The following is a 144,179-nucleotide window of genomic DNA, read 5'->3' as shown; positions in this document are numbered from 1 at the left end:
CGTCCAATTCAAACGCGTCACATGTCCACGCACTCGTATCAACGAGCTCTACAACTTTTGTGCAGGAAGTTTTCGCAACCGAGCAACGGAATAAAAGTCGATATATTAGTTCGGAAATGTAACGTTTTTCTAATTAAATATTCTGAGAACGTTTCCGTTTCCGTTTCGTAAAGTCGCAAAAAATTAAATTTATTTTACTTGAATTTCACAACCTTATAGAATTCATATCAAACCAAAATATTGTTTGAAAAGTAGGGTTATTACAGGCTAGGTTCCGACATGCCAACCACGTCCGAAGACTAGTCCGAAGACATAAACACGTACAATAATCTACTCATTATTTGTACAAATCACATCAACATACTCAATATATAATTCTCATCACCACTGTGATCATATTCACAAACGAAATCCTAACAGTATATAATATAGCAAACTATATATATATATATGTACCTATTTACCATTTATACAATATATATATATATATAATCCACTTTATTATATACATGTCATATATCATAAGCACGTCCGAAGACAAAACGTTTTAACAATTCTTAACGTTAAAACCACGTACAATAATCTACTCATTATTTGTACAAATCGCATCACATGCTCAATATATAATTCTCATCACCACTGTGATCATATTCACAATGAATTCATAACAGTATATAATATAGCAAACTATATATATATGTACTTATATATATCACTATATCATATACATGTCGTATTTCAATATTTAAAACTCTTGCAAAATCTTGAATCTCCGCAAGGGTAGATTCGTAAATATATGAGATTTTACTCACCTTATCAACTCGAGCGTAATTCCACAATTTTCGAAGATAATTCATTTCCTTGATTTATTGATCACCTTGAAAAGATAAGAAAAGAATTTAGAAACGTTTCGTCAACCTTTAAATGCCGAAACAGTAATACTCTGTTACTGTTCAGCAATTTCTGGTTTTACAAAGTTACTGTTCACTAAATACTATTCACGATGTACTATTCAGGTTTTACTATTCATGTATTACTGTACAAATACACATCCATTATGTATTCATGTACGAGTACATACTGTTTACGTATTTCTTTACGTACGAATACTATTCAAATGTAAATACTGTCTCAGTAAATATTAATTACTGATTTACCTTCTGAAATTACTTTTTACATTTACTGAAAGTAATTTATATTTACATTTACCGTATGTAAATCACTTTTACAATTACCGCACGTAAAAATAAATTACAAAATTACCCTTCGGAAACACTGTTCATGCGCCGCCGCACGTGGCGGCGCGTGGGGTACACGCGCCACCTCCGGCAGGCCGCGCGTGGCACTTATGCGCCACTCACTGTGGCAGCGCGTGGGGCACACGCGCCGAGCCTAAGGCTGGCGCGTAGCACGCCAACGCCGCCCCAATATTCCTCCTTTCTTCCCCCTCTTCCTCCCCACGGCCTCACGCCGCCCCTAGACCCCTCCACGCCCTCACACGCACCACCTAAGGCGGCGGTATCCCCCCTCACTTCCTCCTCCCCCGATCTGCACGAAATCCATCCAATTCCAACAAAAATCACACCAAACTACCACACAATCAATCAATTCAACTCACCATTACCTATTCCATGCCTTGAAGTCACCGGAGATTGTCGGAGAGAAGCACGACAGCGGCGAAGGAACTTGCAGACCTCGGGTTGGAGCGGAGAGACTCACACCAGTGCGGGCAGGTGTGGCGAGCTCGAGGGTTGCTGCGGACGTCCGTGCGAAGCTTCCTATGCCGGCGGTGTGCGACACGGACGGGCGGAGGATGAGATCGCCAGAGCTGGGTTTTTTTGAGAGAGGGAGAGCGAATCGGGGAGAGAGAGAACCGAGGGAGGCGGGGAGAGGAGAGAGAGAGAGGGGTTTCCAGAAATGGAAACCCTAATTAGAAAAAGTCTTTTTTATACTCGTTTCCAAAATCGGAAACTAACTTCCGATATTAATAACTTTCACGTACGATTTTCGATTCGAATGCGTGACGCGTCCACGAACTCTTATCGACGAACTCTACAATTTTCGTGAAGGAAGTTTTTGCAACTGAGCGACGGAATAAAAGTCGATATATACGTTGTGGAAACGTAACGTTTTTTTCTAACTAAACGTTCGAAACGTTTCCGTTCGAGTTTCGTAATGTCGCAAGGAATCCAAATTTCATTGTAATGAATTTCACAACTTAATAGAAATTAAACAAACCAAACATCGTTCCAAAAAATCGGGTTATTACAGATTCAATCAAAATATGTGGAGTTGTTAGAAACGTTCATTATATATACATGGTTATGAGAAAACGATTATGGTAGATCGAGGAAGAAAAAGAGAGGCAAAAAATTATTGCTTAGTGCGTTTACCATGTATATCTATTTTACGTAATCATTGTTTAATCGTTTATACATACATGCTTTGTGTTATTAGGCATCAACGATTGAGAGATATTTGTGTTAATTATATTCATTGAGCGTTCATTGCATTTTATATCATAAATCGGTCATGCATTTAGATTAAATCATTCATTCATCTCATGAACATTGGTGAGGTTCATGGAGAAGGAATTAAATCATATGTGGCAAGGAGACGTGTGGCTCAACTCAAGACCTTAGTGGTAAGAGATCTTAGTGACTCATTGAAGGAGATCTTAGTGACTCCATTGAAGGAGACCTTAATGACATAGTCGATCTGGGTGATGACAACAAATCTTCTGGCATCGACGATCTGAGTGAGGTCGACCATCTGTGTGTTTACAATGATCTTAGTGAGGTTGCATCAATACTTGAAGCAACGATCTTAGTGTTGTTGTTTCAACACTTGATTGTGACTATCAAGTGAGAATTATTTTACTTTTGAGAATTAAATTATCATAAATTATGGTGTAATCTTTGTAATATGAATGATTTAATAGAAAAGTGAAATTCTTCTATACTTTCCGCTGCTTGTACTCTTTACGTTTCATCAGGTATTTTCAACTAATAACGACAACCTCATACTGTAGATATAATATTTTGGACACAAACCATGCCATATAGAATAATCTGAGTTGGAACATCCCTTCTTCATCAGAAATTTCCCGTGCCTCTTGAAATCCAAGCTGTTGTTCAAACACACCGATATTAAAAAATGCACGAGTTTGGTTCATTTTATTTAAAACAATGAAGGCCTTGGCATTCTTACCAATGTGTAAATAATGAAAAAGTCGTCACCCCAGTGGATTCGGTTTATGATTCATGCCTTAATGTGTCAGTCGTTGATATTGAAGTAGTTGATGGGGTTGAAGCCGAGGAGAATCACACTGGCTAGCTAACTGACAGTTTTGTTGATTAAAGTTGAACGGTGCCAAATTCGACCTTGTATTTCGGAAGTTTGGGTTGTATAACTAACAAACGCACTGACTAAACAATGTAGCACAAGAGCAAGAGTTTGTAAAAGATGGTGGTGCACTTCTTTTTGATGTGATGGTTGTTGTCAAGAGTTGGCTCTTGAACCTTCAGTGGTGGCGGGGTGGTTTTGAGTTGATCTTGACAAACCACATAATCATGTAATATTTTAATTACCTTGGATAGTAGTAGTAGACACTAAGAAAGAACAATATATACAATAATTATTAAGGGAGAGAAACTTTAGAAGAAAATTAAAGAAGCTTGATCCCATATAAGTGGAGGAAATTGATTCCGATGATGAATGGACATCAGAGGTAGATAATTTGGTATATAAGATATGCCAATTGAATATTTTGAGTATGATTTGTCAACTTGAGTTCTTATTTGTGTGGAGCCACCAAAGAAGTCGACGTTCCATGATGAGGATTTACTGGATAAGGAAACCCTCTAAAAGTAAGTACTCATCTTCATGTCACTTAGTTAATTAGATGATGATCTGAGATTTCATTTTAATCTAAAAATGACAAACCTAGATGCATTATTGAGGAACGAAGAGGAGATTGAAGACCTTACTGTTAATGCAATTAATCTTGATAATCTCAATGATATTAATGTGGGTGTGAGTGGATATGTTGATATTAGGAAATTGAACTGAATGAGCTATTTTTCATTAACCTCTATGTATTCTTTTTTCTTATGAACATTATGTATTATTGTGGAACTTGTATATATGAATTTCATAATTGATTTATTGTTTGTTACAAAAAACAATAGCCTTAGTGGGTTGATGCTCTCGCCTGATGAGGCTTGACTAAATTGCATTCGTCTTCGCTTTTGTATTTGAAAATGTCGGGTGTGACTGCAAATTTAGAAATGGAAGATATAGTGTTTTCTTCCACTTGAGCACAAACTAGAAAAGTATAGCATATATGTGATGAAGCATAAGATGATGAAGCTTTTTCTAGCAATATATTGATTGTGTACAAAGTAGTTTACATGAGTACTAGTACAAGAGTGGAGAAAAAGCTCATGGAGACTGAATTGAGTAGAAGACACAATAGGAAAAGCTTTTACAAGTATATATGTGAAGGAAAATGTGTAGTATATATGTGGAGAAACATAAGACGATAGAGCTTTTTCTCGCCATATATTAATTGTGTACAAAATAGTTTACACTAGTACTTGTATAAGAGTAAAAAAAAAAACTCATGGAGACCGAATTGAGCAGAGTACACACCTGTGCAATCTAGGGAGATATATGTAGCTTTGTCTTCTGAGGTAAAACTCTAGTGAGCCCCCATCTAGAGCTGTTGATATTGTTTATCGAGATTCATAAGAGGAGGGTGAAAGATGTCGGGGACAAGGTTGAGGGTGAGAGAGAGAGCTGCCTTTTTGGATGAGGAGGGTGAGAGTGATCGAGTTGTCGAGGGAGTATGGGTTAGACCTTAATCAAATGAAAACCACCAATTTGATTTTAAAATTAGAGAAGAGAAAACTTCAGGGCTCATATTAAAACTCTGAACAGATCTTATCGATCGAGAGAGAGAGAGAGAGAGAGAGAGAGAGAGAGAGAGAGAGAGAGTTGAGGGAAGAGAGAGCTGAGGCGTATTGTTTCCGGCTAGGTGCGGGAGTGAGAGAGAGATTGGAGACTGAGAGTGAGGGAAAATTTGCTGTGGGAAAAGAGTGGTTTTGTTCAAGTGTTTGGTGATGGAGCAAATGTTTTCATTTAGGGTTGGGGGAGTTGTAAAAAATTTTGGCCAACTATATTATACAACAAATTTTTCATCAATGTGTTGTTGTACTTTGGAAGGAAATTTTTAATAAGCCACATTGGAGGAGGGAAGTCAATGTAAATTTGGTGGAGTTGCAAAAACATTTCAACCAACTATATTATACAACAAATGTTTTGACACGACCCACCCCAAATAACAACCTAATATCTAGGATAAGTCATGCAGAGACTACTGAAAAATGGGCCTATCCAGAAAAATTTCGGCATAGCCTCTCTTGAAAGTAGCCAACCCAACCAGTAAGAAAACTGCACTTCTAACAATAACCAACAAAAATCAACTTCCACAACAAATAATTCAACTTAGTTATACAACTTAAATCCAACCTCTTAAACATAAGAAGATCATCCAAACAAATTCAGAGTATCAGAGCAACTAAACGTCATAAAAGAAAACAGATGACTTGTAGGCTAAACAGGTAACCTACAGTCTAGCAGTCAGCGGAAGGGAAGGCTGCTTCACGGTAGCTACAGAACGTCTGTAAGCCTGCGAACTGGGCATTTTAAAACGAATGGTCCAGGGGAAAGCATTAAAACAAATATGTTAGAGTGAGTGGACAAAATAATTAAGTATCAATAAAAATGCCGTAATTTATACTTCCCCATTTTCCTTTTATAAAACCAAACTCAAAGCATGCACATTTTATTCAAATGCTTTCATAAATATAAATATAAATATTTTCAAAAACTCGGACTAGACGCCGCTAGTCACATAATCTCCTCGAGATTATTGATAGAAAACCAACTAGCTCCACTAGTCAAATAAAATCACTGAGAGTTAAATCGGAAAATGGACTAGCCCCGCTAGTCAAACGGAATCATAAATATCAATAAATGGATTGACTAGCCTCGCTAGTCAATATGAAATCAGGAATGCCATACCATATGCCCCTCGGGCAAAATATATGTATATATCAAATCTCAAGTGCTCAATACCGTCACGTCACGTTCACGGAGAGGGTATTGAGTGGTCATGTCAGTGCCGGCTAAAACCTCGTCCCCCGGGCGGCATCGCCTCTCAGGCGGAATCATCAACTCATATGCTAGCATAATCATCTCCCGGTATGGCCTCAAAAATAAAATAAGTGCACTAGCCCCGCTAGTCACAAGATAATAGATGAGTGAAAACACCGAAAATGTACAACATTCTTATCCGTTGATCATACCTCCTGTATAAGCCTCAAGGAGAGGATACCGGATTAAGAATGGATATGATTCCGTTGATCGTGCCCCCTTTAAATAATTAAAGGAGAGGATACCTGAATTGATGTTCGGGCTCCCAAGTAGCCTCTTCCAATTTGTGACTCCTCCACAAAACCTTAACCAACAGAATGGTCTTATTTCTCAACACTTGCTCCTTCCGATCAAGAATTTGGATTGGTTCTTCCACATAAGTCAAGTCATTCTTCAGACTAACGAGTTATTCTTGCAATACATGAGAAGGGTCTGCAACATACTTCCGCAGCATAGACACATGAAACACATCATGAATTCTAGATAACTCAGGAGGTAGGTCTAATCGATAAGCAACTAGGCCTACCTGCTCCATGACCACATAAGGACCAATGTATCTTGGGCTTAACTTCCCACGCTTTCCAAATCGAACCACACCTTTCCAAGGTGAAAGCTTTAGGAATACTCGGTCGCCTACTTTGAACTTCAAATCTCTCCTACGGTTATCTGCATAACTCTTCTGTCTGCTTTGTGCCGTCTTTAGTCTATCTCGTATCACTGTGATATCCACATTTGTATTAAAAATAACATCTGGTCCAACAAACTTTCTTTCTCCCACTTCATTCCAACATAAAGGCGTGCGGCACTGCCTCCCATATAAGGCTTCATAAGGGGCCATGCCAATACTCGAATGATAACTATTGTTGTAAGCAAATTCCATCAATGATAGCTTCTCATCCCAACTCCCTCTGAACTTCATTGCACAAGATCTCAACATATTATCTAGGGTCTGAATGGTCCTTTCAGATTGTCCATCAATTTGAGGGATGAAAAGCCGTGCTGAATTTCAGTTGAGTTCCCAATGCTGTTTGTAATTCTCTCCAAAATCTGGATGCAAAACGTGGGTCTCGATCAGATACAATGGATTCAGGCACACCATGAAGTCATACAATCTCATCCACATACAAATCCGCCAACTTCTCTAAGTTGGATTTCTTATTCACCGGCAAAAAGTGTGCGGACTTAGTGAGTCTATCCACAATCACCCAAATGCCATCATGTCCACTCCGCGTACGGGGTAGCCGAAAGACAAAGTACATGGTGATGTGATCCCACTTCCACACCGGAATTTCCAAAGGCTGTAGCAACCCTGCTGGTTTCTGTCTCTCAGCCTTCACTTGTTGACAAATCAGACACCTACTCACATAAGCTGCGATCTCTCTCTTCATATTAGGCCACCAGTAATGCTCCTTAAGGGTTCGGTACATCTTCGTATTTCCTGGATGCATGGCATTAGCAGAACTGTGACCTTCCTCTAAAATCTCCTGCTTAAGCCCTTCATTTCTTTTAGGTACACACAACCTATTTTGAAACATTAATGTCCCATCCTTCCTCACCGAGAAATTTCCTTGCAAAACACCCAATACTCGCTCTCTCAACCGGCAAATAGAGGGATCCTGGAGTTGTGCTTCCCGTACCTTGTCAATCAACACTGGCCTTATGTGGAAACTGGCTATCAAAGCTCCTACGTCGTCAACAGACAAGTCAACACCAGTAGCCCGTAACTCAAATAGAAGAGGAACCCGAACCATCCTCAAATGTGACAAGTTAGCTGATGGCTTGCGGCTAAGAGCATCCGCCACAACATTAGCCTTCCCTGGATGGTACTCAATAGTACAATCGTAATCTTTAATCAGCTCCATCCACCTCCTTTGCCTCAAATTTAATTCTTTTTGGGTGAACACATACCGGAGACTCTTGTGATCAGTAAATATTTGACACTTTACCCCATAAAGATAGTGTCTCCACAACTTGAATGATAACACCACTGCAGCAAGTTCCAAATCATGAGTGGGATAATTCAATTCATGTGGTTTCAACTGTCTGGAAGCGTAAGCAATTACGTTACCATGTTGCATCAGCACACATCCCAATCCTTGTCTAGAAGCATCACTGAAGATCACATACTCGCCACTATCATCAGGTAATGCTAAGACAGGAGCACAAGTTAAACGATTTTTCAGTTCCTGGAAACTTTGCTCACATTCGTCAGACCAAACAAACTTCACCCCCTTTCGGGTCAATTTGGTGAGAGGACCTGCTATCTTGGAAAAATCTTGAACAAAACGCCGATAATAGCCTGCCAAACCCAAGAAACTCCGGATCTCAGTCACACTAGTAGGTCTTTCCGAATTGGAAACTGCTTCCACCTTTTGGGGATCCACGCTAATCTCGCTAGCTGACACAATATGACCCAAAAATCCCACACTCTCAAGCCAAAATTCACACTTACTAAATTTTGCATAGAGTTGCGCATCCCTCAAGGTTTGAAGGACTAACCTTAAGTGTTTGGCATGCAATTTTAAACTCTTCGAATAGACCAAAATATCATCGATGAACACGATCACAAAACGGTCAAGATAGGACCGAAACACCCGATTCATAAGATCCATGAAAGCAGCTGCTGCATTGGTCAAACCAAACGGCATCACCACAAACTAATAATGTCCGTAACGGGATCGAAAAGCAGTTTTGGCTATGTCTGGATCCCTAATGTGCAACTGATGGTACCCTGATCTCAAATCAATCTTAGAGAAAACTGTAGCTCCTCTCAACTGGTCAAACAGATCATCAATACGTGGCAAGGGATACCTATTTTTCACCGTCACATGATTCAACATCAGATAATCAATACATAGCCTCAAGGTTCCATCCTTCTTCTTAACGAACAACACCGGGGCACCCCATGGCGACGAACTAGGTTGGATGAATCCCTTATCTACTAATTCCTGTAGTTGAGTCTTTAACTCCCTTAATTCTGCAGGAGCTATCCTGTAAGGTGCTTGGGAAATGGGAGCCGTTCCTGGAAGTAGCTCAATTGTGAAGTCTATATCCCTTACAGGAGGCAAACCAGGTAACTCATCGGGGAAAACATCAACAAAATCGCTTACTACGGGAATATCCCCTATCTCCAGGGTTTGTACTTAAGTATTCACAACATGTGCTAAAAATGCCTGACATCCCTTGTCCAATAGTTTTCTGGCAGCAACCGCCGAGATTATACAATGTGGAATAGTGCTCATTTCTCCATCAAAAGAGATTTCAGACAATCCAGGCTATTGAACACCACCAACTTACGAAAGCAATCTACCACCGCTCTATGGGCTTCCCAGAAATCCATCCCCAAGATTACATCAAACTCCACAATTTCTAATGGAATAAGATCCGCTAGTAGACACTGTTCACTTATCCACACCCCACAACCCTTAAACACCCACTGAATCTTCATCATCTCGCCCGAGGGTAAAGCCACATACCATTCACCCAGAGGTGGTGAGGACGGCACATTAGCGTGGAGTGCAAATCTACTAGACATAAACGAATGTGTAGCACCAGGATCAATTAAAGCAAAAGCAGGTTGACCAAAAATAATTAACGTACCAATGATAACATCCGGTGAAGTGCGACCGTCACGTCGAGTCATAGCGTGCAGTCTGGCATGAGTCATAGGGCGCCCTCTCTGGCCCCGACCCTGCTGTACACCACCCCTGGTAGCGGAATTGGCTCAAGCACCACTGCTAGATGCACCACCTGACATCTGACCAAAAGACTGTTGAGAAGGAGGTGCCATCCCTCGAGACAACTGCGGGCAATCCCTTTTTAAATGGCCATGCTGCCCGCACGGAAAACAACATGTGGACTGAAACTGTCCTGACTGGAAGGACTGACTCCCACTATTAACAACAAATCCTCCCCCACTATTCTGAGAGTGGCTGAAAGATCGCCTGGCTGACAGTCCACCATTTCCACCATATCCTCCCGTACTGTTCCGGGAATGACTGAAAGAGCGTCTACCCGATAGCCCACTAACCAACCTCCTCTGACCTCTCCACCAGGGATAGGCTGTGGAACCAGAACTACCACCACTCCCCGCTGAGGACCCTGAACCTGATGAGGATGTAGCCCTCTTAGAAGGACCCTGGCTAGGACCGCCATACTCACGAGGTCTGCCACCTGAAGCCAACCTAGTCTCAATATTCATAGCTGCAGTCACTGCCTGAAGAAAAGTAGGATACACATTACCGGTCATCCTATCAGCATAAACTTCCCCCAATCCCTCAATAAACATCGCAATGCTTGTCTCGTCCCGAAACAGGTGAGGAAGATGATAGGCCATAGTAGTAAACCTCAGCTCGAACTCTATCACATTCTCTCTGTCATCTTTACTCAAACTCAGAAATTCCTGCTGCAACCGATAGCGATGAGCCTGGCCAAAGAACCGAGCAAAGAAATAGGTCTTAAACTGCTCCCAGGTCATCACACCATCATTCCCGTTCTCAGCCCTAACACCACTCCACCAATGGTAAGCAGTCCTGTCCAGAAAAGTCACTGCCATGCTCACCCTTTGGTTCTCAAAAACCCCGGTATCAACAAATGCCATCTCCATGCGAGATATCCACTCATGAGCATCCATAGCACCCTGACTTCCCTGAAACTCATAAGCTCCTGCTTCCACAACATTTTCCTTCTAACCCCCGTGCGGTGGCCAGGCATCCGGTCCGAGACTCGCCTAAGAAGGCGCTCAAAAGTGCCAAGCAATCCACCTACATTACTACCTTCTCCCTCCTCGGGTGGGCTCACAGGTCGCCTACGCGGAGGCATACTAGTACCTGTGGATCAAATCAGAGTTAGCAATCACGAATAATGAGGGATTTCCACACAGCCATCCATGAAAATTACTAAGTGTCACTAACAAAAGAGTAACACAACGGAAACGTAAGAAGGAACCCTAAGCTCTGATACCAACTGACACGACCCACCCCAAATAACAACCTAATATATAGGATAAGTCGTGCGGGGACTACTGACAAAGGGGCCTATCTAGAAAAATTTCGGCATAGCCTCCCTTGAAAGTAGCCAACCCAACCTGCAAGAAAACTGCACTTCTAACAATAACCAACAAAAATCAACTTCCACAACAAATAATTCAACTTAGTTATACAACTTAAATCCAACCTCTTAAACATCAGAAGATCATCCAAACAAATTCAGAGTATCAGAGCAACTAAACGTCATAAAAGAAAACAAATGACTTGTAGGCTAAACAGGTAACCTATAGTCTAGCAGTCGGCGGAAGGGAAGGCTGCCTCACGGTAGCTACATAACTAAAACAAATATGTTAGAGTGAGTGGACAAAATAATTAAGTATCAATAAAAATGCCGTAATTTATACTTCCCCATTTTCCTTTTATAAAACCAAACTCAAAGCATGCACGTTTTATTCAAAGGCTTTCATAAATATAAATATAAATATTTTCAAAAACATGGACTAGATCCCGCTAGTCACATAATCTCCTCGAGATTATTGATAGAAAGCCGAATAGCTCCACTAGTCAAATAAAATCACTGAGAGTTAAATCGGAAAATGGACTAGCCCCGCTAGTCAAACGGAATCATAAATATCAATAAATGGATTGACTAGCCACGCTAGTCAATATGAAATCAAGAATATCATACCATATGCCCCTCGAGCAAAAAATATATATATATATATATATATCAAATCTCAAGTGCTCAATACCGTCACGTCACGTTCACGGAGAGGGTATTGAGTCGTCATGTCAGTGCCGGCTAAAACCTCGCCCCCGGGTGGCATTGCCTCTCAGGCGGAATCATCAACTCATATGCTAGCATAATCATCTCCCGGTATGGCCTCAAAAATAAAATAAGTGCACTAGCCCTGCTAGTCACAAGATAATAGATGAGTGAAAACACCGAAAATGTACAGCATTCTTATCCGTTGATCATACCTCCTTTATAAGCCTCAAGGAGAGGATACCGGATTAAGAATGGATATGATTCCGTTGATCGTGCCCCCTTTAAATAATTAAAGAAGAGGATACCGGAATAAAAATAAAATAAATCATTCTTATAACTCAAGGAGATGATACCGGATTAAGAATCGATATAACGGGTACGGTTCCCCACCGTACGTATAAATCTCAAAATATAATTATTATAAATCCCGAGAAGCCCCGTTCCCGGATAAAATCCATAATTTCCGATTACATCAAGTAAGGCGTTATAAATATATATATATCTCATATATATATATATCCAAGACAAATAATTATCATTTCAAATAATCCAGAAAAGCAATTAAATCATATAACGGCAAATTACTTTAATAAATTTTCATGCATGCATTAATTCAAAATAAAAGTCCACTCACAGTAACCGAGCTACGCCGAGGGTCGGTCTGAAGTTTCCTCAACTCGAGTCTCCCCACCTCCTGTTGTATAGACATAAAGAATTAATTACCGCAACCCGGTAATATTTAATAAACGAAAAACAACTCCCACTCGCCCAAAACCGTTATCTCTTCCACCAAAAATTCCTCAAATCCACTAACAACCTTTGTACACTTCCCACAATATTCTAACATCCTAATATTGCGAGTTTCCCAATTCACGGGTTAAACCACAACCTAATTTCGAATAAAATGCGGACAATAGTCGCCCAAACTATCCCACAACTCCTCCAAAAATTCCACAAATATTCCTGCAACATCCTCAACCATCACAAGGCTTAAAACGCCATCAAAAACTCTCCGGCACGGCGGCAGCTGCCCCTAGCGCCGCTGGAAGTGGCGGCCGGCCGGCCAAAATCCGACCACCACCAATGGCTACCAAAATTCACCACCACAATCTAATTAAAATTCCTAACAACTTTCTAGTTCACATCAACAACCAATTTCAACTTTAAACCGTTAATTAAACAGAAATCAAAACCCCCAAATTCAAGAACCCTAGAAAATAAATTCGTCGATTCTCTATGTACATACCGAATTGGATCAATTATTTTGGAGGGTTTGCTGCGCACACCACAAGCTTCAAGATTGAGCTAAGAAGTTCTACCTATGGTGGCCGGACGTGCGAGTTCCGGCGAAAGAGAAAAAGAAGGCAACCGTACCTTCTCGGCGCCGTACCTCCCAAACGGCGGAGCTAGGGGTTGTGCTACCCACCCAGATCGATCGGCGACCCTCCAAGCTTCAAGATGAGACCCGTGCGGTGACCTGCAGTGGCCGGACGGCGGAGAACCGTCACTTCTACAGTGACAAAGTCGGGGGGGTCGGCTCGGGGAAAAATCGCTGCACTCCCCCTTTTTTTTTCTTCCTCTTCCTAAAAATGGAAACTTACCCTTCCCTATATACCAAAAACTCCACCGTGAATAGTAGCTTTCTTAAAGGGGCGTTTCTTCGACGAAATACTTTTACGAGGATATCCTAACTTCAAAATATTAAAATCGGATTTCGGTTACGAACGTGCCAAAAATCCGAACGATAATACTATTTTACGAAACTAAAAGATTTGGGTCGTGACATGTTTCACCAATGTGTTGTTGTATTTTGGAGGGAAGTTTTCAATAGGCCATACATCATCACACAACACAAAAAGTGTGACACTGTTGTACAAATATAAACAAAAAAAAACTTTCAAAGAGTAAAATGGAGACAATATTCAAGCCTCCCTAGCATTTGAGTTAAATGCTTCTAACATCCTCATACACAACAAACAATCACTGTTTGTTGTACAAATATTATTATTTTTATTATTTTATTAAGTTCAGATGTAATTTTTTCAAGAACAACGATACGAATAACACTAGCATTGAAATGTTTGACTAATGATATGAGTCTCAAATTGAAACATGTCTATATAGTACAAAATTCACCAACTTTCACTAATGTTTTGTTCTTGATTCACACAGTCAACCCTAATACTGTTTGTCACAATTTAAGATTGACCATGCCGATTGAGACCCGAATGTTGTGTAAAATTTTGAATCTTGTACCACATGTGTATTTCATTGTAGTGATCACATTCTACTGTCGAGTTCCCTTGTAAATTAAGAAAATTTCTATTTCGTTAATTTTTGACATTTACATCACAACATATGTACTATTGTGGCATAACCTTCTTATTACGTTATATATGAACATGTGTAATTCTAAATCAACTATATCAAGTATACCAAATTTTCAAAAATTGACCGTAGGATGTGATCGCCATAGTTAAATATAGTTAATGTTCAAATTTCATTTATTTTGGACAACGATTAGATCTCGATCGATGTAGTCAATCCTTATATATAAACTACTTATTATAGATATCCTTATACCTCCCTAAGGGTAACTGCGTTACTCGTAAATAAATCTCTGTAAATTTTTACACTGGTGTGTAGAGCGTATTACCGTGTGAGTGTAATATTTTTTTACTACAGTTTCAGACACATAAGCTATTTTCTATAATTTTTTGAAAAACTTTCATTATTTGAATATTATTTAATAGTCAACATGGACTATGTGGCACAATACTGACATTTTATTCAAGTAACTTTAAACTATTTTTTATTTTAAAATTATTTTTCATAATATCATAATTTCATTTTTTACCAAAATATAAATTAATTTTCATTTGAAACCCTAAACCCTAGCCGCCTAAACCCTAAACCCTAGCCACCTAAACCCTAAATTCTAAACACTAAACTAAAATTTTACAACTAAAAAACTATATTTTGTTGTATCATGTCATTCACTCTTTCTAAGTGGTTTCCCCAGCTCATATTGAACTATAATCGTACAACATGCAACTATATTAGTTGTATAAATAATTATTCTTACAAGATAAGATTTATTTTCTGTTGTACATTCAAATGCACTTGGCATCTCCTAAAACATATTGAAAGTTTTGAAACATAAGCACATAACACAAAAGTTGTATTAGTTGTATAAAATATTTTGGCATCTAATCCTACAACCAAAAATTTAATTCATGTTGTAAAAACTTTTTAGCAAATTCAATTCGCATCCCCAAGCACAAATTGGAACATGGTCAACCAAATGATATCCAAAATGAATTTTTCTCAAACAATAAAACATATATTGTGTGTTGTAAAAGTACCAGTCATGCAACTAGTAATTTGAATTTGTTGTCTCTACAATTTTGCATTTTACCCAAATTTGATGGATGATTACTATACAACACACTAATTTAAAATGTATTGTGTGATGAAATTTGAAAATGAAAAGTCATTGATAACACAACATATAGTGAGAAGTTTAATTGTATAAAGATAATCGAGTTATGAGACAAGCAATCACCTTCATTTTGTCGTCTGATATGTGTTGTGTGATTGAGTTATTGTACTAGTGGAGAAGGAATGAGAGAAATGAGGAATGAAAGAGAGGAGTCATTCCATATTCTCCGTTTACTTGTTATTTGGAATCAGAATCAATCCAGGAAATTATTCTCATTTATGTGTTTACCAACATCAAGGAATGAGAACTGAAATAAATTAAATTACCAAAATACCCTTACATATAAAATGTCACTTAAACAAGTTATATATCATAAAACAATTAAATTCAACAATCAACCTACTAAAGAAATCGATTTATGCTCAACATACTAATCTATGAAGCCAAATGACATACCAATCTAATTGACATACTAATTTAGAAAGCCAAATGAACATCAAGATTACTAAAGTTAATAATACATCACTATAAATGAGTTTAATAAAAACATGTTTTGTCAATAAGAATAAGTCTTAAGATATTACTGATCCAACTGCAATAACATAGTTACTTGTATTTTAATAATCACTTTATACAAGTAACTTATTACTCATATTAAAATAAAATCATTGGTCAATGAAACAAATGATATCATGGTATTTGTCACACCTCGGGACCATTTCTGGTCCCGAAATGCAGTAGAAATCTCTGTATTCCTAAGTTACTACCAATCGATATGGGATCTTACGCATCGACATCGCCAACTCACAACTACAAGGCTATAGGGATAAGTAAATAATAATAAATTTGGGTTAAAAACAAAGGAAGCTCAATTTAATGAATAAATACGGATAAACAGAAGGTAGCAAATAAAATGAAAGTTCAAGTATGACAGGAGAAAAGTGCGTCATCATAATAAATACGGGCCAAAAGAAACAACTGCACAACTGAAATGAAAAATAACAGAGTATGCGTCGTGCAATTGTTAAAGTAGAAACGGAAATCAGGTAAATAAGAAGTCACACCGAAAGTTGACTCCTCGGTATCGATAGTGAACCACGAGCGAATCAACGCCACTAGCACCTAATCCAAGTCCTCGCGAACCGGCTTCCAGGTAGGGGTGAGCTCTCGTCCTCGCTAACCCGATGCGGGTGAGACGACCCAACTATATTTAGGTTTGAATACCATTTATATATACATATATATAACTATAACAATATATACAGTTCCTATCCAGAGTGAAGTTTCACTATGAAATTACAGAGTGAAGTTCCAATTTTGGCACACTTTTCGGTCAAATTTTTTCACCATAAGCGATTAAATATTTAGGTATACTATTCAAGATCATCTTTACAAAGTTTCATCCAATTTGACAATGGTTTGAGCTTTCAAAATTGAGATTTACACGAACGGTTCACGTTGAACAGTTTTAATTCACTCATTGATTTGATCTAATTTCAATACCATAACGATGTCCAAATTAGATAAAATTTTGTAGAGATGATAAAACATAACAAAAGTCAAATCGAAAGTCAAACCGAGACTATAACAAGTCTCGTAAGGTTTAGGGCAAGTCAGTAAGATCATGCAGATGTAAAATATGCGCCTCGGCTCGAAATAACAAATGTGCTGATGGGGTATATCGACCGAGAGCCAATAATGTATTACGGTGCCAGACATCAAGACAACGGACTCATCGTGATGGTGCCCAGACATTAGGACGCGAGATTCACCATATAATAAATAAACGTGCGGTGCCAGACATCAGTACACGTAATCACCGACTTATAACATGCATGAAATAAAAAGATCAGTCTCGAGACAATACGACCAAAGTAAAATGCAAGTGAATGCAACATGCAATAAAGACGTATTACATATACATTTTATATATAGAAAACCACTAACCCGGAAGGTACCGGCTCACCCTACCTGATATAGCAGTGCCGAGGTCCGCTCTCCAAGTCACATAGCTAAACAAATAATAAAAATGGATAAGTAAGGGTCACGACGTTTATAGTCGATTTAGTAATTGATCATCGATTTGACTAGTTTGACTACTCGAGTCGAAATCTCGAGATGATCGGTTGATTTTTCTAAGGTGAGTGTGAATTTATCTTATATATATTCGTATCTTAAGTTTAAGACGCGAATGATTGATAAATGAAAATCTTAAATTTATGCTTCCGGCATTTAAATATCTCACACTTAAAAGTTCCTCAATTTCCGATCCGGGCGGAAATCGAGTTTAAGGTTTAACCGTAAATTTAAAATTACGTTTTAGCGAAAGATTACTAATTTTCCTTAATCTGATTTAAATCGAGAAACATAAAGGTAAAAAGGTTGAATCGAGGTTTAAGTAAAAACTAAATTAATTATTGTTTGGTTAAAACAGTAACTTTTCAACTTATTTACTATCTGGGGTAAGACCGTAATTATTGAAAGTCAACAGGGGTATTTTGGTCATTTGACAAGGGCAATAAAACAGTAAAAATGTATGTTTGAAATAGTAAAAACCATGGTTTTTACCTTTCATTCTCTGCAATTCCGGCCAAAAATTCGGTAGAAATCACCTCAATCCAACATGCAATTATATAGAAAGCCTCGAGACAATAATTCGATCACAACTATACCAAAAACAGAGGGAAAGGAGGAGATTTTTGATAGGAGCACATAGTGTGACGTTCTTAATGTATATATGTCTCATTCTTATGTTTTATTACTTCTTATTTAATTATTTTAGGTTCGTATTTGTCATTTGTGTGTTTTAGTAGAGCTATGCTGAATTTGGATGTTTGATGATGAAATTGTGCTAAGTGTTAGAAATCCTTATTGCGCTAGGATTCCTTACTTGACTAGGACTCTACTTTCTTATTTCATTATTTCCTATTCCTTAATCGTCGATTTCTTTTCAAGATAGACAAATCCTATCTGGACAAGGAGTAGTGATGCTGTGATGCTGTGATGCATTCCTAGTGAGACAAGGAAGTCATGTCCGAGTTGGATAAGGAGAAGAGGCCGGCCTAGCTATTTCGTAGTTGAAGAAGGAGACATGTCGTACAACCTATGTGTTTTCCAATTGGATTTGGTTTCCTACATTAAGTTGGATTTGGAGTACATAAATCAAAGTCCATATCAAAGAAGATTTTAGTTTCCCAATCCGATTCTATCTCCTAGGATCTTCGTTTGCTTGGAATAAACCCCGTAGGAATATTTTAAAGTGTAACTCTATGATCTTCATGTCTTATTTCGGTTTTCTATGTTCTTGTTCCTGGATGATTTATGTTTTTGCTTTGTTAAAGTTTAATTCAATCTTGTCTATGAGATAGTTGTGACTTTCGAATTGTGTAATGATATGAAGTTTTCGATTTCTATTCAAGGATTTTAGGTTTTATGACTGTGAATTTCTGTTCATGTTCTTGATGAATTTTCAGTGTGTTCTCATATTGCATGTGTGATTAAGACAAGTAGTTGATGTTGCATATATTAATCATTCAAAGTTAAAAATGATTTTGATACAAGTAGTTGATTAATTGTTTGTCCTTTGTTCTTTTACCGATTATGATCTTAAGTTCGACATTGGATATGTGCTTAATCATGTTGATTTCTCTATGTGATACGTAATTGCATGATAAATTGGTATGTTATATTTCGTTGCAAGACAAGTAGTTGAGCTCGATAGTATCTATGTATTAGGAACCAAGTAGGAACTTGATGCATGATTGAACTTAAGATGAACTATGATACCTACGGCATGAACATGATTGAGAGTAGATTTCGATGGCTTTGTTCTTACATGATTTGTTTGGTGATTGCTTATGTGTTAGTTGGTTGATCACATGTATATAGTAGTTTAGGTTTTATTTTCTGTTTTTATCTTTGATCCGAACCTATATCTCAAAATCCTTAAACTCTTATGAATTCGTTGTTAAATGTTTGTGATTCTATGCTCTGGCTGGATCCCCAGTTTGTGAACGATACCCTCTTGCTTTATACTACTAACGATGGTTACATGGTTAAATATTGATGTCGAGTAATCGAGCCGATTAGTTTTATACCTCAATGAAGAGCAATGATGAAACCAGTCGCCGTTGTGCTCCTCCATCATTCCAAGCTGTTGCTGCTCGTTTGAGGTCCTTCACCAAGCTCTTAAGACTACCGCTACGTTTTCTGGGCTCGTTGCAAGCTCGACTAGGCTGTTGGCTCGATGAAAAACAGTTGCCGGAGCTTTAAGCACCACGGCGGCGAAAACCAGACTAAGATAAAGAAATTTTCCAGGGGCTCACAGTATTACCCTAGCATCTTGATCCAATCTTGCTCATTCATGTTGCATTGCCATTTCAACTTCATTTTCCAGTGGATTTTAAGAACACATGTACTTGATTTTAAGTGCCTTCCTTTTCTAGTTGTTGAAACTGGCTGAAATAGTTCTTCAACAACAGGAGATCTACAACACAAAAACTTCCTCTATCAATTATTGGATTGATGCTTATACTTACCACCATATTACTAACCCAAATTCTCAAAGGATATCAATGTTGTGTAACGAAACCAGTATCAATTTCGGTAGTATAATAGTTTCTAGATCTTATTTTCAGAATAAGAAAGAATAAGGCTCGGAAGATGATAGATGTGTATAAGATCACACAGGTTGATGCATAATGATTTATAGATTTATGAAATAGAAATAGAGGCTTTAAAAGTTAATATAATAGATTAATCTCATGCCAAATATCCATTCATCTTCAATTAAACCCAAACTCAATCTAATCAAACCCACAACTCAATTCATTAAACCTATGACAAAACTCAATTCATCTTGCAACAATATCTCAACCATGTCGAATTCATAATTCATACCCATGTCGAATTCATAACTTAATAAAGAGAGAACCATGTCAAATTCATAACTTGATCCAGAGAGAACTAGGGAGAAGTCAAACATACCCGTGCCAAATCCAACCCAATTGACTGAGTTTCCTGAAAATCTAAGAATTCTTCACAAAGAGGGGCGGCACAGAGAAGAGATTAGAATGACGAAAGTAAAATGTCCCCCTAGGTTCTAAGATGAGATATAAGAATGCGTTTCTAATGACAAAAATAACCCCGTGTCCATTATATTGCATGTGTCCATTTTTGGACACACGCGTCCAGCCCGTATCCAAATTGTAGTACGCATATTGAGGAGTATTGAAGAATGTCATGTATGTTTCCAAATTGTAGTACGCATATTGAGGCGCATTGAATAATTACTCGGAAACGTTATCGTGAGTGGTCAAGAGTTAACTTTTCATTTGTTAGGAATCTCAAAGAATTTCTTTCATGAAAGTTGTAGAGAACGTCGATACGAGTTTGTGGATATGTGGCACATGTGATTTAGAGATAATATGAAAAAGTTACAATCAACGGAAGTTTCAGCTTCCGAAAATTTTCAGTTTAATTAAAATATTTTTCATCAGGGTTTCATTTTTAGCAAAAACCCATTTCCTTCTATTTCTCTTAGCCGCGCACCCCTTTCATAATCAAAATCATGCAACTAACCCGATCCGGACCCGGCCGACCCGACCCGAATGTTCTAGCGAGATCAGGCAGTTCCAGGCGATAGCATCGGTCTAGAAATCTTCCTCTCCTCTGTGTGCCCTGTCTTGTGGTGATGGCTTGTTCCAGTTCCTGTCGAGTTGCGTGAATGGAAGGCTTGAAGTAGACCCGCCAACCCGGTTTTCGCCTGACTTAGTCTCCAGCGATTTTGGCGTCCGCTCGATGTGAAGCTACCATCTTCTGGTCATTCTCCTCCTTCTGAGCGTTCTAATGGTGATTTGTTGTGCCATTTTGACTTCATTGTAGAAAAATCTAACTCGTCAGGTGGTGACTGCGACTTGATAATGTCGTGGCTTGGCTTCCCTTCTTTGTATGGCGCTGCACACGACTTATGTGTCCTCCTCTTAAACCCTGTGCTGAAATCTTAAAGCACGAATCAAGGTGATAAGAAGCTGATTTGGACAATTGCAATGCGAAGGTGTTAAAGGCCGATTTAGTTCGAATATCCTTTACTCAGGACGTGATGCCTTTTTTGGAGCGGATTCAGGATTAGTACTATCCATATTTTGAGTAGAAGACGCAGCGGGAGCTAAGGTGAGTAAATCTCACAATGATCATCATGATTAAAGTTAACTTATAATTATTGAATCACAAATTCTTCTTCCCATGCTCTGTTTTTGTATGCGTGTGATCTCCTGAACTAAATTTTATGTACGGATTACACTTATCTTATTTACTTTGATTTGTGAATTCCTTATATGACCCGAATCTTTTACAATTCATCGCGATTATAGTTTTATCTTTTTCTTGAAACGAGAGTCGTACTAAGTGTGATGACTCTAAAAGTTCACTTTTTTATGCGTAAGATTTTCGGGAAAACTTCATTCACGAAAATTGTAGGGCTAGTCGATAAGAATTCGTGGACATATGGCACGCCTAAATCAGAGTTTGTATGGACAAGTTACGAATCAAAAGAGCGTTTAGGCATTATTAGAATTTAGTATAAATAGGGGGTTAAATTGAAAAAAAAAAAGAATTTTGAATTTGGGCGGGTACTGTTCACCATGACTTCAAAATCTCCTCCGGCGCCGATCTTCGTTGTCCGGCAGACGATCGGGACGCCACCGGTCCCATTCATTCGGCGTCGCCATTTCCCATCGATTGGTACCGGTCTCATGCCGCGCAAACTGCTGTGCAAGGCGCAGCCACGGTCACAAGCTCCGGCGGAAGTCAACGCCGCCGTGCGGCCATTTTCAGGCGACACCGGAGCTCGGGCTACTGCAGATCAGCTTATCCTTTCCCTCTGGGCTCGAATCGACCGGTTTGGAGATTCGAATCGAGCTAGATCACGATTTGGGTTTTTGGTGCACTGTTCCGAGTTTCAGAGGCGATTTCCGGCCACTTCCCGACCGATCTAGGCTTCGACGCCGTCAAGAAAAATGTTTCTTCTCTGTTGATCTATAACTTTCATGTTCGTGTCGAGTTGTTTTAGAGTGGTCGGATAGGGGTGGCACGTAGGGCCCACACACAACCACTGTGGCGGCGCGTGTTGCCATTTTTTTGAGTAATGACTCACTCTATCATGTAGTATACATTGATACGAACTTATCTATGTCTTAATCGTTGAATTTGGCTATCGTATGAGGTCGTTAATCTAGATTATTGTTGGTAGAGATAATGTGTTATTGACGTAAGTTTCGTGTTCATTTGATGTTGCAGCTATCTGATTGTGTTAATTGATAATGATTATGTGTTGTGTGTTTGATGGATGATAGTCATGATGATGGTTATGTATGTCAGATGTGATGATGTGTGTGATATACGAATATGAATGGTTATGAGATTGCGAAATGTGGTGAACTAAAGAACTACGAATGGTTTGATCCATGTTGTAGGGTACGTAGGCAGCCCAACCAAGGTTTGGGTGCAGTCACAAATATTCTAGGATAGATTCTCGTTGCTAGATGTGTTCAGGCTTTAATAATTGTGGTTATTTAATGATGGTTGTTATTTGATCATATTGTTAGATGATTGTATGACGTTAATTACGCCTATCAGAATTAGGATTAGGACCGTGGGATGTTTGTCAGGTAAAGGTATGCGGTTAAACGCTGAGTGTGGGGTATTTACGAGTGATGGTTCCGGTTATCTCTGTTAGTCGGATTGATTAGCTTTGGCATTTACGAGTGGGACTCAGAGTATCGAAAGAAAGGGGATAAACCGGGAGTACCGGAAGAGAGTGGATGAACCGGGAGTACCGGAAGAGAAGGGATGAACCGGAAGTACCGGAAGAGAGGAGATGTACCGGGAGTACGGGAAGAGAGGGGATGAACCGAGGGTATTAGAAGAGAGGGGATGCACCGAGGGTACCGAAAGAGAGGGCATGAACTGGGAGTACCGGAAGAGATGGTATGAACCGGGAGTACCGGAAGAGAGGGGATAAACTGAGGGTACCAGAAGAGAGGGGATGCACCAGGGGTACCAGAAGAGAATGGTTGAACCGGGAGTACCGGAAGAGAGGAGATGAACCAGAAGCGGTATTGATATTATCGAGTCGCTAGAAGAGAGGGGATGTACTAGCAGAGTTCTGATAGAGAATAGAAAGGAGAGGACTAGCGACTCGCTGAGTGTTGTATGGTCTCATGTTTACTTCCCGAGTGAACGTCGTTATAAGTGTAAATGTACACAGTTCAGCGTTTATAGAATTTTGTATGATTGTTGTGACCCGTCGTCTTAGTGGGTTAGGAGATTGCGGTATAAGATGAGCTACGAGCTCTTGGGGTCCAACGAGATTAGGTAACGAACGTGGCATACTCCGTCATACGTTTTGAATTATATTTTTGAATTGTGTTTGTGGAGTTGAAAGTTTCGGGAGCATGGTGGCTCCAGGTATTGAGGTTGGATTTGAGTTATTGGGAGTGGTTTTGTGTGCAGGTTGGGTTGGCTACTTTCAGGGGAGACTATGCCGAAATTTTCGATATATCTCTTTTAACTGTGGTCCCCGCACGATCTGCTTAGATATTAGGGTATATTTTGGGGCGGGTTTTCCTAAACTATGTTTTTATGCAAAAATCACTATATAATTTTTTTATTATAAGCATGAGTTTCTTGAGCCAGGTTTACTCATACGAACTTTATAAGCTTACCGGGTTTGTTGTTTACAACCTGGTGCACCAATCCATGATGTAGGGTTATATGTGTAGGTGAGGGTATAATTGTTGTTGCAGGGATACTTAACCTATCTTTTCAAGTACTGCTATCTGTTAAGGTTAGGAGCTATGACCAACATTGGAGGTTAAGCTAACCAACTACAAGGCATATGGCTTGGATCACTATTACTCAATGAATAAAGAGGTTGCTAGCAGTGGCATCTCCGGTTAGTTGTATTCAGGTTCACAACAGAAGAAATTAGAGAAGTTGAGATTGTGATAGGAGTTATGTAATTCCTGGACTATTTTGTAGTATGCCTCTCAAAAGCGCTTGAATTCATTGGTGTTCAAGTTGTGTACCATGATGTAAGTGTAATATTGAATTTGATTCGAGTAGCTATGTTTTTGAATTTGAAATTTTATTATCTAAAATTCAGGACTTGACATTCCATTATCGTGGATATTTTAGTCATTGCTTTAAAGATACTTCAAGATGCTAATTAAGTAAGCTTAAATAAGTTCTCAAGTCTGTGTTTCCTCTCTTTTCATACAAATACATAACTTGTATAATTGGTCTAAATTAAGGAGCACATTTATCAGCCAAAGAAGAAACCCAATCACTCCACTCAACTCGAATAAGTAGGCTCGTAGATATTGGTAGACGATAATTTGGATGTTTTGGAAGCAACCACTGCTTAAAATTTGATATAAATTAACCATTTATGACAAATAAGTTTTATGTAAACTAGGTGTAGAATAGTGATCCTAAATGTTAACACGATCATAAGCCAAATAAACATATTCTATTTCAATTCTAACAAGTAACTTCCACTAAAAGTATTAGTGTTATCAAACTGCCATAGTTGTTTAGTCGTCTAATACCAAAATAATTTATGTATTTCACAAACTCGAGTCAAATGTAATGACGTGTGAAATGATTGGATCTAAGGAGTGAGCACATTAGAATTAACAACAACCAGTGGCAGAACCAGGATTTGAAACCTGGGGGGTCCAAGTATAGAATACGAAATTGTGGTTATGTTAAGGTTTAGTAACAAAATGACCGAACTTATAATTTGTGTAATTTTCTTGTAGAAGTCGGTCATCTTCAAATGAAATAAATTTATAATGTACCATAAACTACTAAAATCTTCCCAACCATCTTCACTTAATTTTTGAAGAAAATTCACTGTAACTTCCGCCAGATTCATAGCATTCAAAATATCTTGAGATTTCTTCTGCAACTTTCGACATAAGACATCAGTAAGTCCCATCATTTCTTTCAACAAATACAAGATGAATATGAATTGAAATTATATGATTGCATTGTATGCACCATTAGCTTCTGCAGGTAAAGTCTGTGGATTTATCATTTATATTAAATTCAAGAACGGTAGAAGTTGCATCATATTTATCTATCAAGTCACAAACTGAAGTGAAATGAATACCCCAATGAGTAACTCTAGATTTATGCAAGTTACCAATTTCATTGAGTCCTCTACATGTACCATGCTCAGTTGCTATAACCACTTCTGTAATATGCATAACTTGAGCAACATGAAACATTAAGCCATTTTGGAGAAGCGCAAATGACATTAACATTAGAACTCAAGAAATAAAAGAATTTCCAACTATGATAAGTTTTTTTTTTAGTTGCAACCAAGACCAATTGTAACTGATGGGTGAAATAGTATACATAACATGCATATAAGCAATCCCTCAAAAATAATGCTTGTAATCCATTCCATTCACCTCTCATATTACTAGCACCATCATACTCTTGACCTCTTACTCTTTTAACTTGTAAATTATGATAGAGAAGAACTTTAGTTATCTCTTGATGATGTGTCTTCAACCATCAAAATATATAAAAAAAAAACTATGCTCTTAGAAAACCCTCTTTGTCGATAAATCAAAAAACAATAGTCATTTGCTCTTTATGAGCTGAGTTTTGTGCTTTATCAACAAGAATATAAAAGCCAGAATCCCTAACTTCTCCTCAAATGTGCATTCTCACTTTGTTTGCTAAAATATTCAAAATCTCCTTCTGCATTGTGGGTGAGGTGTATGTAGCATTTTTTAGGGCATTTGCTAAAACAAGTTTAGCAACTTCCTGACTAAACTTTGCAGATGCTTTTTTTATAAGTTCATCACGGTTCAGTTTTGGACAAAACTCATAACTCAAACTAAATTTTAAATTCAGTTTGGTTTGGTTCGGTTTTTTCTATTTTAGAGACTATGACCCACAACCCAACCTAATCCGCACGGTTCAGTTCGGTTTGGGTTTTTTTTTTCAGTTTTACTCGTATGTAAAATACGTAATATTATATATTAATTTCAAAACACAAATTTAACATAAAGATGAAAAACAAATGGTCTAATTGATTATTTAGCTCAAGTACAAAAAACTCTACTGTATTAAAATCAGAGAGGAACAAAAATGTTCGCACTCCCTGTGGGTTTAGGTAATTGAACCTCGCTACGTCTGTCATGTAGGTCACCTGGTCTACACAAACCTTCTTTCACATCTCATGTGAGCCGTTATTGATACTTATTTGCTGACGATATGAATGAATAAAATCATTGATTAGAGAATTTAATTTTTAGAGTCATGGTATACAAAGAGGCAACGAGAAATGGAGATTGAAAGGGGAGGGATGAGGGCGCAAAGAGGAGCTCTATGAACTAGTTTTGCGGAATGAAGTGAACTTTTAATATAACGCTATATTAAGGAGTCATGATTTAGAAATAGAGAGGGCCATAAGTTTTTTTTGTCTGTGAGATGAGAGAGATTACAGAATTGATTAGATCAATTAGGTTTATGCTGGATTTAGTTTTATTTTTTATTTTTCAAATAATAATAAAAGTAAAAATATACAAAAACAATGACGTTGACCATTGATTTCGGGTTATTTAAGTCGGTTCGGTTTCATTCGGTTTATGAGGGACTAAACTCAAAACCCAACCCAACCCAAACATAATCGGTTTGGTTCGGTATTTTTTTTCTGTTTTCGGTTTTTTTAGATTCGGTTTGGATTCATATATGGTTTTTTTTTCGGTTTTCGGTTCTGCGTGTCCACCCCTAGTTTCTGGAATGTAAAGACTCGTCATGACCACAAAAGGCACACCCTTAATATGCAAGATAATGAACAGATTCAATGATCATCTTGAGTCTTAGTCGGTTCTTCAAAATCTCATCCCTACTTTGTCGGTTCAGAATTATGTCTACATGTTGCGGTGCTTTCTTCAAATCTGTAATGCATTTCTCACAACTATTATGTAATGAGTATGGCCCTCCAATGTGACTTTAAAATACACAATTCTTTCCATCTCGAACGCTTTTCCCGTCATTAAACCCATCAGTAGTCAATTCATGAACTTTTGGACCATTTGCAAAAATAAAGCAAGGGAAGCGAAATACTTTGTTCTTAGAAGGTGGATACTCTAACCATGGCCAATATTTGAACCAAAAATAATTGAACCGATAATACTGGTTTCCTAACCGAATTCTTGGATACTCAAAAAGTTAAGATGATATGGCCCCACATTCATATAAACACGTCGAATTTGGTCACGATGATTAATAGGATATTCATATATTTGTTTTCGTTTCCTTGAATCTCGTTCCAAGTAACCAACATCAAAATCTGTATCTTCAAGAGTCTTAGACAATTGTCTAAATATCGGTTATCGGCATCGTATCGGTTTTGGAAAATAAGGATATAACGGGGATATATCGAGATATATCGGATTATATCGGATTTATCATTTTTGTTAATTTTTAATTTAAATTTAATATATTTATAAACATATACTTCAAAATATTCAAAATATACCAAATAATATTAACTACTAAGTATTAATTGAACAAAAATAGGTGCACAAAAGATAGATTGAGATATTGATTATGCATTCATGCATTATAAACTCTCTCATCATCAAAATCAAAGTCAAAATCATCTTCTCCATTATCTTCATCCTCATCTTCTGAGATAAAATCATCTTCATAAATCACCTTCTGTCTATTTGCGTTGAAATTCCTCAAAACGACATCGTCTCCTTAAAAAAAATCACCGAAAAAAAAGTAACAAGAAAAAAAAAGTAACAAGAAAAAAAAGTAACAAGAAAAAAAGTCACCAAAAAAAAAGTCAACGAAAAAAAAATTATCGAAAAAAATCATCGAAAAAAAGTCTCCGAAAAAAAAAGTCCACGGAAAAAAAAAGCACAAAAAAAAAGTCTACCGAAAAAAAAGTCAAACGAAAAAAAATCCACCGATATATCCCGATATATCCTGATATATCACCGATATATCGCATGTTGACCCGATATTTTGAGTTGACCGATATATTAAGGCGATATGACATTTATCCTATCGGTTTCTAAATATCACCGATATATCCCCGATATATCCCGATATTTAGAACACCGGTCTTAGATATAACATTAGGTTGCTCATTAACCATTGTACTATTAACATTGCATAGATGCGGAGTAGGAATAAATTCTCTAGGTGTTGAATCAAAAGTATCGGCATGCTCTCTAGTGTTTGGTATTGTTGATTCAACTATAAGAATAGACTCTATCAATATCTTATGCAAATCCAGTAGGAACATACCTATATGGCCATAATGCCATATATAATCTCAATTTAACTATAGTGCGATGGGAATTATGGGATGATAATCATGATATCTCATGGAATTAAAATCAATTTAACTTAGGACATCAATCAATTAGCATGAGGAATTAAATTACAATTATATGAGTATACCTTAATATCCAAGACTATGGACTTGTACCTGGTCACTAGAGAGAGAAGAGCGGCCGCTGAGAGGCAATGGGTAAAGAAAAAAGAAGGAAATGTTCACCTAATTCTCTATAAAAAGCAAGCCCTTATATGAATTATTAACTGAATTACTTAATAAAAGAAAGAGTTTATATTTGATAAAAATATAAATGAACTGAGTTCAATAACATATGGGCTACGTATATAAATTTAGGGTGAGCTAAATTTTAAAACCGAATAACTTACAATAAAATTAAGCTACAAAGTCAATTTTTGGGTAGGCTAAGCCCATCATAGCCTGTGTGTAGCTACGCTCTTGTGCACACTCTTAATTATCATTGGATTTGATCTTCCTGCTGTTATCAGAATGCACCTGCAAAATCTAGATACAAATGATAATGATAATGCAATGCACTATGCACAAGTATAACTGTTTTATAGTTCGGAAGTGATATGGAAAAAGATACAAATCTCAATTATACCACACACGATTCCACAATATATGCTGGAATAACAAATAGGACGGATCATCATAATTTCCAAAAATCGCACAATTATCTTTCCTTAAGTGATGCACACATATTTTTGCTGAGATAAATGTTAAGCATAAATTAAGCAAAAGTACTTCTTGTAATACCCCAAATTTCGGGTTTAAATTCGTATGATTCTTATAGATCATTAAATTCGGAATTTGAATAATCGCATTCTCGTCGATTTCAGGCGAAACGAAACTGATCTCGGAAATTTAAATTGAAAAACGTTACATTTTCTGTGACTCAAGAGTTGCTTTTATTCCGTCGCTCGTCTCTGAAATACGTTTTCACGAAAGTTGTAGAGCTTGTCGATACGAGTTCGTGGACACACGGCATACCTAAATCGGATGTCGTATGTGAAAGTTTTTAGCAACGGAAGTTGGTTTCAGATTTTAGAAGGCTACAAAAGGACATTTTAGGAAACTTTCAAAAAAATCAGATTTTTCCCCGAGCTTCTCTCTCCTCTCCCCCGATCCGACTTTTCTCCACTGACTTCACCACCGGCGATCTCCTTCCTTCGGCCACCGTGCAAGACACCGCCGGTGGCGTTGGAAACGCACGGCCGAGACACTTCGACCCATTGCAGCTGCGACCCACCCCGCACCGTGACGCGTCGCCACTGAGGAAACACAGCAGCAGTTCCTTCCTCCTCCTAGGCGTGATTCCACCGGAGGTGAGGCTCTAATCGAGCCGCTACAGCTCCGATCTCCTCTCCCCGATCCAGGATCTTGCGGCGGCGATTCTGGCAGTTTCCGACCATCTTGGGACTAACTGAAGGTATGGTTGCGTCTCTCTCCTTGTGATCTACGTTTTTTATGTTGGGAGTTTGTTGATTTGAGGAGTTTTGGGCGGAGGTGGTGGTGGAGCACATGCTGCCGTCTGTGACGGCACGTGGGAGTAGATGAGGGTGGCATAGGATTGGCTATCGAACTAGCACGGCATAGGAAGATGAATGGCGGAGTTTTGGGGGCTGTGTGAGAGGTCACGCTCGGCTGCCGGAGGGTGGCGTGTGAGCCCTACGCGCGGCCGTATGCGTGAGTGTTTCATGAACAATGATTATATGACAGTAAGTTATGAACAATGTTCAGCCGTACTGAATCGACACTTTTGATTTTACGTATCGTTTTCTAAGCACTTTATCATACTATTAGATGACCGATGAAATGAGTGAGGAAATTGCTCTCGGTGTCGTGGAAGTTGCACACAGGAAATAAGGCGAGTAAATCTCACTATGACAAGTCTACTCTTGGCGGGGACTCTTATTTACGATTTTTTTAAATGATTGAACTATGACATTTATATAATATAGTGGGTTGTGTATGTGTACAAAAATGGTAAATACGATACATATAGGTGGGTTGCTATATTATATAATGTTACGTTTTTTATTTCCAAATGAGATTATATTGTGGTGACTATATTTATATTGTAGTACAATAAACATGTGTTGATTGTTATATTGTACGTGGTTTTAACATTGAATCCAGTTAAAACGTTTTATGGACTTCGAATGTTGTTGGTAGTAATCGGAACCAAGCCTTGGTTAGGTGTCAATTACGATCAATTAGAGCTCTAGTCGGTTTGCCGATTTACTGCATGAGGGGTAACAGATGGGTTGCCTGGGTCTTATGAGTACCCATTTTTTGAGTGATATTGGGTAACAGATGGGTTGCCCAGTGTCTTTCGGCATACTGCATGAGGGGTAACAGATGAGTACCTGGGTGTCATGAGTACCCGTGTTTTTTAAAAATGATAATAGGTAAACAGATGGGTTGCCCAATGTCTCATGTGTACACATATTTTCAAATATTATTGGACAACCAGATGGGCCGTCCAATGTCTCATGAGTACGCTTATCTTTAAATGTTATCAGTTATTTTCTTTTGTATGCGATGTATGTTATACTGTTGGTTTACTCATACGATCTGAAAAACTTACCGGGTTTGTGTTTACAATCCCGGTGCACCTATTCGATGGTGTAGGAGATAGTTCTGCAGGTGTGGATTAGCAGATTTGGAGGGCTTACTCTGAAGATTGCTGAAGTTTATTTCTTCTATTTTTGGTGAGGATTGAGTGAATTTTACATTTCCATTTGTCATAATACTTGAGGTATAAAGTGGTTATGTATTATTCAAGTCGACTGAGTCGTACTATGAACTCAGTTTCGATACACTGTTACGATAAGATGATTTCAATATATTTGAGATTGTTTTAGAATTTTCATGGCTTCGAATTCGAGTTTTTATCATTCAAAATTTTGAGGTCGTGACACCTTCTTAAAACTTAAAAACATATCACATCAAGAACTTTTTCTAAAACAAGATGAATCAACGTTGAATACTCCAAGATTGTTAGCTTAACAAAAGGATGTGAACTTCTTGATTTATTCCTTTTTAAGTCCATTCCTTAATCTTCTCAGATATTTCCGTTCCTTTAACTTTGTCAACGTTCCTGCTGAAAGAAGAAAATGCCAAATACCTTCGTTACTTCTTTCCCAATTTAAATCTAACTTGAGTCGAGCCGAGCCAAGCCGAATACCATATATGGGGTGTAAATGAGCCGAGCAGAGCCGAATACCAGTTGTTCATGTTTGACTCGTTCTCATTCAATGAAGCTTGAGCTGGGTTAAAATATGGTTTTTGTCCTTCATGTTCAAACTCGGCTTGACTTGAAAAAGCTCGAACTGAGCTTGGGTCGGCTCATTTTATTAGACGAGTTCAAACTCAAATCGAGCCGGTTTGAATTATATGAAACTAAAATTCTAAAATTAAGAAATTATAATGAAATTCAAAATCTGATATCATAGCATCACACAAAATCTATGTTATTTGTAATAAACTAAAAATAACAAATCAAATTCGTTATTGAACTTAAAGTCTATAACTAATTATTCTAAAAAGAATCATTTTAGCTCATTCTAAGTAATATTATATTTTTAATATTATTTCTAATATAAAATTATACTTTCTATATAATATAAAAGTTAAAATGTCAAGCTTAATTAATAAACGAGTCGAGTTTTTAACGAGCTCGAGGTAGATCGTGAGCTAAACGAGTTGAGTGAGCCAAATAGTTGTTATTTAAGCTCGGCTCATTTTCAAGGTCGCGCTTAGTATTAAGCTCTATCTCGGCTCATTTAACTTTATGAGCTCGAGCCGAACATGCTAAAAAGAACCGAACACAAGCGGCTAGAGCCTACTTACAGCCATATTTCTTGGGTTTAACACCGCTGCATCTCCACCATCATTCTTCTTTTCTCGGCAAGACTATGGAGCACCAATGGTCCTAACTTTAGTTCTTGGTGAGCCCAGTTTATTTCTTCCATTCTTAGCTAAATTCCCATTCGATTTCTCAAGAACTAGACCTAACCTCTTTTTTATTTCCTTTGTGTTTTTTTTTGAAAGATTTTATTTCCTTTGTGTTGCATCTGCCGAACCCAACCTTTACTTTCATATCTCCGGCAACTTCCCATAATCTTCAACATGTCAAGGCAAACTTCTATGCTTGTATATTTGGAGTGGTTGTAATGTTGAAAAGCTAGTTTTACTATTACATGTTGATTTTGGATTAAGTGGGAGATAGTTTAGGCACAGTAAACTGATTTAGCATGAATAGGGTAAAAAACTTTGGCTTTTACTATTACTGTCTCGCCCTTTCACAATTTTATTATGATGGAAGATTACCTTTCTGCCAGAAACCAAATATTCCCCTATTTGACTAATTTACTGTTCATGGTTTACCCTAAGGTACCCTTTTTGATATTTTACCAAATAAATTTTAACGGTTTTACTTTTATCTTAAAATAACTTTGTGAAAATATAATTTTAACTTATGACTACGAAATAACGTAACACTTGATTACGACTAGACGTTAATTCTCAATTTCCGTTTGGTTCAGAAATCAACGACTAATTAACTTAGAATGTGTCAGAATAATAAACTAAGTTACTAATAGGATTTTGAGTAGTAGCCAAAAAATTATCTTATACATACACCAATAATAGACGAAATGTGAAGTAATTACGAGAGAAAACCAATCTTGTATTGGATGACCCATTGGCATATGATTGTGTGAAATGCCGATATATGTATACATACGTAGACCTAGACTATACATAAGTATAAAGGCGGAAGAAGGGGGCAAGGAGGGGCCATTGCCCCCACTTATATTTTATGATTTTTTTCCTACCTACTATCTCAGAAGTCCAGTTTTTGCAATTGACGAATCAAACACTCTAACTTCCCCATTATTTTATAATATAAGGGAAATTTTCTATATTATTAGATCAGACTTCAAGAAAAAATTCCAAAACCTTATATTATTCTCCTTTTTTTTATGTTGGACTAATCTGTTTTAGTGTTTTAGTAGTTTAGTTATTGGGATTCATGACTTGTTCATTATAAAAATTTTCTCTTTTTATTTAAATTTGTAATTGAGAGATAAAAGTGATGGAGAGATTTTATAAATGAACATCATGCGAGATATTATTTCCTCTTATACATAATGAAAGATCAAAACAGAGTCGTGTAGAGATTAATTTGGAAGAACTTTCTTTTATTAACAAATATCGACATACTTAATTTAATAATAGTAGAGTAAAAAAATAGAAATTTCAACTTTTGCATTTTATTTTTCAAGCTTTTAATTAATTAATTATATATATAAATAGAAATTTATAATTAATTAAATCGTCCGTGTCTAAATTTTTTTTAACTTGCCATATCATCGTATCGTATTTTATCCAATACATGAACTTGTGTTCGTATTGGTGCTTCATAGCCTATAACACAACGAATGGCCAAATTTAAGAGATTAATGTTTCATCAACTATTCAACTATGTACAGATGCAAAAAAAAAAAATTATTCAACTATGTACATATATCGATCTTAAATCTTCGACAAAACTGTAACCAAGCTCATATATGGAATCTATCCATGCAGCAAAATTAAATGAAATGTTTCAGTTTCAAATCTGGGAGGTCTAGCATGATACGTTTTCAAAGGAAACCTCCCCTATAATAATCCATATCGAAGGAAAATACTCCATTAGTACTCGTCGACTTACGTACATGTACATATTTCTTCTGGCAAACTCAAGAGAAAAACACGTGCTTTACTATAGTACTGGTGATTACACAAGAAGGCTAGGGTTATAAAAAGGCAGATGGAATCCGGGACCCCATAAATTTGCTAGGAAAGGATCGGAAATCCAAGTCCTTGTTAATTACATGTTCTATGGAGATGAATAATCAGGGGACTGAAACTCATATACAGTATACCATTTTCGGAGACAACCCCACCGTCCCTAGCTTACATAGTTACATTGGTTCTAACTTCTAAGAAATGATACTCCACCGCTTTCTTTTGTATGTGTGGAGTCTGTTCATATACCGCTCTCTCGATCTCACTGTGTGTTTGCGATTTGAACAACTCTTTTTTTGCTGTATCGTTTTAGCTCCAGCTTTGATCGACTGGGCAAGTGGGGTTCTCTGCCCCCTTTGATGAAGTATTTGTCACGACCCTGGAATTTAGAGTGTTAAACTCAAAATCGAAACCATGAAAAACTCTAAAACAGTCTCAAATAAATCGAAATCATCTTATAGTCACAGTGTATCGTAAGTTCGTAACTGAGTACATAGTACATCTCAGTCGATTTGATTATTACAAAACCAGTTTATAACTCAAGCCTTTTAACAAATGGAAATGTAAAATCCACTCAATCCTCACCACAAATAGAAATACTGAAACTTCGAAATCTTCAAAGGAGCTCTCCAATTCTGCAAATCCACACCTGCAGAACTATCCCCTACACCATCCAATAGGTGCACCGGGATTGTGAACACAAATCCGGTAAGCTTTGCAGCTCGTATGAGTAAAACGACAGTATAACACGCATAGAATATAAGAGAAAAATACTAAAAACATTTAATTATAATGTACTCATGAGTCACAAGATGGCCCATCTGGTTGTCCAATAATATCTAAAAATATAAGTGCTCATAAGAAATCAGACAACCCATCTGTTTATCCAAATACATTTATAATACGGGTACTCATGAGAGCCAGGTACTCATTTGTTACCCCTCATGCAGTACGCCGTCAGACATTGGGCAACCCATCTGTCATTCAATATCCAAAAATATGGGTACTCATAAGCAGGTAACCCATATGTTACCCCTCATGCAGTACACCGGCAGACAGACTAGAGCTCTAACTGAATCGTAACTGTCGCCCGGCCAAGGCTAGGTTCCGACATGCAAACATGTCCGAAGACAGGTCCGAATACAGAAAAACGTTTTAACATAACTCAAGTTAAAACCACGTACAATACATTCCTCACATGTTATTGCACAAAAAAACAAGCGATTCATGCTTAAATAAAATAAATATCAGTGCTATAAATAAACACATTTGGAACTAGAGATATGACAGTATATAATATAGTAGCTCATATATATGTATCGATTTACCATTTATGCACATATACAACCCACTATATCATATACATATCTTAGTTCGATCTTTTAAAATAAAGTGTAATTATAAATCACCACCAAGGGTAGACTCGTCATAGTGAGATTTACTCACCTTATTTTCTTGAGCGTAATTTCCACAATACCGAAAGCAATTCCTTTACTTGTTTTGTTGATCACCTAGTTGTATAAAAAGGGGTTAAAACATTATGTAAAACCTCAAATACTGAATCAGTACTACTGTTTTACTGTTCAACAAATTTACGGTTTTTACGGAATTACTGTTTATGTACGTATTGTTTACGTATTACTGTTCCAGTAAATACCATTCACCGATTTACGATTTCAGAAATTTAGTTTTACAATTACTGAACAGAAATTACTTTTACAATTACTATACGTAAATCACCTTTATAATTACTGTACAGAATTAATTTTTACAAAAATTTATTGTTCGGAAATTACTGTTCACGCCGCCCACAATAGTAGCGCGTGACTTGCCCACCGCCGCCCAAAACTCCTCCTTTTCTTCCCCTCCTCCCTTCCACGGCCTAATACCGCCTCATGCGCCCCTCACGCTCCCTCACGCACCACCCAAAGCGGCGGTACGAACCTCCCCTCCTCATTTGCCTCCTCCGAAACTCTTTCAAATCCTCCACAAATCTTCACAACAACATACAATCACTCATATCATTCGATTAAAGCATTTTCGTACATATGTGGAGCCTTAGAACTTCCGAGACGTCGCCGGAGGAGCTCGAGATGTTGACGGGGTCGATTTCGTGAGGGGTGAGGCCGGCGACGCTATTCGACTCCAACTTGCTTGCAGATGGCTTCGGCGATGAGGATCGGCAATGGTGAGCTGGTCCCCGTGGTCTGGTCTCGCCGGCGACGAAGCTTGGATGGCGGTGGAAACGCAGGAGCCTCGGGTTGTTGTGCGAGCTTCACGGCAGCGAGGGGAGGCGTGTCTAGCTCGGGGACCGCTGCTGAGGACCGTGCGATGCTTTTGAGATGGGCGGTGAGGGCCACGGAGGCCGGAGTCATGGAGATCGCCGGCGATGAGGAGAGGAAAGGAGAGAGGGTCGGGGAGAGAGAGGAAAGGGCTGCGGGGTGAGAGAGAGAAATGAGGGTTTCTGTTTTTGGAAACCCTAGTTTCCAAAAATTCCATTTTATACTTTTTCCGAAATCGGAAACTAACTTTCGTCACTAATAACTTTCATCTACGATGTTTGATTAGAATGCGTGACGCGTCCACGTAATCGTATTGACGAGCTCTACAACTTTTGTGAAGGAAGTTTTCGGAAACGAGCGACGGAGTACAACTCGACTCCCGCGTTGCGGAAACGTAATGTTTTTTTAATTTAGATTTTCGAAGACGAATCCGTTTTCGATTTGACATCGTCGTGAAGAGAAAAATGCGATTTATTAAATTTTTCAAGTTTATTCAATTCTAAGATTTCTTACAAATTGAATCCGAGAAATCGGGTTATTACAGTATTCTAATTAAAAAAAAAGGAAGAAGAAACTTATACCATTTGGCAAGTTCGTTAGTATGAGAAAAGGATCGAGGGACGTACTTCATGTATGCGAGTATTACTTGAAATATGGAAAATTGCCATTAAAGATATACCAAACCATGCATCACCAATTTAGGAAATAATCTCTCTCTCTCTCTCTCAAATTTGTTTTTAAAGTAAACGTACATACTTTCGTTTGACTGCGGAACTCAGATTGAATTTCAGGGAGATTTGAACATATAACCTCTATAATCTCAAATAACCAGTATGCTGAATCGCATTATCGACAACCGTTGGCGTTTGTGCACATACCGATTGTATCAGCTAGTCCTCGTACCAAAAATATGATCCCCTTGGCTGATTGAAGGTGTAGTCCACTAAGAATTCCATTCCATTTCCAATCACATGACTACATTTCAGGGCCAATCCACCATTCCATCCAACAGACACTTACCACTAAGAGCAATAGGTTGTTCTAAACCCACCGAAACAAAAGCACTAATTAATGGAACAATAATAGGACCAATTTTGTGTTTTTGCCCAACATTTTAGATTCACCCACCATTATTTGTTCCACATGATCGAATGTACACCAACATCACCTTACCCTAATCCCTACACCAAAAGAGGTCCCCCAAAACCATTCATTCTCCCGCAAAGTAATAAGCAAACGTGATTGAAGAATTTTAGTCAAGTTGTAGACTCAAATCCTATTTCAATTTGTTTTCCTGACAGGGAAAATAAAAAGAATAGGAATCACTTTAAAGGTAATTATATATCAAACCTTTTACTAAGTGCTGCCTTTGTTATGAATAGATACGTAAATGAATTATTACTAAAAGTTTAAAGCTTGCTGCAGCAAGCTGAAAGTTTATCTAGTAATTTGAATGCAATTGTATTAGATCTCAAGCACAACAAATTAAATTAATCTATCATCTAACTAATCAGAAGAGACATCGTCTTTTTATTGAAGAAACACATATTTATACCTTGTTTTTACTCAATGATAATACACTTATAGACGCACAATTAGAGATGAGGTTTCGGGTTATAATTACATATCTAGATAAGAAAGGATGTCAATATATATTAAGAATAATAACGGTGATTACATAATGAATTCAGTGTATATATAGATTCATGAAAATGGTTTGGTAATCTTAGTGAAGCCAAATCAAGGCGAAATACAAAAGAGTTTACCAGAGGGAAGTTTGGCATGTTTAGTCCATGAACATATATATGCATGGCTACTTTTAGGGCTGTATCGGAGCCCGTAGTCCTGGTAAGAATTTATAATCTCTTAATTACCAGTGTTCAGGTGTGTCGTTCGATCATGTGAGAAGAGATGAAAAATGAAGCTACGGATCTGATTGTACATCATGCTTCTGACCATGCCTGCAGGAGCTCTCTTCAGTCTGTTGGTATTGTTCCTGTTATGAAAATCAATGATATATTACATACATAATTTAATAAGCTGAATTATAAATAATTATAAATTAGAAATGAAGAGCACGAAAAGAAATTCAACAAAAATACCGAACGATTTGTGATGGAAGAACTAGTCGAGACGTGTGTGATACCACACTGTCCTTAAGATGTTTACGCCTCGTATAACGATGCAAGGATGCTTGGCGCTTGTCTCCCAGGATATAACGACTAAACAATTCTAGAAAGTTGCACTACTAACTAGAACCCTCAACGAACTCGAAAGGTACCTCCATCTATCACCAGAGAAGAACTAAGAACTTTGAGAGTGGGAGGGAGAGAAATGTGTTTCGAATGTGATCGATTTACAATGAAAGGATGATGGCTATTTATACTGTGAGGATTTGCAATCAGCAATTAATAAGATGGGTTATAGAAATCAAAAAATCATAACATATACGAGTTACATATGTTACAAACATTGATTTCAATTCTGTTATAATTCTCCATAACACACAATAACTCAGTTGTTACAAAAGAAGAATTTGAACAGTCAAAACCGAATTTTCGGAAATGCAAAAAGAATCTGCGTTCCGACCCTCAATTCGGTGTTGCATTCGTGTCCGCAGGTCGCACGGGTTTCCCTTGCGACCTAGGATTTGCACCCCCCCCTGCGCGTGCGCGAGAGGGTATAAGGGGGCTTACACACTTTACAATCCATACACAATGGATTCTATATAAAGTCTTTTCAACACTTCTCTTTTCCAATGTGGGACAAATACCTTTCCCTCATTCTAAGTAGCCATCTTTGAGTGACAATTTCTTATTCACCCACAAACCAAATTACACAAAGAAACATATGATCTTGTAGCCCTCATTATGGAGAACTCAAATCTATGTTCATCTTTGATTAATTATAAGTTTAACTTAATTTAATTAATCAATTAATTTTTTTAGTGATTTTTTTCTTTAAATATTTGTAACTTCGAATTTTCTTGTTCTATTTGGTTTTAAATGGTTTTTCCAACCATTTTCCAACAGTTCCTTCGTATTTTGTTTGGTGTAATAGCTTCAGAGCTATATATGTCTTTTTTTTTTTTAAAAACATATATGTCCTTGGTACTTTGCAATTGGTTTCCCAATTTTGAATCACCCGCACCACAACAAAACGTACGGGGGTATAAGCCTTTACTGGTGTTTGAGCCCAATTTAGCGCAAACAACTAGTACTGAAAAGCTTACTCAGAAAAGACTCCTTCAAGCCAATAGCAGAGAAAAGAACAAAAACCTCCAAGTGAATGAGACATGCATGCATGCACCCAGATTCAAGACCCGATCGAAGCATCTCTGCCGAGAACATTTGCAACAACAACTCAAACGGTCTGAGTCTCTGAGAAGGATGAGAGATCTATGCGACAATGATCAAACTCCGCCAAGATTTCATTCAGACATGACAACCAACGCCGAACCCTAGTCCCCGAGTGCCGGGAGTACGTGTAGAGTGGCTAGATACAAATATGTTCATCTAATTGTTAAGGTTAAAAAAGATAAATTAAATTAATGAAACATATTCTTCGAATTAGAAACTAACCACCAGTCGATTTATCTGCCGTACGTATATATGGTCTAATGTGTGCGCGCGCGCGCGCACACATATATATATAGCTTCTCATTCGTAAGCGGGAGGTTTGGGGAGGTTTTTAAATTCGACTAACCTAAGATTTGTTAAAGCATGTGAGTTATTAAAAATATATATGATGATAATGAAACCTAAATTTCTTTATCAGATAAACATTCAAAAGTTGATGTGTCGATACACACACTTTAACATTTTTGTTATAATAAATTTAAGAGTTTCCCTACTTCCCTACGTATTTACTTGCTTGAACATTTTTGGCATAATTAAGATTTACGTGGTACGTATTTGCTTGCTTGGTAATCATATATTGAATATCGAAGATGAATGAGCAGTGTCTAGACTTTTGTTTAGATAGATGGATAGATTCATGTGTGTGTCCAAACTTGTTGGTTTCTATATTATTGGGTAATCCACCAACAGAATCAAACTACACTATTTGTCTCAACTTTTTCCAAAAGCCAGTTATTGCTCAAGAAGTCAAGATATTATAAAGCCATCAGTGACATCGTACAATTTGGGTGGGCGTTTGTGGGACGCCTGAAAAGAAAGAACGAGAAGATAAAGCTCGGAAACCCTAATTCTGGTTATTGAATTGACTCATGACTTTAAAATCCATTTGGTGGTGGCATTCGTATGGAATGCACACTCCTTCCCATTTCTTATATTATCTGATGCATCCCAGCTCTTCCGTTCTAGTGCTATCATCTTCAGCATTCCATTCCTATCTTTCTTAGCTTTTCTTTGGTGCGTTATTTTTAGTGTAAATTAGACCCCAAAGTTGGAAGTTCAATGGAAGTCTTCTATTCACAGCGATCGACTTTCTAATTAGTTTTGTTTACGTAGAGTTCTGTACCTGATCAGAAATCCCTATCTGATGACAGTCGACTCTAATTAGGCATATATATAGTTTGAGATGAAGTAAGAAAGGGATGATATATACGAGGTTCGTGATAGGGTCAATCCCTCCCTAATGGAGGTGTGAAAACTATGTGATGTTCACATGAGTAAATCAAGCACACATATTGCTTTGGTGACCTATTAATTGGTGGAGTTGGTTTTGTTGAAACTTGGAGCAACCTTTGTTGAAGGTAAGAAACAAATCTACAACCTTATGGTGGTAGGTGGTTGATTTGTTTGACAAAGAATGAAGAATGCATTGATGAGCATGCCAACATTGAGCATGAATCAAGGAAGAAGATTGACTTTGCTTCTATGCATGTTACATGCAAATGCATGAATTGCACAAAGATGTTTGCCTATATAAAGGCATGAGAAGTGGTGCAATAAACATAGAAGAACAATAAGGGAGATATCATCTTGTGTGTGATCAAGAGTGAGAGATAGAGAGAAAACTCCAAGTAGAGAGTTTTGTGTGTGTAGCAAAATAAAGTGTGTGAGAGTGTATCCCTTCAAGTGTGAGTCTTGAAGTAGTGTTTCTCTCGGTGTAACATTTCTTTGTATAGTGGAGGTTCTTTATTGTTGCTACCCGTGGACGTAGGCACTTTGCCGAACCACGTTAAATCCCGGTGTTCTCTTTCATTTTATTTTCGCTTGTGGTTGTGAGTTATTTCGATTTCCATTCTTCAGTTCATTCTTCCGCATTCCCTAACAGTGGTATCAGAGCTCCTGGTTCTGACTGGGAGCTGCTAGAATGGAAGGATCACGAAGTACCATGATCAGACTCAACCACTCCAACTGGATTACCTGGAAGCCGAGAATGGAGGATATTCTCTATTGCAAAGATTTGCATGAGCCGACCGAGGGAGACGATGCCAAGCCAAGTGAGATTTCACCAGCAATTTGGACGAAGATGAACCGCAAAGCCATCGGTCATATTCGTGAATGGGTGGACGATAGTGTGTTTCACCATGTTGCCAATGAAACCAGCGCGCATGAGCTTTGGTTGAAGCTGGAGTCCTTATTTGAGAAAAAACTACTGCCAAGAAAGCTTTTCTCATTAAAGAGCTCGTCAACATGAAGTATCGGGGAGGTGTTCGAGTGACCGAGCACCTCAACAACTTTCAGAGTGTACTCAATCAATTAGCCACAATGAGCATGAAGATTGATGATGAGTTACAAGCGTTGCTGCTGCTCGGGTCGTTACCAGATAGCTGGGAGACATTTGTTGTCACTATAAGTAACTCTGCTCCAAATGGTGTATTATCTATGGAAAATATTAAAGATAATATGTTGAACGAAGAAACAAGAAGGAGTTCTTCATCAAGTTCAGAAAATGGTCAATTCTTCGTTGCGGAGAGGAGAGGAAGGAGCAAGAGCAAAGGACCCAGAGGTCACGAAAGGAGTATGAGCAAATCTAGAACAAGGTTCAACGGAAAATGTCATCATTGTGGTCTTCCAGGCCACATGAAGAAAAATTGTAACAAATTGAAGCGGGAATTCAAAGAAGCTAGAGAAGACGCTACTCATCAACAAAAGGAGGACACAAACAATGTTGCTGCTGCGGTGTCTCATGATGAGTGTGAGTTCCTGTCACTTGGAGGTGAATGTCTACTAGTTGATAATCCTGGAGTTCAATGGATCGTTGATTCCGGAGCCTCGTTTCATGCCACCTCTCATGTAGAGTTCTTCACTACATACAAAGGAGGTGACTTTGGTAAAGTGAAGATGGGCAATCACAGCTACTCCAATATTGCTGGGATTGGAGATATTTGCTTGCAGACAGATGTGGGCTGTCAATTATTGTTGAAAGATGTGAGACATGTTCCTGGTCTACGTCTCAATCTTATGTCAACTGGTGTACTTGATCGACAAGGCTTTCATCATCATGGTGGTGATGGAAAGTGGAAGCTTACCAAGGGATCTCTTGTAGTTGCCAAAGGAAAAATGTGTTGCACACTCTACAAGACCTATGGAAAGATATGCAAGAGTGAGTTGAATGCAGTTGAGGAATCTTCTCCAAGTTTGTGGCATAGACGTCTTGGCCACATGAGTGAGAAAGGACTGCAGTTGTTGGCAAAGAAGTCACTAATTCCTGTTACCAAAGGTAACTCACTAGACTCTTGTGATTATTGTTTATATGGCAAGCATAAGAAAATTAGTTTTTCAAAGACTTTCACTAGGAAAGAAAATATTCTAGATCTTGTACATTCAGATGTGTGTGGCCCGATAGAAGAAGAATCATTAGGTATGCATAAGTATTTTGTTACTTATATCGATGATGCTTCACGAAAGGTTTGGGTGTATTTGTTGAAATCCAAAGACCAGGTGTTCCAGACATTTACAATTTTCCACACTATGGTGGAAAGGGAGACTGGAAGAAAATTGAAGTGTCTTCGTAGTGATAATGGCGGAGAGTACATATCGCACGAATTTAGAGATTATTGTGCAAAGCATGGCATCAGACATGAGAAGACAGTTCCTGGCACCCCTCAACATAATGGCGTAGTAGAGCGGATGAATCGTACCATTATGGAGAAAGTCAGATGCATGTTGAAGATGGCAAAATTATCAAAAGAATTTTGGGGAGAAGCTGTGAAGACTGCGTGCTACCTAATCAACAGAGCACCGTGTGTACCTTTGGAATTTAAGACTCCAAATGAAGTCTGGACCGGGAAAGATGCATCCTACTCACATTTAAGAGTATTTGGATGTAAAGCATTCGCACTTGTATCCAAGGAGCATAGGAAAAAGCTGGATGACAAGGCGACACCATGCATATTTGTCGGCTATGGTGAAGAAGAGTTTGGCTACCGGTTGTGGAATCCAAAGAAGAAGAAATTCATAAGAAGCAGAGATGTGGTGTTCCATGAAGACCAATCTATTGCAGATTTCGACAAAGAGGTACTACCAAATGCAACAAGTAATAGTCGCATTTATGATTCACCATTGCAGCATGAATACAACGTTGGGCTACAAGGTGATAGAGTTGAAAATGTACCTGACACGGGAGATGCTGAAGTCGAAGATGAAGGGGAGTTTGATCAGGGGGAGCAACATGTGAATAATCAAGTAGCTGTTCGTAGAAGCACCAGGAGGCAAATTCCATCCACCAAGTATCCATCATCTCAATATATTTTGGTGACTAATGATGGAGATGATCCTTATGCAAATTACATCCTTTTGACCAGTGACGGAGAGCCTGAAAGTTACATGGAAGAAAAGATTCATCAAGACCACGACAAATGGAGGCTAGCCATGGAGTCTGAGATGGAGTCTTTACTAAAGAACGGCACCTATGAGTTGATGAAGCTTCCTAAAGGCCGAAAAGCACTGAAGAACAAGTGGGTGTTCAAGTTAAAGCGAGATGAGAATGAGAAACTGACAAAATTCAAGGCTCGCTTAGTTGTCAAAGGATTCAGCCAGAAAGAAGGAATTGATTTTGATGAGATTTTCTCACCTGTTGTCAAGATGACTTCGATTAGAGTCATTTTGGGCATGGCTGCGAGCATGGATCTAGAGGTGGAGCAGATGGATGTGAAGACTGCATTTCTTCATGGTGATTTAGATGAAGAAATATATATGGAGCAACCAGAAGGCTTCGAAGTCAATGGAAAGGAGCATATGGTTTGCAAGTTGAAGAAAAGCCTATATGGATTGAAGCAAGCACCAAGACAATGGTATAAGAAGTTTGACTCTTTCATGGTGAGTCATGGGTGCAAAAGAACGTCAGCAGATCCGTGTGTTTATATTCAACAACCCGCTGGAGGTAATTTTATCATCTTACTACTTTTATGTAGATGATATGTTAATTGTTGGCAAAGATATTGCTATGATTCAGCAGTTAAAGGCAGATTTATCAAAGTCCTTTGATATGAAGGATTTGGGACCAGCCAAGCAGATTTTGGGCATGGAGATTGCCCGTGATCGTGGGAACAAGAAATTGTGGTTATCACAAGAAAAGTACATTGAGAAGGTACTAGAGCGTTTCCACATGGAGAAAGCAAAACCAGTTGCTACTCCACTTGCTAGTCACATGAAGCTCAGCTCAAAGCAGAGTCCTACGAGTCAGAAGGAGGAGGAAGAAATGGCAACAATGCCATATGCCTCAGCAGTAGGGAGCTTGATGTATGCGATGGTTTGTACTAGACCAGACATAACACATGCAGTTGGTGTTGTTAGCAGATTCTTATCTAATCCAGGCAAGGAGCACTGGAATGTTGTCAAGTGGATTCTGAGATACTTGCGAGGAACCTCAAAGATGAGTCTATGCTTTGGAAGTAGCAAGTCTGAACTAGTTGGCTACACAGATGCAGATATGGCCGGGGATATTGACACGAGAAAGTCCACATCCGGATACCTGATCACGTTTTCAGGGGGAGCTGTCTCGTGACAGTCAAAGCTACAAAAATGTGTTGCTTTGTCAACTACAGAAGCAGAGTATATTGCAACTATGGAAGCGTGCAAAGATATTTTGTGGTTAAAGAGATTCCTACAGGAATTGGGTCATACACAACAAGAGTTTGTCTTGCATTGTGACAGTCAAAGCGCGATTCACTTGAGCAAGAATTCGAGTTTTCACTCGAGGTCAAAACACATTGATGTGAGGTATCACTGGATACGTGATGTGCTGGAAGTTAAGGAAATGATGCTGAAGAAAATTCATACAGACAAGAACAGTTCAGATATGATGACGAAGTCTCTACCGAAGGAGAAGTTCGAGTTCTGCAGAAGCGCGTCTGGAATGGCGCATCCCTCCATCTAAGTCGGGAGGGGGAGATTGATAGGGTCAATCCCTCCCTAATGGAGGTGTGAAAACTATGTGATGTTCATATGAGTAAATCAAGCACACCTATTGCTTTGGTGACCTATTAATTGGTGAAGTTGGTTTTGTTGAAACTTGGAGCAACCTTTGTTGAAGGTAAGAAACAAATCTACAACCTTATGGTGGTAGGTGGTTGATTTGTTTGACAAAGAATGAAGAATGCATTGATGAGCATGCCAACATTGAGCATGAATCAAGGAAGAAGATTGACTTTGCTTCTATGCATGTTACATGCAAATGCATGAATTGCACAAAGACGTTTGCCTATATAAAGGCATGAGAAGTGGTGCAATAAACATAGAAGAACAATAAGGGAGATATCATCTTGTGTGTGATCAAGAGTGAGAGATAGAGAGAAAACTCTAAGTAGAGAGTTTTGTGTGTGTAGCAAAATAAAGTGTGTGAGAGTGTATCCCTTCAAGTGTGAGTCTTGAAGTAGTGTTTCTCTCGGTGTAACCTTTCTTTGTATAGTGGAGGTTCTTTATTGTTGCTACCCGTGGACGTAGGCACTTTGCCGAACCACGTTAAATCCCGGTGTTCTCTTTCATTTTATTTTCGCTTGTGGTTGTGAGTTATTTCGATTTCCATTCTTCAGTTCATTCTTCCGCATTCCCTAACAGTTCGTTAAGGTATCAGCTGGTTGATTTGGTTAATTTTTGAAATCCTAATTAATTAGTTAAGAAACCAAAAGAAACTATAATTTGGTGCAGCAAAAGGCAGAAAACGTACGTTATGGAATTAAACGATTCAAGTGCCTAGGCATGTAAGAAAGTATCAAAGTACTTTCTTTATGCCAAAGACCACCATTATCAACAACTTTGATTCTTGCTGCTATGTCAAAGCAAGTTTGATCTGATGTCGCAGGTTAATATATTCTCTGTCCATTTGCATACAAATCCTCACAAGTTACATATCTTGAACACTACAGACCCTCGCTCTTATCTCAGAATCTCAAATGACAAAATCATATGACTTGTGCATGCAGACCAGAGAGCTAGCTAGCTAGCTGGCCTCCATCCTTGAATAATAAGGTATTTCTTCCGTTTTTATTCGAAACTATTTCAGAGAGCAACGTTTGTCTTGTTTCATAGGTACTGATCACGCTTAGCTCATTGATTTGTTTCCGGTATAACTGCCTTACATAAAACAGTATGATTACTTTGAACACGATAAATTTGACTCTTCTCTTTGCTCGCACAATAATATTAATTATATTATGTCCCACCATTTTTCTTTTCTGCTTCTGTTCTTTCTTTACAAATTTCGAATCATAAAACTCAGACTGAATATACTTATTCGGATTTCATCTTCCCAAAATGGTTCAGACCCTTCAATCATTGTCGACTAAGTTGCCAGGGTTAGCAATTTACTCTTATCTGTAGCTGTTAATTTTTTTCTGGTTCTTATCTCGTTTCCATTACTCAATGCATTTAATTCCAGGGCGGTCATCTTCTTGCAAGTATCTGCATCACCAAAACTTTGAGTATGTCTTCTAGTGGATCACTCCTCTTCTTTTAAATTATTTCTTTCTAAAACTTTAGTTCCCCTTATATAAAAATTAATGCATGACCTGCTGAAATGATAATATGATATGTACGTTCTCTCTTTTTAGTTTGAATAATGGTCTTAACGTACACATAGTATCGTTTTCAATTATATGAAAAACAGATTGTCCAAAATCCTCTCTTGGTTTCACTTAGTATTAAGTACGTATTAACCAATATATACATCTCCAGTCAATAAATTTCTAAACTCTTTCATTGAATCAAGTAAGATTAGCACGTATAGCAATATCACAAATTGGTTTCTAGCTAGCAAGTAACTTACTACTGAAACTATAATTATATCCACATATATACATAAGTCTTACGCCAATTTTTACAGTGAAGCAAAGCATCTGTTGGTTTCATACATGCAGATTATGCAAGTAATTACATATAAGTCGATTTGATCTCTTTTCGATTAGTGGCTGTACCCCACCATTGCCTCCTCTACAGTCCACAACTGAATATATTCCTCCATAAATACCCATCTTCAGGGCGTGTGTCCTCCACACTTCTCCAACTATCTCTTCTCTTCTTCCTCAACATCGATCCCTAGCTAGCTTCTTCCTTATCATTCGCTTCTCCGATTAGTTTTCCATGGCGCCAAACAACCAAGCATCCGTAAATGAGGGCAAGTACCCTATCCCAACCATGACCAACCTCGACCTTGAGAACCAACCCACCCAAGATCTCAATACTTCCAAGGACAACGACGACTTCGACTACTCCAAACGTTCTCAGTGGCTCCGCGCCGCTGTCCTGGGAGCCAATGACGGGCTGATCTCCACCGCGTCTCTAATGATGGGTGTTGGTGCTGTAAAGCAAGACATAAAAGCCATGATACTGACGGGGTTTGCCGGACTGGTAGCCGGTGCCTGCAGCATGGCCATAGGAGAATTTGTCTCCGTTTACTCGCAGTTGGACATAGAGGTGGCTCAAATGAAAAGAGACAACAAAAACAAGCAGAACAGCCAGGTGGTGCACGTGGAAGTAGATGAGGAGGGAAAAGAGAAGGAGAACTTGCCAAACCCATTACAAGCAGCAGCTGCATCGGCTCTTGCGTTTTCGGCTGGAGCAATAGTACCATTGCTAGCAGCCTCGTTTATAAGGGAGTATGGGGCAAGGTTAGGAGCCGTGGCGGCGGCGGTGACATTGGCCTTGTTGGTGTTTGGGTGGATGGGAGCAACTTTGGGGAAGGCACCAGTTATGAGATCTACGATTAGGGTTTTGGTTGGAGGGTGGATGGCCATGGCTATGACCTTTGGGTTAACCAAGTTGATTGGATCTAGCGGACTGTAAGCCTAGCTAGCTCATCTATTTTCTTCCTCTCTCTCTCTCTCTCTTTCGGCCCTTGGGTTATTTCGATGTGTGTTTACGACATGTAAGCAGGTTATTTTGAAGATACGTACGTATAGGAGATGTACGAATGGTGATCAAAGTTCAAAGTTCTGCTTTCTGTAACTTCAGACTTACCGAAGAAATTAAATGTATATCAATAATAATTGTCAAAACTTTGCATGATAGTTTGAGAAGAGGGTTCTTCAATCTATGGTTGCACTAATCTTTGATTTGTGAAACACTTCGTCCACGATTAAATTATTGTAATGACTACTCAAAATAGGATCCAGAAATCAAAGTACGTGGTAAGCAACAGTTTGCATCAATCCCCAGCTTATCAAGTACTAATTGGCCGGACATAATGCATCATATATATATATATATATATATATATATATATATATATATATATATATATATATATATATATAGTTCGTCTCTGCTACGGATATCCGGACGGTCCGCATCATTCGGCGATTCCTGCTACAAGTGACGCGTAACGACGTCGCTGACCAGTATAGCCGCACTCTCCTCCTCCTGGCACTCCTGTCTGTATCGGTCGGAGCTACAGCGCCAGCCCACGGCTGTCAGAATCTCTAAATTTCAAGTTTTTAGACATCGTGCGGAGATTTCGAGATTCCGGTCGGCACAAACAAGAGCGCCGAGAGGAGGGTAGTGCGATTGTGCTGGTCGGCGCCATCGTTACGCGTCGTCGGTAGCAGGAATCGCGGAATTCGCACGGTGCAGACTGTCCGGATGTCCACAACTAAGAATTTCTGTATATATATAATACACACATATACATATAAATCATCATGCATGATATCATTGATATGGATTGATCGAGGGATCAAGACATCAAGTGTAACCGATTCAAATGATTTGATGACAACTTTCATGTCGAACTAGTATAGGTAGGGGAAAGGTATTAACCGATCGATAAATCGACTACATGCATATATACCTAGATAAATTTAGTCGACCAAAATATAAGCTACATAGATAAATATGGTATATATGTATATAATCTATATGACATCGTCGAATGCTTATCTACTGATTCATAATTTCGAATGGTAATAATATATGTCCAATAATTTATCACTGGACATGAAGTATACTTACACATGATAAAAACGATGGGGTCTGGCATGGGATCATCATTAGATGCTAATTGCATCTGCTTTTTGTCCAAATAATATTCCTACTTTTGGTATCCACTAGCTCTTTAAAATTAAACATTGATTGGCATCAACTTTAGAAATTAATCAAACACGATCACATGTCCATCTTGGAACCACTCTATGAAAAATGCTTGTGAATATAAGCATGTACGTATTTTATTACATGTTTATAATTGTACAAACTAACTATACTCGAGTCTTCACTGACTGGGTAAGGTACTAAGTTTCGACGCGGGCTTGATGTCGGTCCGGATTACGGTGACAAACCTTCGATCAATTTTATCAGTTTATCTTGTTTACGGTAGTTAAAGCTCTTTTAGGAGCCTTTGTGGAACTACTTAATTAGATTCAATGTACAATAAGCTTTTCGATTGTCTCTTTTTGGAAATTATTTTCTTTATAATTGATGGATTCCAACTACTGTATATTTCCTTTTCCTAAATTAGTAACTATAATTTGTATTAATTTGTATTTTTTATTTAATCATTTTTGCGTATGTTTATGGTAAAAATAAAAATAGATGTAGAAATCAATTACTAGTAATAAATGGCAATCCTGTATATATACGAGATGGACTGAATTGGAAGGCTATGCGCCTTGCAGGGTAAATACTCCATACAAAGGAAAGAAAAACTCATCAAAATTTTCCTTCATCTTTTATTTAATCTTTTACTTCTATAGCTAGAGAGGTAAATCGATACACAAATCTGTACACTTCCATATTAATCATTCTGTATTGATTTGTCTCACAAACAGTATGAGAGACATATATATATAGGGCATAAGTGAGATTTGTACTAGTCAAGCAGCCGATAGCATCTAAACATTCATGGATGTTTTTCGCAGCATAATGTTTCTTATTCCATGTATCAGTCTCTCTCTTATTTTAAGTTTCTACGCCGCAGTGGATGGAAGATCCACAACTTTGTCAAATATTGGAGAGCTGCAACTGGGAAAGAAACTTGCTGATCCTGTGAAAACCATCGAGGTACTTGCGTATAATTCTAAAGATCGGCTAACTAGGTGTTAAAACTTTTTTTATTGAGGCAATAAAATCTAAATTATGCAGAATATCCATCTTTATGTACGTAGATAGGGTTTTATAGTCGATTTGGTTATTCTAACGAACTTATTCTTAATACTATTACACAGACTCGACACGGTGACACCATTGATTGTGTGGATATCTACAAACAACCAGCATTTGATCATCCTTTGCTGAAAGATCACAAAATCCAGGTTTTTTAAAGAACTTATTTAAGTTGCATCTTTGATTATATTCTTATTTTTTAAGATAGAGGGACATATATATTATTTATTTATTTGCTGACAAACTTATTACATAAATATATTACATTTTTGTAGTAAAACATAACATAGATACTACTGTTATAGGTTTATGTTAATATCCTAATAACAAAACGCAGCAAGCCAAACTGATAGATCAAATTCAATATCGAATTTCGCAAATGGTGGACGTGAATTCATACTTGTGTTGATAAATATCTATGATATTGGCAGATGAGCCCTAGTTTTTCTCAAAAACATGATGTGCAAAATATTGCTACCTCATCGAGCAGTATAACAATTGAAATGATCCAAGAAGGATGTCCTAGGGGAACTGTTCCCATCCGAAGGGGGGCAAAGGAAGAGCTAACAACAGCGAAAACTAGCTTTCGGGAACAATTCCCAAATTTCACTACACAATCTGCTGATGACCAACCTAAGTTACTGGTAAATTTTCTTATTTTATGGTATAACTACACGCATATACCTGTATTTGGCTGTATATATAAATATTGATTGATATACAGCACTTACATTCTTCTAGCCTTAACAATTGTTGTGTTGTGTACATATACATTAGTATGCAGGATATTCAACAAAGGCCGGAACTGGTCCACATTATACAGCCGGAGGAACAGTCTGTGTAAATAACCCTAACGTTGCTCCTGGACAGCTGAGTGGATCTGTATTATCAGTTGAAGGCGGCCCTCCGGAACAGTTTAGTGCCATACGCGTGGGATGGATCGTACGTATATATAATCATTTATAAGAGCAAAGTTAACATTTTAATTGCACAATATGGAAAAACTACTAAGTCAGTGTCCTCTTTGAACATTTTGTTTCAGGTGAACAAAAATCAGTTTGGTGATGGTCGCACTCATCTATACTCAGTTTGGGGTGTATGTATCTCTAACTCTTCCTACCATAAGAAAGGAATTCATTCTTTTAATAGGTGGCTTATGGAAATATACAAACATGAGTTTCTTTTGAAACGCAGCAAGCAACAAATGGAGTCATGCAGGGTTGCTACAACACAGATTGTCCAGGTTTTGTTCAAATAGATAAGACCATACCACTTGGTATGGTGTTCGACCAAGTTTCTGTCGCCGGTGGAACTCAGTACTATGTCAACCTACAAATACAGCAGGTAATTAAGCTAGTACTGCATAAGTACTACCTAGTTGAATGGATGAAAAATAATTAGTTCCATTTGCCTTGGAGCAACTCCAACAAGATATATCACGTAATATAGCATTTCTAAATTTACTTACACTTTCCTGCTGCGATTCGTATTGATTGATTATAGGATAAAGCCTCGGGAAATTGGTGGCTCATCTATGCCGGCTCTATAAAAATTGGATATTGGCCAAGCAGTCTATTCACTAACTTGCATGGTGGTGCTGATATCCTTCGATGGGGAGGTCAGGTTACGAGTAGCTCGGCACATCTACCACCAATGGGAAATGGCAAAGCTGATGACTCTGGTTCCCTCTACATGGAAATTGCGATTGACGATAGATCAGCGTCATCTCTAGATGATCCTGCAGTTGCTTCACTGGAGAAGTTGGAGACAGGGTGCTACAAGGTTGGAGACCTTAATCGGAAGGATGATTACCATGGTTATAGGTTTTGGTTCGGAGGCAGTGGTGGTGATGTACAGCAATGTTCATGATGATTGACAAGCTCGATGGATCTAGCTCATTCTCTAGTTTCTTCTAAGTTCCAATAGGTAGCCAATTTTCTCCGAGATCAATAGTGCTATGAATAAGTTCAATGTAGCACATGAGAGTTATAAATATTTATTTGAAAAACATTACAATCTCACATATTTTCAAGGATGACCCAATACTCTTCTTCATTTGGAGAGATTGTCAACCAGGTCTATGAGCCACTTATAGCAATTCAACCTTTATAGCCAAAAATGAAGCACATCTAGAAATTACCTTACAAGAGCTTAAAATGTGTACGTAAAGAGGAGAATCATGTGTGGCTGATGAAGCAATTTTTTTCTAATTTTTTTAATTACATACATTATATTTAATAAGAGAACTATGAGCAAAATTCAAAAGAATAGTTGAGTTCTTACGATTTTATAGATTGAACATTGACCAACATATCCCTTATAACAATAATCTAATGTTGCACGTAGATATAAATCTACTATTTTTATAACTTATGTGGAGCAACCGCTATAACCTCCACGATACATAAGTATTCTCGCAACTGTATAAGGGTGATATATAGGTAGGCTATCAAGAAGGTAAGAGTAGGAGATATTCCGCTACAACTCCTTCGCTGGGTTTGATACATTTCGCTTTATGAGCTTTCGCTAGATCTGCTACATTTTGCTTTATGAGCGTTTGCTAGATCCGCAAGGCTAAATACAACATAAGAGGGATGGTGAGGAGATCAAATCATTCGCTCTCCAATGCTCTAGTTAGGTATTTTCGTGAAATCAAATAGGAGGGAAGATATGGATTTTCGAATGAGGACCATCTTTTTTTGAAAGCTAGTTGATGACTTTCTAATTAATTATTAATTAGACCTATTTTTCGATCATATATTTTAATGTCAACCAGTTAGATATTAGGTGTATGTATTAACCAATTTAATAATCGTTAAGGTGTGGGTAAGTTTCTTCTATAGTACCTGATGTATCTCTACTTGGACAATTTAGTACCTAATGTATGAAAACAGACAATTTGATACTTGAAGTTCTCATTTGTGTTTTATTTTGGTACTTATATCAGTTTTGATTATATTTTCATGGTTATTTTCGTAATTATAGTTATAAACTCCTTAAAACCACACTTAAATTCATTTTAATATATTATTTTCAAATTATCTCTCAATTATCTTCAAAAGTTTGATATATCTCCTCCATTTAGCAACTAATATGTATATATCTAAATATAAGTCTTATTTTTTTAAGAATCGATGCAAGGTCATATATTAATATCAGATAATGTACAAAACAACATAAACACATTCCGCCCTCGCGGGGTACGATATAATTTAAAATGTGCAAAACAATCAAAACTCTAGATAGGAATTTTAACTATCCCTATGCTGAATCTCTGAGGAGAGGCCCATAAGTAACCGAGAACTGTTAGCAGAAGCTAACTTATTCATCAACAAAAAAAAACCAATCATGCAGAAGGCCCACACCCAATAGGGGTGTCCTTAGCGATTTTCGGCTCCTCCACTCCATATCCACCCAAGATGAACCAAGGCCGAGGCCCAAAGGATTGACCCCCAACCTAGCCCACTAAAGCCCAACCCCCGGCATCACACATCTCTCTAATGACCAGAGATGCCCGCACCACCGCCGATCTCCGGTTAGCACCACCATCGTTGCTCATGAACGAAGCAACCCGACCTAACCAAACCCGGCCCAGAATGGAGCACCCCCTCTGCAGTAGCCATGCCGGTGCATCTCCACTTAACGTTATCAACCTTGAAAAGATCGCTGACGCCGGAGAACAATGTCCTCGCTGACACCGACCGAATCTGATGTCCATAACACCACCGATCCTTAGGCGACCATCTCCAATCCCAATCCTCACAGTCGCTCGTGAGATCTGTCGCCGCCCAACTCTCTGAAGTGGCAGCACTTTGGTCTGAACCTCCATATCTCTTGAGGAGGAGATCATCGATGCTCGACCACCCGTGTAATAACCCGACTTTTCGGGATGATTTATTGGATTGATTCTAAGTTTATAAAGTTTGTGAAATTCATTAAACGTGTTTGTTTCGCTTTGCAACGTCGGAAATCGAAAACGGAAACGTTATCGGAACGTTTATTAAGAAAAACATTACGTTTTCGCGACGTGATAATCGACTTTCATTCCGTCGCTCGTTTGTGAAAAACTTCCTTCACGAAAGTTGTAGAGCTCGTCGATACGAGTTCGTGACCTCTTCACGTGTCCTAATCGGACGTCGCAAGTGAAAGTTATTAACGACGGAAGTAGTTTCCGATTTTGGAAACGGGTATATAAAGGGAATTAATGGAGCTAGGGTTTCCATTTCTGGAAACCCTCACCCCCGTGCCTCCCTCTTTCTCTCTCTCCCTCCCCAAGCCTTCTCTCCCTCCGAAAAACCCTCTCCCGGTGATCTCGCCGTCCAGCCCTCCATGGCTCGCACCGCCACTCCCACTTCCTTCACAAGCCTCACCGCAGTGACCCTCAAGCACGACGCACCTCGCCGCCGTGAGCTCCCACGCGGCATCCCGAAGCCCCGCGACTTCTTCCGCCGTCCAAGCACGTCGCCGGCAAAATCAGGCGCAGAGACCACACCACCACCACCTCTCCTCGCCCCCGGTGCCTCCTGTGATGAGATTTGCGATCAAAATCGCAATCTGCACCGCCGCTGTTCAACTTCAAATCCGCCAGCATCTCGAGTTCTCCGGCGACGATCCGACGGTCCAAGGGTCCGATTGAGGTGAGGGTTAGCATAATTTGATTGTTGTGATGTTGGTTGTGGATTTTTGGTTGAATTGGTCTGAATTTGTGGAGGATCGGAGGAGGGGGTGGAATGCTAAACACCGCCGCCTTAGGCGGCGCGTGTGGGGGCGTGAAGGGGCCTAGAGGCGGCGTGAGGCCGTGGGAAGGGCGGAGGAAGGAAAATGAGAGGATTTGGGGCGGCGGTGGCGTGTTACACGCCCTTGTTGGAGTCGGCGCGAGGGCCCTACGCGCGGTCGCCGGAGGGGTACACGGCCACGTGCAGCGGCGCGTGAATATTTTTTTCGAAACAGTAAATTTGTAAAATTTATTTTTACGTGCGGTAAATATAAAAGTGATTTACGTACGGTAAATGTAAATTTATTTTACGCACGGTAAATATAAATGTAAATTACATTCAATAAATGTAAAAGTAATTTCAGAAAGGTAAATCGGTAATTATTATTTACTGAGACAGTATTTATATTTGAATAGTATGCATACGTACAGAAAATACGTAAATAGTATGTACTCGTACAGAAATACGTAATTAATATGTATTAGTACAATACTACATGAATAGTAAATACGTAACGATTTTAAAATCCATTTCTTATCTTTTCAAGGTGATCGACACTTCAAGTAAAGGATTTACTTTTAGAATCGTGGAAATTACGCTCGAGATTATAAGGTAAGTAAAATCTCACAATGACGAATCTACCATTGCGGTGATTCAAGAATATGCTATTGTTTAAAGAATGAACTATGATATGTATTTGATATAATGGATTGTATATGCGTATAAATGGTAAATAGGTACATATATATGGTTTGCTATATTATATACTATCGTAATTTCCGTTGTGAATAAGTTCATTTTGGTGTTGAGTTTTACATATTGAGCATGTTGATTCGAATTGTACAATATGATGTGATGTTTATTGAATGTGGTTTTAACATGGAGTTTGTTAAAACGTTTTTGTCTTCGGACGTGTTGTTGTCTTCGGACGTGTTTTTGTCTTCAGACGTGATTGTTTTCGGACGTGTTGGCATGTCGGAACCTAGCCTTTGGCCAGGCGAAAGTTTCGATACAGTTAGAGCTCTAGTCTGTCTGCCAGGGTACTGCATAAGAGGTAACAGATGGATTATCGGCTTATGAGTACCCATATTTTTGATATTGGATAACAGGTGGTTGTCCAATGTCGGCGGCGTACTACTGAGGGGTAACAGAGGTGTACCATCGCTCATGAGTACCCGTATTATAAATGCATTTGGATAAACAGAGGGGTTGCCCAACTTCTCATGGGCATATATATTTTCACATTATTAGACAATCAGATGGGCCGTCTAATGAGTCATGAGTGCATTTATAATTGATGTTTTGTGGATTTTCGTATATGTTTTTATACGAGTTGTATTTGCTGTTTTACTCATACAAGCTGCAAAGCTTACCGGGTTTGTGTTTACAATCCCGGTGTACCTATTCGATGGTGTAGGGGATAATTCCGCAGGTGTGGATTAGCGGAAGTCGACGGAGCACTCTGAGGACTTGAAGTCGTTTTTATCCTATCTTGTGGTGAGGATTGTGTGAATTTATGTGAGGATTTGTGTGAGGATTTTTACATTTCCATTTGTTATAATGTTGAATTATAAATTTGGTTTGTAATAATCGGTTTGACTGAGTTGTATTTTGAACTCAGAAATGATCCACTGTGACATTTAAATGATTTCTATTTATTGAGATTGTTTTAGAGTTTTTTATGACTTCGAAATTTGAGTTTCATACTCGAAATTTTGGGGTCGTGACAACCGGTCGGTTTGGGAATCGGTAGGCGACTCTCTGCCGCTAAGAAATCAAGGCCAAACCATAGTTTCTTTTCTCCCCATACGTTCCGCCAAAAATGGAGCTCCATGTCTATTATGTCGGGACTTAAATATGAGAAATTTGATCAACGAATAGAAGATTATAAGTCTTCTTAATATAGCTATGATATACAATATATCACATTTAGCTATGAGTAATTCAAAAATATTTTTTTAATAACTAAATTGGGATTGAAAATTGGAAATTTATTTTCTTTGCAAAACAAAAAAGGCAATTATTTTCAATTGTTTTTAGCTAAATTTAATAAAGATGTAATAAATATCTTATGGTACTTTTGTTGTAATAATTATACTAATATTCTATATTTTGATATGTGCGTAGTAGATGTGGAAGACATATTTTGGAGATAAATGAGTGACAATTTGGTGATGATAGGAAAATATGAAACAAACATAATGAGCTAAGGACTAAGGTGACAAAAATAACCCTCAAAATATGATAAAAACGGACAAAATGAAATACAAATGAGAACTCCAGGTACCCAATTGTCCGTTTTCAAACATCAGGTACCAAAGTGTCCAAATAGCTATACATCAGGTACCATAAGAGGAATTCACCCTTAAGGTATCGAAGTAGTAGAAATTAATTAACGAACCAAAACTGTTAAACATGAACCGTTCAAGTTCATAATGAGAAAATCACATTTACAAATGTTTTAACAATTGTCAATTTTAATGAAATTTTGTAAGGATGATCTACTCATATATATCTGGAAACTAAATGGTAGAAATATGAATATAAGATCGAAAATTTAGTGAATCAAAGAGGTTCTCAAATTGTCCTTGTTGAAAATGGTCCTTCTAAGTAGTACCTAAAACAATAGTTTTATTGATAGATATGGAGCCTTATATATAAGCATTACATCAAAGATCCCAATGAATCAGAGATATGATATTATTCCTTAACTAGCTAGAATATACTAATTAGGACAAGATACACCAAGAATATCTAGGACATGATTCTCCTACAACACTCCCCCTTGTATCGCGATCCTAATGTGACATAGTGCAATACTGTTGCATTGGTAAAAACCTCTTGGATAAAATTAAAAAGGTTTGGTCAAATGAGAAAAAGAGCATAACACACTAACTACAAATGGTTAATGCATGTGACATAGACTCCTCCTAATATCTATAAAATGCTCCCCCTGATCATTAACTCAATCTTGGAGCTCTAATAAACGACTTAAGCCAATACGTCTCACATCCTTCACAAATGTAGATTTAGGTAGACTTAGTGAATAAATCTGCCACATTATCCTCACAACGAATCTGATTAACTTGGTGAATATTCAACATTATCCTTAGTGAATAAATCTCTTGTTATTGCTGATTATAAAATAACTTTGGCGAAATATGCTTTGTGTTATCACCCTTAATGTAATCTAACTTCATCTGCTCAATGCAAGCCGCATTATCTTCGTAGATATAAGTTGGTTCAACTGTAGTAGAAATTAATCCACTAGCATATCGAATATGAGTAATGATTGCTCGAAGCCAAATGCACTTTTTGACGGCTTCATGTAATGCAATAATCTCATAATAATTCGAGGAAGTAGCAACAAGGGTTTGCTTGGTTGATGTCCAAGAAATCTTCGTATTTCCCATGGAATAACTAGTTTGAGAACGTCCCTTGTGTGGATTTGAAAGGTATCCAACATTAGTAATTCCTTCCAACTCATCACTGGAAGTTGTAGGAAATGAGGGATTGTTGTTCAAGTGCTAGGAACTAGCACCGGTGGTGACAGCGGCGACGACAGATCCGTGTCCGGCTTTCCAGGGGCTGTGGTGGCAACACGGTCACGTACCAGTCTGACATCGCCATCAATTCCCGTTAGAATATCACTTTTCTTGTTGGAATACTAATAGTACAACCCCATATCAATGGAACCCTTTAAATACCTGAAGATGTTCTTAATACCATTCCAATAACGAATGGTTGGTGCATAACTAAACATCGCCAATAAGTTCACTGAGAAAGTAATGTATGGACGAGAACATTGAGCTAGATAAAGCAAAGTCCCTATAGCACTCAGATATGGATATTCAGAACCAAGGATCTCTTTATCATCCTCTTTCGGATGGAATTGATCTTTCTTGGTATCCAGACTTCTTACGACCATTGGAGTACTAGAAGGGTGCACAACTTTGTCCATACAGAAGCGCATGAGCATCTTTCGGACATATGCAGACTAGTGTACAAGGATTCCACCAACTCTATGCTCAATTTCCAAACCTAAGCAAAACTGAGTCTTTCTCATGTCTTTTATCTCAAATTTTGTCTTCAAGTAGCTTATCGTCTCACCAATCTCATTCAAAGATCCAATTATATTCATGTCATCGACATAAACAACTACTATAGCAAAACCAAAACTATTGTGTTTGATAAACACGCAAGGGCACAATTCATCATTCTTGTATCCCTTCCCAATAAAGTACTAGCTCAAACATGTATACTACATTCTACCGGATTGCTTCAATCCATAAAGTGAGCATTGTAACCTAATAGCATAGGGCTTTGCATGGCTTACTTAAATTGGGTACTTGAAGTCTATCAGGAACCTTCATGTATATCTATGTATCTAGATCCCCATAAAGATACGTGGTCAGCACATCTAACAGCTGCATGTCTAACTTTTCAAAAACCACTAGACTTATCAAATATTAGAAGGTAATAATATCCATAACCGGAGAATACGTCTCCTCATAGTCAACACCAGGAAGCTGAGAGAATCCTTGAGCAACGAGTCATACTTTATGGACTTTGCCTTTCTCATTCAGCTTTCGAACAAAGACCCATTTATGTCCAACAAGCTTAACATTCGGCGGTATTTCAACAACCGGTCTGAAAACTTGTCATTTATTCAGCGAGTGTAGTTTCGTCTGGATTGCTTTTTTTTCATTTTGGCTAATCTGCTCTTCGTCGACATTCTTCAATTGAGCGCGGTTTCATGTCGTCGTTGTCAATGATTTCCTAAGCGACAGAATAAGAAAACACATCATCAATCAGCATGAAATTCTTATCCATGACTTCTTGAGCATTTAACTCGCTCAATGAGATTTCTTTGCTCTCTGATATCAACAATGAGTCTGAAACATCCTTCATATCATCAAGTGTTGATTCATGGACATAACTATAATTAGAGACAATCTCGAAGCTCGGTTTATTCAAGTCTATGATGAGTGGATTAGTTTGTGTCTTGACTTTAGCTCTTTTTCTTAGCTATAAGTCTATGGAACCTTTTGGTCTCCCCCTTTTCTTGGGAGAATCCGAAACCATTGCCATGCCTCCACCAAAGGCATGATCAGCCTTGCCGTGCCCAGGTATGGCGGTATCCAGCCCGAAATTTGGGAATTCTAACCTCGTAGGACAATTTGCAGTAGGTATACTTGATCTCGTCACTTTTGTAATATATGTAAAGGCGTCAGGCATCGAATCTGCCACTTTATGTAGTTTCAAAATACATTGCACTTCAATCTCAGGATGAGATGTGTGGGGATCATAATGAGACATAGTGGGGGGGCACCACGTCAGTTCTCGACGTTTTTGTGAAACAAGAATGTTCTTATTTGCCCCTAAACGCACGAAGTGTGTCTCATCGAAGTGACAATCTGCAACTCTAGCAATAAAGATATCTCCAGTCTGAGGGTCAATGTAGTGGATAATCGTTGGAGAATTATTACCAATATAAATTGTCATTCGCCTATGTGGACCCATTTTCTTACGCAGTGGAGGCGTAATAGGCACATCAACCGCGCAACCAAATATGCGTAGATGTGAAATATCAGGCTCATATCCAGTTACCAACTGGTACGCACTAACAAGTTGCTTGGGATATGTCTGAAACGATTAAGTACAGTTGCATGCAAGATTGTGTATCTCCATGCAGTTATGGGTTAATTACTTTGCATAACTAGGGCCCTAGCTATAAGATGTAATTGCTTAATTCTCGCTTATGCTAATCTATTCTACGAATGATCACGAGGTACGAGATGTTCAACATCTATCCCGGTTGACATGCAATAATCATCAAATATCTTCGAAGTGAATTCTCCTACATTATCTAGTTTAATAGACTTAATCGGGTGATTAGGGTTTTGAGCCCTGAGATTAATTATTTGTGCAAGGAGCTTTATAAATGCAGCATTGCGTGTGTATAATAGATCGACATGTGGCCAGCACGTTGATGTATCCATCAGAAACACAAAGTATCTAAATGGTATGCACTCTGGTGTTATTAATGAGTCCATATATATAACCTTGGATCCTTTGTAAGAATGACATGTTCTGTGTATTATCAACTGCAAAGGAATAGCCTGCATTTTCGCGTACGCACAAGCTCTACAAAATGATTTATTGGCATTAGACATCGCGGTAAAAACATCGCATAACTCCATGGGCTGCATCACGGCCTCAGGGGATTGTGGGATAGCCTTGGTAGGCCTTGAGGCCGAGCAATGGCCGGACATAGGGGTCACGACAGTGCCACCATCATCTATGGTGTGTGGGATTTCCCACATGCTTTCTAACTTTGAAAAATGGATGACCGTGTGATGGGAGCACAAAGTGTGACGTTCTTAATGTATATATGCCATATTCTTATGCTTTGTTACTTTTTATTTGTATATTTGAGGTTCATATTTGTTATTTGTATGTCTTAGTAGAGCTATGCCGAATTTGGATGTTTTGATGATGAAATTGTGCTAAGTGTTAGAAATCTTTATTGAACTATGATTCCTTACTCGACTAGGATTCTACTTTCCTATTTTCATTCTTTCTTATTCCTTAATCATTGATTTCTTTTCGGGAAAGATAAATCATATTTGGACAAGGAGTAGTGGAGCCGTGATGCATTCCTAGTGGGACAAGGAGATCACATCCGAGTTGGATAAGGAGAGAAGAGGTCGGCTTAGCCATTTCCTAGTTGGAGAAGGAGAGTTGTTGCGCAGCCCTTAATTATCTCCCATTTAGATTTGGTTTCCTACATCAAGTTCAATTTGGAGTACAAGAATCAAAGTCCATATCAAAGAAGATTGCAGCTTCCCAATCCAATTATATATCCTTATTGGGATGTCAATGCTATGTTTTTAACTCCTATATATAGAGGCACAGCCTCATCGTTCAATCATCATCAACCTTGCGCACATACTAGCTAAACCTCTACCGATCATACTCACCAATTTAGAAAATCATAAAACCGATTTCATCATACCTTCACCATCTTTTGCCTTCAAGGGCGGATTCGGCTTGAAGATCCATTCACCTAGAAGACTTGTTTTCTCCTTTGTGACACCGAGTATGACATCATAAAGTGTAAACATGACCCTTCTAGATTTGATTTCGTGTTTTAGTTTCTGTTCTTGGATGATTATGTATTTGGTTTTGTTAATTTATTTCGACTATGTCTATGAAGTTGTTTATTGATTTCAAGTTATATGAAGATACCGATTTTAGTTTTTATTCTATGATTTTTGGTTTTCTTCCGTGGCATGTTCTTGAATGATTTCGAAGTTTCTTTTTCTATTTTGTGGTGAGGATTGAGAGGATTTTATATTACCATTTGATATAATGCTTGAATTATAATTTAGTTTTGTAATAATCAAATCGACTGAGATGTACGATGAACTCAGTTACGATATGCTGTGACTATAAGATGATTTCGATGTATTGAGATTGTTTTAGAGTTTTCATGGCTTCGATTTTTGAGTTTAACACTTGAAATTTCGGGGTCGTGACAGTTGGTATCAGAGCGTAGGTTGTGTATTTGGCGATCTATCAATATCATCCAGGAGCGATGGCCCGACTGCAGCGGACCTCCATCACATGTTCTTCGGTATTGATATGTCACTGGGTACGCAAGTGTGTTAGGAGCCAAACCGTAAGGTTTGGTCCTCTAAGTAGAAGTATTGTGATAATACTTCGATGGTTCACATTCTCTCTAAATATCTTAGTTAATATATGTTGGATCTATTTAATTTGGTATCTTAGTTTACATGTATTGACTAAGTGTTTAAATGTTTCAAGGTGATGAATTTGGAGAAGGGCCGTGTGCAAGGCCGAGAACGGGCAAGAGGCCGAGGTCGAGCTAGGGCTGGAGGCCGAGTCCGCAATGTGGAGAACCTCTATGAGGAGGTGGCGCCACAGGATGAACATGATGACCCCAACGCAGTCATTAGAGACGAGGGTCGAGTGCTCAAGCTGATCAAGGACATCAGTAGTCTGTTAGCACCATCATTTCATAGGGACCTGGATCATTGGATTGAGAGTATGGAAACCTACTTTGAGATGGTGATGTGCTCTGAGATCGAGAAGAGGTTGATAGCCACATTCTTCTTAAAGGATGATGTTATGGATTGGTGGAATAGTACAAGACGGATTGTGGATGTGTCCACTCTGACTTGGGAGGGTTTTGTGGCACTCTTTCGAGAAAAGTACTTCCCAGCTACAGTGCAGGAGGAATTAGAACTTGAGTTCCTTGATCTGGTACAAGGAGATATATCCGTCAGGGAGTATGAGACCCGTTTTGCACAGTTGTATCGGTTTGTTAGGCCAATGGGTGCAACCTCCTTAGCCCAGAAATTTCTACCGGGACTTAAGCAAGAGTACACGACCATCATATCAGCACTTTGTCTGTCTACCAAGGAGCTGATGTATGAGAGTGCCCTGAATTTGGAATAGACGAATAAGACTCGCGGAGGAGATGTGGAAAATAGGGATACTCTAGGAAAATGAAAGGCAATCAGTGTAGGCAGCGGGTCGGCAGGACCGAAAGGTGGATCTTGGAAGAGGCCGAGAACCTATTACTAGACTCCAGCTAAGGCTGCATCTCCATCTACTAGGACTGCACCTGTTAGACAGTTAGCATCAGTAAGGTGTTTCATTTGCAACGAAATGGGGCACTACGCCACAACTTGTCCGAAACCGAAGAGAACATGCTGCTTTAAGTGTGGGCAAGTGGGAAATATGACTAGAGACTACACCCGACCTCCGTAGGGTAGACAGGAACATCAGCAGAGGCAGTTACCAGCGGGCCAAGCTAGAGTGTTTGCAGTAGGTCAACGAGACACAAGAGTGGAAGATACCTTATCTATTTTTGACTACCTTGCTAGAGTATTGTTTGATACAGGAGCATCACATTCTTTTATTGCTAGTTCGGTAGTGGAGATGTTAGGATTAATTCTTACACCTCTTGGGAAGTCTCTTTCTGTCACTTCACCTCTTGGAGTGTCTCTCGAACTGGAGACAATCTACAAGGGTTGTCCTATTGTGATCGGAGGTAGAGAATTCTCTGCTTCTTTGATAGTGATCCCGGACCACACCTATGATGTGATTCTAGCAATTAATTGGTTGAGGCCGCAGCACGTATTGATCGATTGCTTTAACATGGTAGTGTTCTTCCATAGTCCCGGAGAACCAGTTTTTCGTTATCGTTGCCTCAAGTCAGATAATGCCATGAGAGCAGGAGTTTTTAGCATATCTGGAATCTGTAGATCAGAAGGTAACTATTGCAGACATTGTGGTAGTATCTGAATATAGTGAGGTGTTCCAAGAGATACCAGGGTTACCTCCTCGGAGAGTTGTGGATTTCTGCATTGATGTGGTACCCGGTACGACACCAATGTCAAAGGCGCTTTACAGAATGGGACAAAACAAACTTAAAGAGTTGGAGGTGCATATAGATGAACTATTGGACCAAGGGTTCATTAGACCTAGCGTCTCACCTTGGGGTGCATCGGTACTGTTCGTGCAAAAGAAAGATGGTTCTCTGCAGTTATGTGTGGACTACAGGGAACTGAATAAGGTGACCATCAAGAATAGGTATCTCTTGCCTAGGATTGATGACTTGTTCGATCAGCTTAGAGGGGCTACGGTATTCTCTAAGATTGATTTGAGATCTGGTTACCATCAACTTAGGGTGAATGAAGAAGATATATCAAAGACAGCTTTCATGACCCGGTATGGACACTATGAGTTTGTGGTCATGCCCTTTGGTCTGACAAATGCACCGGCTGTCTTTATGAGTTTGATGAACCAAATATTTAGCCCGTATTTGGATGCGTTTGTTGTAGTGTTTGTGAATGACATTCTAATATACTCCAAGTCTCAAGAAGAGCATGTGGTGCATCTGAGAACAGTGTTGCAAACCCTAAAGGAAGCAAGATTGTACGCCAAACTTGAGAAGTGTGAGTTCTGGAAGGGAGAAGTCAAGTTCCTTGGTCATGTAGTCTCAAAGGATGGGGTATTAGTAGACACGTCAAAAGTGGAGGCAGTGAAGAGTTGGAGTCGTCCAAAGAACCCTACTGAGATTCGTAGTTTCCTTGGTTTGGCAGGTTACTACCGGAGGTTCATTGAAGGGTTTTCTAGTATTGCATCGTCATTGACCAAGTTGACCAAGAAGGATGTTCAGTTTGTGTGGACAAAAGCATGTGAGGAGGCCTTCAACAAACTAAAAACTAGCTTGACCATGGCTCTTGTGTTGACAATCCCCACTAGTGGGGGCGGCTATGTAATTTATAGTGATGCTTCACTCCAAGGCTTAGGTTGTGTGTTGATGCAGTATGGAGAAGTGGTTGCGTATGGCTCTAAACAGTTAAAGGTCCATGAAAAGAACTACCACACTCATGATCTAGAGCTCGCTGCAGTTATTTTTGCTTTAAAGATTGATGGAAGCTCGATTACTCGACATCAATATTTAACCATGTAAGCATCATTAGTAGTATAAAGCAAGAGGGTATTGTTCACAAACTGAGGATCCAGCCAGGGATTAGGATCACAACACTTAACACGAATTCATAAAGATAATAAGGAGTTTGGTATATATGATCGGATTGAAAGATAAAAACAGAAAATAAAACCTAAACTAATATATACATGTGATCAACCAACCAACACACAATACATCACCAAAACAATTCACATAAAGAAATCGAAAACAAGTTCTATGTCTCTTTTTAGAATCATGTCAAGACCTCTTTATGAACACTTAAGGTTGGATCATGCAATTAGGGTTCTAAGCAGTAACCTAATTACATAGACACTTAACACATTCGATTAATACAAAGCAGCCCTAATCTAAATCTAACATGTTCATCTTCATCATGTAATTCCAAAGCCATGCACATTGAATTCATTAAGCATGTCACCTACTTAACCAACAACCATGCAATTCGAAATTTCACATATAAAAGAGTAAACATGTTCTTAGCATAAGTCTTTAATCCAACCTAAATATCATGCTACAAGCATAATCATAACACTTAGGAATCAAAATTGTTCATAGATAGTACACGTCAGAAACCAAAACAGAAAATTCATAAAACTAAAACAAGAATTCGCATCTTTATATAAATTGAATCAAGTATCTATTTCATAGACAAAATCGAAACAAGATTACTCTATACAAATCGCATACTCATCAAAGAACAAGAAAACCAAAACCGAATTTAAACATAGAGAGAATCATGGTTACACTTTATCAATCAAGCGATTCTACAAGGTATAGCCGTGACTTCTAAGGGGATGGAACCTCTTCACAAGTGTGATTGAAGGCTAAGGATGTTCGTGGAGAATGGTGGAATCAGTTTTAGGATTTCTTGGAAGGGTGAGGGACTGATTCGGTAGAGCTATGGTTTGTGCTTGCGTGCAAGGTTGATGATGAATGAATGGGGAGGCCGAGCCTCTATATATCAGAGAAAATAAACCCTCTTGTCGTCCCTTATGGGAGATAAAGTCCAATTGGGAAGCTGAATTCTTCTTTGTTATGGATTTTGATTCATGTACTTCAAATCCAACTTGATGTAGGAAACCAAATCCAATAGGGAGACACATATGGGTTGCACGGCATCTCTCCTTGCCCAACTAGAAATAGCTAGGCCGGCCTCTTCTTCTCCTTCTTCAACTCGGATATGATTTCCTTGTCTCACTAGGAATGTATCACGGCATCACTACTCCTTGTTCAAATAGGATTTGTCTTTCCTGAAAAGAAATTGACGATTAAGGAATAAGAAAGAATGAAAATAGGAAAGTAGAGTCCTAGTCGAGTAATGAATCCTAGCTCAATAAGGATTTCTAACACTTAGCACAATTTCATCATCAAATCATTAAATTTCGGCATAGCTCTACTTAAAACACACAAATGACAAATATGAACCTAAAACAACTAAATAAGAAGTAACAACGCATAAGAATAGGGCATATATACATTAAGAACGTCACACTTTGTACTCCTATCAACAACCCCACACTTAGACTTTGCTAGTCCCTTAGCAAACACTAAAAAGGGAAATCACAACACAAAACAACATCAAAGCAACTAAAACTAACGACACAACTAATAATGCCTTCAACATTTTGTCTCAGAGATCTTCAAACGAATAGCATCAAGAATAACACTCAATCGAAATAGAGAGGATGAATTCAATGGTTAATAAACATGAGATTTCGTTTAACAAGTAAGACATGGCAGAAACAAAGGTGATATTAAGCTCGACATGTTCAAAACAAGTTCAAATTCAACTCACAAAGGATATGCACTCCGAATCTTTTCTCTCAAGAACATGGCATATGCTTAAAAGATTTTCACACACAAGAGTTATAGACACATAGTGAAATCGAAAACCTCATGAAAGATACCAATCATATGCACAAATGAACCTAAACTATATGCTTACTCATGAAACAAACTCAACAGATCAAGAGCTACTCATTTTAAGAATCATGCGGATCTTTAGAAAAAGGAAGGCTTAGGCTCGGCATGGATATCATTTTTCAGGGTAAAGGAATCACAAAGGTCATCCTCAAGACTTAGCAGAGCAAAACTTCCACCTTATGTCGCCATACTCCAAAAAACAAGGGCCAAATTTCATCATGTTGGACCCATTCTTCACTTTAAACATTGTGAAAACGAACAAAGGCTAAAATATAACATTATTGAGTCTTCAACAAATACATCACAACTCCAAATTCACATATACAATTCCCATGTATGCCGAGATCTTCCTTTGTCATTCATTCTTTTTCATTTTTTTTCAAACCGTGCATCTATACTTTTTTCCTTCTTGTTTCCACACGGCATCATTCATTTCATTTTTCTTTTCATACTCTTTTCACGGATACTTACATACCATAGCATAACCCCACACTTGAATCAAATCATCACTTCATATTAACACCAAGAATCGGCTTTGTCAAGCCTTAAAGACAAGGTAGAGATATAACTATAGCAAGGATATAACATGTTGGTAATGAAAGAAGAGGCTTAACGTAGGCTCAAAGGGTTTAAAACTAAGGTGTCCCAAGCAGGGCTCAAATAGGGATACGGCTTTTTGGCTTAAAGTGGTGGAAATCCTAAAAAGATCCAACAATGCTTTTCAAAATCAGAGTATATTATGACATAAAGCTTTGAAAGTTTCACAAAGTAAGTTCTAGCATTCTCTAGTTCATTGCAATTCTATGGCATATGAATTGATCAAAATAAATGTAATGAGGTTATAAAGCCAAGAAATGATAGAATAAAACTCTCCAAAGAAAGACACAATATATGGTTCGAAACTCACATAGATTACATGAATTAAAACAAGGAACATGCTCATTCTGTACCTAAGTTTCAAAATCCTCATCTACTACATGTTCGTACAAAATCTACACATCGATTAACCATCAAATAACAATTAAGTTCATTTTAATATCATGATAATCTATCAACCATAAATTCAAAGATCAACTCATCCTAGACAGTTAAAGGCATACCTAGGACTCAAAACAAAAACAACTTAACAAAACAACTTAAAAATCGGAAAAAAACAAAACCAAAAATAACTAAAAATCGAAAAACAAAACAACAAAATCGAAACACATAAACATCAAACAATATAATTCAACGAATGATGTATACCACACCCCACACTTAAAACTTACATTGCCCTCAATGTACAATATGATAAGCAATGAAAATTAAAAAGAGATAAGGGATAAGAAAATGCAAACACTCGTTGATGGCTCCTTCATTGGCTTAAGTTTAGAGTCTATAGCCTAGACTATCTCCAAAATATCACTTGCTGGCCGTAGGATCAAGGAGAGACGTCTCCTCCACATTATGTTCCACGAAATTGTCATAGTGCGGCTTCAAGCGATGTCCATTGACCGTGAACTCCTTATCAATCACAACACCTGTAATCCTGATAGCACCAGAAGGAAAAATCTGAGTAACAACAAACGGTTCAAGCCACCTAGAACGAAGCTTGCCCAAAAACAATCTAAGTCGAGAATTAAACAAAAGAACTTTCTGCCCAACGACAAAGTGTTTCTTCCTAATCATACGGTCATGGAACGTCTTAGTCTTCTCCTTGTAAACCATTGCCAAATCATAGGCCTCATTCCTAATCTCTTCAAGCTCATGCAATTGCAACTTCCTATGCAATCTGGCCTCATCAATGTCCATGTTAAAATTCTTCACAACCCACCATACACGATGTTCAAGCTCCACAGAAAGATGGGACGCCTTGCCATAGACTAATCGAAATGTTGACATGCCAAGAGGAGTCTTGTATGCCGTCCTATAGGCCCAAAGAGCATCATTCAATCGTTGAGACCAATCCTTGCGTGATGGTCCAACAGACTTCTCCAAAATTCTCTTGATCTCACGACTAGATAGCTCCACTTGTCCACTTGTTTGGGGGTGTTAAGGCGTAGCAACCTTATGCTTGATTCCATACTTCTTCAACAACGCCTCAATGGTCCGGTTGCAAAAGTGAGATCCTCCATCACTAATGATAACTCTCGGCATACCAAACCTAGAGAAAATGTTAGAACAAAGGAAATCTGCCACAACTCGAGAATCATTAGTACGAGTGGCTTTGGCTTCCACCTATTTCGAAACATAGTCAACACAAATGAGTATGTATAAGAAACCATTAGAGCTAGGAAAAGGTCCCATGAAATCAATACCCCAACAATCAAATATTTCAACATATATAATCGGTGTCATAGGCATTTGATCCCTAGATCCTAAATTTCCCATGCGTTGGCATCTATCACAAGTCATGCAAAAATGATATGCATCTTTGAAAATCGTAGGCCAAAAGAAACCACATTCTAACACCTTAAGAGCAGTCCTACGTGAACCAAAATGTCCTCCACAAGATTCAGAATGGCAAAAAGTAAGTATAGGATGATGTTCAGATTCCGGGACACACCGTCTAATGATTTGATCAACACAATGTTTCCATAAGTATGGTTCATCCCAAACATAATACTTAGCTAATGCTTTGAGTCTATTCTTTCGAGCATGCGATAAAGTATCCGGAAATTGCTTAGAAACAAGATAATTCACAATATCTACATACCATGGCTCACTTATCTCAACTCGAAGGAGTTGCTCATCCGGAAAGCTCTCTTGGATGGCCAAGGGCTCGGCATCTCTCACCAAACGACTCAAGTGATCCGCCACAACATTGTCACTTCCCTTCTTGTCCTTGATCTCGAGATCGAACTCTTGGAGTAAGAGAATACATCGAATCAATCTCGGTTTGGCATCCTTCTTTGTCATTAAGTACTTCAAAGCTGCATGGTCAGTGTAAACAATAACTTTGGATTGAAGTAAGTAAGAACGAAACTTATCTAGAGCAAAGATCACGGCAAGAAGTTCTTTTTCAGTTGTGGTGTAGTTCTATTGAGCATCATTTAGCGTTCGTGAGGCATAATAGATGGCGTAGGGCTGCTTATCCTTCCTCTGCCCTAGCACAGCTCCAACTGCGTAGTCGGAGGCATCACACATCAACTCAAATGGCAAGGACCAATCCGGCGGTGCCATGATAGATGCCGAAGTTAAGCGCTCCTTCAAGGTCTCAAATGCATGCTTGCAATCATCATCAAAGTGAAATGGAACATCCTTTTGAAGCAATGAACTCATTGGTCTCGCTATCTTGGAAAAGTCCTTGATAAACCTACGATAGAAACCTGCATGTCCAAGAAACGATCAAACATCCCTCACACTTGTGGGGAGAGGTAAGTGACGCACAAGATCTATTTTAGACTTATCAACCTCAATTCCTCTAGATGAAACAATATGGCCTAAGACAATGCCTTGTGTAACCATGAAATGACATTTTTCCCAATTCAAAACCAAGTTAGTTTCTTCACAACGTTTAAGCACAAGTTCAACATTCTCTAGACATGTTTCGAAATTTTCACCATAAACAGAAAAATCATCCATGAAAACTTCAATTTTAGAACCAATATACTCAGAGAAAATGTGATACATACAACGTTGAAATGTACTTGGAGCGTTGCATAAACCAAAAGGCATGCGACGATAAGCAAACGTACCAAAAGGGCATGTGAACGTAGTCTTCTCTTGATCTTCCTCCGCAACACTAATTTGATTGTATCCACTATATCCATCAAGGAAACAATAGAAAGAATGACCAGCTAACCTCTCAAGCATTTGATCAATGAATGGCAACAACATATGGTCCTTCCTTGTTGTAGCATTGAGCTTCCTATAGTCAATACACACACGGTGACCGGTCACTGTCCTTTGAGGCACCAACTCGTTATCTTTGTTCTTCACTACCGTGATTCCCGACTTCTTTGGCACAACTTGAATGGGAGAGATCCACCTACTATCCGAGATAGGGTAGATTACGCTACAATCATGCAACTTAGTGATCTCGTCCTTGACAACTTGCATCATTGGTGGGTGAAGACGTCTCTGACATTCCTTGGTTGGTTTGGCACTATATTCAAGAAAAATTCAGTGTACACACATGGTAGGGCTAATTCCTTTGATGTCGGCTAGGGTCCATCCTATTGCCGTCTTGTGTCTCTTCAACACTTCAATCAATCTCTCCTCTTGTTCCTTGTTGAGTTCAAATGAAATGATCACTGGCAATGTATCCTCATCTCCCAAAAACGCATACTTCAAGTGGTCCGGAAGAACCTTAAGATCAAGCTTTGGAGCTTGCACCACAGAATGAAGATTCTTGTTAGTAGTTAAGAGAATTGGACTAGGAGAGACATAGCTTACCTCACGTGCAACCTCAAGAGAGGTAACGTTCTCTAGAATGAATGATGGCACGGCATCATTAGCTTCTAACTCCGAAATGTTAGAACCATCACTTGTAAATCCGGCCCCTTGAGCAATGGTGAGTGCCAACTCGTCATGTGCTAAGGTATCTAGATAGTTATCTGCAAGGGAATTAAGAATGTCAACTGAAAAACAATCACTTAATTCCAAAAGAGGATACCTCATGGCTTCAAAGATGTTGAAGCTAATCACTTCACCATCGAACTCAAAGGTGAGTGATCCACTAAACACATCAATTTTTGTTCGTGCAGTCCTCATGAAGGGACAGCCCAACAAGATAGGGACCTCCTTGTCATCTGCCTCAGTTGGTTCCATGTCAATGACATAGAAGTCTGCAGGGAAAATTCAGCTCGAAACCTGCACAAGAACATCTTCAACATAGCCCAAAGGGACTTTGTTGGAACAATCAGCCAATCGAATCACAACATTATCACGTTTCAAATCACCTAGACCTAGGTCCTCATATATATAATACGGCATTACATTGATTGATGCGCCTAAGTCTAGCATTATCTTTTCAAATGTCATGTTTCCGATTGTACAAGGGATAGAAAAACTCCATGGATCCTTAAGCTTTGGTGGTAGCTTCCTTTGTAGCACGGCAGAAACCGTCTCACTCATTATGACAACCTCCTTCTCTCGAGTCATCCTCTTATTGGTGCACAATTCTTTCAAAAACTTAACATACCTAGGATTCTGTGGTATGCATTCAATAAGAGGCATGTTCACTTCCCCCTTCTTGAAGATGTCGAGCATGGCTTGATCAGAGTCATCCTTCTTTTGCTTTGCAAATCTACTAGGGAAGGGAACACGAGGAAGATCATTAGTTGAAACTAAACCACTAGAGTTAGGATCCTTACCTTTGTAATGCATGGCATGATCTTCTTGGTCTAGAGGCATGGCATCATTAGCCTTATAGGAGGCAGGATCCTTCTCTAAGTCCTTGACATTGAAACTCTCGGCCTCTTGTCCTTTAGAAGGCACGACATTCTTGTTTTGCTGCAATGGAGCATCCAAGATCTTCCCACTTCTTGTCATCATGACTTGCACGTTCGGATGGTTTGGCTCGGCAACTTTCCTCCTTCATGGATCTTCCCCATGAAGTCGATCACTTATCCCATCTGCTTCTTAAGCTTGGTTATGTCCTTAGAATGAGCTTGTTGACCTGTAACTAAAGCTTGAGTAGCAGAGTTTAAATTTTGTTGCCCTTGAGCAAGGGACTTCAAAAGTTCATCATAGTCAGGTGCAGATGCATTATTCGAACCATGAACATTAGAGTTAAAGGGAACAGAACCTTGAGGTACCTGAGGCCTCACAAACAAACCTGAAGGACGAGGTCCTTGACCTTGAGCATTAGCCGGTTGAGCATTGTTGCTCCAACGAAAGTTGGGATGATCTCTAAGTCCAGGATTGTATGTGTTCGAGTAAGGGTCATACCTAGGCCTTTGTTGCCCCATGAAGTTCAACTCTTCTTCAGTCATTGCACCATTTGGACAATTCTCCGTTGTGTGATCTTTGAAAGAACAAATACCACATGGTTGAGTGTTGATGCTCGAACCATTGAATGCCTTGACTAGAACGTCAAGCTTCCTTTCTAAAGTAGCCATCTGATTTCTTGCATCAACATCATACACCCCACGGCTCTTGCTTCCTCTCTTTTCCTTGGAACTAAATTGGTGATTGTTGTCGGCCAAGTCATCAATCAAGGTGTAAGCTTCTTGACCGGTCTTGTTCATGAATGTGCAGCCACATGCCGAATCCACCATGCTCTTATTGATGGTGTCGAGTCCTTCATAGAAGAATTGCACCAAGTCATCCAACGAAATACCATGGTGAGGGCACTTCCTTTGTAGTTATTGAAATTCCTCCCATGCCTCATATAGTGAATCACCATCCTTTTGAGTGAAGTTCTAAATCTCCTTCCTAAGTCTTTTCGTGAGTTGAGCAGGGAAGAATTGCTTCAAGAACCTCCTTGTCATTTCGTCCCATGAGGTGATGATTCCAGCAGGCAAAGAGTACAACCAACGCTTAGCATCGTCCTTAAGGGTAAATGGAAACAAAATCAACCTTAAGTCTTCTTGAGAAAGATGATGAATTGATTGTAGCTTGCAAATGTCCAAGAACTCCCTAAGGTGAACATAAGGGTCTTCCATTGAGGAACTAGAGTACTTAGGCAGCTGCCTAAGCAATTGAACTGGAATGGAGAAGTTGGCTTCATCAGGTGGAGTGAAAGCAATGCATGAAGGTGATTCAGGTGTGGTGGGGATGAATGCATTCTTGAGTGCCATTGGAGTTAGGAAAAGGTCCCATAAAATAAATGCCCTAACAATCAAATAATTCAACATATATAATCGGTGTCATAGGCATTTGATCTCTAGATCCTAAATTTCCCATGCGTTGGCATCTATCACAAGTCATGCAAAAATGATATGCATCTTAAAAAATCGTAGGCCAAAAGAAACCACATTCTAACACTTTAGGAGCAGTCCTACGTGAACTAAAATGTCCTCCACAAGACTCAGAATAGAAAAAAGAAAATATAGAATGATGTTCAGATTCAGGGACACACCTCCTAATGATTTGATCAACACAATGTTTCGACAAGTATGGTTTATCTGAAACGTAATACTTAGTTAAAGCCTTGAGTCTAATCTTTTGAGCATGCGATAAAGTATCTGGAAATTGTTTAGAAACAAGATAGTTCATAATAGCTGCATATCATGGCTCACTTACCTCAACTCGAAAGAGCTGCTCATCTGAAAAACTCTCTTGAATGGCCAAGGGCTCGGCGGCTCTCACTAAATGGCTCAAATGGTCCGCCACAACGTTGTCACTTCCCTTCTTGTCCTTTATCTCGAGATCAAACTCTTGGAGTAAGAGAAGCCATTGAATCAATCTCGGTTTGACATCATTTTTCGTCATCAAGTACTCAAAGTTGCATGGTTAGTGTAAACAATAACTTTGGATTGAAGTAAGTAAGAGCGAAACTTATCTAAAGCAAATATCATGGCAAGAAGTTCTTTTCGGTTGTGGTGTAGTTTGGTTGAGCATTGTTGAGCGTTCATGAGGCATAATAGATGGTGTAGGGCTGCTTATCCTTCAGCTGCCCTAGCACGGCTCTAACTGCATAATCGGAGGAACCAATGTACTTAAGCAGTTGTCCAAGTAGTTGAACCAGAACGGAGAAGTTGGCTTCATCAGGTGGAGTGAAAGCAATGCATGAAGGTGATTCAGGGGTAGTGGGGATGAAAGCATTCTTGAGTGCCATTGGAGCACCGGCAAGAACTAGATTATGGTCCGCAATTGTGTCTGTCTCCGAGTCGAAGATGAAGGGGAAGAAAGCATCCTCCTCTTCTTATGATCTAGGTGAAGAGTTCAAAATTGAATTGCTTGGAGAAGTTTTGAATCCAAGAGTCCACTCGATCTAGAATCTTGTAAGTTTTTAAGTGCTTTAATTCGATCTTTGAGCTCTTGTGTTTTCTTAGATATAGCGGACATGCATAGTTACTGTAACACAAAAGTTAGAGAGTTAGCATTGAAGAATACAAAACGAAACAAGAAATGTGCCCTTCCTTAGTCATATACACGACACACTTATGGAAGAGGCACGACAACTATGTTGTCATGTTACACAGTTAGTTCTTTATGTTTACAAAGTTCATACAATTCACAGATTGTTTTTTCCGTTTCAATGATTGAACGATCGATTGATTCTAAGTTGTAAACCGAGGTGGACGTGTGGCCTAAGTATGGATGTCTAGACACAAGATCAAGTCTTTTTTTCAGAAGACCGTGTCGCTCAATTAGAGATAGTGAACATGGCACTCATTTGTTGAACTACAGAGACCGAACTCCCTATCGACTCTAACACCGAGATGTATGTCAATCAATAGTTCTCTGAGATCCATATTTGGTCTCATGCACCAGCGTAATAAAAGAGCATGCCCCTTACTTAACTGGACTTAACCTTGTGTGTTAGACAAATCTCCAAGTGTTAATAACAGTCGCCCTCGACCTCATGCAAATGCGAGAGCTAGCATGAAGGGTTAAGGCTAATATTAACAAAATGGACTTTACCTATTCCGTTCGATTTACAACCTACGACAATCATTCACTCAAGCATCAAAATAACAACCTAAGATATATTTACTATATGTACAACGAAACAAGATAAGAATATACAAATGTACAATATGAACAGTGCATTTGAAATTAAAAGTTAGGGATCCATCTTTATGGATCCCGGCAACGGCGCCATTTGATCGGTTCGATTACTCGACATCAATATTAACCATGTATGCATCGTAAGTAGTATAAAGCAAGAGGGTATCGTTCACAAATAGGGGATTGTAAGTCTTTAAGTGCTTGAATTCGATCTTTGAGCTCTTGTGTTTTCTTAGATATAACGGACATGCATAGTTCATGTAACACGAAAGTTAAAGGGTTAGCATTGAAGAATACAAAACGAAACAGGAAACGTGCCCTTCCTTAATCATATACACAGCACACTTGTGGAAGAGGCACGACAACTATGTTGTCATGAAGTTTTAAGTATACGAATCATCATATCACGTCCGAGATGACCCAGACAATCATGCCATAGCTTGTAAGCATCATAATCACAAAAAGACTGGCTAACTACATTAGATTCAATGGCACGTAGTGTGGTAAAGTACAATCCACTACTAACACGCGCAAACCACTCTAGAGAATGACGATGACGTTTAAATCCAGAGGTAACACAAAGATATTCTGTTCCATTCACAACTTTGGTGTTCAGGTGATAATTGTTGGTGCAAATATCCTTAAAACTGAGCAAGGTTTGATTCCCCTCTGGTGTATAAAGTGCATCTTTGACTATTATGGAGGTACCATTAGGTAGCAAGAATTGCGCTATACCACGCCCTTGGATCAATTGATCAGTCCTAAAAAGACAAGTCACAGAGGATTTGTAAGGAACAAATTTCGTAAAAAGTTGCTTATCCTACAAAAAATGTGTGGGTAGTTCCACAATCTGCTAAGCACTCGATCTCGGTTGACATCGACAAGTAAATTGTAAAAAAATAATTACTCTTTGAAAAAGACAAGGATAACATTTTCTAATAAAAGAGAAAAATATGAATACTAAGGGTCAAAACAAGTTGTGATCCCTTAAGCGTGCATAACAACATCATAGATATTTAAAAAAAATCACGTGAGAAGCATGATTAGGCACTAAAGAGTAAGCAATATGTTATTTGATCAAAACCTATGATCGGAAAAAGACAATGAAGGATTACATGTAGGGCCGTGCAGGGGCTGTAGCGGAGCCCTACAGGGGGCTCCGCAGCGCAGGCTGCAGGGGTGCAGGGGTCTACATGGCCATGTGTAGGCCTGCATGGTTGCGGGGCAGAGAAGCTGCAGGGCCGCAGGGAGGCCTGCAGGGTAGAGGCAAGGCCAAGGCAGTGTAGTTGCAGGGGTGCCGAGGTGGGGCAACAAGACAAGGGCCGTGCAGGCATTTGCAAGGCTGTAATGGGGAGCCTGCAGGGCTGTAGGGCAGCTTGCAAGGCTGCTGTAGGGGGGCTGCATAGCCGAGACAAAGGCAGAGCAAAGTAGGGCTGAGGCAAGGGGCTACAGGCCCGCGGGCAAGGAGTTTTGCAGGGCTGGCAATGGGACTGCGGTGGTCTGGCAAGATTTGTGGCGGTCCGGCGGCCGAAAAAAAAATCCTCTATTCTTTTCATTAACGTCTTTGAGGGGGTAAACCAAGTCGCATACGAAACTTCTCAACCGATGTCAAGGCCGTGCAACGCAAACCTGTTATAGTTTTGCCACTCCCCCTAAGCTTTCATGTGTTAGTTCAATTCGAACTATAAATTCTCAAACATCACCATTATTTTAAATAGGTGGAATTTAATTCTATGAAATCTTTCATTTATATATTCCAAACCATTCATGCATTAAGGAAAACAAAATAACTCTTGTACACATTCATGTAACAAATAACCAAAAGTGACATTTTATTAATATGCCAAATTGAACGTAGATTAACATTGTTCGAATTCTAAACCGTTGCCGAGTTATCAGGTCGGGAGGCACCAAGGCCTTGAGGGTTAGAGGGGCCGACGACAGTGCCGTCCCTAGTCCAAGTCATGTTTCGACGAGGCCCTTTGTTTCCTCCGTTCTGGTATGGTGTAGATAAATCCCTTGATTTCTCTTTTCGACTTTTTCCCTTACTTGCATGATTAGCTTCTGGAACTCTTTTCGTCCCTGTAGGTCTTAGATTGTTGTTGTTGAAAATGATCTCATGGTGATGTTCCTTTTTCTTGAGAAGGTTCATTAAATCTGCAAAGCTCTTAATTCTTTTGGCGTCATAATCAAGGAGATATTGGTGAGCTATTTCACTCGCAGATTTTAAGAAAGTCTCTAGGGTCTTTCTTGATCATATCATCATTAGTTTTCTCTTTACCACACATTTAAGTCTTCCTAGAGATTTAACATTGCCTGTTGGTAATCACAAACAGATCATCATTCGGCCAAAAGAGTTGGAAACCGTGCATCATGCACATTATCAAACCGTTCCTTTAGAGCTTCCCAAGGAACATGTGGATATGTGTACCTTAGGCACTGTTTGTTGAGCACCTTGTCCATACGGTGCCTGAGAAATATCAGGGTCTAGGCTTTCACCTCATCAGACGCTTCCTCCGTCTTATTGTTTGGAGGGTTAATGGCAACAATAAACGTCTTCCCAACGAACGTGATTTCCACATCGGACACTCATCGATGATACTCAGTACCATGATAATTTAGGATATCGAACTTTGTTAGTGTATTTTTAGGTATCTACAAGAAAAAATATCGAAGATGTTAGTTTCGAGTTAACGAAACAAGTTTGATTGATAAAACTATTTTCAGAACAATTGTACGGGTCAAATCGATGCGAATTTGTGGCTATAACTGCCATGATCAAAATATTCTTTTATTATTATTTTTTCATATGTAGCTACACAGAATGACTACATATGGTAACATCGGCAATTCCAACTGCTCCTAAAACTCGATATCAGTGGAGTGGCGAGTTCCCCCGATATCTACCCGAGAAGCAGAAAAATCGGGTTGACAAGAAAATGGAGTTTGAAAATCCCCGATGCAAAACAAAAATCTCATCAAAGTAAATTTCATTGAAAGCATGAACTTTAATTTATAAATTTATCTTGATTTTGCAAAAACAAGTCTTGAATTTTCTTCTTCTTCTTCTTCTCTTCGTTTCCTTTGCTTGGCAACCTTGAAGCTTGATCCCCAAAATTTTGGTGTCACGGCAGAGGGGGCTCGGACCACCAAGGAGCAGTGGCTAGAGGGGGGGGGGGGAACTTGGGTTGGGGGTGGCTGGCGGCGCTAGGAGAAGGTGCGGCCAGTCGGAAAAAAAAATCTAGGTTTAGGGCTTTTTTTTCGGGTTCTAGGCCTAAGATTTTAGGGCTAGAGATACGTACTTGATAACGTGAAACATTAGTTTATTAATAGATGTGAAGCCTTATATATAGATATTACATTAAAAATCTCGATGATTCAGGAATATAATATTATTCTTTAACTAATTAGGATATACTAATTACGACGAGATATAGTAAGAATAGCTAAAAGATGATTCTCATATAAAAGTACCATCTAATTTAAGGATATCAATCTCTCTAAACTCCAGTTTGTAACTTTCACTTTGTATGATGTGCGGTAATTAAATTGAACTAGCCATTTACCCGTGAATATTTTCACGGAAGTTATTTTGATCATAACTTCCCACTACCCACTACCCAAGTTTCTTTTCTACATTTATCACTTAGTTTTATTTATTTTATTTTTTTACATTACAGTCCTTATGTTTATTTGTGACAAACTAATGATAAAAAGACATTTCCGTCCATTCGTAATTTGGTGGTACTTGAGTGCTGACTTTATAGTAGTAGAGATTACAGTCCTTATGTTTATTTGTGACAAATTAATGATAAAAGGGCATTTTCGTCCGTTTGTAATTTGGTGGTATTGGGTGCCGGTTTTATAGTAGTAGAGATGGCCAGGTCCGGACGGCGGAGCTGATACCTTAAAAGGCTTAACTCGGACCTCTCTCTCAGACTCACTCTATCATCTCTCTCTCTCAGTGTTAAGAAATGGTAGCTTCAGCTTTCTCGGCGCCTCTGAGCTTCTCCTCCGCTTCGCTCCCTTCCGTTTCCGTCAGGTAACACAAACAGTGCCTTGTAATTTTCCTATATCCATACATCAACAATCATTCTATCTGATGAATTTCATGCTTACGATTCGTAGAAAATCGACGAGGTCTAGAGTCTTCGCAACCTTGCGGACTCCTTACGGCGACGCTGCCGGTAATCCCTTCACTAATCACTGAAACAATTTTACAGATTCGAGTGTGAAATCCTTGGGTTTTTGATTGTTGAAGCTTTTGCAGATTGATTGATTGATTGAGATACGTGTTGATGCTTTGTCCAGGTTTATCTAGCGGTTCATCTCTAAAGCTTGATGGCAAGTTTTTTGGTGATACAAGCACAAGGTGTGTTTGCTCTTGTTGATTTTAAGATTATCATAGATTGAGGCTTGATTACAGTATTTACGATTGTGTTGAGCTGTTTGAAGTGATTATGAAGTTTGAAATGGTTTGGAATATGTTTAGTTACGGTGCGATAGAAGCCAAGAAGGGGAATCCGCCGATACTGCCGGCGGTTATGACCCCGGGAGGACCGTTAGACCTCTCTTCCGTGCTATTTAGAAATCGTATAATCTTCATTGGGCAGCCTGTCAACTCCATGGTTGCTCAACGAGTCATATCCCAGCTTGTGACTCTGGCTACTATCGACGACGAAGCAGATATTTTGGTATATTCATACTTTTATGGCGCCCTTATGGTCCCCCAATCATGGAATATATTCATCATAGCTAATGTTTCTAGATTCCAGTCTTTTAAATTAAATATGTTATTTTGAGATTGTGACTTTGTCTTGTACCATTTCAGGTTTACTTGAACTGCCCTGGTGGGAGTACATACTCGGTGTTGGCAATTTATGACTGCATGTCGTGGGTAAACATCATACAGTTTTTATTTATATGTTTATGTTCAATGTTCTAAATCTGCTTATGTTTCGTGCTCTTGGCCTTCACTAATACTTTATGTTTTCCTCTCGGGATTTGCCTTTTTTTTCTTCCCTGTTTCTTTTGTGTTTGTCATATTTTTTATCAAGTACTTGTATTCTTTTTCGGAGATGACATGATTTCCAGATCAACATAGTATGTTAATGTTCTCATTTGAGAATCTATTTGAAATATGTGAAGTATAACCTGAAACAGTTCCCAAATTCCAAGATATTCAGATAGTTTTGAGATTATGTAGAGCAACTGAATATATTTCAGGTGCTATCTTAGATGAATAATTTTGTGACATATTTGAATCAGATTAGCAAATCAACTTAGAATATGATAGTAGTTTTTTGTGATTCATATCAACATATTTGAATCTATGGCATGCCAAAATTATACCACAATCTGAGTGCACCATATTATAATTTATCTATCTACAGATTTTTGCCTGGTGCATCAGATATAAACCTGTGTTGATAGTTTATGTTCTTTTAGCATTGATAGATTTTTTTTTCTCTTTTCCAGATCAAACCTAAGGTTGGGACAGTATGTTTTGGAGTCGCTGCAAGCCAAGGAGCACTTCTTCTTGCTGGAGGAGAAAAAGGAATGCGCTATGCAATGCCAAATGCACGAATTATGATACATCAACCTCAAAGTGGATGTGGGGTATGAATTTACTTTTTAGTGTATGAAGATGCATATAAAAGTAATGGAAGATGTGAGCTGATCATCATACTTTTCTAATTTCATAAAAAGGATGGATGTTACAAATATGTCCGGATGAGCAAAACTTCCAATCTGAATCCTTCATGTTATTTGATAGATGCTTGCTTGAACTAAATGGTTTTAATTGGATATATGACTAGTATTGTTGTGTGACACTTGGACCTGTCTCTCGTAGACCAATATCAGTTGTGGTTTTGGATAAATGTAACTGCCCCTCTAGAATAGAATTATTTTACTTCATTCTGTAGATGGAATCACTTATCCATTGCTATTTGCTTTCCACACAGTATGCATTTTGTCAAGTGCACAGGGTAGGCTCTTTACCCATGGTTATACAAGCATTAAACACCTATTCATTCTCACAGATGAGACATATGCAGGCATGATAACATACTTGCTAACATAAGCCAGAGCTGTCTTTTGTTTTTAATATATACATGTTACTGCACTTTGCGTAGCTGCATTTTTCCAAGGTTTAATCAAATTACTGATTTTTCATTAGTAATGAAAAAACTCATTTGAGAAGCTGTTGGAATTGGCAAGACCTCTTTCTGATTTTTACAAGTGCTTTGTATATTATAGAAGCACCATCTGGTGGTTTCTGAGAAGCACTGGGTGTGTGTGCTTTCTTAAAAAAGAGCCTCATCGTTGTTTCTTATTTGTAGCCCTATGTACTTCAGATTGGCATGTCTAATTCAAGATATCAAAATGTCTCAGACAATCTTCTCTTTTGAACTTCAAAGATTATTCTGCACTAGTTGCTGTGCTAACTAAAATACCTGCCAACAGAGTTATAAATGTTTTGTATATTGACTGGTCATGCATTTTTTGTATGTAGGGTCACGTAGAAGATGTGAGGCGCCAAGTTAATGAAGCAGTTCAAACTCGCCATGTTAGTCTCTTCTCCATACCTTTAAACTATTTTTTTGGAAGCCTCACAGATACAATGTATAGATTCATGCCTGCGTACATATTATATAAATATCTATATACCATATATATTGTTATTACTCAATAGCACACTGAATTTTATTCAGCACCCTCAATTGTTCTTTATTAGAAAGTTTTTCCATTATGAAGACAAATTGGTGGTAATTAGATTGATATGTTGCGAGTGTTAGCTTATAACTTAAGAGGCTCATGCTTTTTTTTAGGGTTATTTTGGATGTATAATGCAATTTAGGAAGTGATTATACACATTGCAGCCTAATTGTTTTGAACAAATTGAAGCGAGTTGAAATAATCCTATCTGTACATTTGTTAACTGAGGAGAAAATGATATGTTTATGAGCAAGTCATACGCAAATGCTGTCTCACTGGGTAATCCTGAAAACTGAAATTTAGCTACAACTTTGTATGCGTCTGGGATGTACAATGCAGTTGTGGAAGTAATTATACACAATGCAGCCTCATTAACTGGAAACAAACTGAATTGGGTGTACAAATTGAGCAGAAAAAGTGTTTTGTGAGTATTCATATGACGAATGCTGACTCACTGGGTTATCCAGAAAACTGAAATTTAGGTTCAACTTTGTCTGCATCTGGACTGTAGGTAACTAGGTATACTCTCCGTGTCATGGTTTATGGCTTTGTTTGATGACATTAATAACTGGGTTTTGTCTTTGACTAGTCCCCATTTTTCTTTTTGGAATCATTTTTTTTCTTTTTTATGAAAAATAAAAAGAATGCTGAACTATTTTTGTGTCATATTTGAGCCGTAGAGGATGATGCCATGATCATTGTTTCTAAGAAGCATAGTGTAATGTTATTGCCCAGACACCCCTTACCTGACCTGCAATAAAAGAAAAGAGCATAAAAAGTGTCAACCTGTCATTGATGGGTGCCTATTCTCGCATTCTGAGGTTTTATTCTTAATACTTTTAGGGTCCAAAAACTCACTCAAAAATATACATGCTTGAAAGCTGATGATTATTCTCTAGTAGTTCTGGAAACATATGCCCTATGTAGCACCGACACTTCAGCCTTTGAAGTGTTGGAGTGTCCGACACTGCCCAACATGCCGACACGGCCCGACACGTTGACCGACACGCCACCTACTATTTTCGACATGCCACATCAGCTTTTTGAATTTTTTTTTCTTTTTTTTTTTTAAAACCTAAGCCCTAAGCCTTAACACTCAGTTTCCACCTCGCAACTTTCCTTCTGCTTCAAAGCAGAGAACGACGCAAAAAAAAACCTTATCTGTGATTCTGTGGTGGGAATTGAAGTGGGTCTCTCTAGAATTCAAGAACCCAAGAAAGATTTGGCTGGACAATGATGTTCTTTATTGTATGCATTATGGATGAAATTGTTCAGGCCGTTCAAATTCCCAGGCAATTGATATATAACTTACTTTCCATTACCTGCTTCATGAATATCTTAATTTTCAGTGCTTATTTGATGCTCCATATTAACCTTTTCTTTGGTTTTCTGTCCCCCATTAATTTTATGCAGAAAGTCGACAAAATGTATGTTGCATTTACCGGCCAATCTCTAGAGACAGTGCAGCAATACACTGAGAGGGATCGCTTTTTATCTGTTTCTGAGGTAATGTTGCTGAACTCATCTTGTTGGTCTTTTTGGTTGATTGGTGGTAATGACACAGTGGTTTAGTACACATTGAGATGAAGTAAAATTCATTGATTTGGGAGGGAAGATAAGGGGGTAAAATGAAAATAGCACAGGAGGGAAGTAACAAGTTAAGAACATTAAAAAATGTAGCATTAATGCTAGGTCAAGTACATCATCTGAAAAGACATAAAGTGCTTGTGACCATTTTACTTTGAGTGCATTGGTCGCCTTAAACTACTAAGAGAGCTACCTTCTATCACTGACATTGCTGCTATCGGTGGCAGGCTATGGAGTTTGGGCTAATTGATGGTGTGCTGGAAACAGAATACTAAATCAAAAGATTTTGAGCATTTGTCCTTGAAAAAGAAATCATGTTCTTTGTAGTCATGCTTGCAAATTAATAATACTATGCAATTCATTATCACATAACTGTGAACGCATTATGTGAACGTTATTTCCAAGTGAAGGACCTGATGACCTGATGGCTGCATTTGGTGTAGATGACTGAAGCAGATAATATGAATGGACTAGATTAGATTGTATTAGAATTGGATTCATAAATGGTGTTTCTGCTATAGGATTTGATTAGATTGTACTAAGATTGGATTGAATCTTGTCTCGTGTGTAATAGAATTGGGAATTTCTCGTAATGAAAACAGACATTTTCTAGCATAATAAACGTTTACAACTGCACTGCCGAAAATCCTAGCAATCATGGTAGACCCTAAGCCGCTCGCTTGCCTACCCTTTTTCTCTCTTCCTCGTAAATCATCAAACTTTTGACTTTAGTTGAGGGGGGCAGGACGGCAGGTGATGTGCTCATCGAAGTTACAAAAAGACTCGCATAAGGTCAACATTGATACTACCGGTATGGCAAGTCGATCTTAGGGGACCTGTGTAGTCAATTCAGTCGCCTTTGGTTCCTGAGAAAGGTTCATGAAACGTTCTTGCTCATAGTCATTTAGAGATGCATGAGACAAGAGGAGGTGCTCAATCTCCGATGATGCTGCAAAAACTATGAGATGTCATTAACCTTTGTATTTGGAGGGGAACTTGCTGCAATTTAGCAAAGAAAGAACGACTTGAAATCGAGAATCAAACTCATATATACTTCCTAAGAAGCACAGCTTGCTGGCGCATTACCACGCCTACAACGTCACTTAGAAAATATAGAAACATGAATTTTTCTGGTACTCTGAAGTTGATTGATGAACAGAAAGCATTTATGAACGATGAGGCCACCGGAGCCAAAGCACACCTGGTTAAACTTAGTCTACCGCATAATTACTAGGATTATTGAACCTCTGGGAGATACCATGGTCTCCACTGAATTTTGCACATTGGCACCACTTCAGAACAGCAGGCAGCTTAGTTCTGTTTTTTTTTTTTGGGTTCAAAATCGACAAGAGTTACTTCTAGTAAAAAGAAACATAAATAGTACAAACATCAGCTGCAATTTTCCAGCCTGAATACAATCTGGAGCTGAAACATGAAAAACTGTCTAAGAGAAAAGGCCTTTGCAGCTAAAAGGCGAGCCGCCATGTTCACCTTCCTACTCACATAAACCACCTTACAACCAGACAGCTGCCAACATGCAACCAATGTCCTCATAGATCTTCCCCAAGTGAGAGGTGAATGGCACAGAAAGAAACTTCCATTGCATCAATTCAATAATGGTTGGTAGAAATCCACAATCAGTAGCAAAATCGATAGCCAAGTTACATCCCAAAACTTCAGAATGCTCTGGGGTGATTAAACCACTAGTAGCTCAAGTACCACATGCAACCATGATACCCAAATCATCTCGGACCACATAGCGTCCCAGGTTGATGACTGAAGGCGCCATAGATTACGATTTTGAACATAACAGTTGGAGGAGCCCGGCGCTGTGCATAATGAATACCTTGCATGCCAGAAGCTAAAGGTTTCCGATTGTGAAACCTGAATATATTAAGCCTAGACATAGATGAAATACCAACAATACAAGTAGCTAGGGAGCAGTTTCTGGTTCCATACCCTGATACCCTTTTGTTGTGCTCCAACAGACGGCCCATATTAAGAACTAAAGAATACCAAACACATGATCTCTGATCCTGAGAAGTGAGAACACAAGTTCGGCCGAGAGAGTGTCACTGTGAAGAGCATTCACCCCATAACATGTTTGAGCAAAACATGAGATTGAGGCAACACTCGGAGCAATCTCTGCTTAGAATTAGAGTTGATTCAATCCCAGAATTACACAGGAACACAAACCTGAGAATCAGCTGCACTTCTTTGAAGACAAGATACCAAGAGACACGCTCCGGCCAGATATATATGGATCTTGACATTGTTAGGAGTCGAAATCTTCGACGTTTGCATAATTGACACCCAACTTGTGTAGTTAAAGCCTCAACGGAACAAAGTTGGAAGAATTGGCAAAGGAGAACCTATAAGCTGTTTTGACCGAGAACTGGCCATATTTTGACAATTTCTAAGTCAATCTATCATCAACCCTTCTTCTGCTTAGAGGAATAGCAAATCAAAGCAGCTTCATGTGCTGCAAACAATCTATTGACCTTATTGCATACTTGAGGCGCCTCTAACGCCCATGCAGCTTAGTTTATAAATAATAGAAATTTGCATCCTTCATGGGGTGCTGAATAACTGAAGATAAGCTTGCATTATGCTGCCTGTAATTGGATTTTAATTTCGGAGATGAATGGATATAGAAGAGTTTTGAACTCATGCATGATGAGATTGCAACTGCATGCTGATAGGAGCACATAGTGTGATGTTCTTAATGTATATATGTCATATTCTTAAGCTTTGTTACGTCTTATTTAGTTGTTTTAGGTTCATATTTGTCATATGTATGTTCTAAGGAGAGCTATTTCGGATTTTGAATGAATTGATGATGAAATTGTGCTAAGTGTTAGAAATCCTTATTGAGTTAGGATTCCTTACTCGACTAGGACTCTACTTTCCTATTTTCATTCTTTCCTATTCCTTAATCGACGAATTCTTTTCAGGAAAGACAAATCATATTTGGAAAGGAAGAAGAGTTGCCGAGATGCATTCCTAGTTGAACAAGGAAATCATATTCGAGTTGAAGAAGGAGAAGAGGAGGCCGGCCGGCCTAGCTACTCCTAGTTGGACCAAGAATGTTGCCGTGCAGCCCTATTTGTGATCTCCCTATTGGACTTGGTTTCCTACATCAAGTTGGATCTGGAGTACATAAATCAAATCCATAACAAAGAGGATTTCAGCTTCCCAATTGGATTCTACTTCCTTATAGGACGGCAAGAGGCTTCCTAAACACCTATATATAGAGGCTGGGCCTCTCCATTCAGGGCATCATCAACCTCACACACAAACACAAGCCTAGCTCTGCCGAATTCATCCTTCATCCTTCCAAGAAATCCTAAAACCGATTCCACCATTCTCCACCTTTATCTATAGCCTTGAAGCACGATTGAGAAGAGGTTTCATTCCCCTAGAAGTCTTGGCTACACCTTGTAGGATCGATTGATTGATAAAGTGTAACCATGATTCTCTCTTTGTTTCAATTCGGTTTTTGGTTTTATTCTTGTTCTTGGATGAGCATGTGATTTGTGTAGTGTGATCTTGTTTCAATTTTGTCTATGAAATAGCTACTTGATTCAATTTATATAAAGGATTCGAAATTGTGTTTGGTTTTATGGAATTTCTGTTTTTGGTTTCTGCCGAGCCTTGTTCTTGATCAATTTCGACACTTATGTGTTATGTATACGATTGTAGCATGATATTTAGGTTGTTGGATTAAAGACTTATGCTATGAACATGCTTATTCTTTTCTATATGATTTTCGAAATTGCATGATTGGGGGTTAAGTATGTGACATACTAATGAATTCGATATGCATGGCTTTGGGATTATATGGTAAGATGAACATGTTAGATTTCAATGAAGCCGAGTGGCAAGACTTGAATGTGTTAAGTGTCTATGCATATAGGTTACTGGTTTGGAACTTAGATTGCATGATCCAACCTTAGTTGTTTATGAACTAATCTCGGCATGATTCTTAAGATGGACATAGGACTTGTTTCGATTTCTTTTATATGAGTTGTTTGGTGATTGTTTATGTGTTGGTTGGTTGATCACATGTATATATTAGTTTAGGTTTTATTTACTGTTTTTATCATTCAATCCGAAACCTATATCAACTTTTTATATCTTTATGAATTCGTGTTAATTGATGTGATCCTAAGCCCTGGCTGGATCCCCGGTTTGTGAACGATACCCTCTTGCTTTATACTACTAATGATGTGTTCAGGGTTAAATATTGATGTCGAGTAATCGAGCATTCATCACATGCTGCTAGTTGCCTTTCGTTACATCCCTGTGGACATTTGAGAGGGAGTAAGACAGGAGTTTCATGGTTGGATGATATTTGAGAGGGGGTGCCACAAAAGTTTTGGTTCTCTGTTGTGTGTGACTACGTTTTCTCACCGAGCAATGAGCATGGACTTTGAGAGAGAGAGAGAGAGAGAGAGAGAGAGAGGCGTGATTAACTCTGTGAATCACGGGCGTGATTCACGGAGGAAATCAAGGAAACATTTGTCGACAAATGCACTTTAGTTAGCTTATATAGGGCATTTGATCTTGTATAGCATCATTAAGTGATTAAGTGAAACACTTATCTTGTTCTTGTTGATATCAGAGCACTGCTCTGTTTTTTCTGGGTTTGTTCTTTCCTTGCAGTTTTTTAGTGCGAGCTCGTCAGCCGAGCTTGCTGTCACCCTCACTCAGAGCATACCCCATCGGCGACGTCAGCAAGCTGCTAACCTGGTATTCTGCGACGTCAGCTTGGTATTATCCAATGACACGGAGACACAGATCCTCTTGCCCCGCCGATCAGCCCAACTCACCCCGCCGAGCTCATCGCCGTCATTGAAGCGGTCTCCGATCTCCTCAACACCTCGACGAGCTCCGGCGACATCTCCTTCCGCCGCTGCACACTTTCCACCGCAGCCGCCGCTGCAAGCTTTCCACCGCCACCGTGACCTTGTAGCCGTCGCACGCCAGGCTCCGCTCTCTGGAGCCCGGCGCTGCTCCCTCAGGTCGAGCCCGCCACGGAATCGCTGCTCCACGTCCGGGTGGATCTCTCCAACGCACCCGACCCGCTTCCTCGAACACGCGCATCCTCCAGCTCCGAATTTGGATCCGACCCGCCGGGTTCGGCCAAGCTTCGACCCGTCCGGTCCGGCCTAGCTTGACCCGCCCGGCCCGCCCACAATCGACCCGACCTGGATTCGACCTGAACCAGACCCGACCCGGCCCAGAATTGATAGTCTTGATTGTCAGTGTAGGTTCACCGACAGTGCATGTGCACTCAAGACAGGTTGATATCAGTTTTTTGGTGTTTCCGCTGTATAAAACCTGATTTTTTTCAATTTCTTTTTCAATGGGTTCTGGAGACGAAGCTGATGTTCCGAAATTTGAAGTATCTGTCAAGAGTTCTGCCAGTGGGTCCTTTGGGGGAACTAAACTCAATGAGACCAATTTTCGTAAATGGAAGCGACTTATGGCGGCTCATCTTTGAGGCATGCACAAGATGGGGCATGTAACCGGAGTAACTAGGCTCCTAGTACAGATGATATTATTGCCTACACTAAGTGGGACGACGATGATGGCCTTGTGATGTTCGTCTTGTGGAAAGCTATGAATGAACAGATAATTGATATGGTGGAGGCATGTGACACTGCGCAGGCAATATGGCTGACACTTGAAGGCTTATATACTAATGACTCTGATTTCATACAGGTTCATGAATTAATGTGCACCGCTTTGGCGATGCAACAAGATGGGCAACCAGTGGCGCAATATTTCACCACACTAAAAAATATTTGGGTTGAGATTGATGTGAAACGTCCTTGCATGATCAAACATCAGGAGGATATTGTTTGGTACCAACGTGAGAAGGAGCTTGAGCGAGTTCACCATTTCCTGAAAGGTCTTGATGCCAAACATAATGGTGCGAAAGGGGAATTGGTCCGACAGACCGAACCCCCTAGCTTAATTACAGCTTTCACATATATCCGTAAGGATGAATCTCACCAGGAAAGCCTTCTTCAGACACAAGTTGAAGTTTTCAGCCTTACCGTTCGTGCTAGATCTCCAGCACCACCCCTTCAGCAGGCCACATCATCTCCACTTCATCAGCGAGGACCACCACCAGGCTTCGGGAATCAACCTCACCCTCCTTGCTCTAAGTGAAGTTTGGTTATGACATCGTCGCTTAGGGCATCCATCCTTTAGTGTTATGAAAAAATCTATGCCTACTTTGTTTATTAGTGTGGATGAGTCACTTTTACGGTGTGAGACATGTGTTTTGCTAGTACTTCTAATAAACACATTCTCCCTTTCGAATTAATTCATTCTGATATTTGGGGACCCTCCAAGGATACGGTATTATGTGTCATTTATTAATGATTGCACCCGTCTTTCATGGATTGTTCTCTTCAAAACTAAAGATGATGTTTTCCCAGCTTTTCAAGCCTTCTATAACACTGTCCAAACACAATATAATGCCACAGTTAGAGTTCTTCGTTCTGATAATGGAGGGGAATATGTGAATCATGTTTTTCAGGAGTTCTTTAACACACACGGAATTGTTCATCAAACAACGTGTCCTTACACACCTGAGCAGAATGGCGTTTCTGAAAGGAAAAATCGTCATTTACTTGATATGGCTCGGTGTATTCTTTTTAGTGCCCATATGCCTCAGTACCTTTGGGGTGATGTTGTCATAACTTCCGCCCATCTCATTAATCGTCTTCCCTCTCGTGTCCTTCAGGGAAATATTCCGTATGAGGTGCTTGCATCTCATGTCTCCTTACTCTCTTTTCATAATCTTCCTGCCTGTGTTTTCGGTTGTGTTACTTTTTTCCATCTGCTAAAACACCTAAGGTCTAAGTTGGATGTATGAGTCGTTAAATGTGTGTTTGTTGGGTATGGAGGACATCAGAAAGGGTACCGGTACTATCATCCACCTACCAGGAAGTACTATGTTACTATGGATGTTACTTTCTTTGAGAACATGAGCTATTTTTCCTCTTTCGATACTACTCTTCAGGGGAAGAATTCGTATTTTGAAGAGCTGTATCATGGAAAGGGGGAGACAAATACACCAGTAGATATAGTGACAGATTCGATTGAGATTACCAATATGTCAGCTACATAGCTACCATCAGATGATTCTGGTGTCATCGCTCTAGAGATTCAAGTACTAGAAGATGACAACACAACTGCTCCTCATGTCTCCCCTACTACTGTTTATACATCTAACCAATCCTCTCCTGGTACGGAAGATCACTCATCTGAAGTTAGTCATTCTATTAGGGCTAATACTAGTGAGGCTAATAGTAGACAATATGTCTTTCCAAATAGGTCTACTCGGGGTCAGCCAACAAAAAAATATGAATCTACCCTTCAGGCTAAAACTAAGTATCCTGTGGCAAATTTTATGTCTACCAAAAGATTGTCTAAGTCATATGAATCATTTGTGAATCAAATATCTACTGTATTAGTGCCTAACAAAGTGCATGATGCATTGGGAGATCCTAAATGGAGGAAAGCAATGGAGAAAGAGATGGAAGCATTACAAAAGAACAATACTTTGGAGCTTGTCTCTCCACCAAATGGCAAGAAGACTGTGGGATGTCGTTGGGTGTTTACAATGAAGCATAATCCAGATAGGTCAGTGAGCCGGTATAAAGCACACCTAGTAGCAAAGGGGTTCACCCAGACATATGACATAGACTATGATGAGACATTTGCACATTTGCACCTAGCAGTTTGATGTTTAAAATGCATTCTTCCGTGGAGAACTTACATAAGAAGTGTACATGGATCTTCCGCCTGGATATGCGTCCGCTTCTCTAAGTAACTTGTATGCAGATTGAGAAAGTCTTTGTATGGTCTTAAACAGTCACCTCGCGCTTGGTTTGGAAGATTCTCACAATTCATGAGGAAAATTGGCTACAGACAGAGTAATTCAGACCACATATTATTTCTCAGACATCAACAAGGAAAGGTAACAGCCCTAATTATATATGTTGATGATATGGTAGTTACTAGGAATGATACTGTTGAGGTGGATAGATTACAGAAACAACTAGCCACAGAATTTGAGATAAAAGACCTAGGTACACTCAAGTACTTCCTAGGCATTGAGGTTGCCAGGAGAAGTGATGGTATCTATCTATGTCAGAAGAAGTACATCATTGATCTACTAACGAAGACCGGTATGCTGGATTGCACTCCCATTGATACTCCTATTGAGCAGAACTATCGGTTAGCAGAATATCCAGATCAAGTGCCTACTGAAAAACCTCATTATCAGAGGCTAGTTGGACGCCTGATTTATTTATCACATACCAGACCAGATGTTGCGTATGTAGTAAGTGTAGTGAGTTAGTTCATGCATAATCCCAGTGTAGACCACATAGATGCTGTTGTGAGGATTTTGAGGTACTTGAAGTCAGCTCCAGGGAGATAAGTAATGTTCTCTAATCACAATAATATCCTTGAGGTTTATGGCTTCACAGATGCAAACTGGGCTGGAAATATTACAGATCGGAGATCCACATCAGGGTACTTTACCTTTGTTGGGGGTAATCTTGTTACATGGATGAGTAAGAAACAAAAAGTGGTAGCTCGATCTAGTGCTGAAGCAGAATACAGAGGTATGGGTCAGGAAGTGTGCGAATTATTATGGCATATAAATTTGCTGCAAGATTTGGGTATTAAGCCTGAGTGTGCTATGCACTTGTACTGTGATAACAAGGCAGCTATTGATATTTCACAGAATCATGTGCAACATGATCGTACAAAACATGTGGAGGTTGATCGTCACTTTATAAAAGAGAAGCTAGACGCGAAGATCATTAGTTTTCCTTTTATTCCTACAGAAGAGCAACTTGCCGATATGCTCACAAAAAGAGTGTTTAAGAAAGCTTTTTATGACTCACTTAGCAAGTTGGGCATGGTTGATATATATGCGCCAACTTGAGTGAGAGTGTTAGCGTGATTAACTCTGTGAATCATGGGCGTGATTCACAGAGGAAATTAAGAAAACATTTGTCGACAAATGTACTTTAGTTAGCTTATATAGGTTATTTGATCTTGTATAGCATCATTAAGTGATTAAGTGAAACACTTATCTTGTTCTTGTAGAGAGAGAGAGCTGAGGTATCTAATTAGAGGGAGGTCCTTGATCTGATACCACATACCACTGATACCAGTGACATCTTGGTATGATCGACTTGTGGACCTTTGAACCAGATCCAAGTGGAAACCGTATGAAGAAGACCATTCCCACAGCATAATCCAACTGAAGAATCCCCTAATCTTACAGAACTTGTTGCAATGTACATTTTCGTGAGTGTAAATAATAACTGCAGAAGTGCCTCTAGCCTTCAAAAAGCGAATTGCAACAAAGCAAACTAATTAAACTGGTCGAGTTCCCCAAAGACATAGTAGCCGTACTGCCACCCAGAAAACACGAATTCGAAAGTAAATGCATCTTACCATAAACAATTCTCAAATACAAGTATCTTGTAACACATGCGAAAACCTAAGTAAGAGACATGATTGATCGTTTCAGTCCTACCTAGCTAGGTTCCATGGAAATCAAGGGGCTCGGATCAGCAAGTAATGCAAGGTCATGTAACCGAGCACGGTTGAAGTCAGAGTCGATGTAGACATCATGATACTGGATGCTGCTACTGTAGTATCCACCTGCGCCTCCACGTCTTCCAAAGCCACTTCCACGTCCTCCACCACCACCACGCCCACCTACACCTCCGCGTCCTCCGCCTCCACCTTTGGCAGCTGCTGAGATAATGAGTAATAACAACAAAAACACAACTTTCCCCATCATCCTTACCAAAGTTTCACGACTGAAATATGTAAAAGAGGCTACTGATGTTATTGAGAAAACAGAGAAAATTGGGAGGAAAGATATCATTTTTCTCATTTCATAGACCGCTATTTATGGAGGATCCAGGATCGACCCTGGGGGAGGGTAGACTCTGCACCCGTACTGGGCCCATGGAAATCAACTAAAAGACTTGGTGTAAAATGACCCATTTTTTTTATAGGAACTTGGTGTAAAAGGGTCAGAATCTGAGAAAGTAGTTTTATTCTGCTAGATTTTTCTTGCAAATTGTCGGTCCATTTGTTTTTCCTGCACTGGGTCTTTAATCTCTCTGGGCCGGCCCTGGGAGGATCACAACTGCATCATGAGGAATTAGATTTCCTATTAGAAGACTCGCATCGAAATCCAGTAGGGGATCTCCCTTTAGTTTGATTAGGAAACTGATCCCAGCCGAAAAATCTGTAAACATTTTTTCATTATCATGTATCCACAAATTTGCCGGAAACATTTCTGGCAGTTCCTCTCCACCTAGTGACGTCGACTCGGAGGAGTCGGAGCTCCTGGTAGTGATATGGAGTGACACGGTGGGCATCCTCCACCAAAGTTGGATCGATGAGACGAACGAACGGAAAACGGATTATCCTTCTTTGATAGGCTGGGGCTGTGTGGACGAGATCGAGGAACTTAGCAGCGAATCGGAGGAGAGAGACGGCGAGGAGATGGATGTACAAAATGGCGAACAGGAGGAGAGAGACGCAGAGGACATGGATCAGGTACACATTTTGTCCTCCGACGTCGACGATTGGGGGAGCCAGTCCTCCTTCAAAGTGATAAGGAGTTTAGGGCTTTGGGAATTAGGGTTTTGTATGTCTTTTTTTGATATATATCCAATGGGGTTTTGTATGTCTTTTTGATCCAAGCCACCAGCTCAACATCCATGGAACTCCTTCTGCCACTATAATTTACAATCCGAAAACATGTCAGGATACTTTGGAACAAGCCTAAGAAAATAGTCATCCGGAAAACCAAAATTCCGCTTCAGTTCAGTAATCTTGACAACACTGAGCCTCTGATTGCCGCTCGTCATCAGTAGCTTTGCCAATCTCTCCACAAACACTGGCTCCTGCATATCTTTAACAGACTCCTCCTCTTCCACCAAAGCCATCATCCGTTTCCTGAGCTGGCAGTGGTACTCATCGCCGCGCAGATAGACCTCAAACCAGCAAGGATATTTTTTAAGCCAATTGAGAGCCTTCCCTTGAAGATCAAGACTCTTGAACTTGCTCTGAATGAACCTAACTTTTGCCACCTGACCGGGGCACCTAAGAATGATGTTCTTAATTTGATTGTTCACCATCCAGCGGCGGTTCCTAGACAATGCCGATTCAAGAGATGGGTCCTTCTTCATTGACCACAACGAAAAGCTCCTCCGGGCAAAGCTGTGAACATGTCTTGGGTTTCTAAAGTGCAATGCAACTGTCATTTGGTGTACCATGTGCATTAATCTAACACATGAAAAATCCACAACAGAGAAATTGAAATGAACATCAAGGAAACTCAGCATAAAATAATCAAACAATAATAGGGAGGCTAATCTATGAAAGCGAACAGAGGATGGAGAAAAGTACAATTTTTCTTATTCCTCTCAGTTCTATGTTTTGGCTTCTTAAGTTTCACCAATCCTTGTCTTCTATACGAATTGGAAAAAAAGAGCTATAAATGAGAAAAGAAAATACCTTCCAAAATTAAGACAGCAGAGATGATCAAACTGAAGAACCGAACATTAGTCCAGAGAAGCCAAGATTAAGAGGCAGAAATTCCCTCTGAGCTTCGTCGACCGAGGTTTTGGTCGGGGAACAAAGCCAAGCGTTCGAGTTCATTTGGCAAACGTCTTCTCTTCGTTTTCGCCCACTCTAAATTACAATAAAGTCCCTATGCCACATTTTACAATAAAATTGAGAAACACATGACATTTGAGCACTTTAATTTTTGACATTGTTTTTAGAATAATGAATCACGACTAATTATTGCTAGGCCAGACATGAAGTAAAGTCATGCAAGAAAACTCAGAGTTTGATACGACTCCAAATGAAAAACGAAATACTGTAGACGTTCTAGGCTTCTAACAATCTCAAAATTGTGGGCAGCTTTTCTTGAAAACCAAGGTAAAATAGTTACCTGAGAGAGTGAATAACAATGAATAATGCTGGTGCTTTTGATTGAAAATGTTAATGCGTAATGGTTATTGAAGTTTTTACCTTGGTGGTGTGAGGCTTATAGCAACTTCGGACCAACTTAGATTTACTCCATTACTCCGGTTTTGCTTGAAGTTTTGTGCGCTCATCCAGCATGTCCAGAATTCTAATGTTTTAGTCTTTTGGATTACTATATATGATCTACGATGAAGATGAGACTCATGTTCTTCCATGATACAGGTGCTGTTGAAAGTAATGTTTATTGATAAATGAGTAATTATTCATTTTCATCAATAAAAATGTCATTTTAAAATCTGTCACTGATATTCTATATAGAAAGTTTTTAGTGTAAATTCATTACAACAATCCGACCATGAGACAGCTTGATGTTTGTTTGCTGAAGACTCATCCCAAGAACTAAGAACTCTGCTTGATAACAAAGATGAAATCCATTTTACAATTTGGACAGACAATAAATTTCACAAGAATATATTCCCCTCTTCAATTTGATGACAATTCCAAAATCGAATTGGTTGATGAAGCTGTTGCAGCTCGCACAGCAGGGAACACCTTTGGCACTGTTCTATGTAACTGAGAGCAGCGCATCCTCTCCACAGCTTCAGAGCAGCACTATAACCCAAACCAACTCAACTTCCAGCACTTGGTCTGTGCGTCTCTCTGTGCTTCTAACAATAAAAGTACAACAAAGGATCTGCGAATTCAGACAATACTAGGCGCATCTCCCACCCAATTGCAAACAGCACGGGGCCAACGCGTTCTTATGCAGTCCACCAAAGGTGCATGCTGGGCAGGCTCTGGCTTAGAAATTTCTTTGGATTCATTGCCACTCGAGGACACTGCTACATCCGTCATATATTCTTCAGGAGTCCATCTTGGAGGAACTGAAACTCTCAATTTTGTGAGCCTAGGTCTTTGCACCGAAGTCTCGCCTCCAGGATTTACTTGGCTTCCATTCAGATCTGATTTTGCAATTCCATTAAAATGGTATAGATCAAATACCTTCTTACCCATCAATCCAGTTGAATCCTTAAGGCCTCCCACGCTCTTGTCCAGATCCAAAATGACCTGCCAGAACTCGCTCCATACAATAAATCCTGTGCTGCAAATGAGATCAACCTTCTCACTTGGAACTTTTACATTAGTTTCCCGAAGCACTTGTTGAAAACCTTCAACACTTATGAAACCGCCACCCCCACTCTGATCTTGTGCATCAAAAGCTTTCCGAATCTGTGATTCCCTTCCTTCCAGTTCATTCTCATCCTGGACATTGGTATCAGGAGCAAAGAGAACTGTATAGTGAGACTCACTTCCCACTACCCAGATTGGCCATCTGGGGCATTTCAGATGATGGCCAACCTTGCAGAAATTTAATGATTCCAACAGCGTGAGGAATCCAACTTCGACTGCTTTTGATATCCCCTTTAAGGACATGCCACCCCCCAGATCCATATTTCCATCAAAGAGATTTGGGACAGCCTGCCCACAGAGAAGTAAGTTCACAATTTCCTGTTCCATCACATACAAAATACACAATAAAATCAAATTGCAAATTCATTAGGATGCGTAACAAATGGATCAAGTACCCAACCACTGGGCCAAAAGTGGAAACTTATGGACATGTAATTATACCTGTGAGGCATGCCCAAATGGAGCAGTGACAAGAGGAAGGGTCGGATCATCCCTGTCAGCCTGGATTAAGTCCTATAGAGAAGAAACTTTAACACATTCAATAGGAGCATCTGAGGAGAAAATCAAGAAAACAAAAATGCAATCGGAGCCGGAAGAATGAGCCAATTCATCTCACTAGATTTAAGGACCCCAAAGAAACTAAAAAACAAAAAACAACCGTAGGTACAACTGACTGTAAGAAAAACAGCCTATCATTCTTATGCAACAATTACTAAATTTTCAGAAAGCTTGCGAGCTTAGATGGAATAATGGGAAATAATAAGGAAGGCTTTCAGAAGCATGTCAATAATTTCAGCTGCTTCTAACTTGACAATTAGATATGCATGAAATGGACAATCTTTATTGAAAAATTCAGGGCATCTTACTCTTCAGGAAAAATCAGAAAAAATTCAAATGCATTAACAGAACTCAGAGGGATCACACATCTTACTACTTGCCTCAAGTAACTTTGACCACATTATCAGAGATTCAGCACTACGACCCAACAGATGCTGCATATGACACATCCATTTGTGTGATAGTGTTTGAGAAAAAAATCAACCTAGGACCCAGACACACGGTAATGTGACTCCATGATTCTCCAAGCAGTATTTGTATTTCTGAGACTGATTTTTCTTCAAGATACTTGGTGCATTTCTCAAATGTAGAGATACAATCCTAATGGTCCTCAAAGTAGTTTGACTACACACTAATTTAGTGGTCTATTCTCATATTTTCCTTTGTAGAACAATGTTTGACCCACTGTAGTATAACCATACAATAAATAAACTGCAGTTGCGAACGAAAAATGTAAAACATGACAATGGTATACTGAAGAAGGTATACAACTAGAACTGAGATTTTAAGCTAACATGCGTACCAATCCTCGCGAAAGCAAAGCAGAAATAAGGAACAGCAATGCTCCCATACGACTTCGAAAAACAGGAATCACTGCTTCTAGCCCCTGAAATGCACTTTCTTCTGTAGTGTATGTCTTAACTCTCAGCACTTCATGCAAGTCAGAAGCTGATTCAATAGAAAGGCCCTCAAGTGATTTTGCTATTAACTGCGGAATAGAATTTATACTGGTAGTCAATAATAAGCGCATGCAACTATTCAAGAGCATAGACTTTAGAGTGAAATATATACAACAGATGTTCACCTTGATGACTCACGAGTACACAACATATAAAGGCAAAAAAATGAAATAAAATATCAAAGCATGTCCGTCATCAACCACCACTTACTACATCCTTGCTGCCTTCAAACCTCGCAACGTCCTCTCCAATAACACTCAAAGTTGCAATCACCGCCCTTCTATTACCTCCACATGAGAACAATATCTCACCCATACTTCTAAGCAAAGCTCTGTCAAAAAGTTTAGTATTGAATTAGAAGACCTTCATTAACCATAAGAAAAATTATATTCAAATTACCAACATGAATCATGTAACAAAAGTGACTCCATTCTACCAGAGTATCATCGGATATATAGTAATGACCTAGCTGAATTTTTTTTTTCTTACATGAACCCCCACAGATATCACTACCATGCTAACTCTGGTTTAGGAAAAAAAAGAGTTCAATATATATCATGGTAAGTTCCATAATTACTGTCACTGTCAAATGACGTTTTTTGAATGATCAGTAACTGTGGCAATCAACATTTAATCAGATAGGTGGAAACAACATGCAAATAATAAAGTATCACTAGCATTTTTAAGGGTCAGGTCCACAGGCCACACATTTGGGAAAATTGGGTGATGTATGATGCCATGGTTAAAAATTTAGATTCCTCCCTACTGTATGTATATCCGATAACAGGGTTTGAAAAAATAACTCATGTTAGTAAATTCTATATTGATGTACAGGAACATAAAGTTTCATTTTGCAGAGATTTATCACCTCACTTTGGCATCTTCAGAAAGTGAAGAAAAATTAGTCGATGCAACACAATGACTACTAGAACTTGTCCTTGAAGCCAAATTGTGATGCATGTTTGGTGCACCTTTACCTAGTCCCTCTGGGTAGAAAAGGAGGTATTTGAGAACAAGTGCCTGCACGACACAAACAACCGTGATCAATGGGAAATGGACAGTCATGGTAAGCTCACAATTGACAATATCAAACTCTATATTAGCAATCAAAAATTTTACAAAATGAAAATGGACACTATTAACATTGAATGCATCACAGATAAAAATAAACCTCAACATTCATATAATAGTAGAAAGAATGGAGAGTAGGTTTTATCTTTTTTAGTTTCAAAGATGTAATTTTAAAGAAAGGCAAAAACACTTACAGATGTGAACAAAATCAAAACTATATAGAAAAAAGAAACACAAAACACCTAAAGATTCTACCAACTTTGTGATTCTTATCATCAGTCTTATATTGCTAAATTATTGTCTCTGGGTATTGGAAAAACATTAATGAGCATAATTGGCCAAATTTTCTGAAGAAGTCCAAGGAGTTTGGATTACTTCTCAGAATGCACAACCAAGCCAGAGCATTAGACATATATGATGCTTTTCTTTCAGTACATATCTTTTGCAGGAGTAAATGATATCATGTTGAACTATTTATTGTTAAGATTCATAAATTAATAGAACACACAAAGTGCCCATGGAATATGAGAGCAATATGCATCTCATAACAGCAGAAACTAAGGAAACCCTGAGTCAAGAATACAGCTAAAATATTTCCTAAAAATAAAATCAACTTTTACAGTGCAAGGCCATTGACATCCAAACAAACGTCGTGGAATTAAGCTTGAGATCAGACAATTTAAGCACACTAAAGAAGTGATGTTCCATCATGTCATTTAACCTTACAAAAAGGAAAACCTCTTGAAAATCGAAACATTTCCAATAAAATCTATGAAGAATAGTCTATTACTAAAAAAATGCTGATACCACTTGTGACTTTCTCTAGGAGGTAGACTAAGATATAATTATTCATCAGCAGATAAGTTCTCATATCCAATACTACAGCCATATCCACCGGGCTGCATCAGACTCACTTTTATCCCAAGCTTCTGTAAATTTTTGGCCATGAAAGGCAAAGACTAAAAATTTTCCCTTTCTATTTACTTGACTATATAAAATGAATTTTTCTATAAGACTAACTAACAGCTGATATGTGTGAACAGAGTCAATAAACCGATATATATCCATCAATAAACTGATACATAAGAAAGAACATTATCTACATTTGTTGCTAATGTATGCACAGAACTGACAGAAGCAACACACTTGCAGACACACACACACACACACACAGGATGAGTAAAACTCAACAAACTTTAATTCTCAAACCAATGTCATTCAAACTCACACGTTATAAACAATTTGGATCTAGATACTCTCCTTGGCTTTTAATCCCAGTGGTCCATATTAAGTCTTAACTCTTAAGGCATCAAGTGAATATTAATACTTAATATCAAGTTATCAACAGTGATGCCACTTCATTCTCTCACGTTGCTGTAAGGGCACAACTAAATGCTTCATTTTCTTCAAGACTATTAGTCTCTCTTCCAACCATTTCATTCTTCTTTAATTTGTCTGACCAAACTTTAATTCTCAAACCAATGTCATTCAAACTCACACGTTATAAACAATTTGGATCTAGATACTCTCCTTGGATTTTAATCCCAGCGGTCCATATTAAGTCTTAACTCTTAAGGCATCAAGTGAATATTAATACTTAATATCAAGTTATCAACAGTGATGCCACTTCACTCACACGTTGCTGTTAGGGCACAACTAAATGCTTCTTTTTCTTCAAGACTATTAGTCTCTCTTCCAACCATTTCGTTCTCCTTTCTGTTGTCAGGACACTTGATCTCAATAGTCACCATAACGACCCTAGCAGTCATGTTTTTTAAAGATGTTATACATGTAAGTATACTTTTTCTATCCTCCCTTCTCCCTTTAGTTTTTAGTTTCTTAATAGCTTGGAATCATTGAGCGAAGGAAAGAGATGAAACCTAAACTTAAATAAAACCCCCAAAGAAAGGACAAATAGAAAAAGTCTGGGTAAACCATGATGGTGTAAAAGAAGAGGAAGGAAAACCCAGTTGAAGAATCAGATTGAGATTGCTAAAAGAAGAACCCATTTAAAACAAAAGAGAGTTGTGAATGGAAATTTGGATAGAAATAACAAAAGTGTATAGATATAATAATTAAAAAAATGGAGTCCGGATTAGAGGGTTGATGTTTGTTGGAAGCTTTGATCCAGTAGAAACAAGAAGAATTGGCCGGAAGGGAATCAGAGTTTTTAACTAGAAACAGCATTAAAAAGTGCATTTGTTGGGTATGTACGATCATTTTCTGAAGTGGATGATGTTGGCCTTATAATGGACTGCAGAGATTGACACCCATGAAAACTGAAGAGAGAATCCGAATCCAGTCAAATTGTGCTTAACAATGTGGAGCATTTAATAAAGCCTAATCAGAATACTAAGAGAAAGTTAGCCAATTAAATTTGAGCTTAATATTGCCACATGCAACGCAACACATATATTGACAGCATCCAGCACTCCAGTATAGAATTCTGAATAATATTTTTGGGTGAAACACCAAGTTAGAGAAATCTAGAACAAGTTATGTTGAGGAATAAGAAGATTACTTGAATGGCTGCTAAAACACCACAGGGCCCCCCTTCATGCTGCACTAGCCCCATCGAAGTTTCTGGATCAGGGCTAAACCTATAGGAAAATTTATATTAATTAAATATGCCATAAAAGGGAAACTACATAGAACAATTATAACAGTCCTTTTCAACTATTAGAATTTATAAAAGCAGTGAAAAATCAACGATCTGAATGCTGTGATTTAATTCAAAGTAAGCATTTTTGTTTTGTTATGGAAATCTATTGTAAATCATAGCTAACACTTAAATTATTGCCCTGGGAATCTGCTTCTATGAAAAACTGAGTACTAGAAATATTCAAGCAACTCTGTAGCATAAGTAATTTACTAAGCTACAGAGCCTGTGAGCGATTTTATATAACTTTAGATTAACTCTGTTGCACAGCAATAAATCCATATCATAAGCCTATAGATTACCATATATCATGAAGTAGCAGCAAAAGTAGATATGAAGACAAAAAAGGTAAACCTAATCTCATGCTGTCTTTCATTATTTCCTCGTTTGGCCAGTTCAACAAAATAAGAAAAGACGAAGTAGAGGGTGAATACAACAGTTCATGTAAGCTGCCTCAATATATATAGTGTCAAGTGAGTCCAATATAACCATATTTTGGTACAATGCAATAATACATTGCACTAGATATGCCAATGGCCAAACATAGGAAGCCTTGGTGGCAGTCATAAGTAAAATGCCAAAGTTTCTCTCTCCATTTTTAACATGGATCCAGCTGCTAGAAAATCTTGTTGCAACCTTGAACGTGACTTTGAATGACCCATATGTGACATATCCTCTTATGAAGCTCTAAACCTACCAAGTGAGCATCCCATTGTTTTCACAATATATGGATCATTTGGCAGGTGACTAGTGGAAGTTTAAGCCATGTGAGAAGACCAAGTTCTTACTAATAGGTAATAAGAATCAAAGACGAGCTCTTTCTCAACCTGTATATTTCCAATTCTTTGCCCAAATAACTCCAACAAGAACAAATAAATGAAAGTAACAACTACCCTCTATAAAATATTTGAACAAAATCAATCAAATGAATCTAAAACTAGGAAGCTTCCTAGTTTTTTGCTGTTTCTTGAGACTAGTTCACACTTCACTTCAGATTTATACTTTCGTACAATTTTCCGCAAATTCTAATGTAAAACATACCATACAGAGTTTTATGACAGTCCATTTCAGTCTGCAACTAATCCTCTTCTATGATCTAGCAGATGTTTCCAAATATATTAAATAGGAGATTCTTTATATGTTTCCACAATTAGGATCAATCGAATTCAATGAAAGCAATAAAGACTATGTAACCGAATTCAATAACAACTAATATAAAGAACTCAGTAAAGAAACTGAAAGTATAATCAAACTATGAACTAATCACAGTGGCATTAATCTTTAAACCTTTATCGAACATGAACTCCGAAAATCTACAAAACTGAGTGATAAACACACACACTCACCTTATACCCTGATTACTCCACTGTGCAAGAATGCCCTTAGTCACCTCACCCCCAAACACCATCGAAAACAACTGCTTCGCCTCCTCCACGCTCAGCTCCGCCCCCAATTCCGCATCTCTCATCACCACATTGGCCGGCGCCGGAGCCGGAGAGGGAGGTGCGACGGGCCTGGAGCCGAGCATTCGCTTCTCGGCAGCAGCGGCCATGAGCTCGCGCTGAAGACGGCGGGTCTTGACTTCCGACGACTCCTCCTCCGGAGAATCGGCGTCCCGCGGCTTGCTCCGCTTGGGCTCCGGCGGCGTGTCTTGCATACTCATCCGCAGCGCCATTTGGAAGTCCTCCTCCTGATCCGCCATTTTCAAAGATCGTGAAGAAAACACACGAGCTCCGGTTCCGGTCGCCGGAATCAGAAGAGGGCTCGAATCCCTAGGGAAATTGAGAATTGGTGAAAGAAAGAGAAGAAGAAGAAGAAGAATTGGGGTTGGGGATTTTCAAAACCCTCGACGAAACTTTTATGGTTACGGAAATCCAATATGGTAATATCATAAAAACCCAGCCTGCCTTGCCCTTTACGGATTATTTCACTTGGAATGACCATTATATATCGCGTCTTTGCCTCTTTTTTTTTTTAAGGGTTTGGAACCGGCTTAGCTGATAGGCTCATCTCCACACCCGATTCTATTTATTATAAAAGTAGATAAAATTTGCAATAGGAGGTATATAACCTAAATTCCGTGCTACATCATTAGATCGCAATAAATCCTCGTAGAGAACATTCTGAATGATAACATGAGTCTCTCTAACCAAACTTATCACCGACTCTGACATAATGAAAAGCCAATAAATAACTTTTCCAATCATCAACAACCCAACTTACCTCTAAATAATCATATGTCTTCATGTTCATAACTGCAACTAGAATGGCTGAATCACTCTCAATGTCAATATCCGACCAGCCTTGGCGAATCCCAAGGAGTAAACCAGCTTTGCATACCTTCCCTTCCATATTCAGAAAAGAGTGCGCATGCCTAACAGGTTTAACAAAAGCGGCGATACCCAAGCCATTGTCATCTCTAACTACAACTCCAACACTTCCATGTCCACATGAGTTATCAAATGCACCATCTACATTAATTTTCAGACAACCAGTCATAGGACATTCCCATTTCATCACAAGCCTCTTCATCATCTGAACCACTTTTGGGTGAAATTTATGAAACTCATCGAGATGTCTCACAACCTACTGTATCATATTCATTGGCCTAGCATCACTATTCCACATAATATTATTCCTCTCTGTCCAAATACCCCACAGACACATCATGAAGGTTTCGTTGGTCCACAGAAAATGTCTCAAGAAACAAGACAATCCAATCAACCAAGCTTGCGTCTTTCCTTTTACTAATGAAAATATAGCGTAACTTTGGAGAAACAACGGGGTAAGTTTGGGATGAGAGCGAAAGTTGTTGTCTACTGATGATACCTTACTTTGATGGGAGCAAAGTTGTATTCCGGTTGGAATCCGGTGGGACGAGAGCGAAAAGTGTCATGGGTAAGGGGCATTTCCTACATTTTGGGGGTTTTGTTTTATTATTTCATAGCATTTTCCGGATATTATAGTGTTGTCAGAACTTGAGGAAGCGAAAAATTCGTAAGGACGGTATTTAATTCCTACACTATTTATTTTCCATGTGAGTGAAGTATTTTGTCGGTTTATAATTTTTAGAAAGACACATTGTTTTCTCTTTGTTACAACTTCATATTGGATTGTTACATTTGGTATTTGTGACAACATTATGTTGGCATAAAGACAATATTGTATCTTCTTCTAAGAAAAGACAATATTGTATCTTAGTACGTATAGGAAATGTACTAGCCTTTTACCCGTGAATATTTTCACGAAAGTTATTTTGATCATAACTTCCCACTGGCCACTACCCACTACTCAAGTTTCTTTTCTACATGTATCTATTAGTTTTATTTATTTTACTTTTTACTTTACAGCCCATGTGTTTATTTGTGACAAACTGATAACAAAATGGTATTTCTGTTAATTCGCAATTTGGTGGTACTTAGGTACTGACTTTATAGTAGCAGATATTTGTGAGAGCTGTTGTTCTCTATTAATGACAAATTTTTTGATGTCTAGTTTGGTATAGCTTTGTTTTTAAAAGAATCAGCTTTTATGTAAGTTCTTAAATTCTATTGTGTTTGGTAAATCAAATAAAAGCTTTTTTTTCTAACTTTATAGGTCACTCAAAGCAACTTGTAGAAGCAACATCATGGTTACTTTTAGAAGTTGTTATCATAAAAAAACAATGGTAAAACTAAATTTAATGTCATGACAGCAGCTTTTAAAAATAAATGGTTACCAAACACGATAACACAAACTGTTTTATTTTACAGAGATTGATTCAATTCAAAGCACATCAACAACGGATTTTTTTTAAAGTCACAGCAATACCAAACTAGCTCTCAGTACTCCCATTGGACCATGTCACATTGACATGTGGTTCTACTTGCCAATAAAATTTCAACACAAGTATGGTTAATTTCACATTAAATACTAGCAAAGTATATCAATTCATCTTCAACTCTCTTGTGGTTTTTGTTAATCTTAAACAACATTAATTCATTAATCATAAAAGGTAGGCAACAACATGAAAACAAGATGCCTTCACATGCAATGACATAAGTGAATTGTGTGAAACAACCTAACAAAATAAGTCTAAGACTAAGACATATCAGTGGATTGATGTAGCTAGGTTCAAACTCATTAAAGACTCTTTGATTCTTTTGTAAAGAAGCCGTGGGCTTAGAGTTTTTATTAAAGTTTGTCAACTGCATTGTGTTATGTCAGGTTGATATACTTAGGTAATATTCTTGATAGTTCCTCTTCATATTCAGGTAGTAGTTCTTTGTAATGGAATTGTGTATTCTTGTGTAATTCATTGCCTGAATAGTGTACAAAATGCTTCAATATTGTACAAAATATTTTAATTCAATTGTAACACACGAATATAATTTACTGTAATATTTTCTTTCAATATCTTTGTTTCTTTTTGTATAATTTAAACCCCAAAAAAAAAAGAACTGGCATTCAAATTGTTTGTCAGATTTTTCTTTTTTTTATTACAGAAATAAAACATGGTGATGACAATTTCTTTAGTCGCTAATACTTGCGACGACAAGTTTTTTTGCTACAAAGCTGCATTTCACAACGGCCTTGTCCATATTTTTTATGTCGTTGCCAATGATGCGATGGTAATATTGCGGCGCCTCAGGCCGTTGCAAACTCGTCTGGCAATGGCTCTTTCCCGTTGCAAAAGGCTTTAATGACTGGAGCAACGGCGGCAGAGTGATTGTCGTCGCCACACCATGGCCGTTGGTGTTTTGCGACGACAAATATACTTTTGGCGATGGAATCTCGCCGACGCAGGCAGAATTCTTTTTTGTAGTGATCAAAAACTCATAAATATGACTAATGAGTAGCAAACATGGAACTGATAGACAAGGTCTAACTTAGTAAACAAACCAGAGGTCACTACATATAGACCCAGGGCCAAAGAGAAGGGCCCAGGCCTAGACGGCGGAGAGTGTACACCACCATGAAATATCAGTACCAGATCAAACGGGAAAGGACCCAACCCAGATCAATTAAACGATATGAGCATGTCATCGCCGCCACTGTCACCCTTGTCTCCACACCGCACAAAACTCCCAACCCCATCGACACAAACTAGACTACCCCTTCTGACCAACGGCAAACCATCACCCATGTAGCACAACGCACTACAATCCTAGCCCACCAACCAACTCGGTCGCATCCTTCAGAAATCTACCTCCTTCACCCACCTCCATCAACCATCAGAGAATAACCACAGTCGTTGGACAGAACATAAATCACCTTCTTAAAACCTAGAGAATGAACCAAGTTTTACGTGCACCTATGTCAAAAAAACAAATGTCATGTGCATGTAATCTACTCAAAAATTCTTCTCATATTTCAACACGTGCCACTATTACATCATATTTTTCGATAACATTTGTAAGTTCCATATGTAAACAAATTTAGTTGGCTCACAACTTCAAAAAGGAACAAGTCATTTCTTTGATATTAAAAAATTTTATTAAAATTTCTTAAATAGTAAGAACAAAGTAGATAACAACAACTACAAGAGTTGAGTGATTCGTCTATGACTACGCAGTCTAATGTATACATATCTAACTTAGATTATGAATAGGGATTTAATTAGTCTATGATCTGACTTCACTTTTTTTTCCTTCACAAGAAAGCTAGGTATATAATCATGGTCCTCTCGTGTGTTGGGGGTCAAATCCCAAATACCACCAAATATAAGGACCTACTTGCAATATAAATAATTAGCCAAACCACCTTCAAATACGAAGTCCCTCGAAGTGGACAACTACCTTTTCAGAGCTTCTTGTGATCGAGAAATGATGACAAAAACCTGGTAACTGCCGAATTAGAAGGAAAATGCTGAGAGGCATTATCTGAGTGCCAGCCACGAGCTCCATCGCCCATCTCAAGCCATCCACATGTCCTCCGAAACTTCCATTAGGTCCAGATTAGGCTTCGAGTTGAGCAGCAACCCCCATTATCTAATCCTAAAAAAATATAGCAAAGCTTCCCCTGTTATTGTTCTATTCTGTTATGTATTCGGTGTCTTTCGTTTTTTTTTTTTTGCTTCTTCTTCTTCTTCTGTTTGGTTTATCTCTTAAGTGCTAGGTTTGGTTTGAGGAAGAAAAATGGATCATGAAGCTAATGCTTACCGTATTGACTTGATGACCATGACTCAGTTTGTGCTAAACGAGCAGTCCAAGCACCCTGAGTCACGAGGTGACTTCACCATCTTCCTCAATCATATTGTTCTTAGAGGTAAGTTTGTGTGCTCTGTTGTCAACAATGTAGGTGAAATGGTGTCACATCCTGGAAGGGGACTGTATATTTATACATAAAACTATATAGATATAACTCTATGTATATATATAGAGTTATATATATAGTTAGAGCAAAAAAAAACATTAAGTAAAAAAAATGAAAGTTGTATAGAGAAGAAGAGATTGTGAAGAATTTTGTATAGAGAAAATAACATAGGATTGATAGGAGCACATAGTGTGACGTTCTTAATGTATATATGCCATATTCTTATGCTTTGTTACTTCTTATTTAGTTGTTTTAGGTTCATATTTGTTATTTGTATGTTTTAGTAGAGCTATGCCGAATGTAGATGATTTGATGATAAAATCGTGCTAAGTGTTAGAAATCTGTATTCAGCTAGGATTCCTTACTCGACTAGGATTCTACTTTCCTATTTTCATTCTTTCATATTCCTTAATCGTCGATTTCTTTTCAGGAAAGACAAATCATATTTGGAAAGGAAGTAGAGAGGCCGTGATGCATTCCTAGTGAGACAAGGAAATCATATCCGAGTTGAAGAAGGAGAGGAAGAGACCGGCCTAGCTATTCCTAGTTGGACAAGGAGATATGCCGTGCAGCCCATATGTGTTCTCCCTATTGGATTTGGTTTCCTACATCAAGTTGGATTTGAAGTACATGAATCAAAGTCCATAACAAATAAGATTTCAGCTTCCCAATTGGATTCTATCTCCTACAAGGGACGACAAAGAGGGCTTTGTGACTCCTATATATAGAGGCTCGGCCTCCCCATTCATTGATCATCAACATTGCACACAAGCACAAGCCATAGCTCTGCCGAATCAGTCCCTCATCCACCAAGAAATCCTAAAACCGAAATTCATCATTTATCCATCCTTTGGATTCGAAACAAGTAGCCTAGGATCTTCGTTTGCTTGGAATAAACCCCGTAGGATTATTTCAAAGTGTAACTCTATGATCTTCATGTTTTATTTCGGTTTTATATGTTCTTGTTCTTGGATGATTTCTGTTTTTGTTTTGTTAAAGTTTAATTCAATCTTGTCTATGAGATAGTTATGACTTTCGAATTGTGTAATGATATGAAGATTTCGATTTCTATTCAATGATTTCTGTTTTGATGCCGTGAGTTCTTGATCTATGTTCTTGATTAATTTCGGTGTGTTCCTATATTTCATGTGTGATGAAGACAAGTAGTTGATGTTGCATATGTTAATCATTCAAAGCTAGTAACGATTATGATACAAGTAGTGGATTAATTGTTCTTTGGTTTTCCACCGAATTTGATTCTAAGTTCGACATTGGATAGGTACTTGAAACATGTTGATTTCTCTATGTGATATGTAATTACATGATAAATTGGTATGTTAGATTTCGTAGCAAGACAAGTAGTTGAGCTCGAATGTATCCATGTATTAGGAACCAAGTAGGAACTTGATGCATGATCGAACTTAAGTTGAACCTTGATACATACGACATGAACATGATTGAGAATAGATTTCGATGGCTTTGTTCTTACATGAATTGTTTTGGTGATGTATTATGTGTTGGTTGGTTGATCACATGTATATATTAGTTTAAGTTTTATTTTCTGTTTTTATCTTTGAATGCCGATCCTATATATCAAACTCTTTTATATCTTTATGAATTCGTGTTAATTGATGTGATCCTAAGCCCTGGATGGATCCCCGGTTTGTGAACGATACCCTTTTATTTTATACTACTAATGATGCATGCAGGGTTAAATATTGATGTCGAGTAATCGAGCTTTATCAAGGATCATATGACAAATTTAAAGAAAAATGAAAGAGATATTCATTTCAATTTGACCATCTTTTAATTATGTAATTTTACAATATTTATGATTTTTTAAGGGTAAAGGTGGAATTTTGTGGGTTTAAATATGATTGTGGGTGAACAAAGTAGACGGTGGGGTAGCAATAGACGCACTCATCTAACAAATGCTCACAAAACGAAATGTAGCAAATCTAGCGAAGGAGTTGTATAGGATTTTCTCATACTCTTAACCTTCTTGATAGCCTCTACTTATCGGATTCAAATTTGCTCAACAGAGGACTTTGGTGGTCATAACACCACCTAATGTGATTCAACCATGTGTTGAAAATCTTACCCACAGTTAACTGTGTGTTAACCTTATATTATAATTAAGCTCATATTTAATACAATAATTATTAAAATTGATTTCAATTCCCTCATCTTCTTCCTTAAATATTGCCGAGAAAAACGTTTTTGGCATACTTCATGTCCAGAAAATCTAAAATGGGCATGAACACTTCTTTGGCATAAACTTGAAAGTGATGTCAAAACAAAGGAGAAATCCCGGGTAATAATGGGTTCTTGAGGATATATCATATTCAAATAATCCCAAATGAAGGTACAATACCTCTCAATTCCTAGAAGTCAGAACTTCACCAATAAACCTAGATCTTTCCTATTCATATCCCAACATTCCTAATCGCCAACTAATTGAGTTTGGTGTTTTGGTTGATCTTCCATGTTTTTTTTAAGTCAACAAATGAAGTCATTTTTCATGAATTTATGCCATCCTGCAATTGATTTATTTTTCTAGACTAACCTCAATATTATGTAATACGTCGATGAAGGAATCAAGAACGTTTGGTGATTTGAATATGTTGAAGTATATGAAAACATGAGAGAGCTGGAGACAATTGAAACCTGAAGTAAAAGATGATGGAGAGTCTTTGACCATCACGAAAGGATTGGAACATGAAAAAATTGTTAATCTTATTTCTTATTAAAAGAGTAACCATGGTTGATCTCGTGGTTTTATATGTTAAACGTGACTGCATCACATTGGGTGGTTGTGCATCATAGAAGTCGTAGTAGTTGATCCACGTATGGTTAAATTGACAATTTGTTAATATTAATTGCCTATTAGTGGGGCCCATATATGGGTTTATGAGAAACCCACCAATAAAGTTTCAAATCATTTCTCTATTTTCTTTTATTTTCTTTTTAATGAAAAAAAAAGAGCTTATGTTCATACCTCTTCAAATGACACATACACCTCCATCTTTTTTCATATCAACCTTAACAACGTCAACACATGTGAAATGATCAAACAAACATTAAGAGTACAAATATAAAATACAATAAAATAAAATCAATCTCAACTCTTTTTTCACATACATATGAATGATACGATATAAATATTAAACTGGAGAAAAATTTTCTTCCAAATGTAATATGTAGATATTGACTCTGATGTGTTTTTTTTAAAGATGATGTGTACATTGTATTGATATAATTTTTTTTTAGTTTTTAGCGTCTGTTTACAGTGACTTCATTTTTCGATTTCACTATAATTATCATAATCAATGATGATGTCAAAGAACTTGTAGATCAATATTTTTGTAATGTATTGTAACTTTAAACAAACAAGTTAGCTATGATCTACACAAAACTAAGAACGTATTGAACGAAAAAAAATTAGTGTGATTAAAGGAGGTATAATTAACAATGGTGGAGGTATATATAACATTTTGATTTAATTGGAAAATGGGTATTTTGGGAAAATATAGAGGTCTAAATAGCATTTTGATATTTTGTAAAAGCAAATTAGAGGTGCATTGATTAAAGAGGTGTATGTGCCATTTTAAGAGATATGAATAGAAATTCCCAAAAACATTGTCATATATTCTAAATTCTACATAGGTGTGATTGATTTTCCAAAAGGGAAGAGTATCAAACCCCCTCCATTCTCACCGTCTTACTTGAGTCGTGTGAGACTTAAATTTCTCGGCTAATTACTAATTCGAGATACTATATGCCACTAATAGAGAGGACGAACACAACACTTCAGAGCAGCTCTAGCCACATCATGTTCAGTCTTATTAGCTAATGATCGAGGAGTTTTGCTTCATTACACACTACTAGCAAAATGGTTCAAGGGTACAGAGCTCATGGGGATGACCTGTTTTTCTGTGGCCAATATACTAAATGGGGACTGTTGAGGATTAACAGTCTCAAAAAATAGAGTGAGAACGGTATCCGTACCCATAGGTAGGAAAGTGAAAGTTTTGCTACAGATACATTATGTTTTTGTCCTCTACTTGTAATTACTGTTGAGTTTTGCAACAAAACTACAACAACTGTCCCCATATTTTTCATAACTGAGATTCGAGAACTGATGTTTTCAGCGTCGGTACCCAAATTAAATAATTTTTTTCATGAAAAGCTTACTCTCTGAATCCATTCTGGCACGGTTAGTTTGTGTCCGTCTCCATATGATGAAAAAATGAACTTGATAATAAACATCACAGTCCCTATTTGTGCACCAAATTAATTGAATACTAATTAATAGAGAATAAATATATAGTTGAAAAGGATATGTTGCTAAACTCAACAATATTTACAAGTTGGGGATGGAAAAATAATGTATCCGCATCAAAATTTTCACTTTCTTACCTATGGGTACGAATACCATTCCCACGTATATTTTTTTGGGACTGTCAATCCTTAACCGTCCCCATTTAGTAGATTGGCCACAAAAAAACAGGTTGTCTCCATGAGGTCTGTACCCTTTAATCAAGAGTCTGATTGATTCGGAGATTGAAAGGATCATTTTAGCGGCGAATAAGGTTTGTAGAGACTGATGTTCTCAACTTCGCAACTTGGCTCAGGTCTTCGAGAGGACAATCAGAGCAGAGTATCAGTGTCAATTGGAGGCTAAGGACGCAGTCGTGACGGTTAAGGAAATAAGCTTGACTCAAGTAACAGCGGAGTTAAATATTGCTAGGGTGCAGTTGGTGGATTATGAGATGATGAGGAATATTCAAGTGCACCAAGAAGTGCTTGATGATCTGAGATCATTTGTGGGAATTAGAAAGCTTACTTGGAATGAGTGGTTACCTAAACTCTTATTTTTCTTTGATTAAGCGCCTTTGTAAAACAAAAAAGTTCCTTATATTTTCCTTGATTATGTTGTCATTATAACGCAATGAAATTATTGAATGAGAAACAATTTATTACTATTTTCGTGTTACACATAGCAGTATTTATATTGACAAAATTTTACAGTACACAACAATGTACATAAAATACCAAAAGTGATGTTTTTTTAGGGGGGGGGGGGGGCAAGAGTGATGTTAGGAAAGTGGAAGTTTAGAGTACTACTGAGGAAATTGCTATAGATGATCATGAGGTAATACAAAAAAAATTTGGAATCTCATACTCCAACATTTTGACTACATACTCCGTGATTGACACTACAAACTCTTAAGAAGAAATGTAGTTTGTAATATTAAACAACTTTCAAATTAGGATTTCATTACATTATGGTTAGTATGTAATTTTTTTCTGTAATTGTAGCTCTGAATTCAAACTTTACTATTGTCATCCAAAAAACTTGGGGCGAATAAAAAAAATAGCAATGAGCTTATGCTTTCCGTGCTAGTATTTTATAGAGTAAAAACATGATGATAGAAAGCTAATGGATAAATGTTAATAGCTCTCCACATTAAATATGCTCAAGAGTTTGTTTGAGGCGAAGAATCATAACCCTTGCTTTTGTCCCCGATTCGTTTGTTCTAATAAGATAACAAACTAGTTTAGATTTAAAAACTAGAAAAATAAGTTGTCATAAAGTTTTGTGGTCATGTAGCCCTCATACTGGGAATTCAAACCAATCATAAAACCTTAAACCCATCCATATGATTTCAGCTACTACGTCGCAACCAAATAAAAGACTACATATTCTAATCTTGATATTCACTCCCACACTTCATCAGGTGAATCGAAATTAAGACTACAAAGTTTAAATCTTTTAACAAAAAACGAATCTTAAAAAAACCGCAAGTGAACATGAAGCTAATCAAAGAGAGGTGGAGTGGAATTAAGGTAATATATATATCTATTACAAATGTAAAAGCGGCGATGAAGTTTGGAAGATAGAATAATATATGCTTGAACTAAATGTATTGAAGTAATTTTTTTACTTAAATACTACTCTATATATAAGGTTGAGTTGAATTTTTAGATTATCCATGTATGTTCCTTCATTTTGTTTATTCTTTTCTGTAAGGTTATCATATTCCACTACCAATTGTTTTGTAGTAAAGGAGAACTACTATCACACACCATATCAATCCTCCAGATTATCAGCCACTTGTGATTAAGTGTGTTTTCTTTTTTTCTTCTCCAACTTTACTTTAAGTAATGTACTCAAAATCATTTAAAACAAACTTACCTGCTAAGTAGGTTTGTGAAAAAATAAATCATGTTTTTGATCAAACTATATCAAACATTTGAACTTCAAATGAAAGAAAGTTGTTTCTACAATTCAATAGTACTGATTACAGACTATGTTAACGTAGTGATTACCAAATGGGTGGCTGATCACATGGTTAGCTATTAATGAGTATTAGTTTGACACAAGTAGTATAGTGGTTCACCTCCCTCTCTTGGGGTAGGCTACGTCCACTTGAATCCACTAGTATAAGCAAATAGCCTTGAGTTATACAAGTCGTGATCCCCCTCTAAGTGGGATGATGGGTTCCTTTTATAGGTGAGGGAATCCCTCTCATTTACATATTCTTCAATGTGGGACAAGTGCCCCTCTAGGCTTACTATGGAGTCATCTTGATGAGGTCAGAAAGGTGACTTCCCGGTGGTGTCTTGGTGAGTTCCGACTATCATTGGAAAGCTTGTATGACGAGGTATGCTATGAATATCATGGTTGAGCCACATAGTGACTTGTAGATCCACCTAGAGAGTGATGCTTATGCTCGGTGGCATGCCATACTAGCTCTGTGCTAGTAGGGGTGCCAACATGTCCCCCTGCAGTCCCTAAGTAAGAGGAACTTCTTGCTTGGGGAGTTTATCAATCAACATGTCACCGAGCATAAGTGTCCGGGCGGTGGCATACCCCTACCAGTCCCCGAACTCCTTAAGCAAGAAGAGACTCTCAAACCTGCAAAACAAAGATAAAAGCATATGTGCACGAAGTATGTCTGTTGTCATGGATATCATAACAATGTACGGGCGCAATATGTGTTTGACACATGATGATGCGTGTGTATGTATGGTCCCGAATATGATATAGTACATGAGTGTGCGTAAATCCCCGAAACCCCTAGTCAGCGAGGCGGTTTCGAGTGATATGGCTTATGTGTGCGGAGTGCTTAGGCGAAGTAGTCTTGCGTGATGGCGCTTTGGACTAATATGGCCGCTACGGGTGAGTGTGGCTTTTATATGCCAATATGGCCTTTGAAGGCTAGTGAGACCTCTATAGGCTGGTGCGTCCTATATTGCAGTGTGCGTAGGACGGCGTTGAGCCACTGCGGGCGTAATGTGTCCATCTTAGCGCAGAGTTTTGCGCGTAGGACGTCTGAGCGCTGATATAGAGCATTGTGCATACATCTTAGCGTAGTGACCTACGTGTATGACGTCTTTTGGACGTTGAATTAGAGCGTGGTGCATCAATCATAGCGTAATAGGCTACGCGTATGACGTCTTTTTGGCGTTGAATTAGAGCGTGGTGCGTCAATCATAGCGTAATAGGCTACGCGTATGACGTCTTTTTGGCGTTGACATTCAAGCGTAAAGCTACTATCGTAGCGTAGTGAGCTTTATGCGTAGGATGTCGATCCCTCTTGGGTGTAGTGCGTTCTCTGAGCGCAGTGTGCTTTGCGCGTAGGACGGCTTGAGCCCTCTTGAGCGTAGTGCGCATATTTACGCGGCTTGAGCCCTCTTGGGCGTAGTGCGTCCATCGCAGCGTAGATAGGCATTACACGTATGACGTCTTGAGCCCTCTTGGACGTAGTGCGCGTATTTAAGCGGCTTGAGTCCTCTTGGGCGTAGTGCATCCATCGCATCGTAGATAGGCATTACACGTATGACGTCTTGAGCCCTCTTGGGCGTAGTGCACGTATTTACGCGGCTTGAGTCCTCTTTGGCGTAATGCATCCATCGTAGCGTAGATAAGTGTTACGCGTAGGACGTCTTTGAGCCCTATTGGGTGTAGTGCGCGTATTTATGCGGCTTGAGCCCTCTTGGGCGTAGTGCATCCATCGTAGCGTAGGTAAGCGTTACGCGTAGGACGTCTTGAGCCTTCTTGAGCGTAGTGCGCGTATTTACGCGGCTTGAGCCCTTTTGGGCGTAGTGCATCCATCATAGCGTAGATAAGCGTTACGCGTATGACGTCTTGAGCCCTCTTGGGCGTAGTGCGCGTATTTACGCGGCTTGAGCCCTTTTGGGCGTAGTGCATCCATCGTAGCGTAGGTAAGCGTTACGCGTAGGACGTCTTGAGCCCTCTTGGGCGTAGTGCGCGTATTTACGCGGCTTGAGCCCTTTTGGGCGTAGTGCATCCATCGTAGCGTAGGTAAGCGTTACGCGTAGGACGTCTTAAGCCCTCTTGGGCGTAGTGCGCGTATTTATGCGGCTTGAGCCCTTTTGGGCGTAGTGCGCGTATTTATGCGGCTTGAGCCCTTTTGGGCGTAGTGCATCCATCGTAGCGTAGGTAAGCGTTACGCGTAGGACGTCTTGAGCCCTCTTGGGCGTAGTCTCTCACTTTTTGGTGAGGAAAGAATTTCTGATTCTGTGACGTCTGAGTGTTGTGTGATGAAACAGTCTGCATAAGGAATTTAATTGTTCTCCTGAACAATGGTTAGAACAATTCCTAGTTTCATTAGCACAATCAAGTTGGACATTCAAGTGTGTGCGTCACACATTTTCTAAACATATAAGATATGGCTAAGTGTCATTGCTAGCTAACTCTACAAAGTGTTGTAGGCAATGCGTGAAAACCATGCGGGCATGCATATCAAGTGCAGTATGTTGCAGGCATGCTTTATAGCGTAATAAAATCATGCTAAGACATGGTAATAATCAACTCTACAGTAGGAGTAGGGAGGCATAGCATTTTACTTATCTTATGCCGGTGTGGAGTGGAGTTGCGCTTTATGCAAGTACCAAAATCATGTTGGAGGTGTCCAAGCATGACGCTCCTTTGCGCGGGGAATGATTGCAAGTAGCCGCTTTGGATTTGAGTGAGGAGATATCCGGTTTGAAGAGATTTTCCTTTCAATTCTCTATGTTATGGTAGTGGTTTGTTGCGGGTTGGTTGGCTTTGCCAGCAAGTCCCGTTATGCCAATGATTTCTTTTCTCTGGCGACTACGGAAGGCTGCGAAGTCAACTGTGGAGTTCCACCGTGGAACTATGGGAGCATCAGTCATGGGACTACGGGAGCAGCCGTGCACCGTGCTAGCAGTCGCGTACTACGCTAGCAGTCAAGGGACTACGATAACAGTCTTGCACTGTGCTAGCAGTCACGTACTACGCTAACAGTCAAGGGACTACAATAACAGTCTTGCACCGTGCTAACAGTCGCGTACTACGCTAGCAGTCGTGGGACTACGGGACTAGCCGTGCACCGTGCTAGCAGTCGCGTACTACGCTAGTAGTCATGTACTACGCTAGCAGTCGTGGGACTACTCTAGCAGTCGTGGGACTACTCTAGCAGTCGTGGGACTACGGGACTAACCGTGCACCGTGCTAGCAGTCACGTACTACGCTAGCAGGAGCGTGGAAGAACGTCTACCGTGCTAGGAGGAGCGTGGAATAACGTGACCGTGGAAGGCATGGACCACGGGAGGGTCAAATTTTTTTTTTAAAAGCTGACTGCGCCGTAGTGAGCTCATGCACTGTGGGGTGTGGGGGACCGTGGGAGGTCTGTTGGTGGGGAGCGACGAAGCTAATTGTCAGCTTCCCACAGACGGCGCCGATGTTAACGTAGTGATTACCAAATGGGTGGCTGATCACACGGTTAGCTATTAATGAGTATTAGTTTGACACAAGTAGTATAGTGGTTCACCTCTCTCTCTCTTGGGGTAGGCTACGTCCACTTGAATCCACTAGTATAAGCAAATAGCCTTGAGTTATACAAGTCGTGATCCCCCTCTAAGTGGGATGATGGGTTCCTTTTATAGGTGAGGGAACCCCTCTCATTTACATATTCTTCAATGTGGGACAAGTGCCCCTCTAGGCTTACTATGGAGTCATCTTGATGAGGTCAGAAAGGTGACTTCCCGGTGGTGTCTTGGTGAGTTCCGACTATCATTGGAAAGCTTGTATGACGAGGTACGCTATGAATATCATGGTTGAGCCACATAGTGACTTGTAGATCCGCCTAGAGAGTGATGCTTATGCTCGGTGGCATGCCATACTAGCTCTGTGCTAGTAGGGGTGCCAACAGACTATGATTAACAAATCTAGCATGTCGTGACAGTTTTGTTAGGTAATTTTTTTTAAGAATACTAGGTTGGGCGATTTCTAAAAAGGATTACTAATCCTTAACTTTTCGAGGAATCCTTCAAGACTTGTATAATCTTCAATTTTTATTGATTGAATTATCTAGTGTGCATTGTAATTTTCTTAAATTTTTCATGAAATCTTTGAACGGAGAAAATGTTGTCCGGTTAAGATATTGTTGCATTTTCCATAATTTATTTAGTTGTGAATTATGGCTGTATAAGATAATTTGCACAAACCTTAGAAATTTGAAATAGAATAGGTTGAAATGGTATATTAGCTTTCTTTAAGGTCAGTATTTTGACCATGCAAGACATGATGACATTTAATAGCCTAATACAATATGGATGCATCAAATAGTGATACCTAGAAGTTATGCATACACAAATTATGCAACATTGATTGATTAAGCAACATTAGGACAATGCATATTTTTGGAATCAAAAGTTATGCCTGCATCTCTTAGATATAGAAAGTGCTAAAAGGAGAAAGGAGTTAGAGAAACGTATGGTACAAATGCAATATCAGGCTCTAGTCTCCAAAGGGTGAAAAGAATTTTCAAATGAAATTGATCCCATATTCTAGCACTATCGACATTTTAGCTATCATGCACAAACGAGCAGTAGTCTAAAAGGGTGTACAACTAGGATGCATGGAATCAGGTGCGGGTACGTAGAAGCGAAGCGTTTAGAAACGCATGTGCGTTTTGGAAGCGTCAGAATAATAAATATATATTATATACTATTTTTATCTTTTATTTTTTAAATATTTTATCCAGTTTTAAAATAACTTGATAACTATTAATAACTTCTTTTCTAAACCATGATTATCCTTGGTATAGCAATATTAAAGTTTCATTTCAAAATTCAAACAAAAGAATGTCCAGTATAGTGTAAAAGTGTTGGACACGTGCAAGTCAACGAGACATCACTAGATGAAATTGAATAAAAAAAATGTCCGTCGTCTTTTTGTCTCGTCTAGATTTTCTTCATATCTCTCCCCAGCTCTTTCTTTTTTCTCTGACACATATTAGATCAATTGATGTTATTCATCTTTAACCTCTTGAAGAAATTGATAGAAGATGAGACGACAAGAAGAGAAGAGACTCAAGACATTGATCGATGAAATAGAGGAAGGGAAGGAATCGCGCTTCCGCCGCGCTTCCAATTAGGAAGCAACGCTTCCACCGCGCTTCCAGTTCGGAAGCCAACGCTTTCGGTCGTCAAAGCAAGCGTCCGTGCTATGTAGGTGTATAATTTGTCTAATGGTTCAGGCTCATGCTAAGTTCAATCTTATGGTTTTAAGGAACTTGTAGTGAAACAAAAAAGTAATTTGTAGAGGCGGAGTCGAAACCGTGACCTCATTGGCAAGAAACATGACTAAGACACTGCACCACATACTTCTTTTTCGTTAGTACACAAAAACTAACTTTATTACATCTTTGAGGCAAGAAACAGAAGTTGAATAAAGATAGAATACCGGTTTCTATCCTCACTTGGTCAAATCAATTACACTCACTTGCCACAAACCCTACCTTGTCGTCTCTGTTACAGGCAGAGCTGTGATTTCTCCATCTGACGCTGCATCACCCCTCGCCTCATTACGATTCTTTGGTTCGTAATCGAAGACAAGCAAGGTTAGTTCTTTATCTATTCCAATTTCAGTAATTTCTTTCTTTGAATCGGATGAATATTTGAGATCAGTTCTTCTGGATTTGTTCTTTGTTTCATAGTATAATAATTGGGAAGAGTCTAATCTGATGTTCTTTCTGAACCCATGGTTGTTTGCGTCAACCGAACCTTCCCAACGTAGTTTTAATTCAAGTGAACTATGATATGAGGTTGTTTTTATAACATGTCTTGTTGTTTTGTTTTGATTGATTCTAGGTGAGTGCAATGCCTCTCCTAAGTAAAGCTGGGAGTATACTTAGGCACACTGCAAACAGGCAGGTCAAGTCTGAGTTATCGGCCATCCATCAGGCAATAAGATGCACATCATCCATGGGAAGCAGCCCACCAGGGTTCGCAGGTTTTATCAGATTGCCCAAATAGTTTTGATATGTGATGTTACCCTTTGTTGTTCTTGTGATCTGTGTTAGCCCATTTTAGTTTGCTGAGGATGTTCTAGTGCTGATTGACCCGATATATATATAGGGCAAACTGTCATGGACCGTGATACCGGAAGATCTACAGGACTTCGATTCAATACTTCTAGTGCCACCTTTCCCCTGAACAAACAGGTAATCAATGATATATATTTTTGTTGCTCTCTCTCTCTCTCTCTCTCTCTCTCTCTGGATGAATCAGTTGCAGTGGCTACTGAAACTATTTTGGCTTACCACTAAACGGTTTGCATTTATATTCAATGTAATTTCTATAGCACACATACTTGCACTCATACTCAGATGTCTGGGTGACTTGACAATCACTTTCAGAGTTATAGTTGCATACTAAATTAAAAAGTATCATGATGATTATGTTTGCATACATTCGTTGACATAGCCTCTTGTTTACCCCTAAATGGTTTGCCTTTACATACAGTCTCGAAGCAATTGTGGTGGTTACACAGGAGCTGTAGCAGGTTATTATGGTCAACATGGGATCGGTGTTGGTTATGGTTTGAGGAGATATGGAGGTGGAGCATGTGACAAGGTTTTATCCACTGGTACGATCAGCAACAATGGTCCTGGTGCTGGCATTGGTAGTGCTGTCAGCTCCACCATTAGTAGTGCTGATAAAATTGGTGTTGGTCAGAGAAAGAGCTTTTCCGTTGGAGCTACTGCAAACACTGGTGGTGGATATGAAATTGTCTACACCCCGAGTGGTGCGAGCACGGCTAATGAACATGGAATCCTACCCAGTACTCTTCGCCCGTTATCCCCTCATCTTCCTGTTTACAAGCCACAAATCAATTCGACAAAGTCAATACTGGACAGAATAGCAGCATCTTACCTATCCGCTATAGTTCTGTTCTACCCTTTTGTTTGTGTGCAAATGGGTACTATTTGCTTCACCTATGAGCCTTTCTACAAATTCCTCTTTTATTCTGTAAACCTTGTCCCCCTCTCCCTTGAGCTTGCTGCTCTAGCAACGGCCTATCATACTTATAATGGGATCCGTCATCTGTTGGGCCGAATTTAAGGGATTAAGGTTTCTTTAGATTTGGATAGCGAAATAAGTGGAAACAATTCTGAAATGGGAAGTTCTTGGCAATTCAATAATGGTGCTGTGTTTGGTGTTGGCGGTACTACTTCGGTGTAGGGGGTAGCATAGTAGCTTTTCCGGTGGTGGGTGATGAAACTGGTTACTTTCTTGAGAGGGCTGTGCTTTTCTGCATTGTTACTAGTACTTTCCGTTTTGTCGTTTCGATTAAAGTCCCCCACTCCGATTCTGTGAACCATATATTTCATCTTTGTTGGATTTCGCTCTCTGAGCTATATGGCACTTTTATTCTGCTTTTATCTTTCCACATTTTTGAATTGTTACATTTGAAATTTCAGGAGGGATGCGTCAAGTAGGTAGCTTGCAATGCTTTATCAGAACTTGATAAACATGAGACTTTGCGATCTCAATGTTATATCCTTCTCCCACAGCCTATTCATGATCTGCATATAAATGTACCAAGGATAAACTAATGAGGCAAGTCTCAAATGTAAGAAGAATTGACACGGTCGTATGTGCCCTATTAAGCTTAAGCTCTTTAGGCTTGTGTGTTTTATATGAAAGAAAGGACGTCATATTTCAGTAAGAGTTAACAATTGGTAATTGGTTCGTCCTGAAACTGAACTTATTTAGCTAGTTTGTGAGTTGGCATATATGACTAAAGAAATAGACAGAGTATTAACCCTCCCCAACTTATTAGGTGTCATCTATCAGTTTGGATTATCAGTTTAATTGTGCAGTTTTAGAGTGACTGCTAGCCTTGTTCAAGCTGGGCATTTGGTCCAGTCTTGGGTAATACTATTGAATTACAGAAGGTTGTTTGCTGAAAACCGTTGATCAGTGTGGCTCATGAATTTTTCAGCCTGCACTTTATTGTCATTCTTCTTATTCGCAGTATCTGGATGCTCCTGATTTTCTATGGGATGCATTTCTAAGCTATCGTAAACACTGACCAATGCAAGTTTCCATTATCAAAATTAACAGGTAGCAGTGGTAATAGGCAGTAATAATTGTGGCATGTTCAAGCAAGCAGAAAGCCAAACACAATTACACATCTACCAAATCCATATCCAACAAAATCTCATTCATTTAGCTGCCTCAGGGGTACAATTGAGCCTGTACTGACAAGAATCTCTTTTCATTCAGAGAACTAAAATTAGAATACATAGAACAGATTTTAGTTGAATCTAAGGACAATCCATTTCCCAAATACAAGTCGCCCCATTTAACCGTCCTTCACCAAATTATAATTAGGCTGTTCTGAGTGGAGGTGAAACGAGGATGACACCATCCCCTCTGACGAACAGATACGGAACTGTCCTCTTTGTAGTCTGAAATGAAAGATAAAAGAGGCACTGTTAATAAGCAAACCAAATTTGACCCTCTGATCCAAGAGTTATGAAAATCCACAAATGAGAACATGACACAAAACCTATAAAACAACAAAGTGCAGAACAACTTTAACAAACTGCAAATTGCAAAATTGGCAGCCCTTCCAATTTACAGGCTACAAGATAAAAGACAAAATTGAACAACTAGGATACAAACACGAATCTGCTGCCGTGAGAAAGAGATGACAGCAGTGAACAAGATATCTATACAAAAAAGGGAAACGGGCTAATTATGCCACAGCACATATATATCAAGACCACATCTCCACTTCCTTTCAAATTCAATCCTAGGTTCGAGCCACCAGTCTCAGATATAGGTTATGAATTGAATTCTGGGTTTTGAAGGTCAAGTTAGGAACTAGTGAGACGAAAAAAGATTAGTATCAACACAATTTAGTCAAACAAAAGTTCCCAGAGTTTATACCAAACTAATTTTTAAATCTGAAACACAAAGACAATTGTGTTTGAGAACCATTTTTGTCCGTTCACAATCTAGTAATTTTTCAAGAACTTTTATAGTAGTAACTACAGTACTTCACAAGCATGTATTGGACTGATGATCACCCTTGTCATTATGCTTAGCTCTACTACAGTATAAGGAATGTTTATCTTAAGAACTGATTTCTAGTTGTTACCAATTGCAAATGTGCATATATACAATGACAAGACAAAAGACACTGAGTTTAAAACATACCCGGACAATCTCTTCATAAGTCTCATCATCGATTTCCACAGAAGTTACAATCTCTTCAACGTCACCGAGAATCATATTCAAATGTTGATCATAAGCCTGCAAAGCAAGATTTGCAACCACAAAATGAGCACCAGATCTACAATAGGTAGGGTGATTAAACTTCATGAAAATGCACAAAACTTTCTAAACCCTCCCACCCAGAACCTGATCAAATGGCTGCTCCAATTATCCACTATGTAATAAGAGAATGCTATTCAGCACACATTTATATTTAACCAAAGCTGCAAGATTATTAATTGGGTCTAAATATAATTTTGAGAAATACATGTTAATTAACTTGACCAAATCTGCCCTTGCATATGCAGACCATACCAACTTGGAGCATATGCCGAGCCTATATAGGGCATAATGTGTACAGGGTTCTAGGCTCGATAGAGATCAATGAACAAGGCAAAATGCCAGCTGGGCATTGACTCCACATGTAATATTACAAAATGGATAATGTGGATTATCAGAAGTTGGACCATCCTTCTAAAACAGCTAGACTATTACCTAGTTCAGCCAACTACAGGAGAGTTACATGATACAACAAAGAGACTAAAATGTATTGTCACTCTACAATTTATGAACTATATTAGTTACTACAACCTCACCAAGATTCTCATCATAACAGTCGTCAAGTTTCAGAAACCATTACAAATATATTGCCAAAGAGTAGTAGCATCACTAACCCAAACATTCAAAAAAAATTATAAAAAAATAAGAACCCAAACAGGGCTGCACTGAATGCAATCATTTAATGCCGCACAATAGACTTAGGTTTGTGCTCTTTTCTACACAGAAATCCTTATTTATGATCATTACCAACATATCAAAAGAGAGATTCTCTTTAAAATGTACAGGAAACAGGAGTTAAGATCATGTTTTTATTTGTTTTGGGAACCAAGAAACAAGATTGAAATTATACCCTAGCAGATATTATAAGAACAATAACACCATAAACATTTCTCTCATGGTGGTGACTTATTCAATTTGCCGCTACCAGGCCATGACAAACAAAACTGTTCCACATAACCAGGTTGCACTTGACTTTCTGAAGTGCAATCCATCTGCCTTTCTGAACACAGCATAATCGACTCGACTTTTTCATCTTTCCACATTAAAAGAAAATGCAATGTAGACAACTATTGAGTATACCTGACCAGATTTATGGTTTTCCTACAATGCTCTTGTACTTTAAGGCCAAAATACATAAATATCAAAACTTATCAGATATCCCAAGAGAAGAATACCGATTACATTTACAGCTTTAGACAACAATTGGTTACTTCTGCAATTGGGTTACCAACTTACAACTATTGACAATATGACCGAATTATATGTTTTTTGCTTTGGTTTTACAATAATTAAAGTATTAAACCACTTATGTTCTTAGACAACAAAACGAAAAAGAATTCCGTCACTACTTCACACAAGAGCAGAAGACCTAAAGCACTAAACTTTCTTCCTTTAATTCGAACAATGAAGAAAGTAGAGCAAACTCAATCAGCTGAAGTAATAGCTACACATCCAAAGAAGACCCAGAAAGCAAAAGACACCTGCTTTCAATTTCAATCAGCACAAGGAAACAGCTTGTGCTCGTTCAAATTGATAAGTAAAATCAAAACCCAATCGGGTAAGATAAGAAACGAAACACGAATTCCATGCGAGGCGGTAAAACCCAAAACCCTAATTCGAAAAACCCTAAAAAAGAATTCAGGGAGAGAGAGACGTACATGGAGTTTACCGCGGAGCTCACGGTCAGAGCGGAGCTTGACGTAAATGCGCTCGTCGAGGCTGAGCCTGATCAGATCCAAAGGCTCCTTCACGGCGCTCTCTTCCTCACTCGCCATCTTCTCCAAATTCACTCTTTGCTTATTTTGTGCAATGTCTATCTATTTGACTATATATTTTGTAGGGTTTATGACACCCTTCGACACTCGACACTTTATTCCACTTCAGCCATGTAAAAACTCCCAATTTCTTTTATGAGCGGTTTTATTTTCAATTTTGTATGTATACATTAGGTTCAGTTTTGTGAAATTAATAAGTTATGAGTTTTTTTTCAAGTTTAAAAATTTAATCAATAGAACCTTCTTAATAGAAGATATACTAGTCTCAAACACACCTTAAGTGTGAAAAACAAAATTTTAACAAAACGTAAAAATAGTGAAAAGGGAGGGATGTAGGAAAAAGTTAAATATGGGTAGTTATTATATATTTAGACTGAATTTTAAAGTGGTTGAGTTGGTAAGATTTCAATTGTGGTACCTATAAATCCATACTTCAGTAGAAATCCTCGCTTAAGCTCAGTGGTGAAATCAATATTTGACATAAGAGGGGTCCAAAATATAATTGGTAAATAACAATATTATTTAATACATTAATCTATGAAGAAAGATAATTTCAACAATATAAAACAAAGAAAAAAATTCATAACTAATTGTAATCAGGGAGAGTTTTCCACTTAATTGTGCAATATTTAGTCTTTCATAGCTTTAAGCATGATTATGCATTTTATAAGCCGTCATGGTCTAAACCCCCCCTGAGTTCGACTTAGTTCCGTCACTGCTTTTGCTAATTGGAAACAAAAATTTATTTTCAGTGGTGAGGGAGAAGACATTCAGAAATTGTGTGATTTCAGTCAAAAGATTTAAGATGTTTAAAGTTATGATCCACGCCTCTTATTGAGAATGCTAGTTTCACTTTAATAAACAAACAAATACACCAATTATTAAGATTTGATGCATATTGCCCAATTTTTCATTATGAGGATGAAAATTAGTCCCTTGCATATCTTGAAGAACTACCCTAGACCTATGATTATTTGGAGAGCTTGCATTATACATGGTAATATTCTTCATTCATTAATGGTTATATTAATGCTCAATTGCACTAATTTTGCTTGGTGACAATTTTCTAATACGATGAACCAACAAATAGAGAACTAGAGAAGCACATGTTGTAACACTAACAAAAGATGCGGTTGTTATGCCTACCTACATAAAATATTGATTTGAAATTATGTTGTTGAATCAAAGAAGGCTCAACTTGGATCTAATGATTCCAACCTTTCATGGAGCAAGCCTCGTTAGCACTGGAGTAGCAGATTAAGGGCGAGAAAAGGTCAATTCATTCGATTGTCCCTTCTCAAGTTTAATTACTTTCAGTCATTATTGTAATATTAATGGAAACTGCGCATTCTTAACTTAGTTTTTTTTTTAGGAAATGATATTTCATTTCAATAAAAGGGACATAGCCTAATCTAGACTTAGAACATAGGCACTAGAATAAAGTTCAATAAACATTACAAATAAAAAGCCAATTCTCTTAACTCAATCAAACATAGAAAGAGCAGTAAAGGGAATTTAAGTAAACCAAGGTATAAATGGAACATGTTCCACATACACCCAAATTAAAAAAAAAACTAATAACATAGGCCCAAAGAGAAACCTAGCCCACACCAAAAACTCTACATCGCGAGATCATGCCACAAGCAACACCCGAGCCGCCAGAAACAGACCACAAACACAGTAGTTCCTTTGTAGACCACCGATGCACAATCAATCCCAAAATGCAGGACAAGAAAAAATCAATATCCAACATAATAAAATCCCTCACAACCACATCAGTTCCTCCACCAACAAGACCAAGAAGTAACTATGGTAGCCGACAAAGATTAAAAAATCCGAACACATAACAAGAACAATAACAGTAACCATTGAGAATGGGGGGGGGGTGAAAACCCCATGCTTTTATGGCACCCATAGGAGACCCCTTCACAATTAAGGATAGAGGAAAGATATATGTTATGTGGATGGGTGATTTTTTACATGGAAACATATGAGATTGCTTGGCATAGAAAAAATGAGGAGCAAAGTCCTCTTGCATTGGACATAAGCTAGAGATTAACCACAAAATGGATAACAAACACCACAAGGGTGAAAAGATGCTAGACAAACCAGAACAAAAAAGCTGAAAGAAAGTAATGAAACGGGTAATTAAAGAGAAAAGCCTCCCCCAACTCTTCCTCCGTCAATCTAGATCCGAAAGGATCAAGATCTAGGTGAGAGTGGAAGAAGAGGAGGATGATTCTCAGATTTAGTTTCTCTCTTTAAGTTTTAGGGAGAGAGGCTAATGGTTTATTTGTGTGCTATTCTAGTCTTAACTTAGTTTGTTAGGCGTGGACTTGAGGAAAAAGAAAATGTGATGAGACCTTCCAACACACAAGATGTCTTTTGTGTGTACATGATCAAACAACATAATGTATAACCTGACTGGGTCATATGACCCATGAGGGTTAAGCATAGCTCCGTCGATAACCATGTACATAACTGTACAAGAAATTGTGAGTAAAAACATTGAAAAGCTCATATAACCTTCAACAAACTAATCATTAGATATTTATATGAACATCTCAACTAAGTCTATTATTGTATAATATATTACCACATGGCTAAAACCCCACGGTTCATGTCGGAGACTGTGAAGAGAACTCGATCCCTAGCCTCAACTTGAGTGTTGCCATTTAGATTTGATGCAGATTGAAATATTTTCATAAAAGATCTTTTGTTATACACATGAGTATAGACTAATTTTCTACTATAAAGATATCTGCTTGAGGGAATCCCTTGCCTTTCGATGGTCATATATCTACTGCTTTCTTTGCTTCTACAAGAGCCAGTGTTGATGCTAGTTGTGCAACCATACATGTCGTCAATGCCCTCATTTGTAGAAAGAGGTGGAGTTTTCTTGTTGTCTTCGTAAAACCTAACTTAGACGAGTTTTGGTGTGAAAATAAAGTGTTGGTATGAGTCATATATTATAATTACGGTTGTGAATATTATTATAATTAGTTTCCTAATAGGATTTGGTGTGTGTCTTGTATATATAACTCTAGTTATGGACGACATAGTGATATATCCGAAAATTCTCAATCTAGCTAATTCTTGATTCTTTATGACTTGGTATCAGAGCCGAAGAAGATGGCTCCATACGGGATATAAAAGATACAGAATAGAAGTGGTTCTAAAGGAAATTCATTCAGACTCGGACTCGGTTCATTTTTTATGTTGCAATTTAGTTCTTTTGGTTACTGAAGGTGTGTTTGCTGGTTAAGGTTCTTTTGGTTGCCGGAAGCTATCGAGTTTGATCGGCTCCTTTTGCTTCCAACAATTAAGTTGTTTATTTCTTTGGGACGTATATATATTTAGGCTTTTTGAAGACAAGGCATTTTTATTATTAATTCAGTGGAGACATAAGGACACACAACATCTTCTTGCTTAATTGGTTTAGTTGTTGGTCCAAAGTTTGATGTTTCTTTTAGGGGCTCTTCTTTTGGTCTTAGACGTAATTAGGTTGCATTATACTAAAGTGATGCGCAGGTAGTTGCATTTCCACATGAATGTTTTGATATTCATCCCAGTATTCTTGCCTCTTGTATAGTCTCTTTACGACATCTTTAGGAACGTGTTGGGTTCCTAAGGAACACATTGTAAGTCTTTAGTTCCAAACTCATTGGCTTGAAGAAATTGTGGTCCTCTTGTTTAGATCAGCACCTTTTCTTGGCTATTCACTTGTTTATGGCTTTGATGATGTTTTTTGGATTATTATTTGTGGTTGCTTAAAAAGGGGGGGGGGGGGGGGGGAGGAAGGAGGAACTAAATAACAATTGTCTAATTGTTTGAGTGGTTGAATAAAAAAAATTGGTGGTTTCAACCCTTCGTGACTTTCGGGCTAGATGAGCTACATCTTTGGCTCATACAAGTGTGGTTGTTCAAAATGTAAAGAGTAAGGAATCTTGAGGGAAATTTGGTGTTGCTTTACATGTTTCTGACTTTACTGGAAGTAACACTTAGATTATTAATTCGAGTGTGTCTGGCCATATGACTTATGATGAGTCATTCTTTGTTAAATTGTCTCCTCCATCCCTACAGTATGTCTCAACTGCCAATGGTGAGTTTTTTCCGGTTTTAGGAATTGGGTCAATTCAGGTTACGCCTTCCATCTCATTCTTCATAATGTTCTCTATATACCGCCTTTGTCTCACCATCTCTTATTTGTGTTTAAATTAAACTCACAAACAAGTGTTCTATTACTTTCTATCCATTGTATGTTATTTTTCAGGATTTGTTCACTAGGCAATAATTGGAAAGAGAGATCTGAGGGGAAGACTGTTTCACTTGGATTGCATGTACGCTAGACAAACAAAGGCACTACTAGATTCAGTTATATTGTCAATGAGTTCTGATCGATTTAGTGATCGAAGTTTGGTTGTGGCATTGATGTTTGGGTCATCCATTCTTTAGTGTCATGAAGAAGTTCATATCCTCTCTATTTTATGGGATTAGTGATTTTAGCCTTCATTGTGAAACTTGTGTCCTAGCTAAGAGTCATCGATCGAGTTATCCTTTGAGTGTTCATAAGAGTTCAAAACCCTTTGAGTTAATCAATTCAGATTTATGGGGACCCTCAAAAAATTATACCATGTTAGGTATGAATTACTTTCTGTTCATTGATGATCTCACAAGATTATACTAGGCCAAAAATCAAGGTTGACAATGGTTTTTACCTATTGTCGATTGAACAATTATCTGTAACATGATTTAGACAATGCACGAAAAGTATTGTCTGATATCTAACTCAGACAATGCACATGGTTAAAAGACATATTGTCTGAATACCAGAAAACAAAATGTTTTTAATTAAACAGACATTGTATACAAATACCTTTTAACAATGATACTTTTCTAATGTGTTATTGTTAGAGTAATATAAGACAATGTTTTTTTATTTGTTCATTGACTAATCAATACAATAGTTCTTTCTCTGTTTGCATATTGTGTATAGTTAGTCACAGACAATGCTTTTTAATCAATGTAGACAATAGTCTTTCTCATTTTAGTTATTTTATGTAATTTAAGTTTTGTTATTCATTTTAATTGTCGTTTGTTCTAAATTCAATTTGTTTCTAATAATCAAAACCAATTCAAAAATTTCATTATCATAATCATCAAATTCATTACATCATCTCTATTGTATCAAATGCACTATGGTAAGCTAATTCATTACTATGTTGGCCTTTCTTTAAGAATTCATGTAGATACTCGGTCCACTCTCTACCTTCAGTTGCATTCCTGGAGGAGATTCAGCATCATCTTTCATGAACACCAAGTACCTACAGTACAATAACAAAATCTAAGATTAAGATCTAATTATACACATTAAGTATGTGGAGCAAAATCAAGTATGTTGGTTTATACAGTATCTTTATACCATTTACCTACCAAAGTTCCTTAGCTACAAACGACATGAAGGGGTGTAGCAATTTGTGTATGTTTTCAAAAACATACAATGGAACTACATGAGCAACATAAGCCTCAGAGACGCTACCAGATTGGAAAATACGAGCTTTGTTGGCCTCAATATACCCGGAGAAGTGCCAGTTAAGCAATAGTTTGCACAACAGTAATTCAACACATCCTATGAAGAATAAGAAAGCACAACATGATTTACTTATCGATTGAATGCATATTTTGACCAGTAAGTGTGGTCACCGTCAAAAGAAAAATACTTTATATATAAGAACAGACAACAAAAACTAAGAGGAGAAACAAACCTTATATGCAAGTACTTATTCCCAAGTTGAGGCATCACCCTCACTGGACAAATTCTGCAACACAAACTTTCCAGCATTCCATAATTTATTAGTGAAGGCCTTATTAGATGTCAGCCTCTTAGTGGATAAATTAAGGTCCTGCAAGAATATTAAAATCAAATCAGCATGTACACCACTAAAATGTAAAGCTTAAACTCCATACATATTATTCATGTCAAAACATTCTGACATCTAACACTAATGCAATAATGAAGTCATGGAAAACAAACCTGACCAGCAGTCCCTAGAGCTTATCGTAATGCGCCTGTTCCGTATTCCTTGATTATATTTAAAGGATCTATTACATTCCCCCAAAGGTTTTAGACATCTTTCACCCCTAAAAGATTTATTACAAAAGAGATAATAAATTCAACTCCACATGCATTACATGATACATACCACCCTTAACCAATAAATAAGGTTGTTGCAGCAAAGGCAACAAGTGCAAACAGACTAGGAAAAATCTTTTCAAGTTTCCCAAGTACTACTAAAATCAAAAGATAGAATAGCAACACATGAATTTTAAATCAGAGGAGTTGATAAGCTACAAATGTTGTAGCATGAGTAGCAATTTTGAGAAATTTTTAAAAAACATGTACCAAGAGAGAAACATTCACCAAAGATTTATCTTCAGATACTTTATAGTGAAAATATCTAGAATGAAAGTAGACATGTAAGGCGATAATCTCTCAAAATTTCAAGTCATTTGGAGCTCAAATGAATGGTCAAACACATAACCAAAGTCACTAAAACCGCAGAATTTGCAGATTCCCTGAAACAATGTACAAACTTTAAAACACCATAAGTTTCTCAAATCAACTTTGTCTTACATGAAACCAAAACTAAAATGATTCTTGAAGAATCTATTTTAAGGTGTTAAAGCTGAGAATGAAACAAGGAAGTTAGGGTTTTCGTTTAACATGAATAGCCATTGACTTAGTTTGCTTATGTCATTCAAGCATTATGTCAAACACTTGATGTGCATAATGTGATTCCGTCTCTAAATCAGTTTTACAGTCCTAATGGAGAACCATGTGTATCTAATAATCAAAAGTGCATCCCAACAACATATTTAAACACAAAGAACATAAATTTAGCTAGATGGAAGTGTGTATTATCAATAGAAAGATCAAGTTCTAATGTTGAAGCATAATGGAGAAGATTTATGTGATTTGAAAGATAAATACATACCAGCCTCTTAAGAAAGAGAAACATAGTTTCCTCAAGTAGTGGTTTTAGCCATTCTTTCTTCTTGTTAGTACTATAACAAGCTTGTTCGGATAACCATACCCCTGGCTACTAATATTGAAGAAACAAAAGATAACATTCATATACATCAACTAACAGAGATGATTCAAATAATATCATTTCATTTACTACCTCAAACTTTAACCAAATAATAACTCAATGAACTAAATCCAATGCAGTTAGTATAGACCATAAATTCAAGGATAACCATTTTTGTTAAATATTCACTACTTCTCAATATTTACGGCATGCATTAATCACAAACTATTTAACAAACTTTTCCAAGTTGACTGTAACGATAATCACTAAAATCCTTACAATTCTTCCTTTCCAAGTGGAGATTGATATCTCTTTTATGATGTCTAGTGCCTCAACCAAATTCAAGTACCAAATACACAACAAAATTTCAAAACCACAACCCAAAGCAAGCAAGTAAAATCCAAGGCTTCTTAGTTCTTACAACATACTTACAATGTTTATTGACAGTTCAATACAAGTCCAACATTTTATAATTAATAGTAAAATGTAAAGAGCAAAAAACATCAATGCCCTAACCAAATCTTCTTATCCAAATTAGAATGCAAGCTATCTTCTTCATTCCACTATATGCAACTCCTCCAATCACCTAAAATACCTATGATTTGATTTGCTAATCCCATCAGAATCTATATAGGGAACCTTACCTTTTTCTGATTCTAATTATATTCGAATCAGTAACCTTTATTCCTTCTATCTCTGTGATTTCCGAGCTTTAAAAGATTTATGAGACTTCCCATATTCACCAAAGTCATAATCTGATCCCTCACAATTAATCAGAAATCCAAATATTATATTAGAAATCAATCCAATACAAAACGATAGCTCCAAAATGACAGAGAAGATGAGGTTTATCTATCATAATCATTTTCTGAAACCCTAGCCGCCGTGAGCGGCAAAGTGACAAGTGGAGCTACGGTGGAGGAGCGGCAGTGGTGCCTAATTTTGAAAGCGAGCTTAAGGATCTGAGTCACTATAGGCCTCTGGCTCCGATTCTGATGGTAATGAGGCCAGATACTCGCCGGATGTTGGGGATTGCAAAGGACTGAGCTTGAAGCTCCAGTGGTGTTGCAGACTCGGCCTCCTAGCCTCGGTGGATGCCCATACTTTTAGTTTGTACTCTCATTCGTCTCCAAGAGTCAAACGGAGACGACACTATAATGATAAATCGCTCGGAATAGAGAATTCATGGCTGGTAACGACAAGGTGGTAGGAGTTGTTGTTGGATTACGAGTTTGGGTAGGTTATGATCAGAAGAAGATGGTGGCTGGAGTTGGCGTTATCGGTGTCGGTAGAGGGAAGAAGAGAGAGGCGCGACAAAGTGAGAGTTGGCGACTTTTGTGAGAGCCCAACTTCAATTTGTACTAATGCACAAAGATGAGAATGCCCTTGCGTTTATAAAAAAACATTGTTAGTCATTTTTTCGGACAATGTATCAAAACCTCTCAACCAATCCATTATAAAATATATATTGAGTAAAACAATTTGGGCAATGTTTCGGAAAAGAAGAAAAGTCATTGTATTTAACATGTGTATAGACAATATCCAGTTACAAAACCATATTCTATAGCAGAAACATGGATAATGTGTTTTGAGGCCAAATATAAAGTATTGTCTTATATGAGATCTGACAATAGTACCTATATGAGATCTGACAAATGCATTGTTTATCAACTATTGTCTATTTGACAATATGGCCTAGTGTTAACTTGGGTTGTTTTGCTTAAAAAAAAAAGATGCAGTTTTTTCTCTGCCTTTATTGCTTTCTATAGTCTTGTTTGTACTCAATATGATTCTTGTATTAAAATATTTCGTCTGATAATGGAGAAGAATTTGTTAACCATAGGTTTCATGATTATTTCCAATTTCATGAAAATATTCATCAACCCACTTGTCCACAACACCATAACATAATGGGGTCTCTGAACGAAAAAAAAAACGTCATTTGTTAGACATGGGTCTTGCTCTTCTTATTAGTGCCAATATGCCTAAGTATCTTTGGAGGAAGGCCGTGTTGTGTGCCTCTCATCTTATTAATCATCTCCCATCGTCAGCGCTTCAAGGTCGTGTTCCATTTGAGGTGTTATCTAGTTATGTCCATATTCCATCTCTCAATATACTTCCTACCCATGTCTTTGGCTATGTCCATCTTTATAAGAATCAACATTCTAAGTTAGAGGCTAGAGCTCTTAAATGTGTATTTTTCGGGTATGTGACTCATTAAAAAGAGTACAAATGTTATCATCCTCCATCCCATAAATTTTATGTCACTATGAATGTCATATTCACTGAAGATGTATGTTATTTTTTGCCTCCGGTGATTCCTCGACAGGACGAGAAGACGTGATATTGTAAAGATATTTTCAATGCACAAGATACAATGTTAACTTCTGATTTTTCAATGGGAACAGACTTGGAAAAAGAAAATGATAAAGATAAGGAAAAAGAAGGAAAAGAAAAGGACGAACGCAGAAGTTCGATCTACATCCCCCGTCACAAATGCAATGTATCATCGCCGAAACTTGATATGGGTTCAGAGCAGAGGTTGACAGGAGGAAGAGGTGTGTTGGGTGGTTCATCGCAGGTGCTGACTAGCTACGGTACCGGAGAAAAAGATGTGTTGGGTCCGACTGGGGTGTCGCTTAGCGGCGATAACTGTCTGGTGCTGAAGTCGATGAGAATAGGCCAAGCAAATTCAAGCATTAACCCAAATCGGTCCGACGATGGTGAAGGTGAATTATCTGACCCGGTTCGCATGTTTATGGGATCTGACCCGCTTTATGATCCAGTTCAGTCCAATTCTGATTTAAGTCAAGATCAAGTACCAATAGCTCACTCGATTGTGAACAGTTCCCCAGACTTCCCCTCTCCATCACAAGTCTCGCCTGCTCAATCATCACCCAAGGTATGTTCTGACTCTTGCGTTGTGTCCACTAGTGTTCTTGTCAAACAATTGCCTAATAGGTCTACTCGTGGTCAGCCTCAGAAATTCTATGAACCCACTCTAAATGCCAAAACTAAATATGTGTCGACCCATATATTGTCTAAATCGTATGTTGCTTTTGTGAATCAATTATCTTCAATGTCTCTTCCTAGTAAGATACATGATGCAATGAGGGATAAGAAGTTGATGCATGTGATGACAGTTGAGATTGTCACGACCCCAAGTTTTGAATAATAAAATTCAAAACTCAAGGTGTGATATCTCAAGAATAATTCTGAAATACTTATGAGTTATTACAAATAACCAAATATTAAGAACTGAGTTCGAAAGTATAACTCATACAACTTAAATTACATTGCCAATGTTTACAACTGAAAACAAAATGGAAATGAAAAGCTCTCTCTCACTTGCTATAACTCAAAGAATAACTACCAAGGCAAGATCATCACCCTCTAGCTACCCCAATGCCAACAATACCTCAACCCTGTTGTCCCTCACCTGCAAGATTAACCACTACACCATGGATTGGTGCACCGGGTTGTAACAAATAAAGCCGGTAAACTCTAAAAGCTCGCATGAGTAAACCATAAACTAGTGCATCACTATCACATGTACCGCAAGTTATGATGTCACTACTAAAATCAACTCAAACAATGAGTATGTAAAGTTCACTATAATGTAATGGAGGAGAGTTAACGCTCTCCTCTTCAGCCCTGTATCCATGGGTTCGTCAACACTTAGTCATCCTCCATGCAATACCACACTCATAACACACTTGTATGGGTTCGCCAACACTAAGTCATCCCTTACACAATGTCAAGCCTAACGCACTTGTATGGGTTTGCCAATACTAAGTCTTTTCCTATACTAACCCTAACCCAACACGTACGCATGAGTTCGCCAACACTAAATTATCCACCATGACACACCCGACCCAATAGAGCTCTATTAACCTTTCTCGTTAGCCTGGTTAAACCAAATGACCGTCTCGACACCACTAAGGAAAGGGTCTAAAACTCGGCTCTCACATTACACAATATCATTTTCCTCTCTTAAGATAAACATATCAATCTACAAATACTTCATCAATGTCATTCATCCATTTCAATAACTAACACCAAATTTTCAAATCAATGTTACATAAATATAACCCAATATAGTACAACAATCTATATATGTGTATTATTATTATCATTGAATACACATATATAAATAAGCCATATTATATCAACCATCACAATAATCAACGTAGAACTTCCATATCAATGGCACACGAATATACTATAATATAATATATCAACTTATATACGCATATTATTATTACCATTAATACTCATATATAAGTCAACTACATTATATTAACCATTCCAATAATTTAAAATCTTCACAACAATGACATATGCTCATTCTACGATATGAAATAGTAATGCATACTTGTAAATATTTATCCTTACCAATTAATATACATATGCAATTCAACAATTTTCTATATCAATAACGACATGCATACTCCAACTTCATATTCAACTATTAACTATAGTCCAAACACCAAACCTTTAAAAAATAACCTTTTAATTTAAAATATCATTTTACTTACCCATAAACCGTAAGCGATATGGACTATTATAAAAAAACATATTTGAATTCCCAATTTATAGGTTGATGCAATATGGACTATTATAACAACTCAATATAAATTTATATCAAATTAAGAGTTTTACTCACTTTATTTCCTGCTTGCGACTTCCGTAATGCTAAGCAAGGTACCCTCATCCATTCCGCCGATCACCTAACGTCACAACGTAAATGTCACTTAGAAATAAAAGACCAATGTAACATTTACAGTTTTAACATGAACTAATTCTACTGTTCACACGCCGTCAAAAACTTTACTGTTCACCACTCCGACCCCTCCAATGGTCACCAAATTTCACCCCCACAACCTAAACAATATTTTTAACATCTTTCTCAACTACATCAACAACCAATTTTATGCCTAAACAGTCAACTTTCAAGAATTCCAAAAAAATCTCAATTCATGAACCTAGAATTGAAAATCGTCAATTCTCCTTGCACAGTCAAATTGAATCAAATTGTTTTGAGGGTTTACTACACACAACACAAGCTTCAAAACCCAACAAGAATTACCACGATTGGTTGCCGGAGTAGGAAGTTCTCTCACTCCTTCAAAACGAGACAACAACCCTATTTTGCATTTATGTGGTCCAAACAGCTCGAATTGAGTCACTAAACCACCATATAATTGTAGATAAAGAAGAGAGCTTTCCAACGACATCTCATGCGACCAAATCGGAGGTCTGACGATGGATTTATGGTCGGAGGAAGATCTAGCATCCATAATAGGAAATTATCGCGTAAACAGTACCCGCTCAGATAATTTCTGATTTTTCTCAATTTTTCACCTTTAAACCCCATATTTATACTATTTTCTAAAAATAGCCCCAGACCTCTTTTGATTCGTAATTTTTTCATACGAATTCCGATTAGGGCGTGCTGCGTGTCTACGAATTGGTATCGACGAACTCTACAACTTTCATGAATGAAGTTTTATGAGATTCCCAATTAATAAAAAGTTTACTCTTTGACCATCTCTAAAAGGTTTCCGAGTTATTATTCGCTCGATAAATTTCGTTTTCTCCCTCGTACTATAAAATCGGACCACCACCAAATTAATAATATCTGAATAATACTTAGAAATTAATTACAAAGTTTCGGGATATTACAGAGATGGATGCTCTTGAGAAGAATTATACAAAGGAGTTGGTGCCATTACAACTTGGAAAAAAAACCAATTGCTTATCGGTGGGTGTATGTGAAGCACAATTCAGATGGTTTGGTGGACATATACAAGACAAGATTAATAGTGGATAAAGGCTACATTCATAAGTACATGGTGGATTATAATGAAGCTTTTGCACCAGTGGCCAAGATTAACACAATTTGGGCACTTTTTTCTTTAGCTACTAATCTTGATTCGCCTCTGCAATAGTTTGACGTTAAGAATGCATTTTACATGAAGACTTACACGAGGAGGTGTACATGGATTTACCTCCTGGATATGGCATCTATACTAGAGAACGAGTGGTGTGTAAATTAAAAACAGTGGCATCTATACTGGCATCTATACCGGATTGAAGCAGTCTCCTAAAGCTTGGTTTGGGAGATTCACTAAATTCAAAAAACAAATTGGGTACTGGCAGAGTCATTCAAATCACATATTGTTTCTTAAACATTGGGGTGCTAAGGTGACTGCTTTAGTTATTTATGTGGGATGATATTGTTGTGACAAGCGAAGATTTTGAGGAGATTACAAGGTTGTAAATCAGTTGTCTTCCGAGTTTGAGATGAAAGACTTGGTGAATTTAAAGTATTTCTTTTTGGGATTGAAGTGTTGGAAAAATGGTTTGGATAAACCATTTTAAACTAAATTTTAATTGATTAATTAAATTAAGTTAAACTTAAAATTAATCAAAGATGAACATAGATTTGAGTTCTCCATAATGAGGGCTATAAGATCATATGTTTGTTTGTGTAATTTGGTTAGTGGGTGAATAAGAAATTGTCACTCAAAGATGACTACTTAAAATGGGAGAAAGTGTTTATCCCATATTGAAAAAGAGAAGTGTTGAAAAGACTTTATATAGAATCCATTGTTCATGGGTTATAAAGTGTGTAAGCCCCCTTATACCCTCTTGCGCACACATAGGGGGAGGTGCAAATCTCGGGTTGCAAGGAACTCGTGTATGCCCACGCGACTTGCGGACGTGAATGCAACATCGAATTAGAGGTCGGAACGCATATTTTTTTTGCATTTCTGAAAATTCCTTTTGGATGTTTCACCTTCTCTTAATTGTTCATATTCTGTAACAACAGGAATATTATGGAGGAGATTTGTAACATAAAATGTTTTTGTATTCATTGACCGTAACCTATGTATGTTACATTCTCTTTGAATTCCAACAGCTATCTTATTCAATGCTGATTGCACATTCTCACTGTATAAATACACACCATCCTTTCATTGTAAATTGATTCCAAACACAATGAACTCTCCATCTCTCAAACTATTCTTAGTCTTTCTCTAGTGATAGACAGAGGTACTTTTCGAGTTCGTTGAGAGTTCTAGTGAGTAGTGCAACTTCCTAGAATTGTTTAGTCGTTATATCCTGGATACAACCACCAAGCATCCTTGCACCGATAGAGGAGGCGTAAACGTCTTAAGAATAGTGTGGTATCACACATGTCGCGACTAGTTCTTCAATCATCAATCTTTTGATATTTTGGTTGAAATCATATTAAATTTCTTTCGTGCTCTTCATCATTAGAATTTCATGTTCTATTTGTGTTTTATAATTATTTTATAATTCAGTTTATTAAATTATGTATGTAATATATCACTGATTTTCTAACAATCTTAAGACATAATTTGATATTGCTTATATAATTTGTGTTCGATATTTTATCTACAAATTTTCAAGTGAACTTACATCTTGTGTGTGTGTGTTTCAGTTTCCGAAAATGACTAACGGAGAAAATTCTAGAAATGGCAACGGGCTTTTGGTGCCTACTGCTTCTCTCGATGTACCTGTCTCAATATCTCATGGAGAGAAGCCTGAGAAGTTCAACGGGTTGCACTTCAAGAGGTGGTAACAAAGGATGATGTTTTATCTGACCATTCTAAATCTGGCAAGGTTTCTGACGGAGAAAGCTCTTGAGTTCAAGGAAGATGACCAAGGCGATCAAGCTAAGATTGCTATTGTGAATGCATGGAATAATTATGAGTACATATGTAGGAATTATATCATGAATGGTCTGGCCGACTCATTGTACAATGTGTACATTAGCATGGGAACGGAAAAAGAAGCTATGAGAATCCTTGGAGAAAAAATATAAGACCGAGGATGCCGGCGCCAAGAAGTTTATCGTGGGCCGCTTCCTTGATTACAAGATGGTAGATTCCAAGATCGTGATGAGTTAATTCTCTGAGATTCAGCTAATCATGCATGAGATTCACGCTGAAGGAATGCATCTAGGTGAAAGTTGTCAAGTGGCATGTGCTATTGAAACGTAACCACCTGCTTGGAAGGACTTCAAGAATTATTTGAAGCACAAACGAAAGTAAATGACCATGGAGGATCTTGAGGTTAGGCTTCTCATTGAGGAAGACAATCGAGGATCTGAGAAAAAGGCATGGATCAATGGCACCTCTGCCAAGGCAAAATCTGCTGGAACATGGTCAAAGTTCCAAATACAAAAAAGGCAAGTATCAATGGTCCAAGATAAGGCCGAAAGAAGGCATCTCCAAGAAGCCAAGGTTTGAAGGCAAGTACTACAACTGTGACAAAACTGGTCACAAGTATGTTGATTGCAACAAACCAAAAAGAAACAAGGAGGCAAACCTGCTTAAAGTTGTCACTCAGGAAGTTGCAGACATGAACCTCTATTGCATGATATTTGAGATGAACATGGTGGATTCAAACCTTAAGGAATGGTGGATGGACACTAGAGCCACCAAGCATGTTTGTATTCACAAGAAGATGGTCTCCACATGTGAACCATCTGAGGATGGGGAGATTCTGTACATGGGGAACTCTGTTACCTCCGCCATCAAGGGGAAAGGAAAGATGATTCTGAAGATGACATCTGGAAAGGAGTTGACCCTAAACAATGTCTTATATGTTCTGGAGATCTGCAAGAACCTAATTTCTGGTACACTGTTGAACACTCATGGGTTCCGCATAGTGATAGAGTCTGATAAGCTTGTTTTATCCAAGAATGGAATGTTTGTGGGTAAGAGCTATGTATCGGGTGGGATGATCAAAATGAATATAATGACTATGATCAAGAAAATGAATGAAGCTTCTACTTCCACCTACATGATTGAGTCTTCCAATTTATGGCATGGTAGATTAGGACATGTTAATTATGATACTTTGCGAAAGTTAATTAACATGGAACACTTACCAAAATTCCAAATTGATTCAAAACATAAGTGTGAAACTTGTCTATAAGAAAAACTGACCTAGATCATATTTCCAAAGTGTTGAAAGAAACAGTGAACCCCTTGATTTGATTCATACAGATGTGTGTGATTTAAAATCAACGTTATCTTAAGGAAACAATAAATATTTTATTATCTTCATAGATGAGAGCAAGGAATATTTCTATGTGTATTTGCTAAAAAAAATAAAAGTGAGGCTATAGAGAAATTTGTTCTCAATAAAATTGAGGTTGAAAACCAACTGAACATGAAAATTAAGGCACTAAGAAGTGACCGAGGAGGTGAGTATTAATCGCCATTTGCTGAGATTTGTGCTCAGAATGAGATTATACATCAAATGACGACTCTATACTCGCCACAATCCAATGGTGTAGCAGAACGCAAAAATCGTACTTTAAAGGATGATGAATGATATGCTACTCTGTTCTGGGATGTCACCCAACATGTGAGGAGACGCGATTCTC

At 38.3% G+C, this 144,179-nt stretch overlaps 7 protein-coding genes and 1 non-coding gene across 8 annotated transcripts; 5 read left to right on the top strand and 3 right to left on the bottom strand.

Annotated features, from left to right (window-relative positions):
- The first annotated feature begins 36,300 nt into the window (after positions 1-36,300).
- Positions 36,301-124,004, top strand: LOC126785208 (succinate dehydrogenase subunit 3-1, mitochondrial-like). Its single transcript, XM_050510827.1, has 5 exons — positions 36,301-36,311; positions 122,071-122,159; positions 122,410-122,551; positions 122,677-122,762; positions 123,064-124,004. Exons 3-5 carry the CDS (start codon positions 122,419-122,421, stop codon positions 123,661-123,663), a joined length of 819 nt encoding a protein of 272 aa, XP_050366784.1. The 5' UTR covers positions 36,301-36,311; positions 122,071-122,159; positions 122,410-122,418; the 3' UTR covers positions 123,664-124,004.
- LOC126785210 (vacuolar iron transporter homolog 2-like) lies at positions 48,292-49,316 on the top strand. Its single transcript, XM_050510830.1, has one exon. It carries the CDS (start codon positions 48,382-48,384, stop codon positions 49,081-49,083), a length of 702 nt encoding a protein of 233 aa, XP_050366787.1. The 5' UTR covers positions 48,292-48,381; the 3' UTR covers positions 49,084-49,316.
- LOC126783981 (uncharacterized) lies at positions 51,136-53,265 on the top strand. The gene is made up of 7 exons (XM_050509500.1): positions 51,136-51,294; positions 51,459-51,545; positions 51,828-52,040; positions 52,174-52,338; positions 52,439-52,492; positions 52,591-52,740; positions 52,900-53,265. Exons 1-7 carry the CDS (start codon positions 51,136-51,138, stop codon positions 53,263-53,265), a joined length of 1,194 nt encoding a protein of 397 aa, XP_050365457.1.
- Positions 74,827-74,933, top strand: LOC126785545 (small nucleolar RNA R71). The gene has a single exon (XR_007671075.1). It is a non-coding gene; the product is annotated as a small nucleolar RNA R71 (small nucleolar RNA).
- Positions 81,072-86,076, top strand: LOC126785209 (ATP-dependent Clp protease proteolytic subunit 6, chloroplastic). Its single transcript, XM_050510829.1, has 9 exons — positions 81,072-81,208; positions 81,295-81,353; positions 81,478-81,538; positions 81,659-81,860; positions 81,998-82,063; positions 82,645-82,785; positions 83,684-83,737; positions 85,300-85,392; positions 85,701-86,076. Exons 1-9 carry the CDS (start codon positions 81,141-81,143, stop codon positions 85,746-85,748), a joined length of 792 nt encoding a protein of 263 aa, XP_050366786.1. The 5' UTR covers positions 81,072-81,140; the 3' UTR covers positions 85,749-86,076.
- Positions 96,140-96,800, bottom strand: LOC126783980 (protein ROOT PRIMORDIUM DEFECTIVE 1). Its single transcript, XM_050509499.1, is given in 2 exon segments — positions 96,140-96,292; positions 96,294-96,800. Coding segments are annotated over 2 exon segments (660 nt in total).
- LOC126785207 (uncharacterized) lies at positions 97,813-105,856 on the bottom strand. The gene is made up of 7 exons (XM_050510826.1): positions 105,315-105,856; positions 103,831-103,909; positions 101,107-101,258; positions 100,449-100,569; positions 100,082-100,267; positions 99,163-99,234; positions 97,813-99,039 (listed from the first exon to the last, which is right to left on the bottom strand). The coding sequence occupies exons 1-7, from the start codon at positions 105,668-105,670 to the stop codon at positions 98,233-98,235; spliced, it is 1,773 nt and encodes a 590-aa protein (XP_050366783.1). The 5' UTR covers positions 105,671-105,856; the 3' UTR covers positions 97,813-98,232.
- A 687-nt stretch (positions 124,005-124,691) lies between the features above and the next one.
- On the bottom strand, positions 124,692-127,712 carry LOC126783652 (sm-like protein LSM3B). The gene is made up of 3 exons (XM_050509158.1): positions 127,545-127,712; positions 125,770-125,865; positions 124,692-125,015 (listed from the first exon to the last, which is right to left on the bottom strand). Exons 1-3 carry the CDS (start codon positions 127,659-127,661, stop codon positions 124,935-124,937), a joined length of 294 nt encoding a protein of 97 aa, XP_050365115.1. The 5' UTR covers positions 127,662-127,712; the 3' UTR covers positions 124,692-124,934.
- Positions 127,713-144,179: the final 16,467 nt, after the last annotated feature.

This window comes from Argentina anserina, chromosome 2 (genome assembly GCF_933775445.1).
Source record: "Argentina anserina chromosome 2, drPotAnse1.1, whole genome shotgun sequence".
NCBI classification, from domain to species: domain Eukaryota; kingdom Viridiplantae; phylum Streptophyta; class Magnoliopsida; order Rosales; family Rosaceae; genus Argentina; species Argentina anserina.
The sequence above is the reverse complement of the archived record's forward strand: the minus strand, read 5'-3'. Positions and strand labels throughout refer to the sequence as shown.

Coding starts and splice junctions, on each gene's coding strand:
- LOC126785210 (XM_050510830.1), top strand. CDS start 48,382: ATGGCGCCAAACAACCAAGCATCCGTAAATGAGGGCAAGTACCCTATC.
- LOC126783981 (XM_050509500.1), top strand. CDS start 51,136: ATGGATGTTTTTCGCAGCATAATGTTTCTTATTCCATGTATCAGTCTC. Junction 51,546..51,827: donor TGAAAGATCACAAAATCCAG/GTTTTTTAAAGA, acceptor TGATATTGGCAG/ATGAGCCCTAGTTTTTCTCA. Junction 52,493..52,590: donor ATCTATACTCAGTTTGGGGT/GTATGTATCTCT, acceptor TTTGAAACGCAG/CAAGCAACAAATGGAGTCAT.
- LOC126785209 (XM_050510829.1), top strand. CDS start 81,141: ATGGTAGCTTCAGCTTTCTCGGCGCCTCTGAGCTTCTCCTCCGCTTCG. Junction 81,539..81,658: donor TTTGGTGATACAAGCACAAG/GTGTGTTTGCTC, acceptor GAATATGTTTAG/TTACGGTGCGATAGAAGCCA. Junction 82,786..83,683: donor AACCTCAAAGTGGATGTGGG/GTATGAATTTAC, acceptor TTTTGTATGTAG/GGTCACGTAGAAGATGTGAG.
- LOC126785207 (XM_050510826.1), bottom strand. CDS start 105,670: ATGGCGGATCAGGAGGAGGACTTCCAAATGGCGCTGCGGATGAGTATG. Junction 103,910..105,314: donor TGGAGTAATCAGGGTATAAG/GTGAGTGTGTGT, acceptor ATTTTCCTATAG/GTTTAGCCCTGATCCAGAAA. Junction 99,235..100,081: donor CTTTGCTTTCGCGAGGATTG/GTACGCATGTTA, acceptor TCTTCTCTATAG/GACTTAATCCAGGCTGACAG.
- LOC126785208 (XM_050510827.1), top strand. CDS start 122,419: ATGCCTCTCCTAAGTAAAGCTGGGAGTATACTTAGGCACACTGCAAAC. Junction 122,552..122,676: donor CAGCCCACCAGGGTTCGCAG/GTTTTATCAGAT, acceptor ATATATATATAG/GGCAAACTGTCATGGACCGT. Junction 122,763..123,063: donor CCTTTCCCCTGAACAAACAG/GTAATCAATGAT, acceptor CTTTACATACAG/TCTCGAAGCAATTGTGGTGG.
- LOC126783652 (XM_050509158.1), bottom strand. CDS start 127,661: ATGGCGAGTGAGGAAGAGAGCGCCGTGAAGGAGCCTTTGGATCTGATC. Junction 125,866..127,544: donor AGCTCCGCGGTAAACTCCAT/GTACGTCTCTCT, acceptor CTTGCTTTGCAG/GCTTATGATCAACATTTGAA. Junction 125,016..125,769: donor CTTATGAAGAGATTGTCCGG/GTATGTTTTAAA, acceptor CTTTCATTTCAG/ACTACAAAGAGGACAGTTCC.